Here is a 130,537-nt window from a genome sequence, read left to right on the forward strand (position 1 = left end):
GGACACTGCAGAGGAGAGAAGGCTCCCCTCAAGGCTTTCTGACAGAAAAACATGGGCGTGACCAAGTTCTTTCAGTTCTTTCTTGTTCTTCCATGTGTATGGTCCAAGTCCAACATCTTCCTTGCGCTTTTGCAACTATGCCTAAACTAATTAAACCTAACCTTAACATCACAAAAAACTATGCATAAGCCTTTCTGTCATAAACCCTATCCCCCCCCCCCCCTCCCTGTCAGATAGGGGGCAGCTCCAGACAGAGCCTGGAGACTTCTCCCTTCTGCCAGGACACTTGACCCTACTACAGAGGACACTGTAGCCTCCTGGTGGTCTCCCTAGGCTATTGCAATGTTAATGTGAGCCGGCACAAGCAAACAAGTGATGACATAAATAGAGGTAATAAAGAGGTTTTATTCAGTGCAAGGACCAGTGGTCCTGGGCCCTGTGTACCATAGGGTGTTCAATCCAACACAATTCAAGAGCTGGAGGGCTGTGTTACATTCAATATTATAACGGCTATGTGGTTCAACCGTTCAAAGAACTTGAAAAACAACCATTTACATTTCAATACACCAAAAGAAAACCATGAATAAATTGATTGTTTACTAGTATAAAGAAATACACACAGAATGAATGGATGAATGAATAAAGGGGGAAACAGAAACAGGTGCATAACAAGAGGTATTGAGGCATATACATAAGGTGGAGCTCTCAACATTATTAATTTGCATTTCTATGTAATTGTTTTCAGTAGCGATTTCAAGAACTCAACATTATCAAACTGTTGCATTAATATACAATCTTGAATTTCAGTATTGCGATGATTAAATTGCATAGGTAATGATAGGTACTGTAGAATACCTTTAATACACTTGTGTCGTGTGTGTGTGTGTGTGTGTGTGTGTGTGTGTGTGTGTGTGTGTGTGTGTGTGTGTGTGTGCGTGCGTGCGTGTGTGCGTGCGTGCGTGCGGGTGTGTGTTCTAGATGCTCTGTGTTAGGGGCCCAGTGCTCTGGATGGTGCTCATGATGAACTTGACTACGTCAGATGTGGAGCCTTGTCCTCCAAGGTCAGCGGTGTGCAGCTGTGGACAAAGTAGTAAGGACAACACACAGGACAGCACTCCATTAAAAATCATCCCCAAATGCATTCTCTGCAGCCCCTGTGACATATTTCATCACATGCAGTCCTCTGCTCCTTGATGCTGTCAATCCATCTTTTACCATGCACTGGAGGTTTTAGTAAAATGTGTAGTAAAAATAGAATACACGCATACTGTGCTTTAATGTTCACATCATACTTATCAGCTATGTACAGGCCAGAAGGATATACTGTAGATTGCATTTGGTCACACGTGGGCTTATATGCTATTTTCTGTGTGCGACATTAGCAGTATAAATCATGCTACAGACAAACAAATAAGATACCTGTGTCTCAGTGATGGTAGAAATGACAGCTCTGCGGATCATGCTTGCATATCCGTGCAGCTTGAGGTGGTCCAGCAGCAGACAGGAGGCCAGCAGCATGGCCGTGGGGTTAGCAGTGTTGCAGTTAGCGATGCTCTTCCCGGTGTTTCTGGTGCCCTGCACACAGCAGCAGTTTACAACATGAGGTTGAAAAACAACACCGTTTGACCAGAGAGAAACATGTGTGGGTCCAATTAAGTCACGATTGTCTGTGTATAATAGTCCCGTCACTGCTACATGTCTTTGATATGTGACATCAAAGCCATTTCTTTGCACCTGACAAAGAGTTTCACCGGGAGGACGAAATGCATGCAGATACAAGCAATTCGACCTACTTTAAAGTCATACTGTGTACAATGTTGCTACGCTTCTGCTTCATCCCTAAGAGGAAGTATTGAGAACCCCCTGTGGTAGAAATGCAGCATACATTTGTTTAGAATTTGCATATTGCCAATTTGGCACCTATTGCATGCCTGCCTGCCCAGGAGGAGGGTGCCCTCTTTTGGGATCCTTCCTTGGGATTGGGATTTTTTACTTGGGAGATTTTCCTCGCCCCAACTGTGGGACAAAGGACGGGATTGTTACCTTAAATACCCTTTCAGAACGTAACAGTGATTATACAAATAAATGCAAAATGACATGGGGGTGTTCTTCTAGTGGAAAATGTATGACACTGTATGAGGGGTTTACTATTTTTATGGCTAGACTATTCTAGGCAATTTGGACTAGATCCAGACCCGGAGGATTACTGAAAATGCTAATGAATTCTCCCTCACCGTTTCAAACACAGCATAGTCCTCTCCATAGTTGGCTCCAGGTATCAGGCCCGGTCCGCCCACTAGACCAGCACACACATTGCTCACCACATTCCCATACAGGTTGGGCATCACCATCACATCAAACTGCTGGGGCTTGGAAACCAACTAACAGGCACACATGCACACAGTTTCAAAATATTAAAATTTCTTGTTTGTTCTGGATGCGATCATGAAAACTTTTGGGAACCAATAGTTTGGAGAACATAGTCAAGATATCTCTGAAAGAAATGAGAGATATACAACTATAAAATGGTGCAATCATGGAATTATCACAAAATTAAATGAGCCTTGGCATTAAGCAGTGTATACCTGCATTGTGGTGTTATCCACAATCATGCTGTCAAATGCAATGTCAGGGTAACCACTTGCAACCTCCTTACAGCACTCCAGAAAGAGGCCATCAGCCAGCTTCCTACTCAGGCAAACGCACGCACGCACGCACGCACGCACGCACGCACGCACGCACGCACGCACACATGCACACATGCACACACACACACACACACACACACACACACACACACACACACACACACACACACACACACACACACACACACACACACACACACACACACACACACACACAAACTCCATAAAATCATCAATGTATCCAGCGAGTTACGACTTGAGATTATGACAGCAATGTATGAGACCTGGGTACTCAGGAAGCGGCAAGCTTTTGCTAATTTGCATCGACGACGGTACGATGTACCAATGTTGCAGGCTAGGGGCTTCAAGATCTTTTGTTCCCATAAGTATAGGACTTCTGAACAAAAGCCCCATCTCAGTTCTGTGCATGAAATTAAATGTTATGTGGTGCCTCTTGGAACTATGACTGGTAGCCTATTCTTTTTTGTGTAGTATTGTCAATGTATTGTGTGGTCTGTCTATGTATTGTGTATTTATTTATGTGTGTTTTTTGTATCCTGACAGCTGTCAAGATACATCTATCTATATATATCATGGTAAGACTATGAATTATAGGCTATTTGTAAGGTGTTCCTGTGATTAATACGTTTTATAAGTTGGTGTCTGCTGTCCTGCAACAACTTATTGTAAACCCTTTGCCAGATTGTGGTCACACTATCAGAAATGGCAAATGCACTGAGAGACATAATTCTTTTCAGCTCTGAATGCTTCAACTTGAAAAAGAAAAAAGAAAAAATGGTTTGAATTTGTCTTATGTCTATAAGCCCATCGTTACTTCAAAAACAAGCTATAGATTGTTGAACACATATCTTTTTTCTTTTCTCTTATTTGTTTTGACAATTAATGTTGGGAAACATCTTGTTTAAGAACTGGCACTACTGTAATGGATTGTGCATAAAGCAAAATACATTCTAAGTGTTGCCACAAAAGTTTTCTGGCACATACAAATGCCTAAAAGCAGACATGAGTGCTGTGTGTACCAACAAACAAATTCAGCTAAGAAAAATGATGAATCACATTATGCTTGTGAAAATGCTCACATAAGTGGTTTAAAATCATATATGATTGTAAGCATGTTTCGTGAATGAGGCTCAATTTGTGTAAAGGTTTGGGTGAAAGGGTGAAATCTTGATGAAGGTCAAAGGACATATTGTATTGTCTGTGCTGTCTATTATTTAAGAATTAAATGCATCTCTCTCCTTCACAGGGAAATTGAGACACTTACATGATGTTGGCTTTGTGGACGGCGGTGACACTGCTTCGACCTTTCTCCCGTGCCATTCTAAAGGCGTATTCAGCGATACGCAGAGATCTGGCCCTGGTGACGATCTTCAGAGACTCCACAACACCTGGTACACTCTGGAGAAAGGAACAAATGGACAGAGAGGGAGAGAAAGGGGCAGAGAACACGAGAAGGGAATTGGGTGTTTTTAGTTGAGCAGCAGAGCAAGCTAATCAGTGGTAAAGTTTGTAAAGGTTATTATAGTTTTTTCTACATCTATTTGTTTTGTATCTTTTAGTTTCAGTTTAGTTCTTATTAGCTACGTTTCAATTCCAGACAACAGGGCTTTGACTTATGTAGTATTTCATTTAAACTAAAATGTTTTGTTGTAGCTTTTTCTAACTATAATCAATGTGCACGCACGCACGCACGCACGCACGCACGCACGCACGCACGCACGCACGCACGCACGCACGCACGCACGCACGCACGCACGCACGCACGCACGCACGCACGCACGCACGCACGCACGCACGCACGCACGCACGCACGCACGCACGCACGCACGCACGCACGCACGCACGCACGCACGCACGCACGCACACACACACACACACACACACACACACACACAAACCTCATGCTCCAGGCTGCTGTACTCGCCCTCAGTGTTCTCTCTGATGATGATGATGTCAATGTCCTTGTGGCGAGTTCTCACACCTGGGAGAGACTGGCAGTGCATCACGTTGGCATACAGGTCCAGAGTGGTGCTGTGGAATGGACAAACATCATAATTGTGATGTTGAAATGTTAATACAGTTCATACATTTTTAAAAATTGTGGAAATACAAGCTCACAACACGTCACAATGTGATAATTTTTGTAATTATTGGTACTGCATGAATCAGTCATTGTCATTTCACTATTTAAGTCATATCTTCCCCATGTAATCTCTGTTTACAAAGTCTAAACGGCTAACAATATACATGTATTTTTGTGTTAATGACAATTAATTAATTGACAACCCTAGGAACAGGGAGAAAAGGAAAGGAGATAGTCAAGAGAGGATGGAGGGAGGAAGTGAAGGACAGATAAAGGGAAACATATGGATGGGCAGTAAGAAAGTAACAGTCAGAAAAGAATGGGGGAGAGTGGGGTAGAAAGACAAAAAGAGACCGATCAAAAGTAGCAGAGCAGGCCAGAGTACACCAGAGAACGAGAAAGAGAACAAATGGATGTTTGTGTAAAGAAGCCTAAACAGTACCTAGACAATACCTACATCCTCAAAGTCTACTGTGGTAATTGTAGGTGGATAGTTATAATACAGTTTTTCACTGATGGTAATGAAGATTGTAGGACCTCCGGCTGAGAAGGTTCTAGTGAAGAGTCAGGAATGAAAGGAGAAAGGATCCCTGGCTAATAAGACAAATATGCCTTAAAACATTATACTTGCCCTCTACAACTAAAATAAAGAAATAAAAACACCTTAAATATTGTATTTTTCTCATAAATAGAGAATCTTTCACTCAATAGGAGCTGCTCCTGTCGCAAGTTGATGATGTCATATGTCCATGTGGTCTAGCCCTATGGAATGTATGGAATGCACATGCTAATAAAAAACAACTTTATGCTTCTAACGATAATATGAGCATCAAAGCAATATTTCAAATACTTTTTATTAGCATTTATGTGCATTCCATATATTCCATAGGGCTGGACCACACAGACATATGACATCATCAACTTGCGACAGGAGCAGTTCCTATTGAGTGAAATATTCTTTATTTATGAAAGAAATAAAATATTTAAGGTGTTATACATTTTTTGTTATAGAGGGCAAGTAAAATATTTTAAGGCTTATTTGTCATATTAGCCAGGGTTCCTTTTAAAGGTGAAAGTTTAGGGACTCACCGCAGTAGAATGTTCCTCGACACGTAGGAGGGAGGCAGGTTGTGGTTGGTCTCAATATTACCTGGAAACAAACAGGAACAAAAAGAAAGATAGTGTAACTACAGATAGACAGACCAGAACTAAAACATAAGATTTTTTAAAGGGATACCATCACAATTATCAATGTTCAATGTTTCTTTATTTTCTTGTGTATGTGTAAAGAATAGCAAAAATGTTTTGGTTTTGTTCTCATACATTGTAGCAGCAATTATATCATCATCATCATCATCATCATCATCATCATCATCATTATTATTGTTATTATTGCGACAGTAGGTCGCAGTTTACTATGAAAACCTGCATTTCCCATCAGTCGGTCGGACAGTCCATCACAGACTATATGAAGATCACAACACTAACCTCACCAAACCCTGGATAGCCATACATGGAGAAGACTGGATCATCAACTAGATCTGCATATATGGAGCCGACCAGCAACTCTCTGACCTGGAGCTGACGTGTTCTGACATTCCATATGTTGATCCTTCCCCAACCATCCTTCCCCTTTTGACTGATACCTATCCATTCAAACTCTAGATGGGCCCGCTTTGGGGCTAAAGTTCTCAACAGGCCCGAAGATTAAGGCCCGGCCCTACCTGGGCCCTCATCAAGCCCTGTACACTCAAGACACTGCCCCCGCTGCCACCATTAGATCTCCGTATATGGAGCTGACCTGTTCTGACATTCCATATGTTGATCTGACCTCATCAAACCCTGTACACTCAAGACACGCTCCATATATGGTCAGTACAGAATTCATTCCATATGTTGATCTGACCTCCCATGCCAAAGCGCCAGCGCTCGCCCAGCAGTCTGCCGTAACCCAGGCGGATGCATGCACGCGACCTCGCCGCTTCTCGCCCTAAGGGCGTCTTACTGGTTATTATTACTTGCGCAAGCAGAGCGCGCAAGTAATAGTTTTCGTTCTCGTATGTCGCCGTTTGATGTGTATACGTGCCAGCGTATGACGTAATGACTACTTGTGCTTGATATGGCAGTGGTGTCAGATTACATACATGTATACATACAGGTAGGGGCATTACCTTTAATCCTCCCGACACTAAAACATATCGTCATTACGTCACCATCGAAGACCAATTACACCCTGGCATTGGGTCCTTTAATCCACATCTTTATTACGTCATCATTGAGAGCTAGTTGTACCAGTTATACCCTGACATCATATGCTGCTACGATACATACGCATCAGACGGGACATACGCAAAGTAACCACAGTATACCGCTAATCAACTTACAAATTACATATACATATACATAGAGGCATTTCCTTTAATCCACCCGATACTGATCGACATATACGTCACCATCGAAAGCCGTCACTCATGTGTATGACGTAATGACTACTTGTGCTTGATATGGCAGTGGTGTCAGATTACATACATGTATACATAGGGGCATTACCTTTAATCCTCCCGACACTAAAACATATTGTCATTACGTCACCATCGAAAACCAATTACACCCTGGCATTGATGTTGCTGCTACGTACATATGCATCAAACGGGGCATATGCAAAGTAACCACAGTATACCGCTAATCAACTTACAAATTACATATACATAGAGGCATTTCCTTTAATCCAACCGACACTGATCGACATATACGTCACCATCGAAAGCCGTCACTCATCCGTATTAATTACAACATTACATAATTGATTGTTGTTAATTACGTAACGAAAGAATGAATTTGAAATGCTTAAATAGAATTACCTTCATGTCAGAGGCGTATCTACAATAAGGCGAGGGCAGGCGTCCGCCTGTCCAAATCCATTTCTGGCCTGGCCAAAATCCATACAAGGAGGACAAAAACAAGACCTGAGAACTATTAGTGGACAGCTGATTGGCCGTTGCGGTAGAGCGCGACCCTCAATCACCCATTGGAATGTAAATGCAAGCCTTTCAGTCTTTGTATCGTACTCGTCTGGCAGGTATATATCTCTTTGAAAACCTTTAGTGCTACGATTGTGCGCGGGGAGACGACAATTAACACATAGCCTATCTTGCCTGCCCAAAACGTAATTCCTGGATACGCCACTGCTTCATGTTCCTTCATGTTCTTCAACAGTTCTTCAACAGAAGAACATGAAGGTAATTCATGTTCTTCTTTCACAGAGAAGCTGAGATTTGACAGTTTGTAGTGGTCGACAGTACTTGCGCGCTCTGCTTGCGCACTAGTAGGCCATTTATGGCCTACTTGTGTGCAACAAGCAAGTAGGCACTCAACAGAGTGCAGTTCTAGTTATTATTATTATTATTATTACCGGTATTCTTCTTCTTATTATTATTATTATTACTATTACTATTATTATCATCATATATTTGGTAAAAGGACTAATGTTCCTATAAAACAGAGCAGCTTTATCTGTATCTCTGAAATGCCACCGAAGTTGTGCCACCACGCTTACTTACTGGTTTTTAGCTATTGAACACCCTTTACGTCTGTGTGTTGTTTCAAAAATATTGAACCAATGGAAAGTAGTAAAAAACGCTTTGGACAAAACCTCTTAACTCCATTGGACCCTCAAAATGTCTGCTAAAGCAACTAACTCCACCACCTCTCCCCCTCTCATGCAAGTAATTGACAATATATAAAGTCACAACACCAACTTTGATGTGGCACTATTGCTTTGTTTTCAAAATAAACCCTTTGTTTTGCAGTTTTTCATTTTTTTTCTTCCACAGAATCCAATGTTTTATGGTCATGATTCACCAGGATCCTGGATGGCTTGATTCTAGGCTTAAAATAATTAATATTATACATATTTTTGAAAATCTCTATGGGGAAAATGAATGGGGTCTGGAACGATAGACCCAGAAAATCACCACTGCTATGCCCTATTACACAAACAGAGACATACCTTTGAGGGCTACTCCATTGCGTCTAATAGCCATAATAGCGTTGTTGATGTCATCTTCTGTGGCCAGAGTGGAGTCCACATTCGCCACCTCAAAATCCACCGGGACACAACAGAACCTAAGAATGTATACATTGATACAATACATAGCAGGTAGTGAGGAAGTGAGCGACCGAGTGACTGAGAGACATATGCTATACATTAATGGCATAGTGTGTGTTTTCTGACCTGAACAGCTCACGGACATAGTTGGCCAGCTCAGGCCCAATTCCATCCCCAGGAATTAGAGTGACAGTGTGTCTGCCGCCATACTTTGCAGGTGGAGGCTGCAAAATATATAGGCACACACGCTCAGGTATCTGCATGTAACACAACACATTGCCACAAACATACGGACACACATGTAATATCCATCTATCTATCTATCTATCTATCTATCTATCTATCTATCTATCTACTGTATCTATCTATCTATCTATCTATCTATCTAAGTGCATAGAAAGAATAATTATAGAGATAATAGTCTCTATATGTCTGTAAGTGGTGATACTCACTATGGTCTGGACGTAGGTGGACAAGGATGGGAGAGAGAATAGGGAAAGTTTAGTGGTGTAAAGACAAGAGGAAGTCACCGGAGATGCTGGTGTCACCACCACTAGAAACTACATCCACTCACTGCTCACACGTCAGTACATTCATTAAACATGAATGTTCAGCTTAGTATTTTATTTGTTTTCATAGTTCGAAGAGGGATAAAACAGTAGGTTTGGCAGGGTGACATGGTCACTAGACAACGTGAGTGATGTATGTGAGCAAAAAGGGAAAAAGCGTGCTCTTGAGCTCAACATCTTATTAAAAACTAGGCAGCTACAAGCATAATCTCTCAAGACATATCCTTCAACGCAGGATTTCTATAATCATATTGTGCCAGTCCGTGTTCTGAGACACAGACACGGTCACGGCCACACAGCCAACTCAAGGTACGGCCACGGAGCCGACTTGGGGACCCAACGCAGCTCCTCCAAGGAAAACAAACAAATGAACGGAGCTGAACGTGAATCCCCCCCACCGCCCACCCCTTTTTTTCCCTCACTGTATATGTTTCTTTTCCCTTTTTACCTCCTTTATGATGAATTCCTGTTCTGTCCTTTGTCTATATAGAAGTGTCTATTTGTACGTCTCTAAATGTTTTTGATGAATTGAACATGGTGGACCCTATTGGAAACAAGTGTAATGCTTAATTGGGTCGTCCACTCACAGTTAACAGCCTTTGTATTGAGTTTGTGCTTGAAATGTACTGTAATTCTGCAAACTGTTAATACATTTTTCAATCAATCAATCAAAAGTTAACAAAGGAACTACTATCTTTGGTATTTGTTTTTGTCTTGGATCACTCACTGTGTATGTGGACTTTTGTCTCTGACAACACGAAGTTGCACCAACCACCTGTGGGTAGAATATATTAAAGTGTTCGTTAAAGCACTCATTTAAATGGATCTGCATGGACCTGTTAACAAAATAGCGATATTTTGGCATCGACATTATCACATTACGTTCGGTTTTAGTAGTGGCAAAACATGTCTGTCTTTAAGAAGATCAACTCGATCCACACAGCAAAGCAAAGCGTCCTTTTGTGGTCCTGAAAGGACAGCGACATTGACACCGGCTTGATGCTAGCTTGGCTAACAAAGTTAGCCAACTAATCCGTTTAGCAGCAATTAACTTGACGAACCAACAGAACTAGAACATACTAGTATAATAGACAAACCCTGCGTGTTTATCAAGCTGATAGTAAACCTAAAGAGTCTTACTGCCCTGGAAGAGTGGGTCGACGCTGCTTTCAGGACTCTGGACAGAGTCAACACAGACCTGCTCGTCATCTTTAAACTCTCTTAACAGAGGATGTAGGACCGCGTACGGGGACGCGCTGCGCGTTCAATGGATGTGTGGTGTGATCGTCGTGTGTGTGTGTGTGTGTGTGTGTGTGTGTGTGTGTGTGCGTGCGTGCGTGTGAGATGTGTATCCTACTGTCTAATGATGGCATAGTATTGCAATGACCTGAGCGATAATGAGAGAGGGCAATGGATACATAGATAAAGTAAAATTCCAGCAATCCTCAACAGCAGGAAACAGCTTGATTACTCTCTTGAGTAATCAAGAGAGTATAAATTATGTTACTTATTACATATTACTCCTTAAAAAAGTTATATTAATATATTACCTATTACTTCGAATCAAGAGTAACATATTACATTTCATATTATATTACATATTACTCCCCCCCCCTAGAAATGATGACCTATGACCTACAACAACACAATCTGTTTAGTCAGCTTATTTTAGAACTGAATCCGTTTGAATAATAATAATAATAAGAAGAAGAAGAGTCACCAATCAGCCATACAGCTATAAAGCAGCAATCTCTCTTGACCTTTCAAATTAAATGTTTTCAAACGATAGCTCCAACAAATCCTGAGTAATATGTAATAGGCTAAGTGCTATTTTTATGCTATATGCCATATGGTATGGTATAAATTATAACATTACTGTTTTAGCAGAGTAATACCTTACTTTACTTGTTAATGGGTAAAGTAATAATATTACAGTAATATATTAGCCTACTATAGTGACTAACTTGTTACTGCCCAACACCTTAGCCCCCCAGCTACTGTAGGCCTACCATACAGATTGGTTAAAATAAGGCTGCATTAACCTCGCATATTGAGTTGTGCTTGAAATGACAGTAGGCATACTGTTTAGTAATGAATATATGTTACTGTGTGTAGAGACAGAGAGATAGATAGATAGATAGATAGATAGATAGATAGATAGATAGATAGATAGATAGATAGATAGATAGATATCTTTACTTTTGGACATTTTTTCCAACGTGGAGAAAATGTAATATTGCTCGACTTGCTTCTTCCCACAGATTAAATCGTGTCACCATGGCGACGCGCTGACAGTGACAGTGCACTCAGCAGCAGGCCCGGTTGGCCTAATTTCTGTTTTTGCACTTTTCCCTCCAGGGATCACTGTGTACCTGTCGTGCTGATAACCACCACCGGGAGGCGACATTACATACAGAAATCAACATGACCGACGGTTCTACCTGTTACACCACCAGTGAAAATGTGTCATTCATTGCATAGAAATCCGTACCACACTAGTTCGGTTTATTGGCTTGCATTCAGTTTATCAATGCAAAAGGTTTGCTGAGATAGTAGAGAGTATGTCACATACATTACGAGAAGAATAGTCAAAAGGTTCGTGATCATAGTCTCCATGTCAGTCAGTCAGTGTACAAGATTTAAAGACTTTTATCAGTTTAGCTTCTGTACAATATAGCGATATTTATGCTGGAAAATCACTTATTTGTGCTGGACCAAAGCAACTCTCCGGCACCCCCCCAAACTGTGTATCACCTATTGCTGGTATTTAGAGTCTTTTCAGTTTCTCGGGAGAATCTCCCTGGGAGAGGACGGTGGGGTCTTGGAACTACATTTCCCAGCCGGGCCATCATCTCCTCCCTCCACTCCCTTTGCCTTCCTCCCACTCTGTTGGTCCGCGAGGAAGTCGCAAGATGGCCGATGTCGCCTGGAAGTACGCTCCCCTCCGCAACATGAAGTCGTGAGCGTGGAAGAAAGCGAGGGAGGCACCATCGGGCTTTTGTTTTTGTTTTATTATTTTAGTTACTTTTCTTTTTCTTTCCTCAAACATCCATTTCATTCCGCGTCGTGTCGGACCCCGGACTTGTCTTGGCGAATTGACGCGTCAATCACGCCGGGGACCCTGCCAGCAGCTAACACCAGCTAGCCACTGTTAGCCACACAGCTCGACACTTTAGCTTTATTTGACATTACAGCACATGCAAGCTGACAAACTGCCACGGTGTATTGTACTTACTGACATTTGAGTAGACTGTGCAATATTTACGTCGGATCGTTAAACCGTCACGTAAAATAGCGAGCTTACTAAGGTGCTGGATTTACTATCATGTCCGCTAGCTAGCCAGTCAGTTTATAGGTTGCTCTCTAATGCGCAGTATTGCATCTCATGTGCATCACTCAGTAGGATTATTATTTTTCAAGCATTGGCTAATAACAGCCATTAAGCTACCTGCGTCATAGTTACCGGTTGTCAGCTGCATTTTCATGATTTGATTTGGGAAACCAGTTCACTAACAGCCAAGTTATGGGGGTGGGTAATTTGGTCAACTTTTTCTAGCTGTAGCAGGCCAGACTGGCCTTGCTGGCACTTCACCAAAAATCTCCAGGGATGGACACTAGATTCTACACTCACGACCAAATCTGAAAGATCAACGTTAGGAATCCGGGGGGCCTAAACATTACATATTCAAATTTTAATAGTATTTGCAAGGCACCGCATGATCGATCCGTTTGCGTGTCTAGCCGGTCGCAAATAAGTTTTAACAAGGTTATATAGTCCTACAGTAAGTAATTATTTTAGAGACAAGTTAGCTTGCCAATAGTGCACAGCTAGCTCCTGTCTCTGACCACATCACTTTACAACCACGGCGTACAGAACGTATCCAGAGCCTGCTCCCGGCCAGACACACCGGCTCAATAACACCGTCATGGGAGTTCAGGGTTTCCAAGAGTATCTAGAGAAGCGGTGTCCTGGGGCCGCGGTCCCAGTGGACCTCCTGAAGCTAGCCCGCACCGCGGGTCGCCAGCCCCCTCACCACCATCACCCTCACCACCACCACCCACATCACCCCGGGCCCATGCCTCCCCCGCCTCCGCCCGCCCGGATCCTCATCGACGCGGACTCCGGCCTGCAGCGCCTCTACGGCGGTTACCAGACGGATTGGGTGTGCGGGGGCGAGTGGAACGCCATGCTGGGCTACCTGGCCGCCCTATCGCAGGCCTGCCTGTACCAGGGTGGCCTGGAGCTCGTCGTGGTGTTCAACGGCACCCTTGGGAAGGAGCGCTGGCCCGAGTGGGCGCGGCGAGCTCAGGGCCAGCGACAGACAGCGCAGCTCATAGTCAACCACGTCGGCAGCAAGGCCACCCCGCCTCCACGGGCATGGTTCCTGCCCCCGGCTTGCCTCAGCCACTGCGTCCGTCTAGCCATGTTCCGCTTCCGAGTGAGGGTGAGTAATCCTGTACGGGGTTACTTGCGATGTTATCAAATGATCATTATTCGACACGGCTTTCATGCTAATCGTTTAATGTTGCACGTCCACTCGCCAGAGTCTACATCAATGAGTGCTTTGTATGTGTCTTGACTCATAGGAGTTTGACTGTGTCCAAGTGCAACGCGTTTTAACCGTTGCTACGCCGCCCCAATCAGTAATTATACTAGTAAACGCAGTCACTAAACGCAGTCACTATCTCGAGTGAGTTTAGTCAGTTCAGCTGTGCACGGATGTGTTTTAGCTGATCGCACTGATCCAATGATTATCATAGAATCTTAGATGCATCTGTGTGGCTTTTCTCGGTGCTCAGTCTTCACTCCTTTTACATGTGACATGGATTTCTTTGGAGGAGAGATTGTGGCATGGCTCCATTGCATTTTCATGAGTAACAGCGGCTACTGGATAACCAAATACAGTAGCCATGAGTGGATGAGAAATGTTTGCATTGTACAGCATTGTCTGGCCTTAGTGGCCTATATATTACATAACATGAACTCGGTGAACCCTTTCATATTGTCACACAAGCACTGGGCTGTCATCATACTAATAATAGCTAGCTTGTGCATGGTAATGGTGCATTTGTTAACTTTTGTGTGTGCATTACAGTTAGTGCCTTCACTGCCTTGTGATAGACTTGACATTGTGCTATATTAATAGTTTGGTTCATTGACTACTAGAAATGTTTCTGTCAGATGGGTACAGTGTATCCATCCATCCATTGCATGCTGCAAACATCCGCCTACTACTGTAAGGGGATATCTGTTCATACTTCATAGTATACAAGACAACCAAAGTCCCACCCAGATCTTGTTACAAAGTGCTCCTGGGCTTCATACTACTGTACCTGCTGAGCTCCCATGTGCACTTGGACCATGTCTTTACTCGCGTTCATAGAAATGCCATAGTCACATTCCTGTCGAGTCACATACAGTATCTCGCCTCTGTCTCAGATACACCTTTCTTAAATGCCAAACTATTCCTTACACCACCCGTAAGTCTTTCAACCTTTGGAAAGGTTAGCCTTCTTAGTTGTGTAGGGTGCTGTTCCCTCCTTATGACCACCTCTAATGATATATTATTTTGCTAATGGTTTCTCAAAACCTTTATTGCCAAGGCAGTAAGGCACACAAAATTAATGTTTCAAAATGTTCTGCAGAGCTTTGCATGAGCGTAAAATCTCTAGACTATGAGAAGTTTATTAAGTCAAATTGTTATGTTATTAAATTAACAAAACGTAATATCTGTGTTTTGCATTGATTTGGCATTGATTATAGAAGCTGTGCTCAATCTGTGACAGTCATACTGCATGTACATACTGCACCTGCACGGGGCGGCAGTGGTTCAGGGGTAGCCCCTTTCGGGACCCTAGTTTACCTTTTCTGAAGTTTGGACGTCGGTTCCCCAGGGTCCCTAATCGGTTATTCCACTCTCGTTGGGATGCAGATGTACATACCCTCCGTTCACGCCGAGCAGCGCGCCGCTTGAGTGTTGGTGAGATGTTTCAAAGATGCATAAAGCGGCTATAGGAGACAATGGAAACGTGGGAGAAATCGCATTAACCGCCGATGCCGTTAAGTATTTGTAATCTTTTTTCAAGTTTTGGCTTCTCTGAAATTCTCTTCCTCACTTCCTTGACTTCCCAGTTCCCATTGTACCGCCTCCCGAGCGGCGACTGGCTAGCTGCACGTCCTAGTTACTACCTCTGATTGGCCGACCGCGTACATGCAGGATGTTTATAATGCTGTTGTGTCGTGGGAGGCGGGACATGGGAAGTGAGGAAGAGAGAATTTCGGAGAAGCCAAAACTTTAAAAAACTTTAAAAATTAACGGCATCGGCGGTTAATGCGATTTCTCCCACGTTTCCGTTGTCTCCTATAGCAGCTTTATGCATCTTTGAAACATCTCACCAACACTCAAGCAGCGCACTGCTCGGCGTGAACGGAGGGTATGTACATCTGCATCCCAACGAGAGTGGAATAACCGATTAGGGACCCTGGGGTACCGACGTCCAAACTTCAGAAAAGGTAAACTAGGGTCCCGAAAGGGGCTAGTTCAGGGGTAGAGTGGGGCCGGTAGAGCGGCTGGATGGGAACCGTGAGGTTAGCAGTTTGAGGGCTCCCCCAGAGTTAGTGTCAATTGTCAAAGTTTCCTCTGCCATCGGTGTATGAATGGGTGAATATGCATCTATGTAAAGCGCCTTGGATAAAGGCACTGTATAAATGCACCATTTACCATTCATGTAAACCTCTGAGTCTGATACCACTACTGTAGGTTTCTCAGATAGGCTTGTCTATCATCATCAAGAATGCCACCAACATTATGCCTTACCTGAACTCCATGGTAGTTTTTAAATAGTAGGGATGGGTCGGGTGCTTTACAATTTAATGATAAACACTCAAGATGATTTTATTATGGTGAATTTCCATTATTGGTATATTGGCATACGAGTCACGACTACTGCTACTTCAGAGGAAGGGTTTAGTTCAAATGTGCACATTCTGATAACTACGAACACAGCTGAAGTGAGACAAAGTGAACATTCTGACTTTTTTTGAAGGACTAAGATTTGGCACATCTCACTCTCTAGGACACAGGTTTAGCAGTTTGGTTTTATGACAGAAAAGTGCCACAAGTGGTTTTCTTTTCAGGTTCAAGTACAGTTTGACTATATGCCATAATTCCAATTTTACTTTATTTAAATATATCTAAATACTGAATGAAGCAACTTAAAAACTCTTGGCCTGGGGTCCATCAAAAGCTAGATTGCATGTTAAAATAACCCCATTTTGATAATTAGGAAAATATGTTAAATCACAATTATTTCGACCATGATCATTGTTGACATAACATTATATTGTCACATGCCTATTCTAGAGTTGGTTTCATAGATACCTTTGGATATGTTTTTAGGGAATTTGGAATTTCACTATTTACTGCCCCTCCACTGTATTTTTGAAACTAGACAGTGGGTTTGATAGTCGTGACTCGTTGCATGGCCTGGGCCACTTCCTTCTCAAGCCAGATTCATACTTAGATTTATAATTGTTGTGCGACACCACACGCAGAAATGCCAAATGAGGGCCCTGTGAGCATTACATTGTAAATCCAGAATACAAATGTAACTGGTCTTATTAGTTTCATAACATGATGTACAACCGGTTACAAATAGATACATTAACACCTGCAAACCTGCTAGTGCCCTGTTTGTATGAAGTGCTTTAGGGACAGATATTACTGTAGAGTAGACTAAGGTCTATAATTTCTTCTGTCCAAGTTTGTCATCGTCTACTGAAACAGCCACTCCACGTCAGCACAGCAGTGAATAATTTAAATTATACAACAAACCACAAATATATTTGACAAACAGGGTTTTAAACATAAAGGGCACTTTCAGACCTGGGAAGAAGAAGCACTGCCTTGGGAAGCACTATATCTGAAATCATCAAATCGTCATTTTTACATTACATTCTTTTAATTTAGAGAGCCTGTCAAGCTTCCCGCTGTCCTTTCAAAGAGTAAAAGTGGAGAGGCGAGAGCAGCAGTAAAGAACTTAACATTTCCTCCCTGTGTCGTCTTCAGGTTGTTCAGACTCTGGAGGACCACCACCAGGAGGTGCTGTCTCTCTACAGGGACTTTGGCTTTTCCGGCCTGATTGCTCAGGACTCAGAGTTTGCTCTCTGCAACGTACCCGCCTACTACTCATCTCATGCGCTCAAACTGAGCTGGAATGGCAAGAACCTGACCACACACCAGTATCTGCTGTCTGAGGCTGCCAGGCAGCTCGGGCTCAAGACACAGCACCTGCCCTGCTTTGCTGCTCTGCTGGGTAAGTAGCAACACACACCCTGGCAATCCTACTAACTTGGGGCACACACAAACTATTACACATTTCATAGTGGGTTCCTCTTGACTCCAGTACACACATGCTGAACAAGTGCACAATCTGGTAAACATATTTTCTATCTTCATTCATAGCAGTGCCTTTGTTTACATGGCAAATCTTTGAAAGACGGTCTCTCCCCCAGGGAACCATATTCTGCCTGATGAGGACCTGGCCGCCTTCCACTGGAGTCTGCTGGGACCAGAACATCCACTAGCCTCTCTCAAGGTATGCCTACTTTACCTCCTGGCCTAATACCAGAATCCCTCTGCCCTCTAGAACATGGGGGTGTTTAATGTTTACAGACTTGAGGGAAATAATGTAAAAAAATTATAGCTGAACATATTAAATATTATATTGACACTATTGAAAAATGTTTCCAAATATGTTTTTCCTTTTCCTGTTTGTATATCTCATGTCTATAGGGAGAGACATATACATATACTGTCCCCAGCGAGACATATACTGTATACTTTATCATTGCACGCTAGGAATAGCTCACAATGTAGACGTGGAGGATGTGGGATTTCACGTCACTAGTAAAGTGAGCTGTGCTGTCCATTCGGCTGACGTTTCAGTAACACATGCACAACTAACTCTGAACAGACATGACTAGGAACATTGTTTTATTTGACTTTTTTGACAACATAAGATATCTCAATTATCAGCGCTCAGGTGGCGGGTGCAACGGTAAAGTGCCTGCCCACTACCGCGGATGTGGTGGGTTTGAACTTCGAATCCACTGTACACAAACACAATAGGCCTGTGTTCGGGTTAGGGAAGTCTGTCAGGGAAGGTGATGATCATCACTGCACGTACTTTGGGCTTGGTCAGCAGTGCAGGGTGTGTTGGGTGGGAGGAGTAGGACGAAGTTTCTATGTCCTCCCAGTGGGGGCTCCGTGTGTGTGTGTGTGTGTGTGTGTGTGTGTGTGTGTGTGTGTGTGTGTGTGTGTGTGTGTGTGTGTGTGTGTGTGTGTGTGTGTGTGTGTGTGTGTGTGTGTGTGTGTGTGTGTGTGTGTGTGTGTGTGTGTGTGTGTGTGTGTGTGTGTGTGTGTGTGTGTGTGTGTGTGTGTGTGTGTGTGTGTGTGTGTGTGTGTGTGTGTGTGTGTGTGTGTAATTGCAAAAAGTCATTATGCTGAAACGTTTCCACAAATGGAACTACAAGCCGCCATAGGTAGTGGTTAAATGTTCAGTTTGTGTGTATTTTATTACTTACTTGTTCAGCTTAATATTGTTGATCACAGGTGGAAACCTGACCATTATTTTTCAGGAAATGGAATGGAACCTGTGCTCCAATGTAGGACAAAAATAGGACATTTATGTACAGTATGAGGCACCAATGTCAGACCCTCTGTATCTCCCATGTTCCAGGTGCGTGCCCACCAGCTGGTGCTCCCACCCTGCGAGGTGGTAATCAAGGCAGTGTCAGAATACGTCTCCTCCATCAAAGATCTGGGAAACCTTGATGCCATTGCCAGAGATGTGTTCAAACAGTCACAGGTAGACGTGTGCCCGCTAATGTATTACTCGCTCTCCCTGGTTTTATTTATTTAGCTGTTTATGTTGTAGTTATGTTATGAAGAAGTAGCTATAAGATTATTATTGTTAATCACATGGAAATTACCCATACATTCAAAACCAAACATGTATATCACACCTAAACGCAACAGCATTACATTTGTTGGCACGTTGCTGTGTTCCCATTGCAGTCTCGCATGGAGGACAAAGTGGAGCGTTTTAAGAAAGCTGTGGAATATTTCTCAGCTGCCTCCAAACCACGCCCACTCAGCATGGGCCCCTCCTTCATTTGTGAGTAGCAAAAACCTTTTTACTGTAGCGTCCGCTTGTAAGGAATCGACGCCTATTTTATATATATATATATATATATAAATCTGGGAACCATCCAATTCTCAAGCAGAAGGTAGTAGCATGTCTTACAAGAGGCTTCAAGCTCATTGGCCGAAACGTCTGTACAGTAGAAAACAGTCCTAAAAGCCATGATGGCTTCACTCTGCCTGACCAAAGTGGTATTAACTGACAATATCCTTCCAACCCGCATTCTCACTTAACTAGAGAGAAACGGGAAAGGATTATCATTATTGCCAGAATTAGGAAGGTGTGTATGTAGCAGTAGGGTTCTTTCTTATTCTGGTGAGCAGGAATTAGCTTATAAAGTTTAATGACAGACCAATCCACGTTTATAGGTGTAAAATGTGAAGAATTGGAATCTTCAGCCTAATATGGGCATTCGAGGAAAGACCATGGGGTCAGTCGGTACTAGGGACCATTCCCTGGGGAGCATGAAGGTACAGTACACAACAAATCTTATGGCAATCCGGACCATAAGCCAGCAGCCTGACTAAACGGTCTAAACAAGAAAAAAGGAAAAACAGTATTTTGTGCATGCTGTGTTTTCCTCTTGTTTTCAAAGCAAAGTAGTTTTTAAAAACCATATCAAAGATTAATAATCCCTCGCGTTCATATTTTGAACGAGAGGCATGTTGAAGTCAGAAATGAAGAGCTTAGTATATCCATCGGTTGAAGACCGGAGATTGCAATGTTTACTAGATACAACCAGCAAAATGTTTTGGAAACATTGCAACCATTAAAACTGGAAACTGGCACTTTAATCATGTAAATACCAGTGTTGGGCAAGTTACTTTCAAAAAAGTAACTTATGTGCACCCATCCACCATGGTGCATCCGGCTTTGTCGGGCGTCTATGCGAACAAAATTAGCTCGCGTTCGCTGGGCGTGTAGGATGATATTGGTCATTGCATGTCAGAAGGGAGTGTTGGGCAGGTCCTCCCGATGGTGGCTCCTCAATAGCAGTTGAGTCGGTAGAACACAACAGCAGTGACAACACAGAAATATGTGTGTGGAGGAATTAATTGGAATAACGACAAACTTGATGAGAAAAATGGTGTAAATATATTTGGCTACTCTGATATTTTTTTTAAAAGTAGTTGTAAATAAGTAACACCTTAGTTCCAACACTGGTAAATACAAACACTCACTTTGTTTGGGAGGAACCAAATCAGTTGATTTCTAGTAAGACAGTTCTGAATAACCTACTTTACATTGCCTTGTCTTTCAGTACCTGGGTTTGGACTGAATCCATTCGGGGGACCACCTGGTCACATGGGACCGATGCAGCCTGGAAAGAATCAGGTAGATTCCTTGGCCTTTCCGCCACCATGCTATTAATCCCAACCCACCTGTGTGTTTTTGTTTTTTTATTACTCTCTCTCATGATTAGTGCGGTCATGAGTACATGTACAGGATGGGATCTCCCTGTGTTTGTGATCTCCCTCTGAAAATCCTTCTGGGGCTTGTTTATTTAGGGGGGAAACGGCTTAGTAACTAATTTCCCACCTAAATCCTCCTACCTACCTTGACTAGACTGGTGCTATTTCAAAAGATCTGGTATAAAAATGGGTCACCCTTAAGGGTGATTTATACTTAGTTGCGTGCTGTGACAAATTTTGAGCTTGTAGATATGCTATTTTCGATGTGCAACACGGCATGCATTCAAATATAACTCTCAGGCTTTAGTTCTTATCCCTGAGACATCTTTTAACCCTTTCACACTTTTTTCTCCCACCCACATCCTCTTCTCCTTTTCTTAACTTACCTCTGCCATCTGTTTTTGTCTTCTTCCTTCCTTCCTTTCCCACTCTTCTTCCCCCTACATCCTTTGCCTCTCCTGTCTGTTTAGTTTCCGCCTCCCCAGGTTCCAGGGTTAAAGCCACCTTATCAAAATACTCCGTACGGACCTGGCTCCAACCCTCTGTTCCAGAACCCGCCGCCACCCATGCAGGACTGCAACGATTCGCTGACGGGGAAAATGGGCTTTGCTGACTGGTCGGCTCCATATGATTCCTCACAGGGGGGAAATAGATTACCAAATCACCACGCCAGTGCTCAGTCCGGTCCATCCCCTTCCTCCTCATCCTCCGACGGTGATGAACAGAATGACAGCAACGCAAAGTAAGGAAACGCATCAGGAAGATGTGGTTATAACACACTTTCTCAATCTGTAGGCCGCAAGGGTGTTGCAAGTGGGCCCCCAAATAATTGGCACAACACTTAAAGGTCTTGTGAAATTAAATATACGGTTTTCACACTTTTAGAGCATATCCACTGCTGTGGTCCAGTGAAATGACGTGATCGGCCAGACTAGCTGTGGTCCAGTGAAATGACGTGATCGGCCTAGCTATAACAGATTATTTAAAAAAAATACATTGTGTATTTTTATATCGAGTCCATAAAAGGCCAATTTTAATTACTTTCTGTGAACGAAATATGAATATAAATGAATCTTGATTTCGTTCACTTGTGTGAATGCACTGGACCATTTAAGAATTTAATGGGAATATAGCGTTAATAAAAAAAATACATGGTATTTTTTCTTTAAAGTGTTTTCAACTTTTCAATGTTCAAATTCAAACTTAGTTTTCTGTGTCAGTTCCATTGATCCAATCAGGAACTCTGTTGATTGATCATTTAAATAAATGTGCTCTGAAAATGCAGTTGGGTGGACTGAAAACACTTGCAAGATTTTCAAGTAGGCCCTGATCCAAAAAAGGTTTGTGAACTACTTTTGTAGGGTCATGATTGAATCATGATGATAGGTTCCACCATTTGCGATTCTTCATTGATAGAGGTGTTTGCAGGGTTTAAAATGTGGTGTTTATGCGAAAGGATCTTTTTCAGTTCCACCATTTGTGTTTCTTCTTTGATGTGGGGTTTTTCAGGGTTTAAATTGTTTTTTATCTATGTGTCTTGTGTAGCAAAACCTGTCTTGCTAGCATTGCAGAAGTGTGGGAATTAATTGCAGGGTTTAAAATTGTATTTATGATAGTGTCACTGTCTTGTGTAGCGAGACCTGTCGTGCTCCTGTAGTATTGCAGAAGTAGGGACATTTTATAGTCCAGCTGCCCGTGCCCCCACATTAAAAGCAGCAATTATATTTTTTCAAATTTGAAGGAACATGCTAAGAGTCAAATGATGTAAAAGCACTGTGATGGGAAGGACGTATTTTAATACAGAATATAGCAGGGGTTTTGACCGATTGTGAACCAGGGACCACTGTCCTGTCAGGTCAGGTGGGGATAAGATATGCATAGACATAGAAAGGTAGACTCTTCCTTTGGCTCTGGGACGTCTCTAAACTCTCTGTAGAGGGAAGGGAAGCTTCTGTGACGCACGCAGAAGATTGCCTAGCTTCCGTGTGTGTCACAGAAAGGGATGTTAGGTAGGACAATCAGAGGCAATGTAGTAGGAGTACTTTACATTGCATTAATGAATGCATGGTCAGGGACCACAAACAATACTTTCACAGACTGCCAGTTGAAACCTCCTGTAATTTAGGAATAGTGATTCTGACATTTGTTTATTCCCATTAGTCACTGCCTCGGCAATAATTGTTCTTCCTGGGTACAGTACAATAAAAAATTACAGTACAATTGAAAGTGGACAAATATACACATTCACACATGATAAAAAGACAAATACAACAATTATCCTTAGACTTTAATTCAAGCGCCAGCCTCTTGAGATGATGAGGGTGGTGTGACTGGTGTCTGTTTCTCTAGAATCTTGATAAAGATCCTCACAGATAATAGAACACCCGGTGTGCCTGCTAATATGCAGTCGAAATGTGCATCACATATCGTAACTATAAATAAATAAAATAATGGTCTAAAGTTTAGACCTACCACTCGTTTTATTTAGGAAATGATGTCGTTCAAAGCACTCTCTCTCTTGTCCTCAGTCATTTGACGGACAAATCCTCCAGGTGGGAGGATCCCACTGGTAGGGGGGGCTCGGCCTCTGGAGCCGGTTCCCACGGCAACGGGAGCGTGTCAAACATTCCGTCGCTGCTGTCTATGGCGACACGGAGTCACATGGACATAACCACACCCCCTCTGCCTCAGGTCTGTGTGAGAAAGAGAGAATGGTTTTGTGTGCGTGTGTATATGAAGCTGAGAGAAAAATTAGCGCCTTTTGTGGCAGCAACATTGTCCTGTTTTGTAACGCAAGCCTTGACTTTTTTTCCCCAGGTGAGCGCTGAGGTGCTTCGTGTGGCTGAACACAGACACAGAAGAGGACTGATGTATCCCCAGATTTACCACATACTGACCAAGGTACACAGCCAGGCAGTATTTTACATTCATGGAAACTCATGTTAATTCACTGCCAATCGCGTGTTTTGACGTGTTTTTTTCCAAAGCCCCCACTGCCAATCAGGTGTTTTTAGTTTTTACGCTATGGTGCTGTTCGCTAACCTATGAGTCACCATTTCACTCTCAGTGAAACAGTCTAGCAGGAAATCACATGATCGCAAAGAAACACAGAAAACACATTTTTAGAAATGCCTTTTTCTCAGCTTCCGGTCAGTCCTCCAAGTTTTTTGTCACCCGAAACCGTGTAAACGCATTCATTATCCGCCCACAACAGCATTCATTATATCATCCTATTTATATTAACTGCCAACCCAGGAAAGCACATGGTATTCTATACTGTATACAGTATGTACTTGTACATACAATGTCACTCACCACTGTTGTTCACCGACATTACGTAGTGATTGTATATATCCATAAAAGTCGGAAATGCCAAGCTTCGTTTCCCTTTTTTGGGGGTCTTTGACACATGACTGTGACAACAGTCTTACACCAAGTCCTACTTCATCCATGATCCTCCCGTCAAGCTTCAGAATCCACTCCCAGATTTTCTAGAAGCAGGGAGAGAGAAATTATATCTTGGCTACTCCATTGCTCTTCAGCTTGGTTCAGTGTTGCCTCCTGTTCATCTTTTACCATCTGTCACTCCGCTCTCTCTCCCCTGTCCCCCTCCTCTCTCCTCTTCGCTCCTACCAGGGGGAGATGAAGATGCCAGTGTGTATAGAGGATGAGTGTAACTCTGAGCTGCCCCCTGCCTCCCTGCTGTTCCGAGCTGCCAGACAGTATGCCTATGGTGTACTCTTCAGCCTGGCAGAGACACACCGCCGTATGGAGAGACTCGCCCTGCGTAAGAGGGGACCCCTGGAAGGTAAGGCGTTTTGGGTTGGGAGTAGGGATGTCAACCTATCCGGTTACCTGACCGTTAAGAAATATCTGAGTATGCTTATCAGCTTTACGGTTAATTTGCAATTTCGCGATACCCGAAACCCCGATGACCTTGGGATACATCACTGAGGATACGTCCCAGTTGCATCCATGCGATGTATTTTCGTTCTGAGGTATTCTATTTATAGTGACTCATAGGAATAGACTATGTGACAACCAGGTATAGTCTGGTGACCACCAGAGAGACGGGTGACAGCCGGAATGTAGACGGCACCCTGGGAGCATTATGGGTTAGCGCCCCAGCCAGCATCCTCCGTGAGGAGGAAGCCCAAAAAAATGAGGCCTTTAGGAGGGCCATTCGAGCCGCAAGTGGAGCCTGCAGAACCATTGCGGCTCAAAAATCCACCACTCAGGCACTCAGAAGTGTCTGGTGCTGGGAGTCTGGTAGCCTGGTATCCAGCCTGCTTCGCTACGTTCGGCGGATTTTTTTTTCTCTCTTCGCTTATCAGTCTGGAAAGCCTCCTATCTCCAAGGGAGGCGGGACATGCCAAAAGCTTCGAAACCTAACGTGGCTTCTGATTGGTCTGTGGTGCGGGGCGGGACAAAGCACCAGTGAGACGTCATAGCAAAGCGCAGCTACTGCAGACAGAGCGAATGGAGGGTGGCGCTGGCTGATGACGTAGGTTGCCTAACGCTACTCTCATTCGTTGGAACAACATCCAATCAGCAACGACGTTGACTACGTAACATATGTAGTTCTAGTGTAGTTCTGCAAAACCTCCCAATGGGAGGCTTTCCAGACTGATAAGCGAAGAGAGAAAAAAAAATCCGCCGAACGTAGCGAAGCAGGCTGGATACCAGGCTAGGAGTCTGGTGCAATGCACAGGTCCTAGCTGTACTCCTGGTGAGAGCAGGAGTGGAACTGGTGAGATGTAGGAGGGGCCCGGACAGGAGTCAACCCACAGAGCCTAGTCCCTCCACATGCCAGAATTGTACCTCTCAGTCCCGGCATAGTAGTTCCGGAGTGGTTCCAACGGATTGTGTGGCCCTGGTCTTTCCCTAGTGGGTCTGATCGAGGGTAGCTACTGGGACGTAAGTCGGGACTTGATCACCCCGGCTGGGTCACCCGAGTGAGGGGTAGCTTTGCGGTAGTCAAAACTAAAAGTGAGTGACAGCGAGACGAGATTAACAAATGTCAACCGTATCAATGCAGAGACCTACTTGGCATTATTAAATCCATTATTGGCCTGGAGGGAGAACGTTTACAGTCGCCGCTGCTTCCGCCTCCTCTTCCAATCCGTCCCCGCACACTGACACGGCTTACGGCTATCAAGTTAGCCATGTGCAACATTATTTGTTTTGCTAGAAAAAGAAACATGTATTATGTTATACGTATACATCATTGTTGGTTCCCTCTCCTGTAATGTCTGTGCTAACCCGGGGTTCTTAAAAAAAAAGAAAAAAAGAAAAAGGAAAGTTGGTCACAAAAAAAGGTTAGCCATGTGCTATCGATGTTTGAGGGTTTTCTCGTCAGCGAAAAGTCAACAAACTGAACACGTTGACATGCATGCTGATCTTCCTTAATAATAAAAAAAGGCTTAGCCCAAGCGGCCAGTGGCTTTATAGGTATAGGTTGCTCAGATCTGGACTGGACTTATTTATGTTTTGGACTAGGTCCAGGCAGACTGTAGACTGTAGACATCTGCATGCGTGCAGATGCGATGCGTTGTTTATTGATGATAGCCTACAACAATTTATTTATATTGTTAAATGTTGCTTTTTTGTTTGTCTTTTAAAAGGAGCATACATAAATGTATACCAGTCATCTACCAATGTTATTTATGTAGCCTATACATGCATATTGCATTTGGGGTAGCCTAAAAAAAAAAATATATATATATATATATATATATATATATATATATATATATATAAATATATACACATCAACAACCGTTAATTAATCGGATAATGCCATCGGCTACCCGGCTGGGAAATGAACCGTTACAGACATCACTAGTTGGGAGCAAGGAGGGCAAACACAATATCAAACACAATAATTTTCAGGGTTTTCCTACTGGAAATTGTGACCAAATCCAAATTAAGATATCTGCTTGATTATGCCTAAATCAGCTGCATGAGATGTTGTTTCATATCCATGGCTAGATGCTTTTGCCTAGTTTGCCTACCTAGTTTGCCTACTATCCAAGGAGTAAACCAGCTCCAGTTACTGTACTATATACAGTAGCTACAGCCTACATTGCTACTTTATGCCTCTTGCACTGGAGCTGAATTAGCTTTCTTTTCATCAGACAAGGGAGGTACTGCCCTGAGTGTTCTCTCACCTCTGCCTCAAACCAATCCACTTTATTTATAAAGCACATTTTTATACAACAAGGTTGAAACAAAGTGCTGTACACAAAGAAATACTAAAATATCAAAGAAAAACAACAAAAACAATAATACATAAACAGGGCAACATAAGGACACAATGCAGCCCCATACGTGATTGCAACATTCAAAACGCTTATTGCTGTCAGTCAGTTCTACATACATTTACTTGGTACAATTTACAATTTAGGCATTTAGCAGACGCTCTTAATCCAGAGCGATTTACATTTAGCAAGAACAAAAGCATGGGAATACATCACATATATGGTAGAAAGACTCATTGGCTCTGAGCTGTGAACGTTGTGCCATACAGTTCAATATGTGCAAATGGTATTGTTGCTCCCCTTGTCCCTTGATAACAACCCTCTTTTCTCAACTCCTCTACATCACAGTACCTCCAGTGATTGTCAAAGAGTGGAGCAGTGGCAAAGCTAAGTCAGCACTGACGCCAGAGCTGGTTCCGGCCCTGTGCTTCCGGGAGTGGACCTGCCCCAACCTGCGGCGCCTATGGTTGGGACGTGCCAGCGAGGACCGTTCCAGGAGGACCAGGGCCTTCCTGGCTTGCCTGCGCTCAGACTGCCCTGCCCTGCTCAACCCAGCACAGGTGCCTCAACACCTGCTGCTCATGTGCTGTGTGCTCAGGTAGGTACTCATTTCACCCTCTGCTGATTCTTGCTTTTTTGTTTTCCAGTTGATTGACTTTATTTGGTGATAAGAAAAAAGAGAGAGCACAATCTTAGCATTTCCAGCACATCATATCACCGAGGATAAATTCTCAAGAAGGCCCTAAGGCTTATTTCCACTGTGGTCCTTTTTAAAACACTAAAGGGCCAAGATGTAACAAATAAAACCCCCCCCAAAAAAATGAAACCCAGAAAAACATACAGTAAACAACATACTAAACGATTACAATTAGCAGTACAAATTAGTAGCAACAGCACTACAGTTTACTGACAAACAGCCTACGTACTTTTATGTATTGTTTTTCACCAAATAGATTATCATTTATAAAAATAGAACCTGAATTGTCTTTTTTTTAAGAGCCCCTTTAAAAAATACTTTTCAAGTGTGTGGTCAACATTCCAATGATTTGCTGCCCTGAACCTAAAATAATTTCCCCATGTTTGTAAAACTAATGGGAAATAAAATCACTTCAATCAATGTTGATGGCTCTCACCCACAAGTGTAAAATAACTTTCCCGATATTTTGGCATTATGATTGTAATAGACGCCTTAACAGACGACGTCACACTGATAAGCAACAGCATGCACACTCATAACGGCAACACAAGAACCCTGCCTCTCATAAGATGCAATGGAAAAGTTCTAAATGCACTCATGTAAAAAAATGCACCATCAAACTTTCAGATGCTTTTTTTCTCCCAGTGTGGAGGAAGAATGATTAGGATTTTTATTGTGATCTCTCGCCCTTGAAATATAGGGGTGCCCGGTGCACGCGCAGATCCGACACACCAAAGGTCCGAAGCGTGGGGACATGCGATGCGAAAATGCGATGGTCCGACATGCGCTGCTCCCGTGCTTGCGGTTATGGTTAGGTTAGGGATTGAGGTTTCGGATCAATAGTATGTCTGAACTAAAGCCTGTACCCGAAATATATAATCCTTGGTTGCTGTTGCGTTTGAACAATAATAGCAATTCAAATCAGTTGTCCTCAAAACCACACCTCCAGTCACTGTCATAAGAACGGGAGGTGCGCTCATGATCACGGCAGCAGAGCCTGTTTGTCCATGGCTGCACGCGCAGCTGCAGCCCATCAAGTATAACTTATGCTTCGTCCCGCGATGGTGTCGTGCACGCAGACCTCTATGCTCACAACAGTCGCATCCGCGATGCGATGTGAGCTTTCCTTGTATATCAGCTGTGAACTGAAACCAGCGCTCCCCAAAACAACAGCTTTAGAGATCTGGAATTGATTACATGAAACAGTCACCCCTGCCCCAGTCCCAATGTTTGTAAACAAATAATTGGTCTATAGTAAGCATGTTCATTTTTTGCTGTGGTGTCACATGACATGTTCCCTACCAGGTATATGATGCTGTGGTGTCACATGACATGTTCCCTACCAGGTATATGATGCTGTGGTGTCACATGACATGTTCCCTACCAGGTATATGATGCTGTGGTGTCACATGACATGTTCCCTACCAGGTATATGATGCTGTGGTGTCACCTGACATGTTCCCTACCAGGTATATGATGCTGTGGTGTCACATGACATGTTCCCTACCAGGTATATGATGCTGTGGTGTCACATGACATGTTCCCTACCAGGTATATGATGCAGTGGCCTGGTGGTAGGATCCTCCAGAGACATGAACTGGATGCCTTCCTGGCCCAGGCCGTTTCCAACCAGCTGTATGAACCCGACCAATTGCAGGAACTCAAGGTATTAAAGACACAGAAGAACCAGACCCCTTTACCCAGTAAAGTGTACGAATAGAACCAAATGGACCCTGTGCCAAACAGTACTACTGTAACTATGCACCACATGCTGTCTATAATACAGGAATACCCTCTTCCAACTGCGTGTTGTATAATGACTGTAATATAGATATAACCATTTAATGTGTGAGTTACTGCAACTCATTGCTGTATAACAAAGTGTGTATGTGTGTCCAGGTGGAAAAGGTGGATGCCCGCGGGGTACAGTTGGCTTCTCTGTTCATGGCTGGTGTCGACACTGCGCTGTTTGTCAACGACGTGTGTGGCCAGCCGTTGCCTTGGGAACACTGCTGCCCCTGGGGCTTCTTTGATGGCAAACTGTTCCAGAGCAAACTGGCTCGGGCTGCACGTGACAGGGCTGCCCTGTTGGACATGTGTGAGGGGCAGGTATGAACCAGGGAGTGTTTTCTGTGTTTGGGTGTGGTGCATGCACTTGTAATTCTGTAACCACACAGCAGGTCCTCCCTGTTGGAAATGTGTGAGGGACAGTATATATTTGTGGCTTCCCTGTCCAGTGTAGCAAAATTGCACTATACAGGCTGGCTGCTAATGTGGTGACCGTCTAAGCCCCATTTTGTCAAATGGAGATCTAACTAAGACAGTGGTATAGACCATTTTCAGCTATGATTCAAATGTCTTTTGAATCATGACTTTTCATGACTTTTTCAGGCTTTCTTGGCCAGAGGTGGTTTCATGACATCATGAACATAGTGGCATATGTAAGAAATGTATAGACATGCATTGAGTGCTTATATACAAATCCTAGTCTACTCATGATATAGTATTTTTTATTTATATAGCACTTCTCACAGAGAAAACTCATGCAGAGAATACAACCAAAGACAAGCAAAATACAGTGTGTGTACAGGGGTGACCAATGTGTCTCTCTCTCTCTCTCTCTGCTGCAGGAGGAGTTGGTGTCCAGGGTGGAAAAGATGCGGCAGGCAATCCTCGAAGGCATCAACCTGTCCCGCCCTCCTCCTCCACCTCCTCCTCTCCCTCCTCCTGCCTTCCTGCCCCCCACCATGGTGTCCCCATTCTACCCCATGCATCACCTCTACCCACCCCGCCCCATGGGCAACATGCCCCCTCACCATCACCATCCTCATCATCCTGCCCAACACAGGCCCAGAGCCTTCCCAGGTAAACACACTAGCATCATTTCATTGTTCCCTATTTCTGCTCTGACACTCAGATCTGAACACTGAGTTATACTTTGCACGTTGTGTGTTGTTTACCAGAAATAGCCGATCTACAACTGCGCGACATGGTGTGAGGTTGCTATTTTTGGTGCAGGACACCCGTACCCAACCAAGTAAAAATGAAGCATAACGTTTAGTCTTTCATCATCATTGATTCCAACTTTTTTATTTGTCTCCTTTTAAGGCATTCAGTCCATCCCCCCCCAGGGAGGGAAGCTGGAGATAGCCGGCATGGTTGTGGGCCAGTGGGCTGGGAACAAACCAATCCGTGGACGAGGGGGTTTCAACATGCAGGTGGTCTCAGTGGGAGCAGGGAAAGGGTAAATAAGGATGATGTTTGACTATTATCGATTATGTTTTAAGAGGAAGTTTCTTCTTCCTCTAAACACAATCGGATGATTAAAGGTAGAATAACAGAGCTTACGTTTGGGAAGGCGAGTTATTTTCATTTGAGTTTCATGCAATACCTCTTGGCCATCAGTAGTGGTCCTACCCGACAACAGGCCATCAGTAGTGGTCCTACCCGACAACAGGCCATCAGTAGTGGTCCTACCCGACAACAGGCCATCAGTAGTGGTCCTACCCGACAACAGGCCATCAGTAGTGGTCCTACCCGACAACAGGCCATCAGTAGTGGTCCTACCCGACAACAGGCCATCAGTAGTGGTCCTACCCGACAACAGGATCAACATTTCTCAATAGAAGACCTCCAACCACCGCAGTTGTTAGATCAAACAGTTGCATGTACTGTATTAACATATTGAGTATGGGTTTGGGAAACCCTAAAACATCTCTCTAGTCAGTGAAATTCATATGACAGATTATTTCTACATTAACACACTCACTGTTCTATGATGTGTGGTGTTCTCAGTGTTTTGTAGTAAGTTATTCTAATATTGTATCAAACCACGAGCAAGTCATCATTTGCTTCTGTCTTCATTGCCATACAGGAGGGGTAAGGAGATTCCAGCAAAAATGAGGGGAGTGAAGAAGCCTACCGTCAACCGAACACAGGTATGCCACTGAGCAATGCCTCATAGCTATCTTTTAAACGTGGATTATTTTGCCTCATTGTCTTCTCTTCCCTTCACTTCCTTGATCCATTTCATCACCTCCCCTGTTACCTCCAGTCATCGTCATCCCCCCCATCCAGCAGTCCCCCAAAGCCCTCAGAGGAGGTGACCTCTACCACAGAGGTTGCAACTCAACAGCTGAACGGCAGCTCAGCAGCCTCCGCCATCGGCCAGCCTCTGGAACTGGCCCCCCTGGCCCAGCCAATCCCGTGTGCCTTAGCCAGCAGAGACAACCAATCAGAGGGGGTGGAAGTGGAGGCCCCCTGTTGCCTTGACGACTGCCCGTCAGACGGAGCCCTACAGAAGGAGGAGTGATGCACTGCTCTGAGAGTGATCTGTGTTCGACTGCCTTTCCCTGTTTTGTAGCTCTATTGCCCATTATCTGCCCGCCCATCAAACCGACCAGGAAGTGAAGAGGGGAGGGATTTGCTTAAAAGGCCCTCCCCATCTCCTCTTCTTTGGTGTGATAGGCCAGTGCAGTTAGCCGTTACTCCCTTTTTAGTTTCTCATGTGGTTTTACATTCTTTTATTGAAGAGAAGTTTTCTCCATGAGTCTAAGCTCCGCCCCCTCTCAAAATCACAATTGCCTCCCTCACTCAGAGTAACTTAAAGCCCCCCCTGCCCCCACAATAGTCTTCAACTTCCCCCCTCAGCAGAGGTCCGCACGGTTTGAGTTTTCTATTTTCTTTGTTTCTTTGTTAGTATCCCCACAGTTTGAATCTCTGCTCGCACAGACGTTCTAAGCTTGCGGTTACGGTGACAGATTGGATGTGGTTTCCATGGTTGGAGCATCTAGGCTCAGTCGCCATGGATTGGTTGCTAGGTGCTATTGTAGTTTGTTGCCATTTCCATCTCATGTAAGTCATGTGTCTTATACATGACTTCAGATGGATCAGAGTTTGACTCTGGAGGTGTGGCAAAGGAAGATTTGGACATTGGGAAAAGCCTGTTTTCAAAGGAACAAACTACTTGTGCTGTTTTTGTTTTGTTCTTTTTGTAATTTACCTGTGCAGCGTCCTATCCCCCCCCCCCACCCCACACACACACACAAAAAAAAATAGAAAAATAGAATAATCTGCAGTTTTCCCCACAAGTGTTTGCAACACCACTAAAGTGCTAGCATGCCCCCTAGCAGCAACAACCCCTTGCCCTATTGATTGGCTATCTGTCACTGGAGCACTTCTGCACCACCATGGTTTTAGCGTGCTAATTTACCTTGACCTACGTAGCATAGCCTAGTGCTTAGCTGTACTAAAGAGACCCCCATGGATTTATGCACCTTAAGCCCTAAAGTATGCAAGGTCTTGCCCCCCACCCCTAAAAGAAAGTGCATTACTATTATCTTCCCACTCCCTTGCCCCTATTTCCAAAAGCTTTGATTGTATCCCAACAAAGAGCACTTATTGTTGTATTTTATTATTATGTAATGGATTTGAACAAACCCCTAATGCAGACATATTGACAGTCTGTGAGGGGGTGTCCCCTGCGCCTGAGTAAATCATTATGACTTATAGAACTACATTTTATGGTAGAGAATATGTATTTGAGAGACGTCAGAATGTGAACAGAGTGGTTTCAGATGAAGAAGCACTTTGTTTTAAAAGCATAAAACCACACTGGACAGTTCTCTACCAGGTAAAAGAAAAAAGATGCTTGAGTTGCACCTTCTGAAATTGAGGCCAAAAAGAAAATCATTCTGCCCACTCAAAAGATGGAAATGAATGGTATGGGTAACTGCTAGTATGCAGCTTTTCCCCTAAGATTGGCCTCATGAAATCAAACAAGAATCTACTAACACTTTGCAATAGATTTTTAAATGACTCCCTATTCTGTGTAAAGGATTGTTGGGAATCATTTGAGGTTTCGATCAAGTTAATTCCCAAAGCATATTTTAATCAGGTCAGCCCTGTGAGCTGGCCAATGATAAGAAAGGGGCTTGGTAGGTCGATACCTTCAAGAACCCCCTGTTCCCACCTTTGGTGGTGATCGACTGACCGTTGTCACGGTTGTAGCCCAGCACCTAGGAGCTTCTGCCCATGAGAGCTCTGGTGTGTCACTTTAGACCAACAGGAAGCACTTCTCCTGCCCTCACACCCCCTCAGCCATAGGTTGAGGTTTGTGAGCTGGAACACGGGTCACATGATGGGGAAGAGAGAGGCCATGCAGTGGCCTCAAGTGTTCTGCTCTCAATTCTGAGACTTTATAAGATTATTTTGTTTAGATCGCTTATTTTGTTGTCAATGAGATGTGCCCCCCCCAAAAAAAATAAGATTTAGGTTTCATCTGGCTAAAGAAAAGTAAAGATAATTGCTTATTATCAATTGTTTGTAGCACAATTATAAATTTCAAAGCGGTAGATGACCAGATACTGCCTGAGAGCTGCTGGCCATATACATTCTCTTTTTCTAGAAACTTTTATTATCAGAGAGAGGTCGAAATGAACTCATAAAAAAGGCAAGTCAACAAGAAGCACCTTATTTTCTTAACTATGTTGATGACATATACTCTATATCGTGCCACAAAATCAACATGGAAAAAAGCTCTTATAAAATGATGTTTTTGAAGGAAAGGAAAAAACACACAAAACCCTGACTATATATAAGTGTTAATGTAGTCGTGTCAGACATCCCCTCCGTTTAACGAAATCAACCGTTTACAGAGTGAAACGCCGCCAGTTGACCGGCAAAAACTTAGGGCTCCCGCGCCTCATCGGGACCGGGAGCCTCGCCACTGTCTCTTATACCAACACCAAATGGAATCGAAAGGTTCAGAATTTTTTAGCCGTTATTGGTAGGAGTTAATCATAAGATGCAGAGCGCCGTAGGTGTTTTTAGGGTAAGAGTAGGTAATGGCGTCATATTCTACACAGGACCGTAACATGCGAACACCAAGACTAGGCTAGAGAATATAGTAACCACTGGCCGAAAACGCTAAGTCTAGATTTTACTAGGAGTCATATACTTAACTGCTTTCAACTTTGACATTAGTATATCGCAACAGTACATTGTTAGAAAAAATGGCTTTTCTGCGGCGAGCCAGAGTGCAGTCTGGTTTACGATGCCCTCTTTTGATTCGCTCGCCAGATAACAGAATTATAAAAACATGCATACACAATGCACACATCCACTCGCACCTACATGTGACATGTACACAAACTACAGATAGTCAGACATGTATTCAGTTGCATTTGTTACCAGCAGCATTCTCTGCTTTTGTGCTGAAGTGATTTGTGCAGTTTCAGTTCCCAGTGGAGTGGTTGTCAGTTCATCAGAGATCATATGGTAACACATTCTACTGACCCACATTTAATGATTGCATGGACATCACACACAAATAAATAACATATATGTGTGTGTGCGCGCGCGCGCGCGCACACACACACACACACACACACACACACACACACACACACACACACACACACACACACACACACACACACACACACACACACACACACACACACACACACCCCCACCCCAATACATAGATGTTATACCCTGAGTTACTCACTAGATAGCACGGAAAAGAAGTCAACACAATACATGATGTAGTGACCCTATTTTGTCCTCGTCTGTTTTAGTTATTTTAGATATTTGATCAGTGATTTTTATGCTTGTTATCCTAACTTCCTGCTCTATGACACTCTTTTTCTTCCCGCTCACCTTCCATCTTTACTACCCCACTGTTCCTTCGGCTTTCTCTCTGCCTTCCTTTATTCATTACTCCCTGTCCCTTATAGAATACATGAGGACACAGAGAAACACACAAATTTGAACACACATAGACTGGACAGTCTAGTCCATGATCACAGAATCAGTTTGCACATTAAAAGGCTATTGCACTTAAATACTCTGATATACACAAAGATAAACCCTCCCCTTGATACCGCCTGTCTTTCAAGTTTCAGTTTCATTCTCGTCATCCTCTTTGCCTGTCCTTTAGCCCTAAGACCATTTCTATCGGCCGTTTTTCTCTGTCTTTGGGCTGCCCCGCCCCTTAATCAACCCAACTAACAGTAAAGGTTATATTAACGTTGATAATCAGTTTCTGTATGTATCTAGCCAGAGTCTGGAGAAAAAATTGAAAAAAAAATCAAAACTGTTTTATTCAATTGTGCAAATGTGTTTTCTTACTATTTTTAAATGTTATTACATCTTCTAATCTAATCCTTCTACCATTGCTTCAGTTAGTACTGAAATACGCTTAGCCAACCTAGAGATTTGAACTGTAATGATTGCGATTTTCCTTACCTGTATTTTATATGGCATCTTTAGACCATTTTCACCATTATGTACGCAAGTAAGTGTTGCCCGTTTAAAGAAAAAAAATCGTCTGCACTACGTTTCGATTTCTCATATATCCCTTATAACTTGGTCCATTCATTAGCGATGCAAGCTGAACTCTGCGCCCTTGCACAAAGCAGCTAAACGTCTCATCTGAAACACCTGAGAACCAAAGTACACATAGCATCCCTTATATCCCTATAATGCCCTTCTATTGCTCCTCCCAACACTTGATGGTCTGCCCCAAGTAACAAGTTTTTCTGATGAGTATGATTATATATATTATGACATTACAGCACGTGTGATATATCTGACAAGTATGTGAGGTTACCGTATATGTATATTTACACTGTGGTGGTCGTAGAGACGAAGACAGACAGGGAAGAGGAGGAAGTGTGTTTGTGGACTGAGTGAGCGAGCGAATGGTCTGGTCACATGGTTGGGTGTCGGAAGTCAGTGAGGGATTAGTCGTGGATCGACCTTTCCTATCGATTGCTCAGGCTGTCCTGACAGATCCTCTTTGAATGATTTTTCAGGTTGTGTGAAACACTGCACTTGAACACACAGGAAGGAATGACACTCACAAACATGCTTCCTATCATGGGATGTTTTGGTCCCTTGTTTTGCATTCCAATACAAGTGTGATTGTTGTCCTTTCCCCCCATATTTACTTTTAACTCTGAGATGGACAGTGCAGCAATGTTCTGTTCATCTTATCACTTTGTGGGAGTATTGCCTGGTGAAGTTGAAAATTTTCCCCAATGGACGGATTTGAGTCTGGTTTACCTCCTTTCGGTACTTACATTTTAAGGTTCACTCCAAGCAAGAAATTATGAGCCCATGAGTAGTGTACTGAAAGCCATCTGAGGCAAGGAACCTGATTCACCACTGAGATTTTGCCAGTCAATTCTAATGCTATACTGCACGAGTCCCTTTTTGTTTTGAGCTGCATCTCACCCATAGGAATCTATCCTCTACTGCTAAGTGTATGTCTAAACGGAGTGGATGGTAAAGCTGATCTTAAGTGAAGTGTCTTGGGGCAAATTCACACTTTGATGATACTGATGAAAGTATAGTGTTGTGTCCAGTGGTTCAAAACACACTGCCTCCCTGTCCAGCCTAAAAGAGCGTTTTCAGAAGAGCTCTACGATGTTACAGAACCAAATGTTCCAGAATAGAAATGTATTATGTTGTACTTAAGAAGTATACTTAAGAGAAAAAAAGATATTGTTTGTCATACAGACTATGGAATGGAATTGTCAGATCTGTGTTGTAACTGTTCTGTTCTCTATCTGCAACGTTCTTAAAAAGATGTGTCCCGTTTTGAACAGGGCTCCCTTATACTGTCTGTCTCTCTCTACACTGCCACGCCACCCCCCTCTCAACAGCCCCCAAAAGTTACAGTCTAAACCCCAACCCCACCCCCTGCCTGGCTGTACCCACCACAGGGCTCTAAAGTTGATCATTGTTGAGCTGTTCAATATAATATTGGTCCATCAAACCTTCAAACAGGTGTACTGCATGTACTTCAATATCAAGGGCCCCCAAAACTACCTGTGCAGTGTGAAGGGTTATAAAAAAGATCCATATTATATAATTATTATTATCATCATCATTATTGCTGTTATGATTATGGTTGGTATAATTTGTCATCATTGTTAGCATTATGGAAGCACCAGACTGTTTGTGGAAAGACAAGAAAAGGAAGCTTTTTTTTTTACTCGTCTGGCTGTTGGTGGTCTGATCTCACAGAGGGAGGGGAGGAATGGCTCAGAAAGAGACAAAGATGGCAGTCATGTTTGTACCGGTTGGGAAATGACTTACAGTGCTGAAATAAAATTTATTCTTTTAGTAAAAAAAAATAATGAAAAGTTGTCTTTCTTCAAATTTTGAATGTGAAATGTAAGGCAAGGCCGTTATGGGGGTTTGAGTCATAATTCGGTCACCCTATTTCTTTGCAATGGGACACACATGACACACACATCCTTTATTTAAAATAATGACGAGCACTTATTTAAACTGAGCTGATGACTATAAAACTGTTTTCGGTTTGTGGGCTAATGGCAGTCAAATTAAATATAACATTTGTCTGCTTGGGCTACACAGAAATCAGATGAAAGTGAAGTCTCGTTCTAGCGCGCTTCACGGATGCGTTAATCTCGAGATACTTTGTGCAGCAGCCACCCACCACCACCCGCTCCAGCAGGAAAGATGGCGAGGTTGATATGGGAGCCACCTGGGGTGGTGGAAGGCTACAGGGAAACATGCTGCTTTCCTCTGCATCCAAGGAGACTTGAAACATCCTCAGCTAGCAGGTGATTTTGATCAATCCCGGGTCTATGTGTGGAACAGTAGGTCTGCTAGCGGGGTAGTGGTTACTAGTTTATGGAGTGCGGGGTCGAGAACCGCCAATTCCAGCTAGCTGTCAGCTAACACTGGCTTGCTAACTCGTTAGCTCGCCTGATGACTAGTTAACTGTCTGGCTAGACAGCCAGCCAGGTGCTGCAGTGCTAGCTTCTCTAAATAATTTGATAAGACTAGACTACACAATCACCGATGCTGGTAATTCTTAGAAGTGGAGAAGATCAGCTCGAGCTAGTGGTGAGAAAAGAAGAAAAAACCTTCAAGTAAATCTATGCATGCAGCTAGCTAACTTGCAAGGCTGTGTCAATACCGTAGCTTGAATCCTTTGATTTTACAAGCCTGCTGCAGCTATGATTTGATGTTTGGTTGGTTACTTTGATGTCTGTCGTGTAACTCGCCTACCCGGCCATATTGTATGAATATACATGCATTGCATTCACGTTTCCCCCCCTTTCTTTTAGGTTTACAGCTGGCAGAGACTCATCAATCATCAAAATTCACCTTCGCGAGAAGATGGAACATAATTCTAGGAGCTGTCGCTCCACGTTGTCATTCAATATTCTCTTTACCATTTATTTTCCTGCCAGTGTGTTTTTATCTCCATCATGCAGTCATTCGGCTACAGACCTTGAAGGAGTCATGGATACCCTTAGGCTTAGTAGGTGGTTGGTTTGGGGCCTAAAGAGTGTTAGTAGGAAAATGGGGGAATATATGTATTACAAGAGCCCATTAGATAACAATGAGGGAGACTAGAGTTCCACAGTGCTATACAATGTCGATGTTCAATTGTGCATTCTTTTTAATCGTCTCATTCGTGACATGGACACCAGAGGAGGGGGCTGTGGGGTGAGGTAGTAGTTTGTATAGTTTTAGGATCACACCAGATCTGGGAGATAACTATACAGCCTACTGTCTTTCTCACGGCAACCAGACCATCACCTGTGTAACCAAGACTACTGGGCAGTCATCCTTGTGTGTTCAACTGCCAAGGGATGACCTAACATTGCTTGAAAATGTCAGTTGTTTAATGCATTTGTTTTCTGTTTTTTTTTATACTGTTATTTTATAACTGCTGTGCTCTTGGCTACACATTATTGCATTACGTCGATCTAGCAATCAGTGTGGTACACAAGAATACACCCCTCAAAGAGACTGCAGACTGTTAAAGAGCTGATCAGTTTGCATTTTTTGCATTGTTGATTTTGTGTGAGATAAACTTCTGTAGCTGTGCTGTGGTGAGGTAGTAAGTTGTGTTGTTGTGGGGTGTGGGATATTGCAACCCCTGTTCTGGAGATACAACTATACAACTTACTGCCTTCCACAATGTGGCAGCATAACATCTGTGTTCATACAGGATGGATTTATTATTGTAATATGCATACTGCTGTCCCTTGTGGTTAGAAGTTCTGAGATCTATATGGAGTGTAATGTGTATATAATGCAGTGATGTAAATAGGTTTTCAATGTAATGAGTCCCGGGATGCAGGGATGGTTTTTTTAGATGAGTCCCAGGGACATTTCATGAGTCCCACTTCAACGACGTTAGGAGTCATATTTTGTCATTTTTACAAATTGCAGCATTTAACTCCCATTTCATTTTATATGGTTACAATTAAATTCAATATTATTAAAGTGTCACCGCAAGTTGTCTCAAGACACTACATATAGAGCATGATGTGGTTATATTCATGTAGAAAACAGAAGAAGAAATGATTATAACTAAAGCTAGCAAAATAAACTAGAATACAAAATGGTACAGTAGTTTGTTTGAGTTTTTTTTATTGCGTCCCTTAACTATAAACTGCGTTTTGGGATGCAAAATGCACCCTATTTTAATCTCTAATGTATATACATGAATATCTATTTTATTTAGACAAATGCCAAGTTAACTTGTTAGACTGGCATTTCATCCTGCTATAGTTTGAATGTACATTTTTTTTATTCTACTGCTTAGACTAATGTTGCATTCTTGGTTTACCAATTATGATCATATATTACAAAGGCACTACACCACCTATGTTATTTGATGTGTGTTGTGTATATCTTGCTTACTACAAGTCACTGGATAAAGCTGCTAAATGGCTAAATTGTAAATCCTTTATTTACCCAGGGTAGTAAATGTGTATTGATTGATTGAATACTTAACATGTGTATTGTTTGAATACTAATATACGTTTGTGGGGGGCGGTGGCTTGTTTCCATTTACTATTGCAATGTTTTCCAATAGTAGGTGGGGTGGTAGGACCGTAGGAAGTGGACTGTAAGATCTTCAAGGACCCTTTTGCAGTGCAAAATAATGTTTATCTGTTCAAATACAGTTTGGCCTGTGTCTGATAATGCTTGTATGTTGTATCTTATTTACATGCACATTATTTATGTAATAAATATCTCCAATAACTGGATAGGCTACATTATTTGTTTGTCCTCTGGACAGAGTGATTCTTCACATTTCAAGGACAGCCTGACCTCTCACCTGTTCTAAACATGTAGATTACTTGTCTGGTCCTGGATACTGTTTATTTAGTACTCCGCTAATAAGTGTAGTGTGCTAATATAAGTTCAATTCCATGTTTTGTTGCAGATGTCATGCATTGAGCCCAATAACTGTCCCGATTAGGTTTTACCAGAGGGGTTTTACCATCTGCTCATCAAGATCCATGTGGCTTGTATGATGTATCTTGTTCTATCAACATTGAAATTAATAATTTAATTATTCAAAGCAAATTTTGAAGCATCAGTTGGTGTGTTGCCTAAATTGACCTTGGTCAGTAGACTGCCGCTGTGATTGAACAACATCCCCAATATCACAGCCAATGAGCAGGCGGGGCGTTCCCTTAGCGCTGCCCTACTGGACGACAAAACTCTAGTGGGCGTGCGTGGTTGCAAACTCAATCCGGATGACGTCAAACGCAACGTCCGGCTGAAACTACTGACTACTGCGCGTGAGTGAATGAACAAACATGGCGAACATTAGGAGTATCAAGGTGAGAAATTGAAAGAAAACTTATTAAAATACCTTTAATTGAATTGCATCGATCCCGCTTTCTTTGTTGCACTGTGCTTCTCTGAACATTTGGCACACTTGACACTGTGTGGAAGCATGTTTGTTTCCTAGCAGTGACACAAACACAAAAGTCTCAGTCAATGTGTGTAACGATAGTTAACATGGTGGGAACGAATTTAGCGCCCTCAGTAAGCTTAGTTGATGGCGTTAGCTAACCTAGCTGTGACGTTGACATTGGGATTCAGAACTTGATACTGTTAAAACAAAGTTTGAAGAGTGCATTGTCACGTCATCAATATTTCAATCGGGTGCTGCACTATCCTGCATGTTTGACAGCTCATGTCATGCAATTAATATCTTCTGTGTTTTGCCTAAATATTAAGAGCACAAACACCACCACTCGTTTAATCTCTCCCCTCTGCTCTTCTTCGATGTCCCACTTTTGTTTTCCCTTCCTTACCAGTGTATGTGTACCGGTATGTGTCTCCTCCTAATGCCTGGCAATGCAGAGCATCCATGCGTGTGCCCTCATTGCCCTGACCTGTCTAACCTTGTGTGAGCAGGGCATGGTGGGGCTGGTGACAGGCGGTGCATCTGGACTGGGAAGGGCCACTGTAGAAAGACTATTGCAGCATGGGGCATCTGCTGTGATCCTTGACCTCCCCTCTTCTGATGGACATGCCCTAGCAGCCAGCCTGGGAGACCGCTGTGCCTTTGCGCCTGCAGATGTGAGTTTATTATTACCAGCATTATGTATTAATATAAATGTTATATATTTCTCTTTTGTGCTGTGTGCGGCTTGCCTTGCACCCATTAAAACAATGTTGAGAATAGGCTACAAGGCAACGAAGGGCATGGTGCCATGCACAACGTTAGCTGCAATTTGCAACTCTAGATTTTTTTATAATGGGATGAATCTAGAGTTGCAATACCCTCCATTGACTCCCCATACTCATCCAATTTGCGTTTGCGATCTGCTTGTGCTTGTGCAGTTTGGAAGCACTTGTGTTTTTTTAATGGGTCGCGCTGCTGCCTCCTGCATTATGTGCAAATTCGAAACGGGTGGTACAGAGGGCCGTTCAGTGACTTACGACGAGTGATTCCAAACTCCAGCACTAAAAAAATAATCACTTACACAGAATTTCTTGACAGAAAGTAGCTCATAACATGTCTACGGTGGATTTGTATGAAAAAAAAGCTTGGCAGATTGAAAGAGGATAATTCAAGCTTGGCCTAGAGCTGCAATGATGGTGAGTTTAACGTTGTTTAATACAAGCAGATCGCAAATGCAAATTGGATGAGTAGGGGAGTCAATGGAGGGTATTGCAACTCTAGATTCATCCCATTATAAAAAAATAATGATTTGCAGCTAGCATGACGGCTAGCATGACGATGATGCCAACCTCACAGGTCAACATTCCTTAAAAGACCCTGACCAACACTGCACACGTCCTATATACTCTTTTCCCGTCTGGCTCCTTAAAAATTTCAGTCTACACCTCACCTATTTTCTTTTATAGATGCTAGTCATACTGTGCAGATATACTGTATGTTGGTTATTTGTTTGCATATCTTTATTTATTCGATCATAAATGTTATGTTGCTCTGACATTTGCTAGGTGCTTGACATTTGCCTAGTATCCTAGTTTCTTTAATTGACTATATTGTACTTTTTGCAGTTTGCACTCGTATGTCACTATTTACCCTGTTTGACTCAGGATGATGCTATTTACTCACATCTTTTACTTTAGAGTAGACAATGCTCCCATTTCTTTCTCTTGGGAAAGCATCTTCCCTCAAAGCCTTTGGCTTTCACATAAACATAATTTACATGGTAAGCATACTGAGCAACTAAGCGTACTGTAGTTGACTTGTTTTTGTGATCTTCTTGCGGTCTAGGTGACTTCAGAAGCAGATGTGGCGGCAGCTGTTGCTCTGGCCAGGGAGAAGTTTGGAAAGCTGGACTTGGCAGTTAACTGTGCCGGCATCGCTGTGGCTGTCAAGACATACAACTTTAAAAAGGACACCCCTCATAGCCTGGAGGACTTTCAACGTGTCATCACTGTAAGATCAACAGATGCATATAAAAATCCAAGGTTGTCCTGCATCAGTGAATTGAGTGTGTGTGTGTGTGTGTGTGTGTGTGTGTGTGTGTGTAGGTGAACATTGGAGGGACCTTTAATGTGATTCGCCTAGCAGTTGGGGAGATGGGGAAGAACGAGCCAGATGCGGACGGACACAGAGGCTGCATCATCAATACTGCAAGTGTAGCAGCATTTGATGGACAGGTACACTGTTAAAACTGCATTTTTAATTGTGGTTCAGGTATACTTGTATATTCACTTTGATTACATTTGTTTGGTTTCTCCTATTGTACTGGATTGTCATTTTCAAAAGATAGGGATTCAGTTTAGTCAAGCACACAATGGTTATCATGAATGTGTTACTAATTTCCCCATAATCACAGTGGCCATTTTGCACGTTGGAGTAGGGTCTAGGCCAAGGCTTCTCAACCTTTTGGGCTGGGGACCCGTCACCCCCAAAAATACATTGGCCATATCTCGCAACTTTTATTATATTCCGGAAAATGTCATTTTCTCCATTTTCACTTTTAGGTGGGTCAGGCAGCCTATTCGGCCTCCAAGGGCGGAATTGTTGGAATGACCCTACCCATCGCAAGAGATCTTGCACCCATGGGCATCAGAGTGGTCACTATAGCACCCGGTAGGTATCAACGGCCAACAGTTCATTTTCTAATTACTACCATAATTTATTTATCAGGCTCTAGTTGAAGCCAGAACTAAGGCTGAAGGCCTGACTGCCATGGAACATTTCAAGGGATGTATTAAGAATATTTTACCTTGCTTGAAATACTGTTGAAGACTATCTTAACCCATTTTGGACTGAGGCTGATTTAAAAAAAAACGCCTTCTAAGTCCTGACTTAAGTTTTCTGAAATACTTCAAATATTTATATAGCAGCATCACATATTTTGTAATTTTTGAATACTGTACAAACCAAAAGGGGTTCCCGTCCAGAAGTGTAGGGTTACAAAAAGGGTTTCCCGCCTATAATGGGTTAATGATTAAAGAAGGAAACAGGCTTAGAAGGAATTGAAAAATCCACTCATAGCTACAATCCTACAAAGTTATGAGCTTGAGATATGAATTGGTACATTTTCTCATTTCCCCCCCCCTGCCTTTCACAAGGTTGCCTGCAGAGGTCACCAGAGCAGTTGTAACAATTTCAGCTGTGATGGTTGTAATTTCATTGTTGATTTATGTTTTTTATGTGTTTTATGTGATTTATTCAAATTTTAATTTTAAATTAATAAAGTTTAGGGGAAATGCTTGGTTAATAAAACTCTCTGAGGCAGTTGAAGGGTTTAATAAACTATCAATAGTGGAGAACAGTATTTTAGAATTGCTGTTTTATTTATTTATTTTTTGATTATAGAACAATAATCCCTCCCGCAGTGAGTACACTACAGTGTTATTATAGGTAACTCTATACTCAATTGTGGACCTCCAATCCAGTTATTAATTTCAGTATAAAACAAATTAAACTGATTTATTTGCTAGAAATCGAACATTGACCAGAGCTAGCTTTATACCAACTTTGTAAGACGGATAGCGTCTGACAGGGAATAGATGGTTAGAAAGAGATCTAGTGTAGAACACAACAAGAATGGGAATGGCTGGGAAAAGGCACTGAAATTGGATCTCTTGGTGGTGACTGGTGATGGGGAGCCAGCAGTATCTTTTCCTGGGTGTAAGGTTACAGCAGAGAAATGTATTGCAGCAGGGTCCCTGAAAATATCAGTTATGTTTTTTTGCAGTGCCATCCTGCAATCATGGTGCCATATAGACTGGGGGGTGTTGGTTGTGGCGGTTTCTGGGGAGTTACCACCTACTGGGCGGTGGTGGCTCAGGGGTGGAGTGGCTGGATCGTAACCGCAAGGTTGCCTGTTTGAACCCGGGCTCCCCCAGAGTTGGTGTCGAAGTGTCCTTGAGCAAGACACTGAACCCCAAATTGCTCCCGATGTGCTGGCTAGTGCCTTGCATGGTTTCTGCCGCCATCGGTGTATGAATGTGTGTGTGAATGGGTGAATTGATGCACAATCTATGTAAAGCGCCTTGGATAAAGGTGCTATATAAATGCACCATTTACCATTTTACTGTTCCATTTTTTTTGTGTTCATCACTTGTGATGTACGTACAGTTTGAATAATAATCCAAGTGTGCCATATCTATTAAGTTATCGTGTGAACTTCAAAACTCATCGGCAGTGGTCATTATCACCTCAACAGCCACACAACACACAACAGCCTTCACCTCAGATTCTATATTAGCACCTTGCTACTTTCTTGCTACCCCCAGTCCTTCCTCCTGTGTTTCTGATGTGCTTCCTCAGATGGTTAGCAGACAATGCCTTTCTTCTCCCCTGTATATAGCATATAACGGTAGAACACACCACTGGGGTAGAAATTAAAATTGTCCTGAATGTCTCATTGTATACATTAGATTAGAATGTGTAAGTTTTACTTACATTATTCAATATCTGTCTCTGTTACTCTTACTTCAGGTCTGTTCTCCACACCTCTGCTGGCTGGCCTTCCGGAAAAGGTTCAATCATTCCTGGCTCGCCAAGTGCCCTTCCCTTCACGCCTGGGAGACCCTGCAGAGTTTGCCCATTTAGTGTTATCATTAGCAGAGAATCCCATGATCAATGGAGAGGTTATCAGACTAGATGGCGCGATCCGCATGCAACCCTGAGTGTGTGTGTGTTTTTCTGTGTGGCCTTATGGAAAGTGTGTGTGTGTGTGTGTGTGTGTGTGTGTGTGTGTGTGTGTGTGTGTGTGTGTGTGTGTGTGTGTGTGTGTGTGTGTGTGTGTGTGTGTGTGTGTGTGATATTTGCATATAAGTGAACAGATGTATAGTATGCTACTGGGTTGAAAAAGCAGAAAACTGTAACTTACTATAATCTGTAATGAATCATAATTGTTGTGCGCATACGTGAGAACATGAGTTCTATGCATGTGCAGTAGGCAGAGCATTGCAGTACTTCACACACTCCCAGGGTGGTTGTTTTGTAAACTAATGCTGATGATAATAAACAACAGATTCTCAACAGAATAATTTTTTCTCCCAAGAAGGTTTATTGGTGGATGTGGGGATCTCATCATTTAAGACAACCCAAAAAAAAAAGCTCATTTGGGACTCCCAAAAATCATATTTGAACTGGGGACCCCACCCCGACAAGTGTGGAGTTGAGGCATTACATTTGGTTTGACTCTCTTTGACAGATAAACATTGAGGAAATGGCCAATCTACAAGCTCATTCATTTACAATACAGACTACGACGAGTGGACTACGTCGGATTCTGTCTATCAGGGTAGCTGTTGGGTGAATTTATCTTTTTCGTGCCAGCTCCATTTGTAGAGACAGAGGAAGAGCAAGGAGAAAAACAGGATATAGACGGGTCAAATAATGAAAGTAGTGGGGGCACGGTGGTGCAGTCGGAAGCGCTGTCTCACAGAAGGTCCTGGGTTCGAGTCCCGCTGGGCGCATTCTCTCCACATCATCAGTGCCCATACTCTAGGTGGTGTTGGCAAAAGGGCCTTTCTGTGTGGTTTTTGTATGTTCTCATGTCCCCTAGGGTAGATAATATCCTCACAAAAAAACATGTAATACTGGTCTAAACTGCCTTGCCCTGGTCAGCCAGCATATGGAGAGGAAAGGAACTGGTTGGAATAACGTGTTCCTTCCACGCGCTACGTCCAAACGGGGAAACTCCTCCCTGTTAGGTGAAAAGAAGCGGGCCTTGGACTCCTCATGCGTTGAAGGAAACCGGTTGGCAGAAGTACTGTAGTGCTCAGGATTACACTAGACAATTAGCCCTTCACTAAATCCCACCCCAAAAAGTGGAAGGGCTAATACTGCTTGGGTGAAAATTGTGGGATAACAATTTGAAGGTAAAATATAAAAATAATAATCAAAGTAGTAGCAGGTGTGAGTTTTGACCACTGAATTCATCCTCACTTTCTCAATTTGTGAACTTTTAAGCGTTCCATAGATGACATTTTATTTTTACTTTATCTTACAATTTCCCAAATATGTAAATTTAAAGGTATTTCATTCATTCACTTCTTGGGGTCATTTTCACATTATTGTACTTGTGTGTAGGCCTATGCCTACCCCAGACAATTGTCATGATTCAATATTCAGATCTTTGATATTCATTTTAATCCCATTGAACTTCAATTTCCATTTTGACCATGTCAACTAACGTTAAAATGACCTCAGGAGTGTTTTAAAGTGAAATACCCATAGAATTTTTTTTATATACCATAAAAGATGTCTTTGTGGGTTTTATTTTGAAGTTTCAGAGCGGATGTCCTGGTTTTCTTCTGTTTTTTTAAACCATGGATGAGATTGACGGAGTACACAAACTTTGGTTCCACTTTCGCAGCCATGCTGCTGGGGGTTGTGACGGCTTATCTTGCAATTTAAACATTTCGGGTTTAGTCCGCAAGCAGTATATCTGACGTGTCGCATTGTTGGATTGGAAAGGTACGTTGATATAGGAATATGAATATAGTGCACTTTCAAATTTTAGCGTGCCTAGTGCCTACCAAACTAACAACCGTGAACCCCAGCCTCGATGATCGTTGTGTAGCGTTAGCACTGGTATCGAAACAGGTAGTGCATAGGTAGTGGTTAGTTATTTACCTATCTTATGGCAATGTTGGGTTCTGTTCCAGATATCGAATTTAGCTACATATGAGATAAAATATTCGTTAACAAGATGGAGGAGCTAGCTAACATGTCGATTAGCTTGTTAGTTCCACATTCCATATTCCTTATGTAGTGTAACTGAGCATATTCGCAATGTTGCAATATCCCCAACGACGTAGGGGATATTAGATAAATCATACTTCTGTTGTTTACTTGTATTATGACAATGCAAGCATAGCATGTAGGATATAGGATGTGCAATGAATGTAATGTTAATTATTTCAACTGAAACAGGTGGGGAACCCTGGGTAAAGAGGATGGATGGAGTCCCTTGCAACTGGAGCACTGCAGGCACACCAGAGTCGTTCAGTCGCTCTAGGCCAGACAAAGCAGACACCTTGTCCAAACTGGCCAAATTGGTAGCACGGGCTGAACCCCATCGACAGCACACACTGAACCAGAGTGAACTGCATAGACCCCAGCCACCCCTGGTCCCCTCGTGTGTTTGTCCAGAGTGTGACAAGGGATTCCCTGACACGAGGGAGCTCTTGCTCCATCAAGAGATAAAACATGCTTTACCCAAACCTCACCAATGTCTGTCCTGTGGGAAAGAGTTCTTGCTTCTGTCTTCCTTACAACTGCACAAATGTCCACACGAATCCTTTGCCTGTAAGCTGTGTCTAGGACAACCCCGACTTGGTGTTCCGTGCCCTGCCTGTATGGCTGGAACCTCAGAAACCACCAGTCACCAGGACAAGTCACCTCACCGCCAGCCTCACCTCCATGACAGCAGCCCCTATGCCTGCGCCCCGTGTGGGAGAGGCTTCAGTCAGAAGCAGGCTCTGCTGTACCATCAGCAGGCTGGTTGTAGTGAACCGTCGTCCCCTGTATTGGATATTAGCTGCCCTCCAGCTGACTCTCCCCCATCGTTGTCTGAGCCGGGGTCGCCTCCCTCTGACTCCTCAGATGCCCGTCCGGGGCCAAGCACAGAGGGAGCTTTTCCTTGTCAAATCTGTTCTAGGACATTCAGCAGAGCGGCTGGACTTGGTGTCCATCAGGCGTCCATGCATCGGGAGGAGTTTCTTGTGACTCGAGCGGCTCGAGCGGCGGCTCAAGAGGCGGCTCAAGCGGCGGCTCAAGCGGTGGCTCAAGCGCCAAAGAAAATCGATCGACGGTTTGGTAGGCGACCTTTTAGGCTGGTGGGCGCTCCGCTTGATGGGCCGCTTGGCAGTCCGCCTCGTAGGCCGCTTGGCAGACCGCCTTGTAGGCCGGTTGGCAGACCGCCTGGTAGGCCGGTTGGCAGACCGCCTCATAGGCCGATTGGCAGACCGCCTCATAGGCCGGTTGGCAGTCCACCTGGTAGGTCAATTTGCAGGCCAGCTGATAGGCCAGCTGGTAGGCGGACAAAATCCAAACAGAAGCTACTGAGCTGTCGTTCCTGCGACATGGTGTTTAATAACACCGCCAAGCTGTACTTGCACAGGAAAGAGCAACACAGCAGGGAGAAGACTGTTTGCAAAGACCCAAGACCAATCATCCCCAAACGTAGGAAGGGGGAGACCTACCCATGTCAGGTCTGTGGAAGAGTCTTCCTCCATCATCTGTCATTCATGACACATTGCAAAAAGCACGCCCCCTCCGTCGTCACTGTCACCCCGGGACAGAATGCCACCAAAGACTCAAAGCTGCCAGAAAAGAAACCAAAAAAACTCCAAAATGGCCTAAGAAGTAGCAACACTGTTGGGGCTGGCTCAGGGAGTCCTGGCATGAAAAGAGCCAGGCTAGAAGAGCAGTTCAATCATTCAGGGAGACCCAGGAAAGTGCCTGAAGTTGAGGAGGAGGTGGATGGGGAGTTCCCATGTCCATCCTGCGCTGAGGTGTTCTCTTGCCAGTCAGGGCTGAAGGACCACGTGGAGCTCCACCAGTCCTCTGTCCGGAGAAGGCAGTGCAGTGTGTGTACCCAGGACATGGCCTTCTCCAAAGGGCCTGGATCTAGGAGGCGGAGGCTGTACCATTGTTTGCCCTGTCAGCAGGCTTTTACAGCGCTGGACACTTTCCTAGAACACTGCCAGGACCATCTCCGACTAAAGGTGGAGGAAGACAGCATCACTGAAGCCTATTATGGCAACAAAAACTAAGATCCCCATATTTAACAGCAATATGTAAATAACCCTGGGCAATGCTGTGCTGTGCCGTCTGCCGGTTGTAGCGAGAATCATTAACCCTGTAGTCTGTAAATAGATCAAATAACCCAGCACCAGGATTATAGGCCCTGGCTTTATTTTGAAAAAGTGAATAATGCATTTTCAGCCATTTTGCAAACATAGTGAAATGGGAAGAGAAACACATTATTTGCTTTTTCAAGTCTTCAAAGACTGTTCTGTACTCCTGGTCTGCATAGGATTATTTGACTCTTCCCAGTTCCCGTATAACTTCATCAGCATAATTGCCTTACTGAGGGAACAGAAAGGAATCTGGGCAAAACTGATTAACCTATTTTGAATGGCCTCTACGGGTGCAACAGTTAATACAACTAATTGATTTAACTTTTTTTTAATGGATTTTCTAAAATGGCTAAAATAGCCGAGCTTGTAGATCAGATGTTTTTGCTATGTATGAGTTATACTGTTTGACAAATTACTGTGAAAATGTTTTCGTTTATTTGTTGATCTAAGTAAACTTGCTTCTCAATTATTCTAAAAAGTAATCAATAGAATAATTACTAAGAAGATAATCAATAGTTGCTGCCCTAATGGCCTCTGGTATAGCTTTAGTTTCACTGTTGGTTGAATGTAATTCTGTAGGATCACATCAAGTAGCAAACAAAGGTTACTTCAATAAGTAATAGTATACATGGCAAATTCAGTCAGATGTTGCATATAATGACATGCCCAACTAAATCAACTGGTTAGCTAAGGATTTAAGTGGTTAATGTACAGTACCAATTTACAACTTTTAAGGGCCACAATGCTTTTACAACATTTTGGGCAAGCCAATGTAGTTCAACAATGACTTTGCACATACCTTCCTCTCTCTCTTGGGAAAAGTGTGTTTGGCACAACCCTAGTGATTACTGACTGACTGAAGCCAGTGCAGTGACATGCCTATTTTACGAAAGGATACATCTAATGCTTTGGTTAAACATGCTCAGTTGTTGAGTTCCATCCATTCCTCCATCCATGATAGTTTTGGTAGATTTTCCAGAGTTTTGTAATTGTTAACTTAGATCGGCATATCTTAGTATAGTTGTACATTAGAAATGAGAAAATGCATTAAAAGTGCATTTGCAACTTTGGTCTAGAATTCATACATTGACATGTTTTCTTCACCTTACTAAGATTCTTGCATAATAACAAATTGCTGTAATGGATGAGATTGGGTAAAGATACTTTTTTCGTTGGCCTTTTGATTTGTGTGATTTGGAAATATTTTCTAACTATGCAAATAGATGCAGTAATGGCAACCCTTCAGTATGTGTGATCATACTTGAGCTATGGTGAATGACCCAGGGGCCAGGATCACATGGACATAGACAGTACTCGACTACTCGTACAGTATGCACAGCCTCTTGCTATGTGCTTGACTGAGATCTTGTACATAAATAGAGCCCCACACCATTATTGCTGTTCCATAGCCTAAGTTTACAATTATGATGTTTAGTATCTTTCATTTCAAAGGATTGGCATGATTGTTCATGTATTATCTGCTACTGTGTTAAAAATGACCCTGTGAAACATTTATTTTTTTGAAGCTTTCACTTTTGAAATTCTCTTTTTGTAAATGAGTTGTTTTTAGAGTGCCTCATTAAAATTGTTATCTCGTATTAAGTGTTTGTGTTCATTTTACTGACCCTACAGCTATAATGCAATTTATTTCTTTTGCATTGAAAGGCAATTTTCTGTCTTCTGTATTGCCATTTTAATAATTATTCTTAATTTTCATAAAGTTGATTAACATACACATTACTGTACCAAAACGGTTTATATTAATCATGTATAATTAAAAAGCAGGTAACTGGTCCCAACCTTTTATAAACTGCGAATATTCTTTCTCCTCCTGGTCAGAAGGTGACGCTGTGCACAGGGTGACATCGCTATTGGCTACAAAGGAATTATTAGGCCTGTTCCGGTTCCGGTACTACGACGCATGCTTTACGCGGTTTTGTGAAACGAATACATTACGAATTGTCCTGTGTTTAAATCACAGATTAAGTCAAAATGAGCAAAGCACACCCACCAGAGCTGAAGAAGTAAGTTATTAACCGTGTTATACATTTCCTTCATTTGCTTATTTTCCCCATACATAGCCTGTATTGTGGCTTATGTGATTGAACTAACATTGTTAGCTAGCTCGAGCTAGCTAGCCTACGAGGAAGACATGGATCTTTTGATGTTACAACTACACGCTGCAACTCTTGTGTTTATTGTTTCAGATTCATGGACAAGAAGCTTTCGTGTAAGTACAAATAATTAAATGAAACATTTCTGGCTGAATCAACACGCTTAACGGCTTTTACTCTTTTGTGGATGTTGGATGAAGTCAGCGTCAGTTTTGCTGGTCGGAAGTTGCAATTTTAATTTCAACTGCACGTTGAATATAGCTGTAACTAGTCTGGCGGGACTAAGCTGTAACCGTTATGCTGGTGTTTTAGTTAAGTTTAGTTTAGTTCAGTTATAAATCTTATGGGGCGTATTACGCCAATAATACATGTGGGATGTGACGTCTCTAAATGTGTTGTCCTGGCATTAGTTTGACTATAGCCCCAATATGTTCCCTCATTCTGAGCGAACATATTGGGGCTATAGTTTGACATGCATGTGCAGGAATAGTGTACAATGTAGAAACGGAACATTACGTGACGTCACCTCATTGAAAGTAATAGCGAAAACCTCACAAGATGGCGCCACCTGTACATTGAGCCGTTTATTTATAAACTATTCTATGTTGGCCAATAATGAAAAGCGGACCCACGTTTGATATACCATACCTGTATGTCTTGAGTTGGCCAAGTGACAAGTCACAGTGAAGCTTAAATTATATGGATATTTTAGATTATGTGACTGTGTATTCCATAACCTCATTTTTGTAGTCTATGTATGGATTGAATCATTCTTTTTTTTTTTGTCTCAAAACCATTGCTTATAAAATGTATATAAAGCAGTTCGAACCAAGCAACTACACATTGTTTTGTCTTTGATATCCCTTAGTGAAGCTGAATGGAGGCAGGCATGTGCAGGGCATTCTACGAGGGTTTGACCCATTTATGAACCTGGTGATGGATGACTGTCTGGAGATGGGACCAGGAGGAAACCAGAACACCATTGGCATGGTGGTCCGTAGCTCTTAATATCCACTGTTGTCAACATTGCCTAGTCTAGTTTGTCTTTAATTCACTCATTCCAGATTTTAGTGAGTTTTTGTGAGTTTTACAGTCACCCCAGGATTACCGTATGTGGGTGCTACAGTGCTGATTATATCAAATAATAATCATGTTCGTTACTTATACCCCAGCTGTGGAAATATTCGTAATTCACTCCACATCCTGCATTTTGTGCAATTTTGAAACGGGTCGCTGAGTGCTTCCAAACTCGAACACAGAAGAATCAAGACAGCATAGTTTATTGAGAGAACGTTTCTCATAACCTGACAGTCGTGGATCTTTAAAATACAGTCTTCAGGTGTAATATTTGTTTGGAGGAGGAAGGAAAGTGAAGCTTGTGAGAAAATGGAGATTTTTAGTAAATGTTTTCTGCCATAATTTCAAATTAATATGAAAATGGATTTCAGTAGCTGACCCCAAATCACAGCAATTCATTATTCACAACGCTACAGCTTGTAATTACGCCATGCTGATTTCCGACACGAGAGGGCATGGGTGTGATCTATGTATATACTATTTAATACACAAAAGGTAGTCCTGATTGATAGCCATTGATGATATGCACACGGCTGCCATCTTGCCAGCAAGGTGCTACCTAGGTGCAACTTCCCATAGACAGCCCATTCATCCTAACAGAAAAGTCCTATTTAATTGTATTAAATAACGTCAAACTTACCAACCATGCAGCTGTACAAAAAGCTTAAATGATCTTACTATCTGAAAAGTGTTTGTTTCATAAAAATCCACCATAGACATGTTATGAGCTACTTCCTGTCAATAAATTCCTTGCAGATGATTATTTTTCTGTGTCAGAGTTTGGAAGCACTCGTTATCAGTAAAGCAACCTCCTGCTGCCTCCTGCATTATGTGCACATTCACAACAGGTGGTACACATGGGCTGTTGAGTGATGGTTGAGCACTTCCAAACTCCAGCACTTAGGAAAAAAATCATCTGCAAGGAATTTCTTGATGGGGAGTAGCTCATAACATGTCTACGGTGGATTTCTATTTAACAAACACATTGCAGATAGAAGATAATTCAAGCTTTCCGTAGTACAGCTGCAATGTTGGTGAGTTTGAAGTGATTTAATACAATTTGATAGGACAGTTCTATTTGGATGAATGGGCTGTCTACTAAATTGCACCTAGGTAGCACCTTGCTGGCAAGATTGCAGCCATGTGCATATCAATTCTAGGGCTACTCATAGCCTAGCTACCTGGAAATTCTACATGGAAGTAATGAACCAAGTGGCACTGTTGCATATATAGAACGGATGCATATGACTCCATGATCTAGTGCCACTGATAGATAGTAAAGAGACTTGTGTATACTATCTTTACCATCTCCCCACTGCCTTATCCCAGTGGTTCTCAAACTTTTTCACTTCAAGGACACCCTAATTGGCCCGTGGACCCCCAGTTGAAAATATATCATGCCAGGGACCCCCATAAGAGAACATTTTTACAGCTCTACAGTGATTCTCAACCATTTGAATTTCAAGGACCCCCAGTTTGATATGCATTAGGCTACGGACCCCCATTTAATGGCATTTCTATCTCTGGGGCCCCTATGCATATTGTAAAATCAAAGTTAATTTAACTGATTGTATAAGTTACAGACCATAATGATCCATCCTAATTATCATTTAGCTGGGGACCCCCTGTACATCTCAATGACCCCACTTTGGGAACCACTGCCTTATCCTACATTCCTACAAGAATGCCATAAACAATACTTAAAACATTGGCTAAAACCGTGGCTCAGCGGTCCAGGCACCTTGGCTGGTAATCCAGTCTGGCAGTGTGCCGCGGGCTCGACTCCCGATCCCGACAGCCCCCACTGCATGTCACCCCCCCATCTCCCGCCCCATTTCCTGTCAGCCTACTGTCTGTCCCTCCATAAAAAAGTATAAAAGAAAGGGCGAAAGCCAACCCCCCCCCCCCCCCCCCCAAAAAAAACAATGGGGAGTTTAAGCAACGACAGCTACGCCAGTCGGATACGGCAATCGGAAATGGATCAGTGCTCGATACATAAACCTGCTCTCCGTCCGCCGCCGTATTATTTATACGTCCGCTCCCGTACTTCCGCATAGCGTCGCCGTCCTGAAACAGTCGTTGCTTAAAGTCCCTACTACTTAAAACACAACAGACATAACCTTCAATAAATAACCAATGGTCAATGTATGTTTGACAAGCTGGTTTAGTATTTATATTTTCCCATTTGTCGTGAGTTTCCACCCACCCCCATTGAGTGGCATACATTTGAATGCAATATGAAAGTAATGGTAGAATTAACCCTTCGCTAAATCCCACCCCAAAAAGCGATTGTCCAATGCCAATCCAAATAGTTAACTGTTATGCAGGTCAAGCTTTCGTCACCACATAGCTGTCAGTGTTATTTCGCATGGCTGTGTTGTTGAACACATACACAGCTTAATGTCGAGAAAGTTACACAACCGACCCACCCAGGTACTGTGCAACATGAAAACTCTGGTCGGGTGGCCGTTAAAAGTTGATTTCTCTCGTAATTTCCTCGTATTTCTAGTTTATTTAAATAATGTCATGCACATTTGTCCAGTAGTGCATAGCCTACTGCAGGCCTGGTTCACTAGATTTAGAAGACATTTTGAAGGGTTTGCTACCGAAATGATCGGTTATTTAACTTATTTTATATGGAGAAATCCATTTAACATGCATCTCAAATTCTCAATGGGGGTCCGGGAGAAGGACAGCTTGTCCTGTCTCCTTGCTGCTAACGTGCCTATTGGACAAGGACAGGTTGGGTAGGGACTTAGCGAAGGGCTAAGTGTGTGTGTGTGTGTGTGTGTGTGTGTGTGTGTGTGTGTGTGTGTGTGTGTGTGTGTGTGTGTGTGTGTGTGTGTGTGTGTGTGTGTGTGTGTGTGTGTGTGTGTGTGTGTGTGTGTGTGTGTGTGTGTGTGTGTGTGTGTGTGTGTGTGTGTGTGTGTGTGTGTGTGTGTGTGTGTGTGTGTGTGTGTGTGTGTGTGTGTGTGTGTGTGTTGGAATTGATCATCTGTTCTGGTTTCCTGCAGGTCATCAGAGGAAATAGCATCATCATGTTGGAGGCCTTGGAGAGAGTATGAGAGATGATGCTACCGGAGGATACAATAATTTGACAACTTTTGACAACTTCTGCTATTTTCATTTTTGTTGCTTTAGTTTGAATGTGATGGATTAAGTAATTTCTTTGGGTCATGGGCCTGTATGTGATTTTAATGAGGCAGGCATGTTTTGTTTGGATATGTTGACACATTTTGTGAAATCTTGTGAATAAACTGATGTTTTTCTGTATCATGTTGTCCATTTAGACCTCTAATATTGAATTCTGTGAGCTGTCTGACACTGGCATTTGTTGAAGATGAATGGAAAGGCAATAATCAGCTTTAAAACATAATGGCAGCATTAGTTTCCATCCAGGACTATTTTCCTGGGAATATTTGCATGTGGAAAAATATCGATCATTCGTTCATTGTTGTCACGCCAACGGTTGACGACAGCATGATGACACATACCCCATATAAACTGGTGCAGAACATTAGAAGGTGCTATATTCAAGGACGTTATTTGACTGACCTGGGACTCAAGGGACTCAACCCATAATAGCCAGCTGAGCTACCCGAATCTAGTTAATCTACCTAAGATCATACAGTCCAAACCCATAGGCTCTCTGAGGATCCCTTAAGACACCGCACTTAAGGCTCAGAGAATCTTGGCATATACAGACCTCCCATGGAGATGTAGGCCATAGTTTGAATAGCATAACGTTTAATACGTATTTGTAAATGTCAGCATTGAAATGTTCAAACTATAATTTAATGAGGTGTATATCCGGTATAAAAGACGCCCTTTAGAGGGCGCCAGCTGACACCGCTTTTATTTAGACTAGAGGAAGCTTTTATTCTGACATCGCACTGACATCACCAGTTAATTGCTTACGTAGAGTCGTGCTCCTTTGACGGTATGTGGAAAGTAGCAATGTCGGACGAGGTTGGAAAGGCTCTGCAGTCCGTGGTGGACAGGGTGAACCAGGCGGCGGCACGTCGATCCAAGGTAAAAGTTGCCCACTTGACTTCTTTACGAGGCCTTGTAGCTGTGTATAAACTTGAGAATTTGAGGTTTTTGTGAAGTCGTGTCAAGAGAAGCACGTCTCGTTATGTAAGGTTTCCAAACATCAACCTTTGGATGGACTGGCTGCTGGTGCTAGCATGCTTAACTAGTAGAACATGCGTGTGCAATGAATTAGTTAATTATGGATGCTCAAATAATGCATGCACAGTGACAGCACTGACCTTTCAGGCCCATCATCAATCACCATATGCACGCTTGCTTGTCTTGATCACGGTTTTTGCACAACCTCCCACCTCTGACTCAACACTGCTCTGTACGATGTAATACACTAGTTCTGGTCCATAGCTTTATGCCTTCAAAGCATTAGAGCTATGTCTATGGAATTGATTGAAGTATTTATGAACAGTTTGCAGAATTACAGTACATTTAACTGTGAGTTGACTGAATTAGAGCTATGACTATGGAACAGAGCTAATAATACTCACATAAATAAACTAGCCCTATCGAGCGTCAACCATGGCTATAAACATGATTGCTATATCTGTGTCATACTGTCAATCTATTGCACAGTATCTTTTTTAATGCCCTAGTCTACAGGGAAGTGTCTTACAAGCTGACAGTGTTGACCATTGAGGTGTCATTTTGGACCACTAAACTACAAAGGAGCTATTATGCCATGTTCGTTTTCTGAAGGCTTATAGCTCCTTGATGTACAGTTTAGTGGTCCATAATACACCTCACCATTAATTAAGCAATCTGCATATTTTTCTAGTGCTTTTCAAACGTTTTAAATTCAAGGACCCTGGCTAAAACTCGAGTTTACAGATGGAACCAAATTAATTTGTACCCTCTCAGAGTTACAGACCTTATTATAACGGCTTGATTTGAACCCCACTCAGACAACTTCGACAACCATTGTTGTGCTAGACACATTGCCATTTTGTGATTGATGTTTTGCATGACCTTCTGACACAACTACTGACCTTATCATACTTGCACAGAGATGAATACGTTTTATTTAACATTAGGCCTTAACATCATATTTGTTCTCCCTCCCTCTTACCAGGTGTTACCAGCCTTGGCGCCCCGCCTGGTAGCAGTCAGCAAGACAAAACCCCCAGAGATGGTTATAGAGGCCTACAGACAAGGACAGCGTAACTTTGGTGAAAACTATGTAAGTGGGAGAAAAACCCACTTAGCTTTTCCTACTGTGTGATATGTAATACAGAAATAACCCTGATATGTTTTATTTGCCTAATAAATACTTCCCTGTTTCCTCACACTAGGTAAATGAACTTGTGGACAAAGCATCAAATCCTGAGGTTGGTTGAAGTGTTAAACCCAGAAAGGTTTAAAATACATGTATTATTATATAGGCCTACACCCTTTTAAGATAATTAATTTCTTCCCATTACAGATTCTACAATCTTGCCCAGATATTAAGTGGCATTTTATCGGACATTTACAGAAGAATAATGTCAACAAACTACTGGGTGAGTGTTTGCTCATCTCCATTTGATTCCAGAGTAATCTGACCTGTTCTGTTAAAATGTGTTTAGTAAACATGAATGTTTGTAGATGTACAGTTTTTTATTGATTGAATACTTTATTAGTCAGAATTGTAAATGGCAAAGAAAAAAAATCTTATCGTTTATGGCCTCCATCAGGTGTACCAAACCTTTTCATGGTGGAGACGGTGGACTCGGTGAAGCTAGCTGACAGGGTCAACAGCTCCTGGCAGAGAATCAGAGCAGCAAACACACAGAGGTTAAAGATCATGGTGCAGATCAACACCAGTGGAGAACAGAGTTAGTCTTTTAATTTGATCATGGTCACACAAGTATCTATCTGTCTCAGATATAAGGTAGATGTAAATAATGCTTTTGGGGGGCGAATCGGCACACACATACAGTAATTATACGTACATTTGTGTGTTCCAGGTAAGCATGGCCTACCGCCGAATGAAACAACGAACACAGTCAAACACATACTGTCGCAGTGTACTGCCCTACACTTGGCTGGGCTAATGACGATTGGACACTATGGCTATGACCCCAGCGAAGGTCCTAATCCAGACTTTCAGGTATTGGACTTTTTTCTAAAAGGACTCAAGTGAAAATAAAATGTTATAACTGTACAGATGTATTGTTGTATTATGCAGCGTAATCATTGTATTTATCTAACGAATGTGTAAATATTAATCCTATATAGATGCTTCTGAGCAGGAGACAGGAGGTTTGCGACACTCTAAAGCTTCCTTTAGAGGAGATGGAACTCAGTATGGGGATGTCTAATGATTTCGAGCATGCGGTAAGTACCACTTATTCTGCCCCCTCTATTAGTGAGATTGAATAATGGCAAAGTTGTAAAATACACACCTAGTTACAACATAAGATGTGAAAGGTCAATATTAAGTGCTTACATTGTGCTTTGGCCTTTCTCTCATAGATCGAGGTGGGTGCTACCAGCGTGCGAGTGGGAAGTGTTATTTTTGGCAACAGAGATTATCCCAATAGTGCAGCGAACACACCCACCCCAAGCCCAGAGAAAAAGTCAAAGGTCGTTTCAGAGGAGACAGCTAAGAAAATGGAGCTCCTCACTGTGTCTGAACACTGAAAAACTTTTCCTTTAAAGAAAAAACAACTCTCCACGAGTCCACATGCACAAAATGCACAGAGAAATGGCAGGATCTTGAGGGTTTCTGCAAAGTAAAGTGGGGTTAGGATGACAAAGTTGCGCATTATATTTTAATCCAATTAGACCTGAGGGTGACTCTAAAAATCTCTTCCAAATCCTAACTGTTTTCTGAAAAACACATGTTGCTATATCAGTGCTGCTCAAATTGTTTTCAGGTCAAGGACCCATAACATTGTGTTCCAGGGACCCCAGAAACAAAGATTTGAGTTGTAAATGTTCTCTTTAAATATACATTTTCATGATTAAAAAAGCAGATCTACAAGCTCACAGCACGCTATGACCTTGTATATCTACTATTTTTGAATATCCAACCAATGTGCTATAATATAACTCTAAAATGACACTCCGTCTCGGTTTTAATGGGTTAAAATAATCCTTTAAATATATTTGGATAATTTGTTTTTGTTTGTTGTGTACGGTACTTCTGTTTTTTAAATCTTTTTTAAAAGTATCAGCACAGCAAACTATGGGTATTAATTTAACTGAGAATAAAAATGGGTCTGTAAAAGTAAACTTTTAGACTCGAGTTGAATTAAAACTCAGGACTTAGCTGTGTAGATACAGTATGATTAAACCTGCAGTGTTCTATCATGATCAGAGGACCTATCTTTATATAGTAAACATGTCAACAGCACTTAAAGCAGGGATATTGACTACCACACTATTCTCATGTACAGTATCAATACATCAGTCAATAAAGTTCATGTATTAATTTCATGGCAGAACTAGAACTTATGAAACCTTAGTGTCTTGAACTAATAACTGTAAGGAAGTGAATTAATTTGATTGTTTTACTGATGTGATATTTTGTACCTAACTCCTCATTTACAAGCCAAGATGTGACTGCTGAAATGTGCTCGATTGTGTGCCGTGACACTGGCGATTTCGTGCAGGGAAATATTCCAGGAGGGGACAAAAAAAATCTTGATTGAATAAAATGTATTTCTCCCTTTATGACGACACATTGTATTGTGAGTCAATGAAATGGTTTTGTATGGTGTGTGGTCAAATTTCTATTCTTGATATTAACAAAGGGCATTTAGCGTTTTGTGTGAGCTGTGTTGGAACACTGAAGGAGCTGAGGGGAGTTTAGTACACCTATGCAAAGACATTTTGTTTCCTAATACTTTCCAGTACATTTTTACACTGCAGTTCTGGGCAATTCAAAAAAATGTGGATGTTACAGATGTCACAAATAGTTGTGGTTTTCTGTATCATTGAAATGTGCTTTCACTAACTAAAATAATACATTTCAATGGGAAGTGTCAAACTTGTAGTTGAATAGTCACTGTTTTTACAAGGCATATTAGCATTAACTGGAATTCTGCCAATGATTGATGCCAAGCAATAAACTAATTGAAAATAGCTGCCATTCACTGTCTTGTTTTCATATTTCAGGAGAAATTTGTAATGTTTCACAAGACACAGATTGACCAATGTTTTATTAAGCCCATGGAGATAATACATAAATTCCAAAGCATTGTATAAAGTAGAACATAAGTTATAACTTATAATTTGAGTTTGAGCACTTTAGATTAATATACTGTAGTCTCATGTAAAAACAATGACCTAAGAAACCAGATTGACCTTTGCATTGCCTTCAATTATGTGTTGACATTGAGAAAATAATGACCTTTATTCTGATCACAAGATGATCAAGCTACTCCTGCTTGTGTAAAATACTGTATGATCTAATGGCAACGGAACAGTTCGTTTGGCTTGAGCTCTGCAATGAAAGAAACCATGCCTGTTCAATAAATAATAGTTGTCGGACAGTGCTGAAACACCGAATGTAAGATCCTTACAAAGCTAATGGCCAAAGACTGGTTGTAAAAGCTGTTATAAAATGAACAGGTATGCCAATCTTTACTCATTATTTACAACAAATAGCCCTGTCATTAGACTAATAACACAAACATACTATACATAAGTATATAGTACAGCAGGCTAAATGACTGATATCTAAGGAGTAAGGCCAGTATGGGAATCACATGTGACCACTTATACAGAAAATTACTTATTTTCAACTGAACATCCCAACACAATCACCATATGAACTACACAAAAGCAGCTCAGTTTTCATATATGGCCATCCCCAGAAACCACCCCACCCTCCAAATAATTTAATAACTACAGTAGCCTGAACAGTGTTCAGCATTAATACAAGAATTCAAATAAGTCATGTATCCCTGCATGACCACGGAATGGAAATCACAATTCAAAAGTAACACTGCTTTTTCTCACATATGGAAATGGAACATTTGTTTCTGAGTCACCCAAAAAGGGAAAAAAAACAATGGCAAATTGGAATGTGTTGCTGTGTTGTTTCTATTGACTAAATAAAATTATAATCTTGAAAAAAAGAAGAATTCACACAAAATTGATAAATGTCTCATTCAATTTAGTCCTGTTGGGGTTTTAGCCACGTTCACATTATGACTGGCCACACCCCCACAGCTCTCATCCTGTGTTCTATGGCATGGTGGGTGACGTCTCTCCATTTCATTTGACAAAGTATTTCCATGCGTGTCCCTCACTGTTACTGCTACTTCCCTGGTGCCGGGGTCACTCGAAAAGGAAATTACACCAACTTCTTGGCCTCAAAGAAGCTCTTAAGGTGTTTCATCTGCCAGATGCCGGTGACGATGAGGATGAGCGTCTGGGCGATGGACCACCAAAGCACACGCTGGTTGGTGCTCTCACTTGTCATACGGAAGCGCTCCTCACGATACTACAGGTCAAGAGGACACAAACACAACATGTTCACAAGTGGTGAATCTGCTAAGAGGCCAACTGATGCCAGATTCTTGGGTCCGATCCCGGGGTGTGTGTGTGTGAGCGCACGCACGCGTGCGTGCGTGCGAGCGAATGAGCGACATATTACACTTCAATATATGAAAAGTAAATTCAACTGTAATTATTTAAATTGAACTTGATTATGGTTATTTTATTGCACCACCTATTCAAAAATAGCCAACCTGCAAGCTCAAAACACTTTTTGCGAGGCATTGTGAGCTTATAGTTCTGTTATTTTGGAAAATGCTTGCCTATAATAGAATCAGAATTAATTGTCATTATACAGAGGTACAACAAAATAACATGTCCAAAATAGGTACACCAGATTGAAAGTGGTTATAAAACAGGATCTTGGCTTCATACTTGATAGATACCAATATTTCAGTCTGGCTCTAGAAATTGCATTCATTGGCAGTACTGCCTCAATGAGACTTTAACCTTTTATTTAACCAGTAAAACTCACTAAATGATTTTTTTTATATTGATACATAGTTTACAATTAATTTAGATAGCTGCAGAGCAACGTTGCTGTCGGGCAGAAGCCAGCTATCTCAAGTTGTACTAATAAATCAGTGTTATTGAACACCCTTTACATAATGTGTGTGTGTGTGTGTGTGTGTGTGTGTGTGTGTATTTGAACCAATGAATAGTATTAAAACGCGCTTCTGAGTCTGACTAAACCTTGTAACTCCATTGGATCCTCAAACGGTTGGTCAAACCACCCATCTTCAGCTTTGGAGATAGTTGTTTTTTCCATCTCCACATTAATGGCAAATGATAATATAAGGACACATTCAAGTATCTGACAATGTATAAAGTCAACATATTAACTTTGATGAGGCAGTAGGCTTTTGTGTTGTTCTGAAAACATTGTTTTTTCATTTCCTCAAAAGTTAATATTTTGGACATGGGCCCAACGGCAGAGATATACTGCATAGTGCATACCCAATGAAATGAAGGCGGAGCAGTACAGCTGCACGCCCCCCACGTGCAAGAGTCATCAATGCGAGTTGACAGCACCCCAACAACTAGAACAAAAGCCCTCTACCTCGCTGCTTTGCATAACATCAGGCTACTCGAGCTTCAGCTAGATGAATTGAATCATCACACCAATTCGTGCAAACGTAGACAGGTATTCCTTTGATGGTTATCAAATTACATGGGCCACCTGTGACCTCTAGAGAGGACCCTACAGGTTCTGTAATCTCTTGAATAGATCCTTATAGAGCTGTACCAGAAACTCACAAGGTTATCCCTGACCGGTTGAAGCAATGTAAGTGTTGTTGTAATCTTGTATCTTAAAAATAATAAAAATAAAAATTAAGACATTCAACTAAGTAAAGACAAGTTGTGTCTTGTGTGACTACTTGAATTGGAGTCTATGTAAATGTTTTTATATAATCAAAATAATAATAATATAATTACATAAAAAAGGTTTTCCATCACGTGTTGAATATGCCTACAGTATTTCAACGAGCACTGAGCTGAGCGGGTATGTGCACATGGCGTGCGCATACAGTACATGTGCGCGTGACATTAAAATATAGTTAGTGATATATAGTAAAAAATCCACAGCACACCGCTGTGTATACAAGACATTGAAAATGAAACTACCACCATACACTGTCTTTCAACCACTCACCCGCTGATAGTTTTGCTCCTTCTGGATTTGTTCAACTTGGTCCAGAAGCTGCCGCACTCTCAGCTGTAGCTCAGTGAGTTTGTCCTTTGCTGCAATCTCAGGGTAGTTGTTGGTATGTTCTCCAACCTGAATATCTAGATGCACTCTCTGCAACAAAACATGCACCTTTTATGTAGCTTATTTGTCACATATAAAAATTGATTAAGATCAATAAGACTGTTAAGAGTGATACGACGGAAAGTTCAGATGGAAAATGACATACAAGTCTCCAAGCCAATAGTATTAGTAACATTGCAGTTACATATTCCTGTCAAAGTTAGAGTAGAAATGTCACTCATACCAGCTTTCCTCCTGCAAACAGAGCCATCTTGGTGGAGTTTGAGTGCAGACAAATCTGATGTTCTCCAGGGGTGTGGGAGGTGAAGGTGAAACGCCCATCTGATCCATACTGACGAGAAAGAATGATCTGTAAAGGGAGTAAGAGAGGGAGCCATTATAAAACAAAAATCTTCAAAAAGTTGCATTTGTTGTTTGTCTGTTTTGTAATCTTCTCACCTTGGCATCTGGGTCCTTAATCTCGACATGCATCCCAAGACCAGGGGTGGCTGGGAGGAAGGAACCAGTCTGCTTGTCCCACAGCTGGGTTCTGTACTTCCCTATCAGAAGTTAGAACCACACAAATGCATGCCATTATATGAGCCATTAATCCAAAAGCAATAAAGAAACAATATGGATATTGGTAAATAAATATCCTACAGACATAGTGCTTTAAATGCCAGGAAGACCTCAATAGCAAATTTAGCATAACAACTTCTAAGCAAAGTCTCGTGGAATGAAAAAATAATGACCGGCTTGAGAAACAATTTAATTAAGCCTTTTTAACTAAGCATCGTTATGGACCAGAGCTAAACTAAGCATATGGAACTATGGATGGAACAATTACAAGTCGTTGCACCTGTCCCCTTATTACTGAGCAGGATGTGTGGGCGGTGCACACAGCCACACACCAGTTCCAGTACGTAGGCCCTGTCTGACTTTCTGCTTGGCCTAGCTAGCTCGCTTGGCTTTCTCAAAAATAGCAGATCTACAAGCTCAAACCGCGTCGCACAGGCAATACGGTATGCTCTATGAGATCGACTATTTTCGACAAACGACACCAGCACGCAATGAACTATAAATCAGGCTTTAGCCTCGGGAAGCTATCTTGGCTTCCTCATTGTAAATCACACGTAGTAGCTTACCAATGACCATGGTCTCATCTGGAATTTCCTCAATGAAGCATTTCTTCTCCGTCTCTCCTATGTGGAAATAGAGCGCGTGACTTGGACAGATCCAAGCGAACATTAAGGAGATCAACCCTGCAGAGATAACCATCATGTAGCTTGATGTTCTTCTCTGGTCCACTCCGCTCTGCTCTAATCTCGCGTCACAACCAGACCCGGTGGAAAGCCGGGTTTCTATTTTACTGCTCAGTGCTCAGATCCGGTCTACAACTGTTGTATCCGCAAATTTCCGCATCCACATTCACGCACGCACTCTGACCGTTTCCGCATCCTCTCTAGATCGGAACTACAAACTGCAACGTGAAACTGATCCCAGTCTAGTCAACTCACACCAGCGGAGAGGAAGGAAGGGCAACGTTGGTGACGTCATCTCCCCACCGCGGAAGGAGGAAGGAAGGGGAATTCCTGAGCTCACAACAAACTGAAACCAACAGGGTTGTTTGTTTCCAGGGGCTAACACAGACACACAGAGGAATGTCTCTGTGACATGATAAGCGAAATGCCCGCCGGGGAGAACCTACACTTCGTTCACTTGGACCGCTGTTCGTGACACTCGACGTGGGTCTCAAATAGCAGCATATCGGGGTGCTAACTTGCTAGCTAAGCGCATAGGTGACGTTAGCTGGCTAGGTAGCTAAGCTAACTAAGTGGATTGTGGGGGACTGACTGCTACTCAACCTGGTCGTTTGAAAGAAGCAGAAAGGGGTAAGGGGCTGGTTGTACAATACACAGTCTATTGTCTATAGTGTTTTTTGTTGACAGATTCATATTTATATACACACACACACACACTTTTATTTTACCTCGTTATGATTAACGTTAACAGTTCCAGCAACGTCATTTTTTATTTTGACAGCTGCTGACAATTGACATTACATCATACTGACAATTTGTCATACTGACAGAACAGGCCTTTGTGTGAGAAGAAGACGAAGTGTTATGAGTGCTGAGCCTCATGGTATCTGGACTGGAGAGATGACGTCATGTTTTTTTTTCTCCCTTCCACTGATAAGCAGCTCCTTTGGATTCATGCTGTTGTGTCAGCAGGCAGCTCACAGAACTCATTTAAAAAGACCGGTTAATGAGAAGTCCAGTAGCTTTCCTCAAAGATAAAGTTGGCATGCAAGTGTCTATCTAAAGTGAAAGTAACATGGATTGTTGGGCCTATATATGTGCAGTAGTAATAACGTGGATGTCAGAGACTATAGTATTAAATGGTGATGTCACTGATGTGTGTGTGTTATACTAGGGATGGTGCAGCCCCAACCAGATGGCCCCATGCAATGGGACATGGCTGGAGAGGAGGGTGGAGGGGCCCTTAGGGTACCACCAGAGCTGGCTGCCAATGAAGTGGTAACTAGATTACTGGACGATAACCAGCAACTTAGAGGTAATGCATAATATTTACGTTGGTCAGAAGTGGCTATTAATTTGAATTATCTGTGTGTAAATGCACTTTGTTAACTCTAAAATGATGTCTCTTTCCCATCTAAAATGATGTCTCTTTCCCATCCACGTGTCTATCTAATGTTTTTCCCTCACTTTCGCATTGCCTCCCTCCTGCTCCACCCCAGAGGCTCTGCGGCGCAGCAACCTTGCACTGCGTCAGCGGTGTGAAGAGATGGAGGGATGGCAGCGTAGGACAAGAGAAGAGAGGGAGTTTCTCAGCTGTCGCTTCCAGGAGGCCAGGGCGCTGGTGGAGAGGCTTGCCCAGGAGAACCACTCCCTCCAGGGGCTGGTGAATGGGCCCAGCTCCTCCTCAATCCACAGCTCCAGCCAGACTGAAGAGCAACAGAGGCGCCTGGCAAGGAACGGCCCTGTCGAGCCACCACAGGTTACACTGACCTCATATCAGTTTACAATCATGACTACTTCTCATGTTCCTGTCTTTATTCCTTCACCTAATACACATGTCATATAGTTTTAACGTAGATTTGTCTTTGTTATTGTTTTTTGCAGACTCTAGATCAGCGGGAGAGGAAGCGTGTGGAGGAGATGGATCAACACACTCAGACCCTTCCACCACGAAGCCTGGTAAGACGAGTGCCCTGTCCATCTTTTAAGGTTTTTGCTCCCATCATGCCGGACTCGAGCATATTTGAGTACTTTGTGTTTGTTTGTATTTCATAATTCAGTGATTTGTTTATTTGTGTATTATGTAACTGGCATGTTTGTGTGTCTAGGGTGATGCGAGCATGCATAGCTCCATGAGTCACTACTCATGGAGTAGTGACTCCCCACTCCCCACTCCCCCCACCTCACTCACAGAGGTCTGGGGAGAGGGGTGGGACAGGGAAAGCAGCCAGGTGAGGCCCCCCTCAATACCAATTAACACCAATCACCATCCCAAGCTCTTAACTCATTAACTGCCGAAGTTTCTCTGGAGACTAATCTACTCTTACTAATCTTTTAAGACCCACAGAATATTTTGTTCTGACTATGTAAACAACAAATATATATAAGAGAGTCTCTAATTGTTAAAAAAAATGTGGCTTTCGCCTTTATTTTGGGACAGACAGTAGGCTGACAGGAAATGGGGAGAGAGATGGGGGGAAGACATGCAGTAAAGGCCGTCGGGATCGGGAATCGAACCCGCGGCACACTGCCAGACTGGAATACCAGCCAAGGTGCCTGGACCACTGAGCCATGGCCCAGGCCGAGAGTCTCTACTTTTATCTGGGAAAAAGTGTTGTTACCGCAATTATATAGCTTATTTTCACCAAAAACGCTGTCTGGGAACGGAAAGCAGAGAAGATTATATTTTTTATAAATCCTACAATACTATACTAAACCTGCTTGGATTTGTTTTGATCACGTTTTTTCCGTTTGTCCTCTGATCCGGAAGCCGTAGATTAACTCACAGGTTGCGGAAGAGCACCCTCTCTAACACTGAAAACACAAAATGACTATGTCTAGTAGATGCGTCAATGGCAGTGTTGGATTTGAAATGACAATTGACAGTCAATGAGTTAATAGTCTTTCAGAACCTTGTCCCTGATGATTTGCTGGCATTTTAGACACTGCTGTCCACACAGCCTACCTGTTAATTTCACTTCCCAGCTTTCACTTTTCTTCACCATGGTTTGTGTCCTCATCGTCCTCTAAAATACTACTGGTATCCTCTTCACTGTTCTTTGATGTTTGTCCTCCATGTCTGAGGGCGGATTCACACTATGGTCCCGGGTATGCACTCGGAACCACTTAGCAGATGTTAATAGTGTGAATTCCGCGCATCGTTCCCGGGAGCGGATCATCCAACTGCATGGGGAGGTTGAATGTTGACAAGGAATGATAATCCGCTAGTGTTTGAGTAGTGCCAGCCGTGAAACATAAACAAAAAAAACACATGCGCTTCTGCAAGGATAAAAATACCAAGGGTTAGTCAGTGACGTCACTGTTAACATACCATGGATACGTACGTTACTTCAAAGACCAGCAGCGCACACTGCTTTGGCTGTGTATTGTTGTTATGTTATTATTATAATTCAAGACACTTCAGGAACACAGCCAAACTTTATTATTTGCTCTAAATCTAAATCTTCCATAGCCCCATAATCCACAGCGCTCCTCTGAGGCACATTCGTATCCTTTCAGTTGATTCTACCACACCCAAGTACACTTCATTCAAGGCCAATGTGAATCATGGCCAGCAGGGACCAGGCAACCGTATTCGGGAGCACTTCGAATCAATCAGACTCAGTGTGAATCCGCCCTAAAACATCATCAGCACAGATCATCAGCACTCACTCAAGTCCTTTTTAAGAACATACACACATTTTGGCCGGAGCCTTTCTCTGTGTAATGATTTCTTTTGCTTTTTCTGCCTTTTATTGATAGGTTGAACTCGGTGTAATGATTACGCTGAGATGAGTCCTTGCATAAGTTTCAGGCTTTCAACACTTGAGAATTGTGTCAGAGATGTAATGCCATAATATGGCTGCCTCAGTGTATCCAATATTGATTTTATGCTCCCCTTCCCCGTAGCCCACAGAGGGAGCAAACGAATTCCTGCAGCTGCTGAAGAGCCACAAAGAAAAGATGGAAGAGGGCATGAGGGAAATGAGGAGGAAGAATGAGGAACTGGAGAAAGAAAGGGAGAAAGAAAGGGAGGAAGGAGAACGAGACAAAGAGTCACTGCGTCGTAGCATTGACCAGCTCAGAGCCAAACTGGCCCAGGCACAGGTAGCCCTCACTCTATGCCCTCACTCTAACTTAACAGATGTGGCTACATACAAGCTTCACTGATTGGGGATTAAAAAAAAAATAATTGTTTTTGTGTTAGAGTAGATCCCAACTGGTGTCAGATGTTTGAGGCCAATGCCAATCACGAGTCCTCAACATTTTCAAATCAATTTGAAAAATGTGTATATTAACCACTTTCAACCAGACTAATTAAAAAAACGGATGTAATCAAAAAGTCTCGTATATCAGCTAGACTGATATAGTTAATTAAGGAGTTAATAAAAATTGTAACATTATTTGAATGCTGTAAGTCCAGCTGATAGTCTGTGATCATAGGGTTTATTTTATATAATTCTGTTTATTAGGCATCCAGTGTTACAGAAGAGGCAGTTCAACATCGTTCAGAGGCGCAGCACTCTTCCGATAGGTATGACTTGATTTACTCCGAAATGCTGAATGCTGCCAACTTTTTGTGTCATGCTAACTCCACTAATCTGCTTTCTCCTCTTTCCACTACTTCAGCGGCCACTGCAAACAGTACTGCTTTTTAAATCTCAATTATGTGGATATCTACAGACTTTTTCCTCTCTGTCAACTAAGTACAACTGCATGCTTTTTTTCTTATCGTTTATGTGTTTCTTTTCACGTAGTAAATTTGAGATGTTTCTCCCTTCTGTCTTCCTCTTTCCTCCTCCTAGCTCTAACCTGGCTAAACTCACAGAACAGCTCCAGGCCACACAGGGCAGGTGAGCCAGTGGCTCTCTGTTGCTGCCTGTCTCTCTGTCACTGTCTTATTTAAGTGTATCTGCCTGCTTTCTCTCTATTTTGTGCCTCTAGCTTTTTCGCTTCCTGGGTGTTTGTTTTGCCGGACCCTGGGGAGGTTAGACTATAATATTCAATGAGTACATTGGTGAAACACCATAGCTTAAACTTGAGTATGTGCTACATCACGTTTCCCTGCTGCAAGCTGCCAAGCTTAAATTCCACTCACCAGCTGACATGCAGGATATCATCCACAATTAGCCCTTCGCTAAACCCCACCCCAAAAAGCGATTGTCCAATGCCAATCCAAATAGTTTAGCAACCGCTGCTATGCAGGGCAAGCTTTTGTCACCTCATATCTGTCAATGTTATTTTGCATGGCTGTGTTGTTGAACACATACACAGCTTAACGTCGGGAAAGTTACACGACTGAGCCACCCTGGTGATGGCAATAATACTAATGACCGTAGTCTTACCGTGCAACATGAAAACTCCCGTCGGACGATCGTTAAAGTTGATAGTTGAATACTGTTTCTCCCTCTGTCATTTCCTTGTATTTCTAGTTTATTGAAATATGTCATGCACATTTGCCCAGTGCATAGCCTACTGGTTGACTACATTTATAAGACATTTTGAAGGTTTTGCTAATGAAATGATCCATTATTTATATGGAGAAACATGCATCTCAATGGGGGAGAAGGACAGCTTGCCCTGTCTCCTCGCTGCTAACGTGCCTATTGGACAAGGCGGGTTGTGGAGGGACTTAGCTAAGGGCATCTTAAAGGACAATACATCTCCAGGGTCTTGCTGAAAGCTTGCCTACTGTGACTCGTTTCCCCCGTGTGCATGTTTGTTACATTGTTAACATTGTATGTTTTGCCTGAGTAGAATATGAAGGTGAATTAATTGATAAAAGTTAATTGAGGATTATCCATGTTATTTTGCCCCAGAATTCTACAGTTGAGGGTAATTGAGTCATCCAGGTCAAGCCAATCTAAGCAGGGTTTCTCTGTTATGTATTGCTGTATCTCCTCACAAAATGAGACCAATCATCAACAGAAACGTAACAGTACTAGTCTAGTATAGAATCAGTCTAGTATAGAATGTACAGTACATGTACACCACGAAACGGCACTGAACAATTCCGTCCCTGGTTTATAACGCTGCTATATAAAATACACGGCAGCAGAGAATAACCCAACAATTTGTTCTCAAAGTGCCCACTTAAAACTGATCAGATCTTGGTTTCATTTGTATAGTTTGAAATGCAGTTTATGTTCCTGACATGTGTGTGTGTGTAGGTATCGGGAGCTGGAGGAGAAGCTTGATTACCTCCAGAAGAGCTCAGCTCAGCGGGACCGAACTGAAGCTCTACTCAAACAGAAGGACAAAGACTGTGCCCAGGCATGTATATGACTTACACCTACAGTCCTGGACTTATTTTAATGTATGACGTTATTTGAACCAATCTGTATGTTGGAGTTACAAAATATCGCACATCTGCAGTGGTTGGAATCCAGTTGCCTTTCATTATTACGAGTCTGTGCACACAGATTGATAGCTTTTTTAAAATATTGTATAAACCAGTTCAATCGGTAGCAAAATATTAAATATACGAAAACCAAATGGAGATGAAACTGTTGACGTAAAAAAGAAACGGGCTTCAATCCAGAACAACATCTGACGCCGAACGCAGAATCAATGATTAAATACATTGTTGTGATATTGAAGGTAGTCAAGGGAGGACTCCTAGTGCCGTCGCTTCCATCCTCCCACAGTGTACTGTAGTTGGTCCGTTCAAGGGAAAACACTGGTTGAAATGATGTGCCTGGGACCATTGTTCCACAGGCAATCGGCGAGGTCAGAGTGACTCTCACTAATATGAAGGTTATAAATAATACTATTTAAGGACAGGGTATTCAGACAGCGTATTAAGGAAGTGTATTCAGACTGATAAAATAGCTAGATTATAATTTCTTCATGGTCAATATGTCACAGTCTAGTGTAAACAGGTTTTTCATGTCCCAGAAGTCATGATATGTCTGTGAGAGGTGAACCTGATTTACATTAATAGTTTAATACAAAAAATGGCAAAAAGGAACTAAAGAAAATATTATGAAAACATAAACTACTATCACAGATGCTCTGCTATCTTTATTGTCTCCATCAGGAGAGGAAACCGCAAACATACATTTACGGATTGTAGCGTTAAAAGCTCATTTCAGATGGACGCATCTTTTCAACACTCAAAATGTTTTCCCTCACAGCCCAAATCTGATTTGCCAGGGTATTAGTTATACTATAAAGACAATGACAACCCACTGCACGTTTGTGCTTTGTTTCTTGTGATATGATTTGTAATGTACGTATCAATCCCAACATTTTGAACATGATATCTCAGTAATACTTGGCACAAACGTCCACTTAGATACACTTGGTTCCCTGTTACCGCATGTTTGTTCCAACCTTGTGAACGCAATATCTTAGGAATACCTTGAGGGAATGTCATTACATTTAGCACAAACATCCACTTGGACTGAAGGATTAACTGATTAGAAGTAAGTGGTCAATTCGACATAAAACACATTCCCTACCTATGAGTGTTTAGACACGATGTGGCGAAAGCTTACAATCGCAAAGGATTCTACTTTCTTTTTTTCAAATAACTACAATCATGTTTTATTGCTGTGAAATGTGCCGCTGCTAACTTACAGGCTATATACTTTTTAGAATGCATGACATTATGTTGGACAGGATAGTGGATACCAGTTCTTAATCGGCAACACAGATAATTTGAATCTCCTTTGAAAAATATCCATGGCATGAAGAAACATGCAAATAGAAGGGAATACGGGATACAGTCGTGAGGGAAGTCTTGGTAGCTGTGTGTGATTTATCTCTTCACCCTTTATGTACTGCAGCTGGCCAAGGACTGTGAGGCTCTGAAAGCCCAGGCAACATCTTTATTAGGAGAGCTGAAAGAGAGACAGAGTTGCCTGGAGAAGAGTGAGCATGAACGCAAAATAATGGAAGAAAAGTGAGTATCGAGTAACTTTGCAGTACAGCTGAAGTATCGCTCTGGGAATGTGCACAGTACATTTCTTATTGTTAATCTATACATTTATTACTACGTTAGCCTGGTCGCGGAAATCGCGATCCATCTAATTTGTGTGATTGGGTGTGGTTTACCAGACTAGGTCTGCGCCATACTATGGGTATTTAAACTTTTGGATGTAGTGTATGAAGTGTTTGGCTGTCTATGCAGGTGCATTCGGTAATACACTCTGAGAATCTGCTCCTAATCCAGATCGCTCTGGTTTTGACATCTGATATCAGTTCATTTTATGAACGTTCAGAGGAGATACTCATTAACTAATAATGCCACCATCTTTTAAAATTCATTCAATTATTACCTGTTCAGTGTTTCCTGCAGCGATTCTTTTTAATTCATTAATTCATTAATTACAACATTACTGACCCTGTCCCTAACTAATTGCTAACTAATTATTCCATTTGGAGCTTGCGTTCTGGAGTTATTGCCATGTGAAAACTGTCTCACTGAAAAACGGGGGTCCCCAGTTCAAATATGATTATTTTGGGGGGTCACAGCCTGAAAAAGTTGAGAACCACTGCTCTAGACTCTGCTCTAGAGTCTAGAGCACCAAACTCTAGACTTTCTCCTCCATTGGTCAGATGCTCGAGATAACCCAGCTTTTTTAAGTCAAGAGTAGTCAGTGACAGTGTACGTACTTTGTGCTCTGGGAGCATAGTATTCTGAATCTTCCAATAGCAACGCACCGACCGTTCTGAATTTCCCAACGAACAGAGAGCACTGAGCACTCCTCTCCAGTGCTCTCAGAGCATATGTCCGAACACACCTTATATTTGCCTGTGCATATGTGACCATATCTATTTGATTGAAATATATTTTTTCTTTTGTATGCAGGCTGTGTAGTAAGGTGGAGGCCCTGCAGATAGCAGAACGGGAGCTGGAACAGCAGCGAAAGCAGCATAACGTGGCTGTGGACAAACTACTTCTGCAGACTCAGAGCTTAGAGACTGCACTCAAAACAGAGCGGCATGTTGTCACAGAGGAGCGGTGAGCTCACTGATAGCTCACCGCACAAATACACTGTCCTATTTCACAGAACTATTAGCTGTAGTACACATATCCAAATTCCAGAAGAAATATAATTTGGCATCTCTATAACCTTGTGCAATTTCCAATCCAACTTTATTTATACAGCACATTTAAAAACAACAGAGTTGACCAAAGTGCTGTACAGTTAGGCATAACAATAATAAAAACATAATGCAATACAGTAATAAAAACATAATACACTACAATTAAACAGGAATACAAAATTAATCATGGTTTAAAAGCCAAGGAATAAAAATTAGTTTTAAGATGTGTTTTAAAAACAGGTAGTGTTGGAGCTAGCTTGACAAGGATAGGTACAGTAGTTGGTTCCACAGTTTTGGAGCAATGAAGCTTGCTGCCCTCTTTGCTTACACTTCGCTTTAGGGACACAAACATGCATTGAAAGATTTAAAAACAAACAATAAAATCTTAAAAATGGATCCTAATATGTACTGGGAGCGCGGCTAGAATGGGAGTGATGTGTTCATATTTCCGGGTTCCAAATAATGCCCAAACTCTGCATTGTATCTACCTGCTCACACACACTATGTGACACTATGTCTGATGCCACACACACACACACACACACACACACACACACACACACACACACACTCTCTCTCTCTCTCTCCTACCTAGCTCCTATATACAATATAGAAGAGCACACAACTTGTTACTTGCTGCCATATTTATATAATAGTAAGTATTATTTACACATTTTAATATTGGATATATACCAAATTGTACTAATTTTGTGGTCCTAGGCAGTTCTAAATTTATTTGCAATTTGAATTCGTTCAAGTAAAAACATATTGATGAATCCAAAAAATGTAGCATAAAGACAGATTTCTGCGTATTCCGTTAATGAATGAGGCCCATTATGTATCTAAATCTATACTGTTTTGCAAAGTCTTGTGCCTATTTCTTTTATCTCTTCCAGGAAAAAGCTGACACAGTTGCAGCATGCCTACACGTGTTTGTTTAGGGACTATGACTCCAAACTAAAGAATGAGGTAAAGCAAACAATACTACTGTACCTTTGCCATTTTTCAAGTGTTTCCTGTCCTAATTGGTCTACTTGTGTGTATGTTCTCATCTGTGCATTCACAATATACACACTACACAGACATGACATATTGCTGTAGGTATACATGCATTGCAGACATACAGTATTTGAGTCCTGTATACTTGCATAGCAGACATATTTGAGTCCTATGTGTGTGTTCTGGGGGAAGCTAGACAGTGCATGACCAATTTGCAAATTGGCTGCCCTATTTTGTTAGAATTAACTTTACAATGTCTGTTGTCACACTCGTCTGAATGAGATGGGTACAGTAATTGAAGTGATGTCCAAACTACAATAAAGAGGGCTGCATATCGAGTGTCCAATTTGGTGCACTACTCTGCTTCAAATAATTCTATTGACCTCGTCAACTAGTATGTGTCCTACTAGGGAGACAACCTCCAACCATAGAGATTAGATACAATAACATTGTATTCTTTCAAATAAGTCTCAGATTGTTGCATTAATTATGTTTGTGTAGGGCTGCAACTATTGATTATCTTCCGAGCAATTATTCAATGAATCGACATGAAAAAATGCAAATACATTGTTTTATAATTTTTTTTTTATATATTTTTTTTTCAATTATCTAATGTAATCCTGGGCGCTATACTTCCTCTGCCAACCTGGGGGAGCAGCGGACTGACCTCATTCTTCCTTCTATGCATGAGGAGTCCAAGCTGATTCTTTTCACCTGACGGGAGAGTTTCCCCGGCCGGACGTAGCGCGTGGAAGGATTATTCCGACCAGTTCCTTTCCCCTCCATCAGGCTCCCCGGCTAGCCAGGGGGAGGTAGTTTAGAGAACAGGATTACGGCATGTTTTTGTGAGGGTACCTACCCTAGGGGACACGGGGAGAACATGCAAACTCCACACAGAAAGGCCCTTTCGCCAACCCCGCCTCGGGTATGGGCATTGATGACGCGGAGGAGGGAACACGCCCCCAGTGCCCACAGCGTCCCCAGCGGGAATCGAACCCAGGACCTTCTAGCTGTGAGGCGACAGCACTACCGACTGTGCCACCGTGACCCCCACATTGTTTTATAATTGACTAAATTGATTAATCTGATTAGCCACTTAATACCTTTATTGGAGTCAGACAAAAATAGCAGAAATAGATTGATTGATTGATTGAAGTATTTATTAACAGTTTGCAGAATTACAGTACATTTCAAGCACAACTCAATACAAAAAACTGAACTGTGAGTGGACGACCAATAAAACACTACACTTGTTTACAAGAGGGTCCACCTTGTTCAATTCATCATAACATTTAGAGACATACAAATATACACTTCTATAAAAAAAACAGGAAATCATCATCAAGGAGATGAGGGGAAAAAGGGGTGGGTGGGGGATTCAGATTTTATGGGGGCCAGTTTCGAATTGCAGCCATCCGTAGGTGCCCTTTTGAGAGCGGTTTTGAAGGAGTCAAGGGATTCGCATGTCTTAATGACCGTTGGTAGGGCGTTCTACATTTTGGTGGCATAGGAGCTAAATTAATTTAGTTGATCTACAAGCATCGCAATGGAATGCGTTGAGCTTGTTGATCTGTTTTTTTTTGCTATGTTGAAAGAGAAAAATGTATACTGAATTTCTTTCCCCCAAGATCAATCAATTAGATTATTAAAATAATTTATCTATTACCTTTTGATAATCGGTTAGATTTATTAGTTTGATGAACTGTTCCAACCCTATTTGTGTGTCATTCAGGGGGGAGACCTGTGCAGCAGACTAGAGGAGGCAGAGAGGGCGCTGGCTCTGAAACAGGATCTGATTGATAAACTGAAGGAGGAGGTGGAGCAGCAGAGAGGCTCCCTAGAGACTGTACCTGTACTCACTGCACAGGTACACAGCTATACACACACACACACACATCGTCACAATTTTGAGTGGTGCAGCAATGTGTGTCCCTGGCTGGCTGGCTGGGTCTGTCCGCCCGAGCACGGAAATAGCGTTTTAGCGTTTGTTGGCCACCAAGTGTCACTGTTGCGCAGCCTAACACACACACACACACACACACACACACAGGCCAGTACAGTACTACAGCATGAGTGCAGTACAGCACCACTCAGTTCAGACGGGTCTGATTTTTAGGTTAGAACCAGAAGCAAGGTGAAAATAAAAAAAGAAGCAAGGTAAGGTAAGTGTAATAGAATTTGACATTGTGAGGACCATTTTCCTGGTCCTCACAATTTTATAATTATGAAAAGATTCAGGTTGGGGTTAGGATTAGACAGTTTGAGATTTGGTTTAGGGTTATGCCTGATTTATACTGAGCTGTGTGCTGGTGTCATGCAAATACCAATCTACTAGCTTCTTGTAGAGTTAGACTTAAAAATGACAAAATAAAAGGTTAAAATGGCCTTAACATGTTTGATGACGTCCTCACAAGTATAGTAGTAATTGTGTTTGTGTGTGTGTGTGTGTGTGTGTGTGGCGTGCGCGCATGTTTACTTACTCAGGCTGAGATCTACAAGGCAGATTTCTTAGCGGAGCGTGAAGCGAGGGAGAAGCTTCACCAGCGGAAGGAGGAGCTTCAGGATCAGCTGAGTCAGGCCCTGGCTGAGAATGAAAGGCTCAAACAAGAAGGAACGTCTCGGTAAGTGCCGCCTACAGGCATCATTCACGCTAAAGATAATGCAGCTCAACTTCAAGGTTCAAGGTTTCTTTATTTTGTCTCCCGAGGGAGAAATTTGTCTTGGACCCCAAGGACCCGCCCTGCAGCATACAGATACAGATACAATACAATACAATACAATACAATACAATACAATACAAGACAACAAAGGCACACAGTGACCCGTACAACATTAAAAAAACACACACCAACATACCTAGTGCAAAAGAGGAAGAACATCACCTCATAACCTTCGACCAACTTGCGATTTTAAGTGTAGAAGGAGTTGGGAGGTGCCTGGTGGCTCGGCCAATTGTAACACTGACCATATGCTCTTTACAGTCGCGAGGACCCGAATTTGACTTCTGTCACCATGTCTCTCCTCTGTCTGCCCTCAGTTTTGTTTCTAAATAAAGTGTAAGATACAAAACTAGTGTTTTAAGAAAAATCTTTCACACGCTATGGAGTATTGCACTACACTGCAGATTAGATAATGATGACTAAAATCATCATGACTACTGATGTTATGACACTCCATTTACCTTGCCAAATCAGTTGCAAGTCAGATTGTAGGTCAGCATGATCTTCATGAGGCTTCATGAGGTGTTCCCGTTGTCAGGAATGGCACATCAAATCCAGATGGTTTATTGTCCTGTAAACTTTTATTTTATTATTATTTGCAGAATGTTAAAGTTAAAATGTGCATGTTGTGCACATCACCACATTAAAAGGAACCCTGGCAAATAAGACAAATATGCCTTAAAACATTATACTTGCCCTCTATAACTAAAATTAAATAATAAAAACACCTAAAATATTTTATTTCTTTCATAAATAGAGAATCTTTCACTCAATAGGATCTGCTCCCGTCGCAAGTTGATGTCATATGTCCATATGTGTTCCAGCCCTATGGAATGTATGGAATGCACATACTAATAAAAAACAACTTAAAGATGGAGTGCCACATTCTTTGTATTTTTCCAGTTTTTCATGTGTTTATGAGGTGACAGTACTTCATTAGACACCCTGGAGTCGTTTTTATGTGCAATAATGGTGTATTCCCTTTGTATTTAGGGTTTCTGCCTGGAGGCTGAACCCTTGATAGTCAAACGGGCCAATGAAATAAACACTGATAGTGTGACGTATAACTATCACACTCACCTACGCACCCCCCCCCCCCCCCCCCCCCCCCCTCATATATATTTTTAAATACGACAACCTCTGTGGGCGGAGTTGCCACATGCACAAGTGTGAATTTTTGAACGACGGCGTGAAGAAATTAATGGATGCGTTGAAGAAACCTTTTAATCAGGTTGTTATGCCGCTCTGTGTTGAATTCAACGTGCACAGGCGGTGCTGGTCGTGAACGTGCATCGCCGTTTTTACTATGGAGTTGTGATTGATCGGGGACGAGCCTTCATGTTAATTCAACACAGTGTGCCAAATAACTAAATGTTTTAAATGGTTGTTTCAGCCCATCGATGTGTTTTTTTAAGACCGTCGTGACAACGGGCACATGTAGATTACCGCGACTGCCTTCAAAATTTTCATGCGATGTTCAGATGGTAATAATTTTAATTAAACCGGCACAACGTACTGACGTGGGTGGGACCAACTCGAGACATCTCAGCCAGGGTCAGAGCTAGCAGCTAGGGTAGCCTACATAACACAAAGCAACTGTTTGTCAATAATAATAATAAAAGACGAATTATCTGTGCCTGTGTGGGCACTGGGCAGAAGTGTATTATCAAGGGAGGAGGACAATGGTGGAGATGAATTAATGCACATTAATGCAAGCAATTATATACCATTTGCAACTAATCCCCATTCCTATTTAGGAATTACCTGTCTGTGTCCAGAGCTGTGTTGCTGTACAGTAGGTACAGACAATTAGACAGCTGTAAGGACTGTGGGTACGCTGCAGCTGTCAGAGGAACTTTGGGGAAATGCATATAAGAGGCAAATGTGTGCAGCCATCTCTGCAATATATAAACATATATTCTTCCATTCCTATCATAAAGTGATGACAAATTATTTGTCAAATGTAGGTCTCCAGGTGAAATTTTGTAAGGACAGGGAGGGACTAGGACAGGTGGGTGGTCTTAAAGTAGGATGCGGAGGGACTGGATTAGGTGGGCGGTGCTAAGGTTAAATTTACGTATACTTGAACTGGTGGGCGTGTCCACATAAAAACATAATTTTAACAAATACTGTACACTTTTTTGAAAAAGTTCTTCCTCCTTATATTATAATAATACCTGATGATTGTGGCACTCCATCTTTAATACTCCCTAAGGATAATATGAGCATCAAAGCAACATTTTAAATATTTTTTTATTTGCACGTGCATTCCATAGGGCTGGACCACACATGGATATATCATCAACTTGCGACGGGAGCAGTTCCTATTGAGTGAAAGATTCTTTATTTATGAAAGAAATACAATATTTATAATATTTAAAATCTAATAGATGGATCATGGATGGATGGATGGATAGATGATAGATAGATGGGTGGATAGATTTTTTTAATTTTTGTTATAGAGGGCAAGTATGATGTTTTAAGGCATATTTGTCTTATTAGCCAGGGTTCTTTATAACTATGAAACAAACCGATTTGACTCATTAGCTTTAGACACTTTAGCTTGATTTGTACTTCATTGCTTGTATCCTGAAAATAGTCAGCCGGATATTTTTGGCATTCATCACGTTTGTAAGATGCGGTATAAATCAGGCTTTAAAGGGAGGAGGGAGGCTCCTGCCAACATTGATGTTTCTTCCACAAAGTTGTTGGACAAGCTGAAGAAAAGTGTGTATGTTTCAGTGCGCGTATGGAGGAGATGCAGCAGAGACACCTGGAGGACTTCAGAGCCCCACGGCCCCCACACATTGCTCCTCCACAAGGTACAATTCTAAACCCAAATGCACACAAAGAAATACCTACAGTATGTTGTATATTACATGCACAGAGAAAACAACTAGCACAGACCCCGTCATTCACTCTACTCAAATTGCTGCCTTTTTTAACTGAATTTCATGTTTGTTGGATAATTGATATTTGACTTGAGGTCAGATGAGTTGCTGGCCAATATTGATGACATCAGGGTTCTTCATATATGGGCTTAACTGCAACAGCAGGTCGCCTTTACTATATATCCATCCCTGATGATGTCACAATGACCTGGGCACAATATATGGGGGCTGATGTCACGTGATGTCACGATGACCTGGGCAACTGGGGGCTTCCTGGGGTGACCAGGGGTCTGATGTCACGTGATGTCACAATGACATGGGGGCTTGCCTGGGGTGAGTGACGTGACAGAGTGACGGGGATTGTGGGTTAGGTGTCGTGACAAAAACGCAAGGTTTCGTAGTGTCGCAATAATTTGTTTACAAACAAGCCGTCAGAGATTAGAATCCAGGGTCTACTTTTCTCCTCCCGTGCTCGGCTCGCCCTGTTCGGCTATATGACTGCTGTCTTTGATCCGGTGGAAATGCCGGAGCACCTGGATGCTGGAGAACAACCTATACGAGCGTGTCACTGTTGTTTCAGCGTGACTTTATACTGTCTCTAAAACACTACATTTGAAGAAACTACTTGTAAAACATTTTTCTTAAATACTGCTATAGACGAGCGAGAGAGAAGTGTGTGTGTGTGTGTGTTTGTGTACTGTTCAGGAAACAGCTTGAAGTGGGCGAACAGCACTGTCCATGCATGCGCATCCTCCATTGCAAGCAGCAGTGCGTGTGTGTGATGGAGAGAGAGGGGACGAGCTTGGTGGGTGTGTCTTGCTTGTTGTACTACCAGAGAGCTCCGCTCCGTTGTTTCTTGAACGGATCAACCCAGCAGTCATAGCCGACGAATGTGTCTCACAGCACGGCCGGAGAAATTAGTCCCTGGATACTGTCTCCGACGGCTTGTTTGTAAAACAACTTATACGTTTTAGTGGTAAATATGCCATGAATTTGCGGCATCTGTGTTCTTTTTATAGCTGCAACAGCTAGTTTTACATTTTGTTTTCAGAAGTCACATTTTCGAGGCGGACAGCTTTCTGTGGTAGATTCAGAGATGAATATGCATGCTCGACTCCACCCCCTCCCCGCACAACAATGGGATAACCACGCCTACATTTCATGTTTCTTTTCATTTCTCAATTCTGATCAAATAAATGACGAGGGGGGGTGTCCTGAACCTTTAATGTATGGTCCAAAGTAAGAGACACTCAGGGAAGGTTTCTGCACACCACATGCGTTACATACTCCTGGTGAAACTTGGAGTCGAACGTAATCGACACAAGAAGACATACGCAACGGAGGGTGAGACAAATTTCTCCCCTTGCGTCACGTCAGATATGTGATCCGTCGCGATCCGTCCGGTTGGGATCGGACCCCAACCCCACGCAAGCAATTGCTTGCGTTGCGTCGAGGACGGCAAAAGTACCCCTGGCGTCCTTTGGCAGCACAGAGCAAGAAGGCTTTTCCTCCTCTGCTCGACCCCTCTTGAAAGAGGATGATACTTCCGCCAGAACATTGAGTTGTAAACGTAAACACGATCGGCATGGATATATCACATTGAAAGTTAAACAGGACAACATGACATCATCGTTCCAAATGTTAGCCCTGAATTTTGACCCAGTCCAGCCCTGGTTTTCAGACGAGAACTCCACGGAATTATACAGCAGAGAACAGCAAGGCGTCGCGGTGTGAGCTTGTAGATTGGCCAGCACAGGCACTGAGGCAGTGGTATATACTTAAATTATGATTATATATTTTAAAACTCACGCTACAGTTATAACTGCATCTCAACTCGTAACAAAAATAAAGTGGCACGTTTATCACTAGGCCTACAGTTTGTACAATCCAATCTGTCAATCTAGTGGACGAATAATTCATTGCACATTAGAGCACATTATAGACCGACACAAACCTACAATAGCAACTCACGCAGGGACTATGTAAGGACTAAAAATAACCTTGCGTTTTTTGTGTGCGTTTGAATCCCCCACACAAGGCACAAATATTCACTGCTGCTTGCTCTTCAGTATACCTACATCAAACAGCCTTGATGTTAATTTAATTAGCTGTAGCTGTCATTACCCTGCTATGAAAAAGGGTCCATTCTATACAAAAGAAGAATCATTCAATGTTTGTGTTTTGTTTTTAATCAATGGACCCTTGTCCTTTTCTGATGTTATTTAACCAAAGTTTTATTGGCATATATACATTTGATGTGTTAATCATATCTCTGTATTTCTGACTCCCCTTACTTACCATTAACCTATGTGTTTTCTGGAGCAGCTTTCAACACGGCGCCCCCTCCCTCTTCGTTTCGCAGTCAGGGTCTTCCCCCAGGGGGCGGGGCTGGGGCTGAGGAGCTGCCCGACTATCGCTGTCCCAAGTGCCAATACCAGGCTCCAGATATGGACACACTTCAGATACATGTCATGGACTGCATACAGTAGCACACAAGCATGGTGCAGCCCATGTTTACACACACACACACACACACACACACACACACACACACACACACACACACACACAAATATACTGTACATTCATTGTCCAATGTGTGACCTCAATGCTCATGGCACAAACAAACAGACGTTCAGACATTCTCCCTTAAATAACTCCCAAAAGGATGGAATCAATACAAATGGCAATCAGATTGGAAACCGAGGCGCCTACAACACACAAAATAAAGTCAATCAATGAATCCATCAGTTAATCCATATGACAATGTTATCATAGAACTGCTCCATACAGTATATTCTTCATCCATGCTACTTTTTCCATGTGTTCTTCAGTTTTGGTCTGTATGCTCGTCTCTACTCTCCTTTCTTTCCCTCCCCACACCATCACCCTCTCTCCTCTTTGCCCAGATGTATTTGTTTCCATGACTCTTCCTGTCATTGCCTCTGAGATGGCAGACTATAAGCTGCCAGTGTGAATCAATGCGTCTTCACTATTGGTGTATGTAGTGTACATTAGCCAACCACTTGCCTGAGCACCTTCTCTCCTTCCTCCAGTTATGTAGTGGCAGGCAGTTGATGTGGGGGGAAGGAGAGTGGGTGGGTATACTGTGACCCCACTATTCATAGTATATGAAAATGTTATGCTTAAGTTGATTACATGATGATTTCTTTGTCCACTCGGAGGTGCACTATTGCCTGCAACAGGGTTAGGGATTGATAAATGCAAAAGAAAATGTGAATAATCTTAGAAAGCTTCGTGAAAGAAAAGGACGGTATATGGAACAAATACTGCTGGTTGTAATCATTGCCATTTACATTACCTCAGTATTGTGTGTGTTTTAATGGCCTTTAGAGATGGGTATACTCTATATAAGTAGAGAGAAAAGTAGGAGTTATGTGTTCCGTGCCTGTGTAAACCCTGGAAACATTACTGCTTTAATCCCTGATTCCCAAAAGACATTTTCCCACACAAACCCATATTCTGTCTATCTTTAACTTTGGCACCTGTTTTTTGCAGATTGTTTAATAGCACATTGAGTTTCCATCTGTTTGTGTGAATATTGTCTGTAATTATAGATTCTTTCGTGCAGAGAATATTGTTTAAAATTGTTGTATTATTCGAGATTTATTAAATACCAATATGAAGCCTATATGATGCATTGTTATGCTTTAATGTCTACAATGGCACGGATCAAGGCGTTGGGGGCGCTCTAAAGGAAACGAGTGGAGTACTGTCACAGGGAAGAGACCATTCTCGACGACGTAGGGGAGCTTGTAGCCATTGTTCCCCTATTACTTGATGTAATGCCTGGTCGTACTATCAAAATGTTATACAAATAAAATACTGCGAGGGCAATTTGTGATATGTGTGCAAGTAACTGTACTTGTGCTAATTAAAGGCATAATCGTGACAACAATAGTGGACCACTCCACCTCGTCATGATGCTCCGCCGTATGACTGTGTCACGCAGACGCGCACCACAAATGCCAAATCTACAAGCTCACAACGCGTCGCACCCGCCACACATTGTGAATTTGCGAGCTTGTAGATCTGCTATGTGTGGTGCGCGGCAACTTCGTGCGACGAAGTATACAATCAATTTCAGGCTTTACAGTCAAGTCAGTGTCTGTCTTCCTGCCAGCAGTGAGTGTAGCGCGTGAAGCCAACTGCCACTTCATTCATCTGCATCTGGAGATTTTCATCTCATCTCGCATCCTCCTCCTCCTCCTGACCGGCGTGCGTTGTCCGCCTTCTTCAGGGTCTTCCTTCTAACAGGCAATGTCTGGCTCAACAGCCCCAACCCCACCAGCCGAGGCTGTGGGGACCGAGGGGTGTCATCTTCCTCCGGGATACAAGCCGTTCAAGCCGGAGGACCACGGCCTGGAGCGCGGATTCCGGCTCACTGGCTTCTCCGATCTGAAAGGATGAGGCTGCAAGGTCCCTCAGGAGGCTCTGCTCAAACTCCTGGAGGGACTGGAGCCCGACCGGTCCGCCGGTGATGGAGGGAAGGCCGGAGACCAAGCCTCAGAGTTCGGTCAACAGCAGCTGCCCGGCGGTCCTCGACTAGGTAAAGGGAGAACATTGAACGAGCGCATGTTGTCAGATGAAGGCTATCTGAGATTAGCATCGCTAGCTTTGAAACATATGTCATGTTTTCATGGGACTGCCTGCCTGTTAGCCAGCTGCTGTAGCTACACAAACATGCTATCCTACACTAGGATAGCATGGACCTCGAAACCTTACATCATTCACAGGAGCACCATGATGAACGTTTACATCATGTGGCCACTCAGTTGTTCCCAGACAGTTGTGGAGGAATACAATCTCAGAAGGCACTGTTAAATTAAAGTTACTCCCGTTTGTTTACAGCTGTACTGTTCTGTATTACAATACAGAAAGTTTCATCATGTCAGCAAACTTGTGAAGTTAATGAGTAACAAGTTTACTGAAGTGTCAGGTCATGGGAAGGATGACTAAGCAGGATCTCAGTCTTTTGCCAAATATTGTGTAGGCGTCTGGAATTATGTAAAACTTCGTTTGTCTCTACTTACTCTGAATGTTTAATTCAAAAATAATAAGGGAACCATACACCTTTTCATATGGTGAAACTTATAGAAAACATCTATACACGTATAACGTTAACAATTAATTAGGAGTTATTTCTGGGCATTGTCAATGAATTTTGTGTTTTGGTGCAATATGCAGGCAGTTGAATTGTGGAAAGTATGCCTATGTTATTAACATAGTGGTAATGAACAAAGAGTTTGTGTATATGGACCAATCATTGTCCAACTGTAAATGTTTTGTAAACTTGTGAATGTTGTCATCAGGTATAGGAATGGACTCCTGTGTGATACCTCTAAGGCATGGTGGTCTCTCACTGGTCCAAACCACAGACTTCTTCTACCCTCTAGTGGAGGATCCATACATGATGGTGAGTACTACTACTGACAGCATACAATGTTTTAGCCAGCATTAAACTGAAAGATATCGATTGAATGTTACATTTAATCTCAAATATCAAAAAATGTAATTTGTTTGTTTCATTGTAAGATATTCAGATCTATTTTAGTGTACTAATGTGAAAGATAGATACATACAGTATGTTAATTTAATTTCCATGATGTTTCTCAATGGGTTGTGTTGTGCAACGTTTCACCTCATTTGTCCTCTGTTATCGTTATCACAAGGCAATAAAATCCAAGAAGTTAGGCCTCCAATTGGTCTTGGGAAATAACTAAACCATGATTCTCGACTGTCCACACGTTTACACAATAAAACAATGAATATTTTATTTTGACATAACTTTCTCTATAAGCTTTTATAAATTGTGTAACTAATGCAAGACTCCTCAAGAGTTGCACCAGCTGCTATTTCAGATCTGGCGTCTGTATTTTTCTACCAGTCTTACTATTTCCAATTGTTACAATCTGACTCATGATTGCAACAAAAGGGAGACACAGGCACAGTTAAAAGTGTATCAAAATATATTTATTTAAAGGTTAACTAACTAAATCACAAGTATAAGGTGTCAGTAATATGAATGATCATCAGTATATTGGTTTTCAATCAAACTGATTAAAGGGGAATACCACTCATTTTCGACATTTTACTATGTCATTAATATACCTTAGAGGTGTTGTGTGGAAATAATAAAAAAGTCCATCTGTTCTGCTGTGTTTCCTAGAAAAATCATTAACAAAAAAATCATTAACATGGTGAAACACATCTTGATGACATCATCAAGATGTGATTCACCATGTTAATGATTTTTTTTCAGACCTCCAGTTCTAGGAAACACAGAATGGGGGGGGGCATTTTTATTATTTCCACACAACAGCTCTAAGGTATATTAATGACATAGTAAAATGTTGAAAATGAGTGGAATGCCCCTTTAAATGGATTCTGCAATTTAGTGTGACACATTAATCAAGCAGTTACATCTGTACACACAAGGGAGAAATTAAAACCATGTGGATCCACACATTAAATTCTCTTTCTCCCCTTCCCCTCCCGGTCGTTTCCTTGCTTTTCTCTATTTTATACCTCTGTATTTTTCTCACAGGGTAGGATTGCGTGTGCAAACGTCCTCAGTGATCTCTACGCCATGGGCATCACAGAATGTGACAACATGCTAATGCTGCTCAGTGTCAGTCAGAAGATGAATGAAAAGGTATTTGGATTTATTGTGAATGTCATCGTCTGGTTGAAATCAATGTCCAAACTACACATAACAGTCATTATTTACTCACAAGCTCTTTAATATTTTTGATCGGTTAAATATGTACAAAACCCACAGACGGATGTAACCACTTTTAAGCAAACATTTTCAAATATTTTTTTAATTGAAATTGTTTCAAAAATAGCACATTGTGATAAGCTATTTCTATACTTTTGCGTGTCATCACTGTCATAGTACCAAGTATAAAAGAGGGCATTAATTTATTAAAAAACATCAATAAAGATATCATATGGAGATACAAGGTATCTGCATGTGAGTGACAATGTGTTAGTGGTTGGGTGGTGACCATATACAGTATGTTTTCCTTTATTTATTCAGTACCAGGGAATAGATCCAGTCCAAAATATTAATTCTAACACTTTTGAACTAATAATGCAAATTTCCCCCAAGTAGTTCATTCACAGATTAAAAAATGTCACAAATAGTAACATCTAGCATGTATATTTGAATTCCTGTTGGAATCAATCATTCCTTGTTTTAACCCATTTCTGCTGCATGTGTAAAACAGGAGCGCGAGCAAGTGATGCCATTGATGATGCGAGGGTTCCGTGATGCTGCGGAGGAGGGTGGAACTTCAGTGACGGGCGGCCAGACAGTGGTCAATCCATGGATCATTGTTGGAGGCGTGGCCTCAGTTGTCTGCCAGCCCAACGAGTTCATTATGTGAGTTTAGACAGTTGTGTGCACGACAGGACAAATCTTTCCTTTCATCTGTCCACCAGAATTAAGGGGGATACCCATGGAGTTCGGAGCCAGTGTTGGGGAGGGTCTCACTCACAGCTGACTTGTGCTCCCAATAACTCTGCACCGTTAATGTACTTGCACAATGTACAGTTTGTATGAAACTCTATTATTATGCAATCATTTTGCAGACTAGTGCCAGAAGTGGTCTGACACAATATGTCACAATTTTGCAGAACAGATTATTTTTTCTCCCTCATGAACGCTTCCACCGGCCCTTCCCTTTTAGTAATCTGATTTTACTGATGAGCTCTGTACCTAAACTACCAAGCACTCACTGGACACAGAGAGACAGGAGTTTTTGCCTAAATAATTCGACGGTCTATGGAATTAGCCCTTCGCTAAATCCTACCCCAAAAAGCGATTGTCCAATGCCAATCCAAATAGTTTAGCAACCGATGCTATGCAGGTCAAGCTTTTGTCACCTCATAGGTGTCATTGTTAGTTTGCATGGCTGTGTTGTTGAACACATACACAGCTTAAAGTTGAGAAAGTTACACGACTGACCCACCCAGGTGATAGCAATAATACTAATGACCGTAGTCAGTCAGTCAGTTACCGTGCAACATGAAATGAATTTCGAACAATTTTGAACATGAATTTCCTTGTATTTATAGTTTATTTAAATAATGTCATGGTCATTTGTCCAGTGCATAGCCTACTGCAGGCCTGGCTGACTAGATTTTTTTAGACACTTTGAAGGTTTTGCTACCGAAATGATCGATTATTTATATGGAGAAATCGCGGCATTTAACATGCATCTCAATGGGGGAGAAGGACAGCTTGTCCTGTCTCCTCGCTGCTAACGTGGCTATTGGACAAGGACGGTTTGGGGAGGGACTTAAGGTGGCCTTACACTAGCCGATAATCGGGCATTTGAAATCTGACAGCACCACACACTACAGGATAATCGGAGCGGGGCCGAGCAAATATCAAACATGCTTGATGTTGATCGGGCCGATCCCGATCGCGCGCGGGGGGTTCCCGATTGAGTCGGGCACCCCCCGAGCGTCAAAAATGCCCGATTATCGGCTAGTGTAAGGCCACCTTTAGTGAAGGGCTACACGGGCTGTCACGCTGTTCCTTCCAACGACAGTCAACACACTGACGCTCGAAAGGGCCTTTCTGTGTGGAGTTTGCATGTTCTCCCCGTGTCCCCTAGCCTAGGGTAGGTACCCTCACAAAAACATGCAGTAATCCTGGTCTCTAAACTACCTCCCCCTGGCCAGCCGGGGCGCCTGATGGAGGGGAAAGGAACTGGTCGGAATAACGTGTTCCTTCCACGCGCTACGTCCGGCCAGGGAAACTACCCCCTGTCAGGTGAAAAGAAGCAGCTTGGACTCATCATGCATAGAAGGAAGCATTAGGTTAGTCCGCTGCCCCCCCAGGTTGGCAGAGGAAATGTAGTGCCCAGGATTACATTAGATAATTGATACTGGGTGAAAGAATGGGTTTCAAAATCGTGGGATAAAAAAAACACTTGACGCTCCTCCTCAAAGTAGATCTGTCAATCACCATCAGGCGGGGTTGTCTACCCAGGCCTCGCAAACTTAACTTTTCAAAGAATGTTTACTAATCTTCTTAAAGAATAATCTGAATGTGTCAATGCCAGTTGATAAAACCTCAAGTTTATATTATTAATATGTTAAACATTTTATTATTCTAGATTCTCATTATTTATTGTAGTTATTCAAAAAAAGTTTACTAAATAATACAATACACTAATCCTATATTAAACTGAGGAAAGGTGGGCGGTTGGACTACACCATCACACTTGTGTCACCATGACTCGGCCATATAACATACTAAGGAGTTGAAAAAACAGCTACGCCCAAATATGGAGTGTATTGTCTAACCTCAATGTGTCATGGCACCGGGCACAAACAAATCACTCAGCTCCATATATGGCCGCAAAAGGGGCCATATATGGGGGGGGGGGGGGGTATATGGTCTTGGCCACTAATGACATCACGGATCGACCCACAACTTGTGTATCGTTTGATACAGAGTAACGATCCGATACCCATGTGTAATTAAAATAATCTAGGAATAAATAACAATTCCATTAATAATTGTTAAAGTGCAGCCACAAGTTAGTAAAATATTAATTTAAATTGTACTTTATATTTATGCCGACTATAAAACGGTAGTGCAACATCAACTGAAGCATTCAAAATAATAGTTTCCCAAACTCCTATAAAATGTGTCTGTTTGTAGGCCAAATGGAGCAGTACCAGGTGATGTCTTGGTTCTGACCAAACCTCTGGGGACACAGGTGGCTGTCAATGCTCACCAGTGGCTGGACCAGGTCAGTCAATAATCATGCTTTGCTGTTGCTCACACAAACATCTCAACTAGAGTTATATGGGTTTTAGAGTTTTAATGTAGCATTTTATTGCTACATTAAAGATTGTTCTATCTGCTCCTCACACACTATAAGCTTTCTCTATCACTAGTAAACTGTATCTTCTTATTCTTTCATTGCCGTCATTCCCAGACGGAAAGGTGGAACAAGATAAAGCTGGTAGTCACCAAGGACGACGTTAAAGAAGCCTACCAGGAGGCCATGTTCTCCATGGCAACACTAAATCGCACAGGTAAATTAATCATGGATTTAAAGCGTTTATGAAGACAGTGGTGTCTTCCCAGAGATGAGAATCATTTGAAAAGGATGCTCCAAGGATGATTTTCTTTTTGGCCTTGTCATGTTTTAGCCTTTTACTTTTTTTATTTTTTTGAGTGGTGTAAACCACTCATACAACTGGCTTTGTTGGTCTGTGCAGAAAAAATGAGCATGGTTGCTATGTTCACCCGTGGTGTAAACCACTCCTACAACTGGCTTTGTTAGTCTGTGCAGAAAAAATGAGCATGGTTGCTATGTTCACCCTGTTCACCTGGGTGTGATTTCATTACGTCAGACATGATTTCATTACGTCAGACAGGCTATATAAGACCTTACACCACTCAGTTCACACGGGTGTGATATCTAAGCTCTTCCGCATTCAACTGTTGGTAGCAGATCCTGAAACTGCAATATTACCGTCCTACATTGCATCAGCCAGAGCCAAATTTAAAAAATAGTTTACGCATGATGTTATAGATGATTATGTTTAACTTTTAAAATGGGTTTGTTTGTGCATTAGGTTGGTTTGGTGGGGTTCAGTTCAGGGTAAGGATCTGGGAGGGTGGTTAGCCCATTGAGCATGTAGAAATTGGGTACCAGTAGCGGTTCCAAAAAAGTTTGAATCCATCATTTTCTAATGCATGTTTGTGTTGGCAGCGGCGGGCCTTATGCACAGATTCCAGGCCCATGCGGCGACAGATGTGACCGGCTTCGGATTGTTGGGCCATGCCAACAGCTTGGCAGCGCAGCAGCAGAATGAGGTGGCTTTTGTTATCCACAACCTGCCCATCATCGCCAAGATGGCTGCTATCAGCAAAGCCTGTGGAAACCTGTTCAACCTGGTTCAGGGGACATCAGCTGAGACATCTGGTATGAATGAACAAAGAGACAAACAATAGATTGGTGGACTAGTGCGTCTGTTTTTATTTCCTTAAACCTTCAAACCAAATTGACTTATTGAATGATTCATCTGTTTTTGGGGTGTTTGTGTGAGTGTTTGATCTCCTCCATTTCCTCCTCTGCAGGTGGTCTTTTGGTGTGTCTGCCCAGAGAGCAGGCAGCCAAGTTCTGTTCTGAGATGAAAAGCCAGGGCTCTGGGTTCGGAGGCCAGGGCTCAGTGGGTGGAGCATGGATCATCGGGATCGTAGAGAAAGGCGACCGCCGTGCTCGCATCATAGACAAGCCCCGTATCATCGAGGTCCCTCCCCGAGGAAGCCTAGCAGCCAGTCAGGACAACACCTCCACTAGCTCCGCCCCCAGCCCAAACCTGTCATAGATACTGCCACCCCTCTGACACACTGGTGTGTGCATTTGTGTGTATGTGTGCGCACGTGCAAATCGTGTGTGCATGTTGCTCTTGATGTCCATCTCACCCACCTGTTCACCCCAAGGGTTGAGATCGAATAGACCAAAACCACAATGATCTTTTCCTGGTGGTATGGGGAATGGAGCATAGACCCATCTACATGCTCCTCCATCTTTGGTTTGTTGTACAAGAACCAGACCCTAGATTCCATCTGTGCCCACCTCTCACTGTTTTCTGTGACGAAGAATCTTCTCAACTGTTCTCACAGTTGTACCATTTTTTTAATCTCTACCCTCTAGTCTACCCACAGACAACTTTGCTTGTTCTCTCCCACTAGTGCAGTGCCCATTCGGAGCGCATGCTCATTTAGAATGGTCTGATTCAGTCGTGTAGTAGTCTACCGCTATATACCTTATGTAGTATGCCATGCTGAAGTTTTAGGAAAAAAAGCGTATACCGTCTGCTAATCATTTCATCCATTGACCACACACAAGCCTATAGCCTATACTTGCACAGGGAATACTTGGTATACTGTCTGAAAAAACCTGGACTACAGCACTGGTCTGATTGCTTGGCTAGCTGTATGGAAGCGCTCATCTGATCGACTTTACACTTGACACTGCACACCTTTTGTGTCCTCAGCAGTACACCTGCCAAGTACATGCAGAGATTCCTTGAATTTATAGATGGATAAATGAATTCCCTGGAAAATAAAAACGGGGGGATCATGTATTTAATTTGCAAAAAAGAAACATCCCTAAAGGTACTTGACCAAATTCAGTGAAAGAAAAATGTGACTGTACACAGTAAAAATGGAATTTGATAAATTACTTTTTACCATGTAAGAATGTTTGTTTGTCATGTTACAGGGGGTTATGGCTGTGCGGGTGATAAGGGACGTTTTTAAGGGGTTGATGATATTGGTGAATGCATTTGTTGGAGAAAAGAAAATCCATTAATAATGGCACCTGGTTCCACCCAATGGCCACAGAGGAAGAGTTGAGCAGCTTTCTCTGGGCCAACGGGTGGTGCCAAAATGCTGTCTCTTTAAGCTCTCTGGCTGTCTAGGACCAAGTCCCGTCCTCCACCTATTTATGATGCTTTGCCTTTTAAACCCCAGTCAGTGGGGGTAGGTGGAGTGGATGCTTCCATTAAGATGTGGTGGTCGGTCTTGGGCGCTGACAGTCAGAAGTTGTACGTGTTCTAGATTCCTGCTTTTGCAATCAATAAATCCTTCATCAACTGTCTCTCTGCTGTTTATTGAGGATGGGAAGCACATTTTTGTCAACTTCTATATGGATATATACGCCATGTATAATTACAACTAAATTAATACAATACACTTATATTTGTATGTCACTGGACAAGTTCGATATCAACAGGCTGCATAATGTAACATACATACACCACTATGAATCGCATGCAGGCGTCCCTTAAAAAGAGCTTGCTCAATGGTCTGCCCTGGAAAAATAAAGGTCACTAGTATGTATGTAAGTGTTTATACTATTTTTGACCAGAAGATGGCTCCATACATTGATCCAGATTAATTCGTCAGTTGCAGAAGAAGAATTGCGGAAGTGTGTGCCGCGACTATATTGTAAACAAACGAATCAACAAAATGCCTTAAATAGAATCATCCCAGTGGATTTAAAGGTAAATATATATCTATATTATATGTGTATGAATGTGTTTGTTTAGAACATTGCATTGTTATGTTGACCTGTCATATGTTGTCTTTAAGGAAGAGTGAAAGTTTCCTCTTTGTTGGCTAATCATTGAAAATTGTCTAAGGTCTCCCCTTTTGTCAAATGGACCTCGATTTCTGTGAGCCTGTGAGCTAAGGTTCATTTTGTAAAACATTATGTATAAGTCAAATATAAGAGGATTATGAGTGTTATGCTGTGTGTTCATACCAGTAATGCAATACAGTAAAATTCCCATTCATTTATCATATTTGTCCATTTGGTTATGTACCAAATAAATTACTCTGACTATGACTGTTATATTCACACTGAGGATTTTCCTGTGTATTCATATATCACAAATTGCAATATTTGTAATTGTACCTGTGTGTGTGTGTGTGTGTGTGTGTGTGTCTGTCTGTCTGTCTGTCTGTCTGTCTGTCAGAGCACTAAAGCCAACATGCCTTACCTGGGAAGCGAGGAGACGGTCAAGGATCTTAAGAGAGCCCTGTCCAACCCCAATGTCCAGTCTGACCCTCTGCGCTACAGGAACACCATCCTCAGGGTCATTAGGTATGATAAAGGTTGTGCAGCAGTGCAGGGTTTACTGTATATTGAAATACTGGAGATGGACGGGCTCCATCTGCAGCTGTTTCTTTCACTCTGAAGCCTAGGGCTCATCAGTTCTGCCGGCTAAAGACAAGAGTTCATGGCATTATTTGCAGCTTCACAGTTCAAAATGCTGTTTGTTTGTCGGTCCTTGTCCATCCCCCAATCCTGAACAAAGATTGTATTAATCCATTCATCTATCTTCAACCGCTTATCCGTAGTCGGGTCGCAGGGGCAACAGCTCCACCAGAGTGTTCCATACGTTCCTCTCCAGAGCAACATTAGTGGCTTCCTCCTGGGGGATCCCGAGACGTTCCAAGGCCAGTGAGTCGATGTGTTTCCTCCAACTGCGCCTTGGTCTGCCCCGGGGTCTCCTCCCAGTGGGACATGCCTCGAGGACCTCCCGAGAGGCATCCTAACCAGATGCCCGAACCACCTAAGCTGGCTCCTTTCCAGGCGAAGAAGCAGCGACTCTACTCCGAGTCTCTCTCTGAATTTCTCACCCAATCTCTAAGATTACAAAGATTGTATGCAAAAGATTGTATACAAAGATTGCATGCAGGATGTAATATGGACGCATACTGTAGATACAAACCGTATCATGTGCCACTGCCATCCTTGTGAACTTGCATTCCTGTGACCCTCTTACATGACATGCTCTGTTTTTAATGTCCTGTTACCTCTTCTGAGAGATGGGGGTATCTCTTATGTCTCCTTTTATTTATTTATTCCTTTTCTAACCTCACCCTAATTATACCCTTAAGCCAAATTCCAATACCCAGAATCTCAGCCACTTGCTCACTCACACTCGATCACTCCAGCATGGCGGTGTTATGGTGAAATTGGTGACCTGACGAAATATGTGACCATCTTGTGGACTTCTCTCTCTCTCCAGGGTGATGTCCCAGGGTTTGGACGTTTCGGGTCTGTTCAGTGAGATGGTGAAGGCATGTGCAACAGTAGACGTGGTCCAGAAGAAACTGGTGTATGTCTTCCTGTGTTCCTATGCCAGCCTGAACCCAGAGCTGTCTCTGCTGGTCATCAACACTCTGAGGAAAGACTGCCAGGATCCTAACCCGATGGTCCGCAGCCTAGCACTCAGGAACATGACCAATCTAAGGTAAAGTACTGATGATATAGTACAGTGGTTCCCAAAGTGGGGTCCGGAGTGTACAAATTTGTACACTCTCAGAGTTCAAATAACATTGATTTTACAATATGAATTGTGGGTCCCAGAGATAGAAATGCCATTACATGGGGGTCTGTAGACTAATGCATGTCAAACTGGGGGTCCTTGAAATTAAACGGGTTGAGAATCACTGCTAGAGCTGTAAAAATCTTCTCTTATGGGGGTCCCTGGCATATATTTTCAAATGGGGGGCCGTGGGCTAAAGTGTCCATTTGGGGGTCCTTGACATGAAAACGTTTGGGAACCAGTGATATAGTAAACACCTGCAGCTAGAAACCTAGGTGTCACCCTAGATTCCGACCTCTCCCTGGAGGGCCATGTAAAAAAGGTTGTCCAGTTCTCACTCTACCACCTTCGCAGTATTGCCAAAAGCAAACTCTTCCTTTCACGCCCCGACTTAACTAAAGTTATCCATGCTTTCATCTGCTCACGCCTAGACTATTGCAACTCCCTTTACTCCTGTTTTTCCAAAAAAATTCATTCACTGGCTACAATTGGTCCAGAACGCAGCAGCCCGCCTCTTAACAGGGGCAAGAAAGTTTGACCATATCACAACTATCCTGGCCACCCTCCACTGGCTGCACATCTCCGTTAGAATTGACTTTAAAATACTGCTTTTTACATTCAAGGCCACGACCGGCCTTGCTCCATCCTACATCTCGGACCTACTCGACCCCTATGAGTTGAGATCCTCAGGCAAGGTTCTACTAACAATAAAAACAGGTTACAAAAAAACTATAGGCGACCGGGCCTTTGCAGTCCGTGTACCCTTACTGTGGAATGCCCTGCCCCTGGAGATCAGGCTTGCCGACTCGGTTCCTCGTTTTAAATCACTCCTGAAGACCCATTTCTATAAAGCTGCTTTTAATCCTTTATCGTTATGTATTGTATATGTTATATATTTTCTGATGTATTTTTCACATTCACTTTCACTGCTGTGCTATTATTATCGTGTTTTTTATTGTTTCCTTTGTTGTTAAGCACTTAACTATATAGCAAAGGTGCTATAAATAAAGCTTTATTATTATTATTATTATTATTATTATTATTATTATAAACGAACTGAGTGAATGAGGTGACATCACACCGCATTGAATTGTGATTGCAGCATTCCTTACAAGATGCCGTACAGGTGTCATCTTGTGAGGAACACGCATTCTCTTATATTTATAGTTTTTCTTTTCTCTTTTTTTTCTCCGCTTTATAGAATTGTCATGCGTCATACAGTATATGTAGTTCAAGGAACATTTCACCTTTTTTCAACCTTATTTCCATATAGTATATAGGCAGGCGGTGTATTGGATGGGTTGAAAATTTACCTACCAAAGACATCATTGGCAGGGATTTCAAGCGACAGCCTTTCCCTTCCCGGAATGTTATCATGCTAAAATATCACCCACAGTCGCAATCAATTAAGTCCTTGTAGATGGCAGATGCATTTTCAAGCTAGCCACAGAGTACCTTTGAGACAGAGTGAGTAGATAAACACTCTACAGTCTTGAAGTAAGCATTCATGAGGAAGACTGATATATGCTTTCAAAAATACTAAAATATACTAAGCAGTGTGTGAATTAATTTGAAACGTTTACATACCGTTATTGATTCGTGTGGGAAATTCAGGCGCCACACAAAAGTTTCAGATACAGGGCAAAGAAGTACAAAATAATACAGAAGAATAACATCACAGTTAAGACACCTTCAAACTAATATGAATAAAGTATACAAATGTATACACCATTTACAATCGTACTGCCTGGTTCCAGTCATTATATAATTTCAGAGACATTTTAAAGAATGAAAATGTATTTAAGAATATGAATTTAGTGTAAACGTCAGACATTGTTTTGGCATATGGAGTGTATTTGGCTGCACATCCTATCTGTCTCAGGTTACCTAGTCTGGTGGAGTATGTGGAGCAGCCGCTGACAGCCGGACTAAAGGACAGAGCAGCGTGTGTGAGACGAGTAGCTGTACTGGGCTGGGCCAAACTGCACAACCTCCAACCCAACTCTGACATAGGTGAGATGGATGGGTGAGTGGTTTGGATGAACAAACGTGTCTTGTTTCTGTGCTGTCCTCTTGTACTTGTTACTTAAGACTTCTTTTTGGGTGTGAGCTCATGTACTCGTGTGTGCGATAACATGTGTGTGCGTGTGTATTACAAAATTGTTAGCTCATCTAAAACACCCACAGTCCACACATAAAATACTTGTCACCTCCCCAGATGCTGCTGTAGTGAATGAGCTGTACAGTCTGCTGAGGGACCCTGATCCTGTGGTGACAGTTAACTGCCTCCGAGCCCTGGAGGAAATACTGAAGGAGGAGGGAGGTGTGGTCATAAACAAACCCATCACTCATCACCTTCTCAACAGGTGGGTTGGTGTGATGGAGTCTTAGCGTGCGTGTGTATATGCGTGTGTTGGCTGGGCAATTAAAGCGAACATTTTTAACTCAAATCCTTGATTCTGGGGCTCCCCGGAACCTTATGAGTATTTTTGTACCTGTGGTGTGCGGGCTCCATCCATCATCTGCTGAAGTCTCTTTAGCCCAGCCTGTCCATGTGCGTGTTCTACGTCCGCTCTAACTACTGATATAGAAACATTTAGAAGACAGAATTTAGAAGACATTTGTGGAATCGACCACAGGTTGATGGGTTAATTAGATACCACATCAAAATGTAATATTTATTTGGTTGTCCATAACATTTGTTTTTCCTTTTATTTCGCATCAGGATCATTAGAGCAATAAACTCACCTATCTCCCAGACTCCCTCCAGTCACAGTTATCAGTTAGAATGAATGTAGAATTATGTGCAGGATGTAATGTGTAGGCAAATGTGAGTGGACTTAATTTAACTGTCTAAACTTTCTGGAATATTTCATTTTAAAAGAAACAACCTCTATCTCACACTTGTGCCAGTGATCATCCTCCCCTGTGCCAGTGTTGGCACCCGTACCTTCTTGCATCCGAGTCCTCACTCCTACAAACACATCATTGTCATGAACAAGTCCCAGCTGGCGTTTCCAGCGCTTCCTCATAGTCTCTTCAATAAAGTTTGTTGCCTGGCAACAAATGTTAATCAGAGTTTTAAACATACGGACGTTTCTACTCTGCCACAATGTTACGCTTCCCACACACACGGGCAAATGCAAAATATACATGTAAACACAACATGAACATAGTACTCTTATTATGCATATCGCTTTCTCGCCAAGATATATTTTCGAGTTAAAAAAAGGAATGTTTGGGGACAGCCTTAGTGTGTGTGTCTAAGTGCGTTTTATGTGCAGTTGTTCACCCATGTGCTGTGGTGTTTATGCACATAGTGATATGCATAAACTCAGGCATAATTACTCCCCCCCACCCCCCTGCCATCACCAGACTGAAGGAGTGTGACGTATGGGGCCAGTGTGAGGTACTCAGGTTCATCCAGCGGTACCGGCCCCAGTCGGATGACGAGCTCTTCGACATCCTCTCCCTGCTAGACCCGTTACTACTCAGCCCCCACCCTCCAGTCATGGCTGCCACCCTCAGCCTCTTCCTCAGGCTATGCTCCGACCTTCCCGCGGTGAGCCTGTCGGCTCTGGAGCGAGTGCGGGGCCCTCTCCTGGCTGCCTGCGGGAGCTCGTCCAGGGAGATGAGGTTCACCGCCCTCTGCCACATACAGGTGACAGGAAGTGTGTGAAGGGGGATGAGAGTGAGAGAGAGTTTGCATGCGCATGCATGTGTGTGCGCATGGGTTAGTGCGTGCGTGCGTGCGTGCGTGCGTGCGTGCGTGCGTGCGTGCGTGCGTTTGCGTGTGTGTTCTTCTGGCCCCAAAACTGTGGAATGCACTCCCCGTTGCAATCAGAACTGCAGCATCACTCCCAATCTTCCGCCGTAGTCTGAAGACCCACCTTTTCAGACTCCATCATGGCCCATAGCACTTATCCTACCCCCTTAGATAGCACTTTTAGACTTAGATAGCATTTGAAACAGACTTATAGCATGTCATATAGACACTTCTATATAGACAAAGGACAGAACAGGAATTCATCATAAAGGAGGTAAAAAGGGAAAAGAAACATATACAGTGAGGGAAAAAAAGGGGTGGGCGGTGGGGGGGATTCACGTTCAGCTCCTTTCATTTGTTTGTTTTCCTTGGAGGAGCTGCGTTGGGTCCCCAAGTCGGCTCCGTGGCCGTACCTTGAGTTGGCTGTGTGGCCGTGACCAGTAGTCATAGCACATCATAGGACATATGTATCTGCATAGTATAGTATATATGTATAGTGTCATTATATAGATATGTTCTAGTTACGTTCTTAGCTTACGCATGTTTCATGATAAATGCATTTTATATATGAGGGCGTTCACGCACCACAAGGTGCACGCACCACAGTTTGGGAACCCCTGGTTTAGACTCTGAGAGACAACTCATTCTCTTTGTTGTTTATGCCATGATGACAGCATGTGCATATCCTCATTTGCAACATGATTTGTTTCCCATTTGGCTCTCAAATGAGGAGAGTAAATAAGGCAGTGTGTTTGAATCTGCATACAGGGCTCATGCCCTCCCACCCTCCCACTGGGGAGAAATCGTGTAGGAAAAACGGGGACGCGTTTGAGAGACGTAAAATATGATCAACAGGTACTACTATGATATACCAGAAGAAATATATATATATATATATATATATATATATATATATATATTTTACAAAATAGACATTTGTATAATATAGCCTACTGCATATACCTCCTTGGGACATTGAAATTGATGCTGAGTAGTTAAATTAAATTACAACTGATCGCTCGGGAGTGTTTCGAAGTTGTTGAAGTGTGATATGAAGGGTTGCCATCTAGCATGGAATTTCTCGATTGAGCCTCTAATTGTGAATTTTACTTTTTCAAGCTTTAAAAAAAAAAACATCATGTCTACCAGCCAGGTGGATATAGGTGGAGGGGAAGGGGATTTCCACATGAGCAGAATCCTCCTTCGTGCCAAAAGGGAGGTGAATGCGATTACATCTGCATGGGTGGATTGAAGGATTAGTGTGTCACTGGGGACCCCGAAGATGGCTATGCGAGGGCATGGTTGGAGATCCAGTGCCAGGACATCTGACAGAGTTTTAAAAAAAAAGAGACCCAAAAATGTATATAGTTTGGGGCAAAAAAAGAACATGTGACTAAGATCTGCAGGGCGTGGTTACATCGGTCACATCGATTGTTCACATTAGGATATATCTCTGCTAGTCGGGCTTTGGAATAATGGATCCTGTGGAGGGCTTTAAACTGTATAAGACTCAATCGTGCACACGAAGTGGAAGAATTAACCCTTTCTATTGCTTCTCCCCACCAATTATCCGAGAAGGTTGTGTTAATTTCACTCTCCCAGGCGGCTCTATTCTTAATTGTATTTGTATTACTGTTGAGGGATGTAATAATGCCAATGTAGAGATGAGTGAGTTCTGATTGGGGTTAAGTTTTAGTAGTTCTTCCCATGGTTGGAAATTTGGTAACGATGGGAAGGAAGGGAATTGCGTGGATATATAGTGTCGCACCTGAAAGTAGCGGAACAGGTGTGAACTTGGAAGGTTGTATTTATTTGACAAAAATGTGAAGCTAGGAAATATGTTATCATGATAGAGATCTTGGGAACTAGTGATTCCTTTTAGTTTCCACAGTAAAAATGAAGTGTCTAAAACAGAAGGGGGGAATCTGTGATTATTAGTAATAGGACCTAGAGTGGAAGCAGAACTGAATTTAAAAATGAAACTGGAACCAGATTTTTAATGAGGCTAAGACAACCTGTTTTTTTGTAAACTGGGATAAAGATATTGGGTAGGGTGAACACAGTAAGGCCGGGAAGGATGTAGAAATACAGGAGTTAGCTTCAATCGGGTGCCAGGAGGTATTGATATCATGTAACCAGTAGAGTGTTTTTTGGATATTTGCAGCCCAGTAATAATGCATAAAATGTGGGAGAGCGAGGCCTCCTTCTGCCTTACTTTCCTGTAGTGCATTTCTACTGATTCTGGGATGCTTCCCTGCCCAAATGAATGTTGTGATCAATTTGTTTAGCAATTGGAAAAAGATTTGTGTAGATATAACGGAATAGTTTGAAATAGGTACAATAATTTAGGCAGGATGGACATTTTAACAACGTTAATTCGACCCTTTAATGTTAGAGGAAGGTTCTTCCATCTTCCAGGAGAAATATATTTTTTTAAATACATAAAAAATAAATTTAGTGTAAATAAAAAAAGTATTTATGTGGCCACACGCACCAGTTCATTAAGTATGCCTGGTTTTCCTGGTGGGTAGTGATGGGTGGGGTGATCCACCTGAACTGAAGCCGCACCCACAGCTGTATGATAAAGGGGGAGGGGTTAGGGAAGGGGGTGATATTATGATGTCACATGTCATTTCGATTGGGCCTTTTGAGAAACCAAAAATACACAGACATATTTCAATATGTCTATGGAGTTAGACACCTGGGGGTCTAACTCCATAGACACATGCAAAACAAAACAAAAAACCACAGCACTTTGATTTGATTGAATAGTGCACCAAAATACAAACAAAAAAGTACTTGCAGTCTTGTTTCCATTTAGGCCCTATGCAATCAATTCATAGACATGACAAGAATAGTAAGAATAAAGAATAAAATTCAATATCATCGCAGGTTAAAAAAAATAAATAAATCAATATAATCACAGGGGAATAACACACTGTATGTACAGTGAGGGGGAAAAGGAAGGGGGGTGATCATTTCCTCTCCCTTGGGCATGCTGAAGGGTGGATTTTCAGGCCTGTTTTAAAAGATGCAAGTGAACTGCATTTTTTGAGGGAGGGGGTCAGGGCATTCCAGCTTGGGTGGCAGTGCTGTAGAAGGAGAATTCACCCATATTTGTTTTGAAAGTGGGTGGTACCAGATTGTTGTTCTCGCTCCATCTTTAAAGAACCTTCTTGTTTTTCTAGTTGCTCCTGCGTTCTCTTCCTGGCCTGATGGGGTCCCACTACAAACGTTTCTTCTGTAGTTATGCAGAGCCGGCTTATATCAAGCAGAGGAAGATGCAGGTGGGGTAAATTTTACTTTGCATTTGATTAGAATTGTGCAGAAACCCTCAAAGAAATTCTTGATGAAAATTGCTTAGAGGTGTTCGTAGCTATATTATATATATATGCACATCTGACAACAATGCACCATAAGCCTACACAGTAAAATCCTCAATTATAATTTATCAATTTGTAACTGTAACTTGTGAGAGTGTACAAATGTACCCATAAGTCGTATAACATGGAAATTGGGGTCCATGTGCAATTGTGCATGGGGTGGTGTACTTACAGATCCTGCCAGGTACCACACTTAAATAATGCCCCATGGGTGATAATTTATAACCCTATGTTACACATATCAAACCCAAACATGGAAACAATAGCACAAGGCAAGCAAATCTTTGAAAATATAGGCTACAAGCCTACAACATACATACAAGTTGGACTCAAGGATTAATTTGGGGAACAGCAGCATCATCATCCATAATTTATCTAATGTCACCATAGCCAGTGTAGTGCCACATTTGATTCCCTCATTAACAAATGGCATGACCTGCCTGGTGAGACATGTTCAACAACTCTTTTGAACGTGTAGTGGTGAAGTAAGTATGTACATTTTATTTGTATATAACACTTATACAACACTTATACAACAGCAATAAAAACACAGCAGTTAGGGGTTAAGTATCTTGCTCAGGGACACTTCCCAGGCAGGCTCTCTAACCCAGGGGTTCTCAACCTGGGGGTCGCAACCCCTCAGGGGGTCCTGAAAGTATTTTGGGGGATCCCCAAATTATATATAAAAACGTTGCAAACAAAAATGTTTGCAACTGAATGGCTGGAAAATGGAAATTTAGAGTTTACATAGTGCATGCATAAACTTTCCTTAATGATTATATCTGGTTTCAGTATTTATTTATTATGTATTTTCTCTATTATTAACATATTGAGTGCCGCCTGGTGGACAAAAGTGGTGGTGCTTGGGTGCCGGGTGTTTTCAGGCTATTCCACTATGACTCGCGTTTGGTTTTGGCTTCCATCTTGAATGCTAAAGCAGTGGTTCCCAAACTGTTCCATGTCAAGGACCTCCAAATTGACACTAATTAACCCGTAGACCCCCATTTGACAAGATATGCCAGGGACCCCCGTAAGAGATTTTCTTTACAGCTCTAGCAGTGATTCTCAACCTGTTTAATTTCAAGGACCCCCAGTGTGATGCGGTGAGGAACGAGACGAAGTCGAGTTCCGCAAGCATCACTGAAGTGGCAATAATCACGTTAACCCACACCCTCGAGTGTAATATTGCAATTATACAACAGTTACCCTTAAAACTAAGAAAATCGCTGAAAGAATATATTTTTTTAATGACAGATGTAGTCACTACGACCACAAATGTCCCAAGAAACTAGCTAGCCTAGCCACCGAGTTTGCTAGCGCTCTGGGAGAACAGAGCAGCTGAATTCTTTGTTTTGATTAGGTGGTGAATGGTGCTGGTTTAACCCACGGCTAGAAGGCTGTTTCAACCAATCAGATTGCTTCCTCGAAACGACCTGTGGTATAATAGTCTACAGACCCCCATTTAATGGAATTTCAATCTCTGAGACCCCAAATTATAGAGTGTACAAATTCTATTTCCAAGTTCCATTTGTCCACTCTCAGAGTTACAGACCCATAAGGGTCCATTTGGTTCCAAACTATCATTTAGCTGGGTACCCCCTGGAACTCCCTAAAGTATTAGCGTTAATGCTACCAAGCTAAAATAATTAAGGCCAATCCTTTCCCTAGAAAACGCCAATGTTCCCATCGCACTCATCGGATAATCAGAAAAGACCTCCGAACATCGCCGTTCCGGTCAATACCACGGACAGCGCATTAGTTTCCAAGAAAAAAGCCTGCAAAGGCACGGCCTAAAACAGAGGCTAATGGCTATTGAGAAAAAACACCAGTGCAGGCGGGGCCCTGGCAACCGTGCATAGCAACCGGAGCGGTTCAAAAAATGAAACACAGCGAGGCAATGCTATCGCTGTGTTTCAATCGCCTTAAGACGAGCCTGCTCGTCATAGCGCCAGGTAGGTGGACAGGTGGACAGGACAGGTATACTCGTCCTACGGATTCAACGTGTTAAACAAGCATTTGTGGAATGTCTTAGATTTTTTAAATCTTTTGCTTTTTGTGTTTTTGTTGTTTATAATCATTTGAATGTTTCATGCTATGTTTTTGCTTCTGTTGGATTTTACGTACTTGGTGAGTTATCTCTGTGAGAAGTGTTATATACAAATAAAATGTACATACTTATTTCACCACTACACGTTCAAAAGAGTTGTTGAACATGGCGGGTCATGTCATTTGTTAATGACATTAGAGACTACGGATGATGATGCTGCTGTTGTTCCCCAAATGAAAGGAAAGTTTTAATCCTGCGCAGCTCTTAAAGTTATGGTGTCTGCCTCATGGAACAAACCTTGATGATGGTTCCAGAGGAGAGGAGCCTGATAGCTGAAGGTTCTTTCTTGGAGATTCTAGGAGCCACAAAGTAAGTCTTCATTTTATGTTGTATACTTCAAAAGATTTGCTATTTTTCCCTTTTGGGGTTTGGATCTGTGTAACATAGGGTTACAAATTAACCTTTGGGATATAATTTCAGTGTGGTACCTGGTAGAATCCAAATTGTATGGGAATTTGTATTTGTCTGTGGTTGTTTCCAAAAATCCACCCTATGCACGTGAACCCCACTTTCCATCTAGATTAGTGTCCATTTGGTTACATTTGTAAACTCTTGAGTTAAATGAACACTTATTTAACTGTGGATACACACTTATACTTAACCATCGTTGTGGATAGCTTTACAGTAGTGATTACAAGTAAGACGCGCAAACGCGGGAAGCGAACGCAGCTCGTAAATTGCAATAACAACAATTAGAATAAATTACGTACTTTTTAAGGTTTTTTTTAAGTTAAGTTTTTTTAAATTAAATGTTTTTTCAAGTTTTTTTTTAGTGTGTGTATGTGTGCGTGCGTGCGTGTTTCTTTTTTAGGTTTTTTTTTTTTAAGTTTTTTGTTTACGTTTTTTTTTAAGTTAAGTTTTTTTTTAAGTTAAGTTTTTTGTGTGTGCGTTTTTCCTTTTTAAGTTTTTTTTTTAAGTTAAGTTTTTTTTTGAGTTAAGTTTTTTTTTAAGTTAAGTTTTTTGTGTGTGTGTGTGTGTGTGCGTGCGTGCGTGCGTGTGTGTGTGTGTGCGTGCATGTGTGTGTGTGTGTGTGTTTTTGTGTGTGATACAGCTGCGCCCTCTGGTGGTGGGCGGGTGGTGTTACAGCGTGACACACACACAGACACACACACACACACACAGACACACAGACGTGATCTGCTGGGTCTCATAGTAAATGCTCACTGCGTTCGCAATGAGTGTCGTGTTTTCAGGTGCTGGTGGAGCTGGTGAATGATGACAATGTGGCATTGGTGCTTGATGAGCTTAAGGGATACTGTACTGACGTCAACACTGAAACAGCCCAGGCTGCCATCTCGGCGATAGGTAAACACACAAACACAAAGAAAGCAGTGCAACGCAGAATGGCCAGTACACTCCAAATTAAATAAAGGTCTCAAGGTGCACGGCCCCATAATATCGTCACGCGTTGCTTTCAACGTAATCGGCATGGGTTGCTCTGTTTGGGTGAGGAATTATAAATGTGAAAGGGGCTTTCATTGAGTGCTGGTCGTTTTCAAAACACACCCAGAGATGCTGTGAACAGAAATGGATGTCTTTTCCGCTATACGCTCGGTGGCCTAGACCTCGTCAGACTAGTATGTCAGTAAATATGCCAGGTGTTGACCTTTCACAATGCCTGTTGTGTATGTCCACGGCCTGGGTGAGGGCTCGTTTGTTTTCTGCCTGGCCATGGGCTTGGGGAGAGTGTACTCAGTCATGGCTGTAAGGAAGGAGTGACCTTGGTCTCCTGCACTAATGAGAAGCCTCATCAAGTATGTTTCCAATGGCCAAGAATATCCTCACTGTCAGGTGGAAACCTTGTACACATCCAAAACTTTATTTATATTTATATTATTATTTATTTAGTATCAATCACACTGATGAAGGCTGGATAGCCGAAACGTTTGTCTTTGATTCATCACGCAAGAATAAAAACTAAAACGCAGTCATGGTGTGTGCGACCCATTATTTTGATTTCCATTGCTTAGTCACTTGCAGCATTTATGAATGCGTTCCCTGGGTTGTGTATGTGTGTGTGTGTGTGTGTGTGTGTGTGTGTGTGTGTGTGTGCGTAGGTCGTATAGGGCGAAGCTACAGTGATAAATGTCTGCACATTCTCACCGGGCTGTTGGGACTCAAACAGGAACACATCACCTCTGGTAGGAAAACAGACTCTTCCCTTCTCCATCTGACTCTTTCAGTACAGTTCTTGTGAATCCCCCCCCATACTACTTACTTACTTACTTACTTATTAAAGATTTCATGACATGCTGGTTTTAAGTCTTTATCATGGTCCTACAAACGTGTATTAAAAGGTTTTAACTGAAAAATCCACTCCAGTGAGCCATGGCAGGTTTTTTCTTTCTGTGTTTTGAGGCCTTTTCAGCTGAAATAGAAATGTGAAAATCATGAAACCTTTAGCTTCTCTCTGTTCCAGTGTTGCTCTCCGCCAGTCAAGGGGATTCAGATAGAGAGCTTTTCAAATCACTTGACAAAATTTCGACCTGGAACACCTGGTTACAAAGAAGTAAAGAACCAACTCATGTGTATGGCAACTGCCAAGTGGGGTTTGTGGAACCCCAGGGGTCCTTGAGGGTATACAAGGGGTCCCCAGCAAAATGAGGAACAGTTTGTAGTTTAAACACTAGCAGATCTACAATCTTACCAATGTGTTGGGAGCTTGTAGATCAGCTATTTTTGAAAAATGTGGGTCCACGGGCCACGGCCAACTTCATACTGTACGTATCAGTTTGATGGTCCTAACTCCTTGACATAGATGAGAACCACTGGTGTATTTAAGCCAATAGCCTACTCATGTGGAGTTTCATTTGCCCTCCTCTCTCCAGCGGTGGTACAGACAATGCGTGACCTGGTGTGGGTGTGTCCCCAGTGTAGTGAAGCTGTGTGTCAGGCTCTGGAGGGCTGTGAGGAGATCCTGCAGGATAGCCAGGTGAGGGCTAAAGCCAACTTAAGTCTGATTTTGTCACTGCATGTCCAAAACAGTTCCTTTTTTATTACTATTAAATAGAAATGGGCCCGGGCGGGTGGCGTGGCCGCCTGGGCACCTAGGCTGGTAATCCAGTCTGGCCGCAGGTTCGACTCCCGATCCCGATGGCTTTTCCTGCGTGTCACCCCCCCCCCCATCTCTCTCCCCATTTCCTGTCAGCCAGTATACATACATATATTCAGTATACCTATCCCTCTATAAAAAATCACACCCGTGTGAACTGAGTGGTGCAAGGTCTTATATAGCCTGATCAGCTGTGGTCTGACGTAATGTCAGTGACCATAGTAACCATGCTCATTTTTTCGGGTCCCACGTACAGGTACACACACGGGTACATACACGGGTACAGACAAAGCTGGTTGTTGGAGTGGTTTGCACCACTCAAAAATAAAATAAAGGTGAAAGCCACAAAAAATATCTGGAAAAAAAGAAATAATGGTATATAAAATAGTGCAAATAGCCGTGTGTGACACGTTGTGAGATCTACAATCTCACAACATGTCACACCCACGGAGTGTTGTGAGCTTATAGATTGCGTATATCTATTCTACGTCCGAGCATAGACATGGTAACGCCCCGCCTGCCTCAGTGCCTCTGATTGGCCTACCGACACTGCCCGTCTTGCCTGTCCTTCGAGATGCAAGGCCTCCGTGGTGGGAATTAATAAGTACAAGAGAATGGCAACACGCGACAGTAACTTGTAACTTTAATTTTTGTAGAAGAGGCAAACTAATATTGTTTGTGCCGTTTGCTTTGATTGAATAATTGATTGAACACGTTTGTAGGCCTACTATGATTTGATTTGGCTGTGTTCTAAATTAAAGTGTTAGTGTTGATTATCATGTATTAATCTAATTATAGTAAACTAATACTATTATACTAAAAAAGATAAGATCAAGGTATTAATCTAATTATAGTAAACTAATACTATTATACTAAAAAAGAGAGACCTTTTTACAGTACAATAATGTTTCAAGTTTACACATGTATACAAATAAACAGGCCAACGGCATAAACAATATTAGTTTGCCTCTTCTACAAAAATAAAAGTTACTGTCGCGCGTGCCAAGCTGTCATTATTTCTTTCTTTCCCACCACGGAGTAACCTCGCAGCAGCTGCCAGCATGTCTCCTCCACCTCGGAGGTAACTCTGGTAAGGCCGGCAGTGTCGGTTGGCCAATTAGAGGCAGGCGGGGCGTTACCCTGTCTATACTCGGACGTAGAAAAGATATACGCTTATAGATCGGCTATTTTCACTGCTGTTGTTTGACACTTGAAGTAGGGCATTAATTCCCGAAAACATATATGGATATACAAGTTTTATGCCCCAACAGCAATGACTTATAATTCACGTGGCAAAAATAGCTGATCTACAAGCTCATCCACGATGCAATTGTGCGCTTTTATATCTGCTTATTTTTTAACAGGACACCATGATATGACGGAGCATAATTGAGCCATTACTGTATACTGTACTTTAAAGTACCACAGTGAAATAAACAGCAAATGTACGGTTGATTAAAGGTTCTATTCCCCCACCCCAGGGCAGACAGGCTCTGCTTTGGTTGCTGGGTGTCTACGGGGAACGGGTCTCTGGTGCCCCCTACGTGTTGGAGGTATTCATAGACGGCGTGAGGAGCGAGGTCTCTCTGGGAGTCAAGGCGGAGCTGCTCACTGCCGCCACACGGCTGTTCCTCTGTCGGCCTGCCGAGACACAGGACATGCTAGGACGACTGCTGCACTACTGCATAGGTGTGTGTGTGTGTGTGTGTGTGTGTGTGTGTGTGTGTGTGTGTGTGTGTGTGTGTGTGTGTGTGTGTGTGTGTGTGTGTGTGTGTGTGTGTGTGTGTGTGTGTGTGTGTGTGTGTGTGTGTGTGTGTGTGTGTGTGTGTGAGATGAACAGTGATGTTTAATCACAGCACTAGAACAAATGTTAAGGTACCTTGAAATACATATTGGGTGAACATACATGTATACCCAGAGCTAACATTACATACAAATTTGATCAAAACATTGTTTCTAATTCTAATGTCTAATAAGTACATCTTCATCTTCGTAGTCAAGTATATGTTGCAGAATAGTAATCCGAATGTTTGTGTCCGACATGTTTGAACTGTGCCAGTTGCCACTATTAATGTTGGCTATTTTGGGCACTCTGACTTGCATATCAGAACAAACGAGCCGATTATCCGGGCTAGAGAGAGAAAGAAAGAGATCTGCTAATGTTTAAAATGGCTGTTAACGTTAATCTTACCGTTCCTTCATGTTTTAGAGGAAGAGACAGACATGTGTGTGCGCGACCAGGCGCTGCTCTACTACCGACTGCTACGATGTGGTATAGAGGAGACGCGCAAGGTTCTCCATGGCCGGAGATCTGACCCCTCTCTGGGTGTCCTGATTGGCCGCCCGGCGGAGCCAGTCAGCCAGTGGGCACAGAGCTTTAACACTTTAGAACCCCTAAGGCAAGATGCTGCGGAGGCAGGCTCAGCAAGTGGGGAGAGCCCCAAACATGTGACTTCTGACCTCATGCCCAAGATTGACCTCCCTGACTCCCTGGACCCAAGACATGCTGAGCAAACTCTCAGTGGTGAGTGTAGAAATTAAACCCTTCCTTGGTTTCGTTAATCCATCTTTGGCTTGTGTTTAATAGGTTTTCTTCTTGAGCCCTATATTCTTTCTTATTATCTTAGTCTCTGTGGAACATGAACAGTACCTGTATGAGTAAGTGACAAATAAATCCCTCTTGATTATCTTGATATGTCTACAAGCTTACAATATGAGCTTGTAGAGGAGATATATTTCTCTATTGCTGCTATTTTTGACCATTTTCACCTATAATAATGACATGCCCAACAAGGGACGCCAGGTTGAAAGTGGTTTAATGATAGATTGTGAACTAAAATTGTAACAAATGAGGTCTGAACACCTCCAAAAATCACACCCATGTGAACTGAGCGGTGCAGGCTGCTCAACAACACCACTGGCTGGCTGCAGTTATAGTTACTAGTCCTTGTCACCTTACCCGTTCTGAATATATGAACACCATATGATGTACAGTGTTGGTAATGCGATGTAATAGATCCCATTACTGATTGGGAGGGAATTGTCCTGTCTCGCTCTAGCGCATGTAGGCTACGCTATCGCAAACAAGCATTTATCCCCCAAAAAGCATGTTTTTGCAATAAACGTTTTAAAATTCCGCATTTGCAGCGCCCCCTATAGATGAAAATAGAATTGCTTTGGGCTCTCCGTTGATTAAACCACCCTCGACATGTGAATGAAATTTGGAGTGGATTGGACATTCCGTTGGTGATTTGTGTCATTTTTTGTAAAACAGGCCCCTTCCACTAACTTTGGACTCTGATTACAGCCGAACGATACAGACTATGAAAATTTTGCCTGTGGTGTTTTAATCGGATAGGTCCAGAGATCATGTGTACCATTTTTTTTGTGAGATTTGCACAAAAGCTGAAGGTGGAAGAGCAAAATGTGTGTTTTGAAGAAAAGTCAAAATGGCGGCAAATCTATCCTGACGCAAATGGGCGTGGCCTATATGGGGAAATGCGTCACGACCCAAGGAATCCAAAAAAAATATTTTACGACCTATGGTTCAAGAGTTATAAAGTGAAAAGTGGGCTGTTATAGCGCCACCATGTAATTATTTATTACATTCATTTTTATAATTATTATGAACCTCCCCTCCAAGTGTTGTAACTGTAGCTCTGACGGTTTCTGAGAGAAAAAGACTTGATGTGAGTTTCCGCATGTTCTCATGTAAGTCGATGGGAAATTTCAATGCACTAATAAATTAATTATGAATCAATAATTTGTGAAAAAAGGGCTTCATTAAGACCTCCGTAATATTATGGTCAATGCCTGTGTGAAAAGTCGGAGCGATTGGTGCAGGCAGTGAGGAGCTACGGCAGTGTTTCAGACATTCATTCAGACAGTGTTTCAGACATTCAGACAGACATTGAGTGAATTATAGTATGATGATGACGATGATATGATGATGATATTGCTCAGTGGGCCCTTTAAGCTGCTCAACAGTGCCACTTTAGGTCACCCAGCGGTATTGCAGCTGTTCGTACTCTAAACAGACAGACAGACATACACATGGGGAAAGTCATTGGCACCGTTCAAAAACAAAAGACTAAACTCCAGTCCTCTCTACCTTTTTCTTCTCTCCCAATAGGCCCAGATAGTGCAACTCTCTGCTCAGAATCGTCGGCTGAGCTTCCTGCCACTGGTGATTTGGCCCCTCTCAGCCTGTCCCTCTCTCCAGCTCTGAGCCCAGAGGAGTTGGCCCCTCTCAGCCTGTCCCTCTCTCCAGCTCTGAGCCCAGAGGAGTTGGCCCCTCTCAGCCTGTCCCTCTCTCCAGCTCTGAGCCCAGAGGAGTTGGCCCCTCTCAGCCTGTCCCTCTCTCCAGCTCTGAGCCCAGAGGAGTTTGAGTGCCTGTGGCTGCTGCAACAGGTTGGACAAGGTAATGAGATAGTCACAGTGGTAGGCAGTGCCACCAGTTGAATAATGAGTGTGACGATGCCACTTACACCGCAAAAGCAAAAAAATAAAAAAAAAATAAAGGTATTTCCCCATACCCATAATAACATATTGAATATGTCATTCACACACACAGCTTAATGTCTGGGAAATTACACAGCTCCCAGGTGATGATAATCTTAATGTCTAAATGATTATAATGACATGAATGACATTGGGGGTTGGGGGGGCTTTTACAAGTCAGTACCCAGGAAAGGTTAAGGTGGTGAGGTGAGGTGGTGTGGCAGGAAAGGTTTGATTAAAAACCTGGTGAACAAACTGGTTTGTATATTTACATTGAGAAACTCCCTACGTCAGTTCCAAGGTGTGCACAGTACGTTAAAGTCCATGCCAAGGAATTCGCAACCCTTGGCCAGGCACATCGAGTAGCACTGCCGATGAAATTACCAACTGACCAAACAAGCAACATTGCAAATGGAATAGATCCTTGCTGCTATGGAGGCAAAAAAAAGATTGATCTGAAGTTGGTGCTAGAGCACAGGAAACTAGAACCTCCACCAGGGCAGGTCAGGTTGTGGCCTCCTGGTGGTGCTATAATAAGCCAATGTAAAAATGTGTTTTGCAAAAATCCACCTGTTGGTGGTGCTATAACAGGCCAATAAGGGTGGGATATATTCCTCAGCCTAGTAGGAAAGTCTGTGAAAGATTTCATGTAAATTGCACGCTGCGTTCATGATTTTTTGTTCAAAACGGGCCAATCCTGCAAATTTTGAAAGCCAATGTTCGCCAATCAGGATGGAATATGAAATGTCGGACAGATCTGTCTTGAGCACATGACTATAGAGATACTGTGTAACGATTCGCGGGATTTTTTAACAAAATATGGAGTAGTAATATAAGAAAATGTGTTTTACAAAAGAACATTTGAGGCAGAGGTTCATCGTTGGCATCTAGGGAGTGTGTGTGCAAAGTTTGGCATCGACCGGGTTAACGGTGCCGGAGATTAGCTGGTGACGGACGGACGGACGGACGGACAGACGGACAGACACACGGACGTGCAAAACATACTCTCTCCCCATGCCTTCGGCCTGGTGGAGACAATGAATCATCTAAATGAAATAGTTACTGTAATACTGACCCTTTGCAACCTAACTCAAGCCTATGTGCTCGTTTCCCCAAACATTTCTGCCCCTAGGTGCCAGAGGAGTGGACCACGTATGCGTGGAAAAGTTTGTCCCATGTCCTGCCCCACCTTGCGGTTCGCCGCAGAGCCTCCAGGTGGCGCTGCAGCTTGTCAACATCCAGACACTTGCCTTCACACCGCCCCATGTGGTGCCCTGGAAAGTGTACCTGTACACTCGCACTATGCACACTGCCTCCTCCAAGCCGCCCCATGACACGCTCATCCTCGGGGAACTGCTGTACACCGGGGAGGCGGGGAAGGAAAATGCGAGAGAAAGAGAACAAAAACATGTGGATGACAGAGATCTGGAAGAAAATGAGGAAGAGGAGGGCCTGGGAGAGGAAGCCAAGGCAAATGGGTCAAAAGAGGGGAATGAGGAGAGCGAGGAGGGAGTAAAAGTGACTCTTAAGCAGCAGCCAAGAGATGACGAAGCTCTGATGGGATTTCTCTCTGTCCTCACCACTGTCCTGCTCACAATGTGTTCAGAAAGTGTGTGAACACACAAAAACACAGGCATAGTGAAGCTCTTCTCTGCTGTCTAGCTCAAAATAAAGATGAACATTGCTGAAACACCCATAACCTTTAATGGTATTGTTTGTTGTATTTCACTCGGCATGAAATATGATGACGTCCTGCTGACGGTGGGGAAATGTCCTCGTAGATTTGTAGCCTACGGTTGTTGTGGCTCCTGAACTGATACGGATATCTAATTTCTACACAATCCGAATCTGGTATGTTGAGATCATGCGATTTCTTTGGTTAACGCCCTCCCAGATCCTTACCCTCACCTTAACCAGACCAAACTCACCACTTTTTGCCTTCTAATTAAATGTTTTTGTTTTTACTCTTAATAAAGTTATTTTTTTAAAGTGACTTTGAGCACAAGAAAAAATAAATTGGAGTAGTATTACTATTATTATACCTAAACTTAAACAGTAGAACAAATGAAGAAAGGGGAAGGGGGAGTCCCGCAAAAATGTATTGGTAAAGATCGGTCACTCGGACCTTCAACAGGCTCATTTTCTTCTACTATTCAAGTTCATTACTCCGAGGCGGAGGCACCTGTCGTAGGTGTGCAAAACGATGTTTTTTCTTCAAAGTTTACCTAAACTTAACCATCTCTAACTTCAAATCACAACCATTTTATTTATTTTTTTAAGGGGTTTTTTTCTTCATTTATTTCCGAACAAAGCCTATATGCGCCTGGACCACTAGGCCGGCGGACGCCCCCAAAACACAACCATTTTAACTTAGATTGGTTCTGCTTGCTTCTGGCTGTTTGTGCTATACAGTACATCGTGGATATGATACTGTCTGCCATACACTCCTACACAGGACAGAAATACCTTTACTCCATGTGACTCTTTTACATCTACACATTTAACTCGATGTCCAAAATCCTAAATTAAAATTGGGAAGAGGGTGATAATTTACTCATACATAGCCTTGTTTATTATTTATTAGACAATGAAGACGTAGCATTTAATCAACACTTAATAGGTTAAAATGTGTTGACATGCAATGCATGTACACACTACACGGTGCATAACCCAAAGTCTGTAAATACTTGTATTTGTGAGGAATACCCTGGTTTGCCATTCAACAATATTTTGATTGGGAAAAGAGAATCCCTCTAGTCTGACTGAGTTTGTCAAGTTCCTCCTTTTAATGAGCTTTGTGTGTGCAAGACTGCACTGGTTCGCTATTGAGTAATGCTGGGTTTAAGCTCAGCTGCTATAAAGCTAGTAACAACGGAAAATGTACAGCTATGCTCAGCATTGAGAGCCAGTGTGCAAAAGCACTGGACACTGGCTGCTACATGTGAGAAACTATGTTTCTGTAATAGTTCACAAAAGTTCACAGAGAATATCTGCCTGATGAAGACCTTGTAGGTCGAAACGTTGCAATTTGTTGCCTCTAAATAAAGTAAGTCTCGGAGCTCTTGAAACTAGTGTGCGGATGTTCTTTCTTTCTTTTTGTCAGTTCACAAAATCCAATTGAATTTGTTAAAGCCATTTGGCAGGAGACTAATAGTACCACTAAGTCAGAACCCCAAATTCTGGCCAGGCCATGGAGGGAATAATTTTCATAGCATTTTTGGGGAAGGAATACACCTAGTGCTACCAAATATATGTGATAGCATTTCAGCGGTGGTAGCTTTCTGTGTGGTATCACTCCATAACCCCATATAAAAAAACACTTATTATAGATAGAACTGAATGAGGTATTTCACTTCAAACTGATGGTTTTATCTTATTATTGATCCACTCTCTTTGGAAAATGCTGGGCAGAGCTCAGACGATGTGTTTTTTCAGAAATGTTCAAATTAGAAACTATAGAAATGTCATCTACAGTATTACTGGCAGTGGCAACATACTGTATACATATTACATACATATTACACAAGGTGTACTTCTGTTTTCACAAAGATGTTGAGGTCAGTCCACAATGCAACAAGACATTGCAGTAGTCTGGACTTACTTGCAACTTACTTGCAACCTTTGTTTGGGGAAATGGTTGCAAGTATTTGCGAGTATTATAGTTAGAACTAGTTGTGTTGCAAAGCGTTGGAGGGGGCTGGCCTTTACACAAAGGTTTCCACTGTAAATACCTACCATGTTTACATACACAGATTCTATCAAAATGTATTATGGAATTCAATAAACAAAAATGTGTGTGTGTATGTGTAATGCATAGGATAACTTTTACTTTACCAATACATACTGTACATGAATATCACCTTTGCAGCAAGTGCTTTTTTCACAACAGTTGTTTACATGCAAATTAAGCACCTCTATGGCTTGCAGAATCGCTAATTCATTCATTATGTTTTTCACTCAGAGTAAAGGTGGTTGCACACTGGATGCGTTTTTCGGAAAACCGACAGAAAGACACTGCTAAAAATCAGAATAACCATGTTATTGTAGTCCATAAGCTAGGACCCAGAATTTACCATCTGGGGGAATAATTCTCACAGTTATTTATTTTGGGAACTAGTATACACTAGTCCCCAAAAGATAATATTGCAGCAGTGGTATAGCTTCCTATGTGTTCTATCTATTGCAATACATTACACAAGCTTTACTTCTGTTTTCAAGATGTTACACAAAGGTATCCTCTGCAAATAACTGGATTTAGAGTTGGCAGTAGTGGATCTTGGCCGTGAGCCTGTCACAACAGAGAATGGAGTTTAAAAAGTTCCATCTGTCGGGGTCCATGGAGAAATTGCAGCAGCTTTTCACCAGCAATTATTTACAATTGCTAACCCGTATCACTGTACTATTTGCAAACTGCTAATAAAGTAATCAATAAAATAACAAAAAAAACATTCACTTTACCACTTTCACGATCCCCACTATCCCAAACCAGGGGCCTTTGAGCATTATTCCCCTCAGATGGTAGCAACAAACCCTACTGGCTCCCGACCAAGACGAAACTGTACAAGAAATGCAGCTATTTTGATGGCAGGCCCCTGCACAATAGCCTAGTAGCCAAAAAGTGATCCCGGACATGTTGAGTACACCAAGGTTTTATGTTAGAAATGTTAGAATAGCTACACCAGGGTCCACATGTGGTTCACAGGCACACGCACACGCACACCGCTGCTCCAATCCGCACCAAACTTGGAACAAACATTGTATAGTCTAGTAGCCAGCCCATAGAGCCCCATTGTGAACCCGGACATGTTGAGTACACCAAGGTTTTATGTTAGAAATGTTTAGTATGGGTCCCCAGCATGTAGAAACTGCCGGATGCTAACTTGCATATGTTGGGCAATTTTCATAATTGGCATAATATGTGACCATACCATTAACAACATATAGAAGGCAAAATATTCAAAATTTCACCATGCTTTATCTAGCATGTGATATGTCAAACTAGGGGGTTTTCATGATGCTGAATCCATTCCAAGCATTAGTTTTGCAAAAAGAAACACTCATTGGGCTTAAAACGGCCATGCCCACTTGCCCAAATGTGCTGACATCATCACTTTGTGATGACGGCGTTGGCTGTTTTTAGCCCAATGAGTGTTTTTTTGCAAAACTAATGCCTGGAATGGATTCAGCATCATGAAAACCCCCTAGTTTGACACATCACATGCTACATAAAGCATGATGAAAATTGCCCAACATATGCAAGTTAGCATCCGGCAGTTTCTACATGCTGGGGACCCATACTAAACATTTCTAACATAAAACCTTGGTGTACTCAACATGTCCGGGTTCACAATGGGGCTCTATGGGCTGGCTACTAGACTACAATGTTTGTTCCAAGTTTGGTGCGGATTGGAGCAGCGGTGTGCGTGTGCCTGTGAACCACATGTGGACCCTGGTGTAGCTATTCTGATGGCAGACCCCTGAACAGTATTTGGGCCAAGCGTTTGATGCAGATTAATTGGAGCCACACATGGCCCCTGGTGTGACTATTCTCATGGTGACTATTCTCACGCTCTGAACAGCGTTTGGGCCTAGAGTGGCCGGTAGAGCAGACGGTCCCGGGCTCCCCCAGAGTTGGTGTCAAAGTGTCCTGAACCCCTAACTGCTCCCGATGTGCAGGTTGGTGCCATGCATTGTTTCCTCCGCCATCGGTGTATGAATGTGTGTGAATGGGTGAATGTAATGCACTTATGCACAATCTATTGCTTTGGATAAAAGTGCTTTATAGATGTGCAATAATAGCCTACACCTGTGGCCAGGGCCCCTGGGAGGCACACAGGCCTACTGCCAAAGCCCTGACCAACTTTGTGCCAAGTTTAGTGCAGATTGGAGAAACGGTGCGCTTCGCAAGTATAGTCCACACCTTCTAGGCAATTTTAATATTTGATGTATTCATGTTCCATTAGCCTACAGTATTTATATGGTCTCCTCTCCTCTCTTTTGTTTTATGCTTTAGGCCGGAACTCCTTTTGGTTTGTTTTTTTTACTTTCAAGACAGGAACTGCTTTTGGGGTAGTTGTTGCTACAGTTTACAGTTTAAAGCAACATTATTATTTTTGAAATTTTTCTGAAATGTTTTGACGGCATTTTTAGAATCGGGCACGGCTTCAGGTGTAAATGGATTAACAAGAAGACAGAAGAAATTAAAGCAAGCTGTAATGTGATCACATACAACACTTGTAAAACCGCCTCACAGGTGTCATGATGAACATGTCTACTTTGACTTCTCCTTCCCCCTTAATTAAGGCCATAATGATATACTGCTGGTGTCTAGTGATGACTGCACGCACATCTCACCCGCTGCCACACTACTTTCATCTTGCATGCCTTCTCAAAATACAGTCAGCAAGTAGGCTGTTATGAGTTGTCCATGTACAGTACATCTAAGTCTGTGTACTTGAACTTGAGATACAGTGTACTTGATATGTATTGTGTACTGCCTGTACTGTAGCATACTTTATAGATAGATAGGCTATTTGATTGATTGATTGATTGATTGATTGATTGATTAATTGATTGATTTATTAACAGTTTGCAGAATTACAGTACATTTCAAGTACAACTCAATACAACAACTGTTAACTGTGAGTGGACGACACCCTAAAGCATTACACTTGTTTACAATAGGGCCCACCATTTTCAATTCATCAAAACAATTAGGGACGAATATACACAACTATATAGTCAAAACAGGAAATCATCATAGAGGAGATAAAAAGGGAAAATAAACATATACAGTGAGGGGGAAAAGGCGTGGTTTTACGGGGGCCAGTTTCTGAATGCAGCCGTCCATAGGTGCCCTTTGAGGGCGGTTTTGAAGGAGTCAAGGGATTCGCATGTCTTAATGATCCAGCACTATAGGCTATATGTTCCCTGTGTGTGTAATAAACTTTGTGAACTTTGTGAACTTCGTGATACTATTGTTCTCCCGGGCCCGCCGCCGCAGTCGCCGTACCAAAGGTATACTTCAACTGGATTATCACACACCACCCTGCAGCCTGCACGCAGTCTGTCAGAACTAGACGAGGGTCCTACTCTGCATGGATAAAATATACTAGGCTAAGTTTTTACAAACTTAACATGATTAGGCCGTAGGCCTACATTACAATACAATAAAGCTTAAATGTCGGAAAAGGTCGATGGAGTAGCTACGCCAGAAATTACTCTATTTGAGCTCAGCAGTCAGCTGCCTCAGCAGCAGGCAGCAGCCATGGAAATAAAACTTGAATTAAATTAACATGAATTGACATTCGATATTTAGCCATTAGGCTACATTTGCTGTAACTACCGTAGCCTACCCGTTACAGCACAGTGGGCTACAGCACGTAATGAGGAAGTTATCTCAGCGGGAACTCCTCCTGACTCCAGTCCTGTAACGTGCCAGACCAGTGGCCATGACCAACCCATCATTATCGTTGATGTACTGTCTGGAGGAGCTCTGTCTCAACACTTTTCTGCACAGCGTAGGCTACTCGACGAGACGCCTTGCTGAGGGAGGTAGGTGCACCTGCCACCGCACTGTTTATGATGCCATGATACAGGATACATTTTCCTTTAAATTAATCTCTTTATTTTTATTTAATCATGGCTGCAATATTCTAACCAAATTATTCTACTCTGAACTTCTATGAAATAGAGAATATCCAATATTTCCGCCTAATATTTCCGAATTTGTAATTAAATACACTGGTCATTTTGACCAGTGTTTTTGCCAAGTTTAGTGCAGAATTAGATCAGAGCAACAGCTAGTGCGCCTCAAATAGTCCACTCCACACCCATAGGTCTAGACCAGTAAAGCTGATATTCAGCATTTTTAACCTGCCCTGTACTACTAGTGTGTAGTTACCTACTCCTGAATTAGGCTAGTAGTTTTTTTTTTCTTTTTTTTTCTACTAAATAAATAACTTGTATTTTAAAGGTAAGTGATTTTTTATTTTTATATAATTGTATTCTCATTGCTATAGAGCATGCAGGGGCCTTGGGCCAACGTATTTCTAAATGTAAGCCATTAGATGGTGGGCCAGAACATAAAAAAGCTAATTATGACCTGTCTGGAACAGTTATATAGCTTCGTGTACAGTATACATGCAATAATACTATAGCTTTTCAAACAAGAGCTCTTTCATGGTTCAAGGTCTCTTCAAATGAATCACAGTTTTGGTTTGTTTTTTAAACATGAGGAGTTTTTCATACAAAAATAAGAGGAAAGAGGAAAGTTGACAGTGAAAACGGAACACTCAAAGAAAGCTGGAAAGAGAACTATGCATTCATTCATCCTACCCAGTTTCATCAGTCAGATATTGTTTACTTTATTTATTTAGATATTACAAACTATTTACAAAATAAAGCGCCAGATATTATCGCTGGCCCACGAACCAGCTGTTGAAGACAACACTAAAGGTGTTTGCTCATGTAGTCACAGGTCCTCACATCTACCAAAAAACAGATTTTGCATGCTGGCTCTCAATGCTGATACTGTTTGTCAGCCGTTCATTTTCCATTGTTGAGGGCAAGTGATATTTTACTAGCTTCAAGGTTAAGCAGCTGAGCTCCCCAAAACCAGCATTACGCAATTGAATAGCAAACAATTGCAGTCAGTCAGCACACACACACACACACACACACACACACACACACACACACACACACACACACACACACACACACACACACACACACACACACACACACACACACACACACACACACACACCAGCACTGTAGTGAAGCAGGAAGGAATAGTCTATGTCAGGGGACTGCAACCTTTCAGAAATGAAATGAAATGTTTATATTTTCTATATAGTCAGTGTGCCGTCATTTTAATGACACCACATTAAAAAGTCCAACACATTTGTCTTATATATTTCACTTATGTGCCAGTGTGCCAGTGTCAGTGATCACCCTCCTTTGTGCCAATGTTGGCACCCAAAGGTTGTTAGTTCCTCTTCAGTCCTGGACACGCACGCACACACGCACGCACGCACGCACGCACACACGCACGCACGCACGCACGCACGCACGCACGCACGCACGCACGCACGCGTGTTTGTGTGTGTGTGTGTGTGTGTGTGTGTGTGTTTACTCTAATCTACTAAACTAGATTGTTACCCTGAAACATGGCTGTTTTGTTGAATTATTTACTACCGTGCTGACTGAGTTACACCTTGACGAAATTAAAGACCTATTCTCTCTTTGTGACCCTCCACCCCGCCCCCTCTCTCTCTCGTAGGTGCTTGTAAAGGAAATGCGGTGTCATTTGAAGCAGACAGTTGCTGTGGGAGTTTTGTTTCTAGTGGCATTGGCTATTCTCAACAAGGTCCCTTCTTCTAGACTTGTAAGCACTCACAAACCCACACATTGTGACCCAAAATCTAGATGTAGACAATCTTGCATAAACCTATAGCCTAACATTAATTGAAAATAGGCAGTGGGGGCTGGTGGTGATTTGGGGTGGGGGCCTGGGGGGGCTATAAGGCATCACCATTATACTATAATGCTACCCAAAGTTCACCCAGCAACAGCATCACTCACATTCCAGATAAAGTTACAGCAATGTCACTAGTAACTACTGGGGTCTAGTCTATCTCTACTTTGTTATAGCAAATGCTCCACAACAACACAAGCACCAACAACAAAACATGGGTTCCACTGCTCCAGTGACCGTTTTTCGTATGTATATTTTTTAAATATTCACAAACACAAACTAATCTTAAATGTGTTTGAATAATTATAAATAGTGCCAGGATGACATGCTCATTAATATGTTGCAGGAGATTTGTGGTATTGTACGTGATAGTGGTACTGTCAAGTACCACGTATGGTACTGTAGTATGTGTGAGTCAAGTCAACTGACCACAGTGGAAAAGAGAAAACATGGCATGACATCTGTTGAGATGGAGCACTAAGACAAAAGAGGGCAGAACTGGAAGTTCTGGAAGTAAATCTAATCTTCGTCAACAACTAAATTACAGTATAATAGAATAGAATAGACTTTTATTTGTCATTGCACACCAAGCATACACTGAGCATACAACGAAATTTCAAGGGAGCTCCCACATAACCGTAGTACATAAACACAACATAACACATAACATACAACACAAAGTAAAGTGCATGGTGATATTTTAAAGTGCATGATGGATGAAAAGGGAACCAATAAATTATCACAGTCCAATTAGAGTCAGAATGCATGATGCATATGAGGGGACAGTCAATGCTCATGTCATTCGTTTAGCAGTCTGACTGCGTAGGGGAAAAAGCTGTTTGTCAGTCTTGAGCTACTAGCACTGATGGACTGGTATCTCCTCCCTGAGGGAAGGAGGTGAAAGAGATAACATGCTGGGTGTGACTGGTCTCTGATGATATGGTGGGAGAGGCCGAGGCAGCGGGAGGTGAAGACGGAGGTGATAGATGGTAGAGGGGACCCGATGATCCTACCTGCCGCCTTCACCACCCTCTGTAGGGCCTCCTGCTCTGCCTTTGTGCAGCTGGAGAACCACACAGACACACAGTAAGTCAGTCTTCTTTATGTTGAGCTGCAGATTGTTGTTAGCACACCAAGCTGTCAGGCCTTCCACCTCTCTCCGATAAGCAGACTCATCGTTGTTCCTTATGAGCCCCACAACTGTGGTGTCATCTGCAAATTTTATGATGTGATTGGAGGAGAAGGAGGGAGAACAGTCATGTGTGAGCAGGGTGTATAATAGTGGGCTGAGCACGCACCCCTGCGGAGCACCAGTGCTGAGGGACAGAGTGGATGAGGTGTATTTGCCCAGCCTGACGGCTTGCGTGCGGTTACACTCAACAATAACACTCAACACGCATAATTCATGGAAACCCTTGATACACAGACCTCCTCCTCACCTCTGATCAAGGTTAGACACCTTAATCAAACTATTGTGACATTGCATTTAAGCATTGGCTAAATGAAATGACTAGTACGCTTCATCTTGAGAGAATAAGGTATTTCCTGAGAAACAGGGAGAAACAATTTGATAAGGTTTGGCTGCCCCTTGTCCATTACTTGAGTAGAAACAATTCATAGACAGGATACCACTAATGTGGTTGAGTGTACGACATTTTCTTTTCCATTTTTCAAATTACTATTTTCTTTTCAAAATCTTTTTATTCAGGTTTTTCGACAGTAGCCCAGGGGCAAGTATTAGACGGACATATAAAATATAAAAATAAAACTCAATCCCCTATCCCACCCTCCCCCCACCCACAATCCCAAGGATAGTCGGAACAGTCTGGAGGAAATAAAATAAATATATATATATATACACACATACACAAAATACATGCATACATAACTACAAAAAATAAAAATATAATAAAATAAAAAGCAGATTTTTCATAGAGCAGATTTTGTTTCTGTTGTGGTTTGGCGTTGGCCGAGGTATAGGCACGGCACACTATGCAGTTTGTGTGTTGTGGTAGAATGTCATAAATGGGCCCCAGGTCTTGTAAAACTTTTTCTCAAATTACTATTTTATTCTATAGTATGCGGTGTCACTGAGCAGTATGGGTGGGAGGGTTGAGGGTTTTCTTTCTCTTTTTGTCTCCACCAGGCCGAAGGCATGGGGAGAGAGTATGTTTTGCACTCCGTCCGTCCGTCCGTCCGTGTGTCCGTGTGTCCGTCCGTCCGTCCGTGTGTCCGTCCGTGTGTCCGTCCGTCCGTCTGTGAACAGCTAATCTCTGGCACCGTTGGCTTGATCGCAGCCATACTCTGCACACACACTCCCTGGATGCCAGAGCTGAACCTCTGCTCCAAAGTTTTCACATTGGCCTGTTATAGCGCCACCAGGAGGCCGCTTTGTGCAAAACAAATGTTTTGACGGTACACCCACAGATTTTGTCCAAACATTACGCAAATTGGTACACAGTCTCTCTAGAGCCATTCAACGAAACGGGTCTTTCAGATTTCTCAGACTCCATCCTGATTGGCTACGATTGGCTTCCAAAGTTCGCAGGAGTGCTCCGTTTCAAACAAAATGCTGCAAATCATGAACACATCGTGTGATTTCCGTGAAATTTTGCACGCACATTCCCACTAGGCCAAGGAAGAAATGCCACTTGAATATTTTCAACTCAGCCTCATGGTGGCGCTATAACTGGCCGATTTGTGTTTTTACCTATAACTGCACCGATCTGTGTAAAACCATGTATGCACACTCCCTAGAGGCCAAGGAAAAACCTTTGCCTGGAATTTTTCACATCTGCTCTTTATAGCGCCACCAGGAGGCCGACATATGTAAAACACATTTTCTAATATTACTCCTTCAGATTTTATCCAAATTTCATGCAAATCGGTACGCATGCTCTCCATAGTCATGTGATCATGTGATTTGTTTGATTTCTCATAATTATCCATCCTGATTGGCTACGATTGGCTTCGAAAGTTTTCAGGAGTAGCCCGTTTTGTACAAATCGCCACAACTCCTCAACGCAGCGTCCGATTGCGGTGAAACTGTGCATGCCTATTCCCACTACTAGGCTGAGGAAGAAATGCCACTTGACAGTTTTCAAATCAGCCTCATGGTGGCGCTACAACAGGACAAGTCGCGTCTCACACACACACACACACACACACACACACACACACACACACACACACACACACACACACACACACACACACACACACACACACACACAAAACCCAAATAAACATGTTTATATTACTCCTAAACATTTTTTTCCAAACATCACACACACTCCTATCCTCCTGGTGGAGACCTGTGCCCAGAAGGGCACTTTTTCTAGTTTGTCCTTGTATTTATTCTTTCATTTTTTGTTTTTTATAAAAGAAAAATATAATTAATTTCACAATGTTTAATCTACAACAATTTATAATCTGTTCTCAATAAAAACCTATTTGACAAAAAAAAACTATTGTGACACTGCATTCCTTTAAATGAAGGCTGCAAACCACCAATGCGGAAGGCATGGGAGGTTTGATTGATTGAATATCTTTTAGACAGAAATGAAAACAGAACAGATAAAGAGGTAAGGGTGGTTACTTGTCTAAAGGAGGACTCGAGGAGTGATCATTTCCTCTCCCTTTGGCCTGCTGAAAAGTGGATTTTCAGGCCTGTTTTAAAGGAAACCAGTGTTTGCATTTTTTTAAGGAAGGGGTTGGGGCATTCCACACTTGGGTGGCAGTGCGGTAGAAGGAGAATTTACCCATCTTTGTTCTAAAAGTGAGTGGTACCAGATTGTTGTTCTTGCTCCCTCTAGTATTGTTCACATCGCTCACTTCTTTTTGGTCAGGTAATAGTATGTCTGTCTTCTACTCGGAGCCAACCTAGGCTATCAAAATGGGTTGCAAAAAGGTGGGTCATGGACCCCAGGTCGAGAAGTAGTCGAATTAGTTTAGAATTTGTATTTTACTTACTTTACTTACATATTGTAACTACTTCAGAAATTGTAGTATTTGACTTTTGTATAGTTTTATCTGTGATTTACATTATATTGGTCTTTTTAAGAAGAATTTTGTTGATACATTGATTGCTCTCCCAGTACAGCATTTAAAAAATAAATTAGTGAAATTGAGGTACTAAATTGTGCGTCTGTATCTGTGCCACCACAGATAGACAGACTTGCAGGCAGATATGCCCCTGGACTGGACATTTGCCATGCGATAACCTCGGCAATTCTAGGCAAGCAGAAAGAATGATCTCCGACTACTTGTACCATAGTATAACTTTGTGTGTGTGTGTGTGTGTGTGTGTGTGTGTGTGTGTGTGTGTGTGTGTGTGTGTGTGTGTGTGTGTGTGTGTGTGTGTGTGTGTGTGTGTGTGTGTGCGTGCGTGCGTGCCTGCCTGCCTGCCTGCCTGCCTGCCTGCCTGCCTGCGTGCGTGCGTGCGTGCGTGCGTGCGTGCGTGCGTGCGTGCGTGCGTGCGTGTGACAGGACTTGGCAAATGCATTGCCAGATTTGACATGGCTGTCCACTATGAGGTTGAGCAGCAAGGACTCTTGGATCGAACAGGGAGGTTACTTGCCGTTCAACATCTCTTATCAGCTCCTGGCTGGAGTGCCAGCTAGCAGGCACAGTGAGTAAGACACACACATTGGTTTCTAAAATCTCCCGTCAGTCCAACTGCCAGACAATAGCCTGTGAGTGAGATTCCTATTGTTCAGTTGAGTCTGCAATGAAGAGAGGGAGTGCAAATAGGTGTTGTATGTATGGAGAACAACATTACCATTCATTTGACAGAGTGAATTACATGTTCATGTCTTTCAGCAGTGGTTGTGTAAGAGAACAATAATGGGAGAATTCCCATGGGAAACAATATTGTATAGTCAATCTCTATCAGAGGCTTTATCAATCAAATCAGAGACCAAAATTAGTCTCTCCATTGATCCTCTCTATGCCCCTCGCATTTCTTTATTTATATAAATAACGTGACAGGTTTTTTATTTTATTTTATCATCATACCCCACACCTCCGAGGGGGGATGGAGCCTGAATGGGGCGGAACCTGGACGGGACAGGCTGCCACCCCCTCAGCACCCCTACTTCCCTCTGTATTGCGCTACAGTATATGAACACATGCACACAGTAATTTCCTTTACACACATCTACAGTTAGGTGACATACAGCTCAGCTGTCATACAAAAACACAGGAGAGATAACAATTAAAAAATAAAAAGGCCAAGCGCATAAAAACAAAAAGAGTGATTGGGATGAGCAAGAGTCTCAAGAGAAGGACTAACCGAGTCCACTGGTCCTCCGTGGTGGAAGGCGTGAATCTGCATATGCCACTGATAGGCAGCCCTACTATCTCTTTCTGGAGGGTGTGGGAGGGGTTAGCCATGATAGCTTGCAGCTTCTTCCTTAATTGTTCTCACCTCCGCCATCACCTCCACACCATCCTTTAGGCGAAGACTCCCAAAGCACACTGCCCCGGGCAGCGCACCCACATGCCTCCGCCTCCCAGTTCTTCTGCGTGTGTGTATAGTGTCAACACACGCAGAGATGACAGATCAGAATAACACACACACAGTCACACACACACACACTCGCGCGCACGCGACAGAGTTTTGGTATGGAATGAACATAATATAATAATTAGGCCTGCATTGCTTTGCCTAAAACACTGGAAGGACCGCAATTGGAAAAAGCCAGCCTCCCATGCATTTGTTGAAGAGACATCAATATACATTTTCAAATTATATTGTTATTATGCTTAAATTATCGCTTTGGCTAAAACGCTGAATCCCGTGGATAAAGTAGGCTATGTACATATAACTATAGGCATTAATAACTACAGAAATTAATATATTCTACCGCATATGTACAATTATATAGCCTACATTTAACAAACAAGCTTGATTGACATTTGTAAATATAGGTCACGAGGATAAAACCAGAAAAGCACTAAGGCTTCTTTACATCAGGTATAAAGTAAAAGGAAAACGGGACAACCGTATGGAAAAAGAGGCAGAAGAACGCAGAGGCGCGGGGGTGCGCTGCCCGGGGCAGTGTGCTTTGCGAGGCTTTGCATCCTTTAGCACCAACAACAGAGCCTGCCTTCTTCACAAGACTTGTCTAGTCTGTTACTGTCCCTGTGTAACTCTCCAGTTCTCTACAGTAAACTGTAGAGAACTACAGTAAACTGTAGAGAACTGGACACTGGCCAATACAGACTGGTAGAAGAACATGTGTAACGCTCCAGTTCTCTACAGTAAACTGTAGAGAACTGGACACTGGCCAATACAGACTGGTAGAAGAACATGTGTAACTCTCCAGTTCTCTACAGTAAACTGTAGAGAACTGGACACTGGCCAATACAGACTGGTAGAAGAACATCCTGTTACTGTCCCTGTGTAACTCTCCAGTTCTGTACTGTACTGTAGAGAACTGGACACTGGCCAATACAGACTGGTAGAAGAACATCCTGTTACTGTCCCTGTGTAACTCTCCAGTTCTCTACAGTAAACTGTAGAGAACTGGACACTGGCCAATACAGACTGGTAGAAGAACATGTGTAACTCTCCAGTTCTCTACAGTAAACTGTAGAGAACTGGACACTGGCCAATACAGACTGGTAGAAGAACATGTGTAACTCTCCAGTTCTGTACTGTACTGTAGAGAACTGGACACTGGCCAATACAGACTGGTAGAAGAACATCCTGTTACTGTCCCTGTGTAACTCTCCAGTTCTGTACTGTACTGTAGAGAACTGGACACTGGCCAATACAGACTGGTAGAAGAACATCCTGTTACTGTCCCTGTGTAACTCTCCAGTTCTCTCCAGTAAACTGTAGAGAACTGGACACTGGCCAATACAGACTGGTAGAAGAACATGTGTAACTCTCCAGTTCTCTACAGTAAACTGTAGAGAACTGGACACTGGCCAATACAGACTGGTAGAAGAACATCCTGTTACTGTCCCTGTGTAACTCTCCAGTTCTGTACTGTACTGTAGAGAACTGGACACTGGCCAATACAGACTGGTAGAAGAACATCCTGTTACTGTCCCTGTGTAACTCTCCAGTTCTCTACAGTAAACTGTAGAGAACTGGACACTGGCCAATACAGACTGGTAGAAGAACATGTGTAACTCTCCAGTTCTCTACAGTAAACTGTAGAGAACTGGACACTGGCCAATACAGACTGGTAGAAGAACATGTGTAACTCTCCAGTTCTGTACTGTACTGTAGAGAACTGGACACTGGCCAATACAGACTGGTAGAAGAACATCCTGTTACTGTCCCTGTGTAACTCTCCAGTTCTCTACAGTAAACTGTA

At 42.4% G+C, this 130,537-nt stretch overlaps 11 protein-coding genes across 18 annotated transcripts in view; 9 read left to right on the forward strand and 2 right to left on the reverse strand.

Moving 5' to 3' along the window:
- Nucleotides 1-385: 385 nt before the first annotated feature.
- Nucleotides 386-9,078, reverse strand: LOC306934661 (isocitrate dehydrogenase [NAD] subunit gamma, mitochondrial-like). 2 transcript variants are annotated; one of them, XM_079517323.1, is made up of 9 exons: nucleotides 8,987-9,078; nucleotides 8,762-8,877; nucleotides 5,842-5,902; nucleotides 4,568-4,700; nucleotides 3,934-4,067; nucleotides 2,586-2,688; nucleotides 2,235-2,381; nucleotides 1,420-1,575; nucleotides 386-1,076 (listed from the first exon to the last, which is right to left on the reverse strand). In XM_079517323.1, the coding sequence occupies exons 2-9, from the start codon at nucleotides 8,793-8,795 to the stop codon at nucleotides 975-977; spliced, it is 870 nt and encodes a 289-aa protein (XP_079373449.1). In that variant the 5' UTR covers nucleotides 8,796-8,877; nucleotides 8,987-9,078; the 3' UTR covers nucleotides 386-974. The 2 variants fall into 2 exon arrangements, with proteins under 2 accessions (XP_079373449.1, XP_079373450.1); XM_079517324.1 differs by lacking the exons at nucleotides 5,842-5,902; nucleotides 8,762-8,877; nucleotides 8,987-9,078 and adding an exon at nucleotides 5,210-5,309.
- A 2,981-nt stretch (nucleotides 9,079-12,059) lies between these two features.
- Nucleotides 12,060-38,158, forward strand: fam120c (family with sequence similarity 120 member C). The gene is made up of 17 exons (XM_079490204.1): nucleotides 12,060-13,874; nucleotides 17,499-17,745; nucleotides 17,945-18,027; nucleotides 19,171-19,299; nucleotides 19,509-19,608; nucleotides 20,897-20,970; nucleotides 21,518-21,789; nucleotides 23,576-23,738; nucleotides 23,865-23,948; nucleotides 24,684-24,855; nucleotides 27,656-27,905; nucleotides 29,556-29,670; nucleotides 29,904-30,113; nucleotides 30,635-30,869; nucleotides 31,113-31,248; nucleotides 31,879-31,942; nucleotides 32,059-38,158. Exons 1-17 carry the CDS (start codon nucleotides 13,356-13,358, stop codon nucleotides 32,314-32,316), a joined length of 3,111 nt encoding a protein of 1,036 aa, XP_079346330.1. The 5' UTR covers nucleotides 12,060-13,355; the 3' UTR covers nucleotides 32,317-38,158.
- Nucleotides 38,159-41,489: 3,331 nt separating this feature from the next.
- hsd17b10 (hydroxysteroid (17-beta) dehydrogenase 10) lies at nucleotides 41,490-46,793 on the forward strand. Its single transcript, XM_079524127.1, has 6 exons — nucleotides 41,490-41,635; nucleotides 42,219-42,383; nucleotides 43,555-43,719; nucleotides 43,815-43,943; nucleotides 44,271-44,379; nucleotides 46,240-46,793. Exons 1-6 carry the CDS (start codon nucleotides 41,612-41,614, stop codon nucleotides 46,428-46,430), a joined length of 783 nt encoding a protein of 260 aa, XP_079380253.1. The 5' UTR covers nucleotides 41,490-41,611; the 3' UTR covers nucleotides 46,431-46,793.
- A 1,257-nt stretch (nucleotides 46,794-48,050) lies between these two features.
- Nucleotides 48,051-52,216, forward strand: LOC306917778 (uncharacterized protein). Its single transcript, XM_079495995.1, has 2 exons — nucleotides 48,051-48,228; nucleotides 48,688-52,216. The coding sequence occupies exon 2, from the start codon at nucleotides 48,711-48,713 to the stop codon at nucleotides 50,529-50,531; it is 1,821 nt and encodes a 606-aa protein (XP_079352121.1). The 5' UTR covers nucleotides 48,051-48,228; nucleotides 48,688-48,710; the 3' UTR covers nucleotides 50,532-52,216.
- A 252-nt stretch (nucleotides 52,217-52,468) lies between these two features.
- Nucleotides 52,469-57,082, forward strand: snrpg (small nuclear ribonucleoprotein polypeptide G). Its single transcript, XM_079495996.1, has 4 exons — nucleotides 52,469-52,642; nucleotides 52,826-52,848; nucleotides 53,601-53,725; nucleotides 56,824-57,082. The coding sequence occupies exons 1-4, from the start codon at nucleotides 52,611-52,613 to the stop codon at nucleotides 56,872-56,874; spliced, it is 231 nt and encodes a 76-aa protein (XP_079352122.1). The 5' UTR covers nucleotides 52,469-52,610; the 3' UTR covers nucleotides 56,875-57,082.
- Nucleotides 57,083-57,713: 631 nt separating this feature from the next.
- Nucleotides 57,714-61,834, forward strand: plpbp (pyridoxal phosphate binding protein). The gene is made up of 8 exons (XM_079494541.1): nucleotides 57,714-57,841; nucleotides 58,926-59,033; nucleotides 59,146-59,181; nucleotides 59,277-59,352; nucleotides 59,527-59,667; nucleotides 59,800-59,942; nucleotides 60,071-60,169; nucleotides 60,308-61,834. The coding sequence occupies exons 1-8, from the start codon at nucleotides 57,752-57,754 to the stop codon at nucleotides 60,473-60,475; spliced, it is 861 nt and encodes a 286-aa protein (XP_079350667.1). The 5' UTR covers nucleotides 57,714-57,751; the 3' UTR covers nucleotides 60,476-61,834.
- A 145-nt stretch (nucleotides 61,835-61,979) lies between these two features.
- Nucleotides 61,980-66,540, reverse strand: tmed4 (transmembrane p24 trafficking protein 4). The gene is made up of 5 exons (XM_079494555.1): nucleotides 66,236-66,540; nucleotides 65,550-65,650; nucleotides 65,335-65,460; nucleotides 64,995-65,141; nucleotides 61,980-63,287 (listed from the first exon to the last, which is right to left on the reverse strand). The coding sequence occupies exons 1-5, from the start codon at nucleotides 66,369-66,371 to the stop codon at nucleotides 63,138-63,140; spliced, it is 660 nt and encodes a 219-aa protein (XP_079350681.1). The 5' UTR covers nucleotides 66,372-66,540; the 3' UTR covers nucleotides 61,980-63,137.
- ikbkg (inhibitor of nuclear factor kappa B kinase regulatory subunit gamma) lies at nucleotides 66,008-85,668 on the forward strand. 5 transcript variants are annotated; one of them, XM_079494483.1, is made up of 16 exons: nucleotides 66,843-66,982; nucleotides 67,527-67,667; nucleotides 67,852-68,111; nucleotides 68,237-68,311; nucleotides 68,461-68,583; nucleotides 70,262-70,459; nucleotides 70,825-70,886; nucleotides 72,523-72,625; nucleotides 74,143-74,258; nucleotides 75,168-75,320; nucleotides 76,303-76,375; nucleotides 78,138-78,272; nucleotides 78,890-79,026; nucleotides 81,868-81,947; nucleotides 84,342-84,532; nucleotides 84,565-85,668. In XM_079494483.1, the coding sequence occupies exons 2-15, from the start codon at nucleotides 67,529-67,531 to the stop codon at nucleotides 84,503-84,505; spliced, it is 1,818 nt and encodes a 605-aa protein (XP_079350609.1). In that variant the 5' UTR covers nucleotides 66,843-66,982; nucleotides 67,527-67,528; the 3' UTR covers nucleotides 84,506-84,532; nucleotides 84,565-85,668. The 5 variants fall into 5 exon arrangements, with proteins under 5 accessions (XP_079350610.1, XP_079350609.1, XP_079350608.1 ...); XM_079494484.1 differs by lacking the exon at nucleotides 66,843-66,982 and adding an exon at nucleotides 66,008-66,112 and having other exon boundaries at nucleotides 84,342-85,668; XM_079494482.1 differs by having other exon boundaries at nucleotides 84,342-85,668.
- Nucleotides 85,669-85,993: 325 nt separating this feature from the next.
- sephs3 (selenophosphate synthetase 3) lies at nucleotides 85,994-94,678 on the forward strand. Its single transcript, XM_079494527.1, has 8 exons — nucleotides 85,994-86,586; nucleotides 87,350-87,453; nucleotides 88,585-88,692; nucleotides 89,270-89,424; nucleotides 91,720-91,810; nucleotides 92,000-92,099; nucleotides 92,783-92,995; nucleotides 93,151-94,678. The coding sequence occupies exons 1-8, from the start codon at nucleotides 86,298-86,300 to the stop codon at nucleotides 93,399-93,401; spliced, it is 1,311 nt and encodes a 436-aa protein (XP_079350653.1). The 5' UTR covers nucleotides 85,994-86,297; the 3' UTR covers nucleotides 93,402-94,678.
- Nucleotides 94,679-94,799: 121 nt separating this feature from the next.
- On the forward strand, nucleotides 94,800-116,793 carry ap4b1 (adaptor related protein complex 4 subunit beta 1). Of its 2 annotated transcripts, XM_079494460.1 has the most exons (14): nucleotides 94,800-95,084; nucleotides 95,559-95,686; nucleotides 96,618-96,842; nucleotides 98,800-98,930; nucleotides 99,136-99,283; nucleotides 100,293-100,578; nucleotides 103,872-103,970; nucleotides 107,367-107,478; nucleotides 108,231-108,314; nucleotides 109,002-109,105; nucleotides 110,707-110,914; nucleotides 111,435-111,749; nucleotides 113,358-113,645; nucleotides 114,858-116,793. In XM_079494460.1, exons 2-14 carry the CDS (start codon nucleotides 95,574-95,576, stop codon nucleotides 115,340-115,342), a joined length of 2,598 nt encoding a protein of 865 aa, XP_079350586.1. In that variant the 5' UTR covers nucleotides 94,800-95,084; nucleotides 95,559-95,573; the 3' UTR covers nucleotides 115,343-116,793. The 2 variants fall into 2 exon arrangements, with proteins under 2 accessions (XP_079350586.1, XP_079350587.1); XM_079494461.1 differs by lacking the exons at nucleotides 94,800-95,084; nucleotides 95,559-95,686; nucleotides 96,618-96,842 and having other exon boundaries at nucleotides 98,824-98,943.
- A 6,222-nt stretch (nucleotides 116,794-123,015) lies between these two features.
- LOC306918013 (alpha-1,3-mannosyl-glycoprotein 4-beta-N-acetylglucosaminyltransferase C) overlaps nucleotides 123,016-130,537 on the forward strand; it is a 10,737-nt gene continuing 3,215 nt past the window's right edge. Inside the window, exons 1-2 of one of the 2 annotated variants that reach the window (XM_079496017.1) lie at nucleotides 123,016-123,116; nucleotides 127,695-127,836. In XM_079496017.1, the coding sequence (XP_079352143.1) occupies nucleotides 123,027-123,116; nucleotides 127,695-127,836 (232 nt within the window). In that variant the 5' untranslated portion in view covers nucleotides 123,016-123,026. Of the gene's footprint in view, nucleotides 123,117-127,694; nucleotides 127,837-128,224; nucleotides 128,311-130,537 lie in introns of those variants that run through there. The other variant, XM_079496018.1, reaches the window with a different exon arrangement.

Source organism: Electrona antarctica (genome assembly GCF_951216825.1).
Source record: "Electrona antarctica genome assembly, chromosome: 2".
Lineage (NCBI taxonomy): Eukaryota > Metazoa > Chordata > Actinopteri > Myctophiformes > Myctophidae > Electrona > Electrona antarctica.

Bases quoted from the DNA above. Each gene is read 5' to 3' on its own strand.
- LOC306934661 (XM_079517323.1), bottom strand. From the start codon at position 8,795: ATGGCTATTAGACGCAATGGAGTAGCCCTCAAAG. The intron at 2,689-3,933 runs GTAAGTGTCTCA...TTGCCTGAGTAG, and splicing joins GTCCACAAAGCCAACATCAT to GAAGCTGGCTGATGGCCTCT. The intron at 1,576-2,234 runs GTGAGGGAGAAT...TGCTGTGTGCAG, and splicing joins ACTATGCTGTGTTTGAAACG to GGCACCAGAAACACCGGGAA.
- fam120c (XM_079490204.1), top strand. From the start codon at position 13,356: ATGGGAGTTCAGGGTTTCCAAGAGTATCTAGAGAAGCGGTGTCCTGGG. The intron at 19,609-20,896 runs GTGAGTAGCAAA...CTTGTCTTTCAG, and splicing joins CATGGGCCCCTCCTTCATTT to TACCTGGGTTTGGACTGAAT. The intron at 31,249-31,878 runs GTAAATAAGGAT...ATTGCCATACAG, and splicing joins TCAGTGGGAGCAGGGAAAGG to GAGGGGTAAGGAGATTCCAG.
- hsd17b10 (XM_079524127.1), top strand. From the start codon at position 41,612: ATGGCGAACATTAGGAGTATCAAG. The intron at 42,384-43,554 runs GTGAGTTTATTA...CTTGCGGTCTAG, and splicing joins GTGCCTTTGCGCCTGCAGAT to GTGACTTCAGAAGCAGATGT. The intron at 43,720-43,814 runs GTAAGATCAACA...GTGTGTGTGTAG, and splicing joins ACTTTCAACGTGTCATCACT to GTGAACATTGGAGGGACCTT.
- LOC306917778 (XM_079495995.1), top strand. From the start codon at position 48,711: ATGGATGGAGTCCCTTGCAACTGGAGCACTGCAGGCACACCAGAGTCG.
- snrpg (XM_079495996.1), top strand. From the start codon at position 52,611: ATGAGCAAAGCACACCCACCAGAGCTGAAGAA. The intron at 52,643-52,825 runs GTAAGTTATTAA...TTATTGTTTCAG, and splicing joins CACCCACCAGAGCTGAAGAA to ATTCATGGACAAGAAGCTTT. The intron at 52,849-53,600 runs GTAAGTACAAAT...GATATCCCTTAG, and splicing joins CATGGACAAGAAGCTTTCGT to TGAAGCTGAATGGAGGCAGG.
- plpbp (XM_079494541.1), top strand. From the start codon at position 57,752: ATGTGGAAAGTAGCAATGTCGGACGAGGTTGGAAAGGCTCTGCAGTCC. The intron at 59,034-59,145 runs GTAAGTGGGAGA...TCCTCACACTAG, and splicing joins GTAACTTTGGTGAAAACTAT to GTAAATGAACTTGTGGACAA. The intron at 59,182-59,276 runs GTTGGTTGAAGT...TTCCCATTACAG, and splicing joins ACAAAGCATCAAATCCTGAG to ATTCTACAATCTTGCCCAGA.
- tmed4 (XM_079494555.1), bottom strand. From the start codon at position 66,371: ATGATGGTTATCTCTGCAGGGTTGATCTCCTTAATGTTCGCTTGGATC. The intron at 65,461-65,549 runs GTGAGAAGATTA...CTCCCTTTACAG, and splicing joins TTAAGGACCCAGATGCCAAG to ATCATTCTTTCTCGTCAGTA. The intron at 65,142-65,334 runs GTATGAGTGACA...GTTTTGTTGCAG, and splicing joins TGTTTGCAGGAGGAAAGCTG to AGAGTGCATCTAGATATTCA.
- ikbkg (XM_079494484.1), top strand. From the start codon at position 67,529: ATGGTGCAGCCCCAACCAGATGGCCCCATGCAATGGGACATGGCTGGA. The intron at 67,668-67,851 runs GTAATGCATAAT...GCTCCACCCCAG, and splicing joins CGATAACCAGCAACTTAGAG to AGGCTCTGCGGCGCAGCAAC. The intron at 74,259-75,167 runs GTGAGTATCGAG...TTTTGTATGCAG, and splicing joins CGCAAAATAATGGAAGAAAA to GCTGTGTAGTAAGGTGGAGG.
- ap4b1 (XM_079494460.1), top strand. From the start codon at position 95,574: ATGCCTTACCTGGGAAGCGAGGAGACGGTCAAGGATCTTAAGAGAGCC. The intron at 95,687-96,617 runs GTATGATAAAGG...CTCTCTCTCCAG, and splicing joins ACCATCCTCAGGGTCATTAG to GGTGATGTCCCAGGGTTTGG. The intron at 98,931-99,135 runs GTGAGATGGATG...TCACCTCCCCAG, and splicing joins CCAACCCAACTCTGACATAG to ATGCTGCTGTAGTGAATGAG.